This window comes from Ipomoea nil, unplaced genomic scaffold, assembly GCF_001879475.1.
Source record: "Ipomoea nil cultivar Tokyo-kokei standard unplaced genomic scaffold, Asagao_1.1 scaffold2144, whole genome shotgun sequence".
NCBI classification, from domain to species: Eukaryota; Viridiplantae; Streptophyta; class Magnoliopsida; order Solanales; family Convolvulaceae; genus Ipomoea; species Ipomoea nil.
The window spans coordinates 4,330,776-4,465,131 of NW_017618572.1; the positions used below are offsets into that span (position 1 = coordinate 4,330,776).

At 35.6% G+C, this 134,356-nt stretch overlaps 3 protein-coding genes, 1 long non-coding RNA gene and 2 pseudogenes across 4 annotated transcripts; 1 reads left to right on the forward strand and 5 right to left on the reverse strand.

The window, feature by feature from the left end:
• Window positions 1–34,677: 34,677 nt before the first annotated feature.
• Window positions 34,678–44,126, reverse strand: LOC109148662 (annotated as a pseudogene).
• A 2,006-nt stretch (window positions 44,127–46,132) lies between these two features.
• LOC109148765 lies at window positions 46,133–50,670 on the reverse strand (annotated as a pseudogene).
• A 4,260-nt stretch (window positions 50,671–54,930) lies between these two features.
• Window positions 54,931–67,123, forward strand: LOC109148761 (putative pentatricopeptide repeat-containing protein At5g43820). Its single transcript, XM_019296484.1, has 3 exons — window positions 54,931–54,937; window positions 64,065–65,834; window positions 66,853–67,123. The coding sequence occupies exon 2, from the start codon at window positions 64,195–64,197 to the stop codon at window positions 65,824–65,826; it is 1,632 nt and encodes a 543-aa protein (XP_019152029.1). The 5' UTR covers window positions 54,931–54,937; window positions 64,065–64,194; the 3' UTR covers window positions 65,827–65,834; window positions 66,853–67,123.
• Window positions 67,124–72,102: 4,979 nt separating this feature from the next.
• Window positions 72,103–72,850, reverse strand: LOC109148763 (ethylene-responsive transcription factor ERF022-like). Its single transcript, XM_019296485.1, has one exon. The coding sequence runs from the start codon at window positions 72,801–72,803 to the stop codon at window positions 72,291–72,293; it is 513 nt and encodes a 170-aa protein (XP_019152030.1). The 5' UTR covers window positions 72,804–72,850; the 3' UTR covers window positions 72,103–72,290.
• Window positions 72,851–109,647: 36,797 nt separating this feature from the next.
• Window positions 109,648–110,587, reverse strand: LOC109148718 (ethylene-responsive transcription factor ERF021-like). The gene has a single exon (XM_019296451.1). The coding sequence runs from the start codon at window positions 110,512–110,514 to the stop codon at window positions 109,981–109,983; it is 534 nt and encodes a 177-aa protein (XP_019151996.1). The 5' UTR covers window positions 110,515–110,587; the 3' UTR covers window positions 109,648–109,980.
• On the reverse strand, window positions 109,689–124,994 carry LOC109148719. Its single transcript, XR_002048847.1, has 3 exons — window positions 124,919–124,994; window positions 113,487–113,490; window positions 109,689–109,711 (listed from the first exon to the last, which is right to left on the reverse strand). It is a non-coding gene; the product is annotated as an uncharacterized LOC109148719 (long non-coding RNA).
• Window positions 124,995–134,356: the final 9,362 nt, after the last annotated feature.

A 134,356-nucleotide genomic window follows, 5' to 3' on the forward strand; every position in this document is an offset into this window, starting at 1 on the left:
ATCACATAGAATAGTTTGATCACCTCAACCTCAATAATAAACATGCCATGACAAACTCTAACCATTAAAAAAGATAACTGACCTATTGGAGCACTGGGTAACTGTCCGTCCTTCAAGGGAAGCAGCAACAACCTGCCAATTACTCTCACCAAAAGCTTCCACAGCAGCTCTCACTTTATTATCCTCCTCCTCAGTCTTCCCAGTTCAACCATCTGCAGAATGTTACAAACTAATTACATCAATTTCTATTACTCAAACAGTCAACAGAAGGATCAAATACTACAAGCTTCCTCAATTATGTACAAGGATGAGTGTTGAAGTTGACAAGTCCTGGCAAGAAAATCTACCATATCCAATGACTACCATGAAGCAAAAAATTAAAAACAAATAAAAATTAATTACATGAGAAGGAAGAGGTGCTCTGCAGATAAGGACTTTGTTCTGCACTCCCACTGCTTTTATGTGGCTATATCTCAACAGATTTAAGGTTGTGATCAACAGATTTAAGGTTTGCTTTCTCAAACTGCAACTTGTTTTCCTCCTACTCTATTCCCATCTTTTATATCAATCATGTCCAATCCAATCATTGAACTAACAGATATTACATGTCTATGAAGATTGTACTAGTAACAAAGGGCCTGAAACATCAGGTCAAATATTCAGATTCAGGCAAGTGATACTAGATTTCATATTGCAAGTTTTGAGTAAAACAATTGTCCAGATCGGGATATCTCGATCAGAATCTGAACAAGAAGCTGACTTGCTTACAAAAACATGAAAAACAGCATGGTTTCTATCAAAGTTTGAACACAGAGCATAGGACCAAAAGTGGAATTGGATCACGTTTTTGGGCTGAAAGAAAAAGAAACAGGACAAATGGTGCTATGAATATGATTCCCTATCAGTGTAACTATGACAAAAAGAAAGCTTGATTGGATACAAATCCATAGCCAATCATATCATCAGGGCTGAAAGAAAAAGAAACATAGAGAATCATACAAACAAAAAAAAAAAAAGAATACAAAGAAAACAGACAACCATGGATGGTCCTCTTTTGCATGAATTCAAAAGACAAGCTTCATTTTTCCTCAGGAAAAAGTTCAAGACTGCAAGATTGGCCTTAACAGATGTTACCCCTACAGAGATGTAAGCTTAAAAAGCTCCATTACAAATTACAAAATCTGCTTCATAAAGGCCTCTATTTCATCAACAATCACTTAATGTGGTGCATGATGATCCATTCTCTATCTTATACTCCGTATTATTATAGTAAAATAATATACCATCACTCCTTTCAACACAACACCATCACCCTTTGGCACTCAAAGTTCTGCATTTGGTGAGATTTTTAACTTATTTTCTATGTGCATGACAGATTAAGATTTTATTTTCTCAAAGCTAAAGCTCCCTGAATTGGTTGTCCCCATATACTCTTATTAACATTTACATACATAATAACATTTACTCCAGCTTTTGGAACCTATTTTTTCAGGTCAACCCCGGGGATCTAGAGTGGCTACTTACCAGCCGACACCTGAGGCAGATAGTGGTACACAGACTGCTGGGAAACTAGAGTCAATTTCAGCAATGCCAGTGTATAAAGACAAAAGTCATGAGGAACTTAGGTTTGAGGATTACCAGGCAGGAGACAAAGGTACTATTTTACCTAGAAAGGTTAAAATGACTACTTTTGCATTTGTGGCCTCATCAACTTCCCCATTTGGTCAGTCATATGCCAATCCATTTTATAGCTCAAACAACAAACCCAACATTTGGTTCTAGCTTAAGTTTCAATACTCAATCATCACCATTATTCCAGCCAACTACACCTTCGTTTGGACAGACTTCTTTTGGTCAACCAAGGTCCAAATGGCATTCCAAAATTTTGCACAACAAAACAAATATTGTACGGCATTCCAAAATATCCAAAATTTTGCACACATTGATACAATCAGACCTAGCTTGGATAAATTTGACAGATTATTACATTAAAATAGAAAAGCTAACCTTAAAAGCTAAACCTCATGGCGGCGGCAGCTGGACCGACGGCGACACAGGATGGCGACGGCAATGGCGGAAGAGGTTGGGCTTTGGCGACGGCGTCGAAGCTTGGACGGTCGGCGGTCGGCGACACAGGATGGCGACGGCGAGGGCAGTACGCGGTCGGCGGAGAGCACCCACTGCGGAGCAGTTACCGGAGACTGGCGAAGAGTGAAGGAGGTTAGCGGAGAGTGAAGGAGGAAATTTTGGACTAGCCCTATTTTTGCGCTATTTTGTCTTAGAGGGAAGACAAAAATTTCCCAATTTTGTCTTAGAGGGAAATTTTAATTTGTCTTAGCTTAAAGGGAAATTTTGTAACAAAATATTAATTTAATTACTTGAGTCGTTACATTCGGTCAATTAAAATTGAATCGGGTATATAGGTACAGAACACGAGATTCATAGATTTCTATAATGTAGATTCATAATTTCTAATTTAAATACTGTTGTATAGATTAATAATTTATATACAGTAAATTCATAATTTCTATACTACAGATTCATAATTTCTGTATTGTTGATTCACAATTTCTAAAATGTATAGTTATAAACACTTGGAAATATGAACATCGCAAATTATAAACACAACGTTTTGTAATTGTGAATATAGATCAGAGTTATTCAATCATTATGAATATGCATTTCAATTCAAAAATTATGAATATATAGTTTGGTAATTATGACATAGAGCTAATTAAGATCGCGGCGGCAAAAGAAATGGGATATAGCAAACTGTACGGCATCAATCAACTACTCTTTCATATCCATTCTCAACGTGTCTCAGGCATGCCGGAGGGGTCGATTACCAATAGTTTCAACCTTGTTAGTCATGCGCTAGCCAAAACGGTCGATTACCAACATATAGCTAAACAACACAGAAGCAACCCAGTTATATACCAGATGTTGCACCTTTAAACACAAGAGGTTGTGCTACGTAGTTGGTAAAATTGTGTACTTGTTAAGCATGAGGTCATAGGTTCGACTTTTCTAGTTAACATCTTTGTTTTTATTTTATATACCTGTTAAATAATGATGCGCAACGACAACGGTTGTTTAAAACCATTGTCTTTATACTGTTATGTATTCAAATACACTTAAAGACAACATACCAAAGACAACGGTTAAATAAAACTGTTGTCTTAAACAAATAAAGAACATGCAAAGACAACGGTTTTATAAAACCGTTGTCGTTTTAGTGTTGTGTATTCGATTACGTTTAATGACAACACACCAACGACAATGGTTAAATAAAACTGTTGTCTTTTTAAAAAAAAAAAAGAGCGCACAAAGACAACGGTTTTAAATAACCGTTGTCTTTCTAGTGTTGCGTATTCCAGTGCGCTTAAAGACAACACACCAACGACAACAGTTAAAAAAACCGTTGTCTTATTTTAAAAAAAATGCACATAGACAACGGTTTTTAAAAACCGTTGTCGTTGTGGTGTTGTCTTTTCATAAAATGCACAAAGACAACACACTTATAACAACGGTTAAGTAAAAACCGTTGTCTTTGACAAAAGTGTTGAATCAAAGACAACGGTTTTGGACCAAACTGTTGTCTTTTATACAAAAGACAACACTTTTCTTAAAAACTGTTGTCTTTCTAGTGTTGTCTATGTGCATTTTTCTTGTAGTATATATATATATATATATATATATATATATATATATATATATATATATATATATATATATATATATATATATATATATATTTGCATATGTTGGGATTCAATTCGATTGCTATGTGTGGTTTATGAATGATTGAATGCTGAGTAGTGTTTAACAGTGAAGCTCACACCATATATATATGTTGGAAATTCTTATGAAAATTTACGTATTCATCTGATGATTAATTAAGAGATTATCATATATATCTTATAAATTTACTTGGTAGAATTGCATTGCTATTTACTGCGTGGATGTTTTGGATTGGGGGCATAATAATCTGTGGGATCGTGCCTAAAGGTTTGTATATATGTTCTGCAAAATTGGTCATTGATGAGTGACAAAAATGAGAAGGCAAACGCACTTGTGTTTTGAGGCAATTTCTCAGTTTGCAACAATAAATGTGTTTTGACTTTGTTTGGCAAACACACTTTTGTGAACTCCATTCGCTTTCTGTACTGACCAATTGCTCAGCCCTTTTATAAGAAGTATTGGGTTCAATCCCTGGAAAAGAACTCCTTGCCTCTTTTGAGACATTGCATGACATATGGTCCTCTTCCTTACTCACATGCATGCAATATGTCAAAGTAAATACATTTTCCAAGCCCCAATGCAGTAGGGAAATATCCATTATATTATTGATTGATGATATTCGTAAGTACTGCTGCCTAGTTGAAATATTACCTCTTTCTTGGGTTGTTGCCTGTTGGCTAAATTTTTGCATGAATGCATGTAATATTTGCCTAGTAATGAAGCACTTATTATATCACGGTCTCTGAAGGATCGTCTAATCGTCTTGATCAACAAGTGATTATAGCCTAAATTCTAAACATAACATTGCCCAGAAGGCAACAAGTCATAGCACAAATTAGAGATAACAGCACTAGACTCACATCATGCTGGTTTGCCTGAAGCAAACAAATTGTGAATTTTTTTTACACATAGTAATCACTACCTGAAAATTCTGACCGGCGCAAAATACTTCTTGAACTCCTTTTGGCATGAAATTTTTTTTGGAGAACCTAGACTCGTGGTATTTGATGTCTGTAAAAAGATTTTGTTAAAAATATGCTTTGGTTATTCTAGAAAAATTTGTAAAGTTTTGGCAGTGTGCTACCAATTATTTGTCTGTCTGGAGCAATGTTGGAAAAAATTTCGGGAAAAATACTTTTAGACCTTGGATTGACATGAAAATTTTTATGTACATTCCAGACTTGCTGAACTACATATCTGCAAAATTTTGTGTCAAAATGTATTACCGTTTTTCCTTAGAAAATTCTGCAATCCAGGTCAAAATTCTGAAATTTTTTGCCAAGTTTCAGTTTAGCTTGTATATCTTGCTGTTTTGTGATGTTTTCATACTTGTATGAAACTATGAGATAAAATGAGAGCTTGCTTGGAAAAGTGCTATTTTTTGACTCCCCGAAATAGGAATGAATGGGTCCAGCAGCGAACATGTGCTCGTTATCCTTTGGCGAACGGTATTTCTCTCATTTTATTTTCTAATTTATGAATTAATAGAATCTCTTTTTTCATGTCATGCATTATGTGTACCACACATGATACTCTTTGTTTAAAGTGGATGTGCATGACTTAATTGAGATTTTGGTATCACATATTGAATATGCTTATCTTTAATTGACAATATTTAGCCCATAATCTCTCGATTAGGCTCATATAAGAGAATTTGTTATTTCTCTTGTTGGCAATTAATTATCTGCTATAGGCCATAGCTATTGTGATTTATCAAGCAACTTATAAATGAGATAATAACATGAATTCTCAATATGGTTTTCATTGTTAGGTTGCACATGTTGTTACTAAACCTTAGTTTAATCTTATCGATTAGATGATCGAGTCTAAATATTGTGATATATAGCATAAATATTGAATATAGCTTTGTCCAGAAGGCGAATTTATTGCACTAATTATATGATAATAGCACCAAGACAAATTCCCCAAATGTAAAATTGACTTGGTACTGATATTAAAAAGTCAATTGTTATTTGTCCAAATTCAAGTTTATTGGTTGCGCTAATTTATTATAGCATTGTTTCACATGAGTCTTTGACATCGAAATAAATACCAAATTTGAGTATTTACACAAAAGGATAGTACCTTTTTTTTTTTAATATAGTTTTGCCCAGAAGGCAAACTAAGAACGTTAATTTATCTGTCAATCGTTATCTTGCATGACATTTATGATAGTTACATTGTACTCCAGTAGTAGTACATGACAAATTACACTAAGTGTTTTGAATGTCATTGATTTTTTTGTTGAAAGATATCAAAAACTTAGTTTCCTTTTGCGTGAACATACTCTCTGAGTTTTGAATCTTCCCTACTTGACAATGTGTTTGGTCATTGGGCTTTTTTTTTTTTTTTTTTAAAGGTCTGAAAGATTCTGAATGATTCTGAATATGAATTGATCTTTGAGTGACTAATGACTTATGACTCGTGAATGAACAATCGTTATGCTGTGCATCCGTATGCACCATGCATGGTGCATATGGATGCCAAAACGACGTCGTTTTATTAAAAAACGCGCGTCTCCCTTTTAAAAAAAATTCAGGTTCGATTCCCAGCAACAACATTATATTGTTCATTCATTCTGGAATTTTAGTTCATAGATTATGGAATTATAGTTCATTGATTATGGAATTATAGTTCATCGATTATGGAATTGTAGTTCATCGATTCTGAAATTTTAGTTTATAGATTATGGAATTTTAGTTCATTCATTCTGGAACTTTTAGTTCATAGATTAGATTATGGAATTATAGTTCATCGATTATGGAATTATAGTTCATCGATTATGGAATTATAGTTCATCGATTATGGAATTTTAGTTCATATGTTGTTGCTGGGAATCAAACCTGATTTTTTTTTTAAGGGGAGACGCGCGTTTTATTAAAACGACGTCGTTTTTGCATCCGTATGCACCATGCATGGTGCATACGGATGCACAGCATAATTTTCCGTGAATGAAGTCTGCAACTTCTATTTTTAATGCAATGCTACTATGCAAAAATGTTATGTGCTTAACAGCTAAAAGTGAGTCACACCATGTTGGTTTGCCTAAAGCAAATAAATTGCTAATATTTGGCGTTTAATCTCCCTAAGATTGTCGAATGTTTCAATCATTTTAATTTGTTCAATGTGTATGCTTGCCCTATCTGATTTTATATGCCACTTGTGGTAAATTTCATATACTTTTGACAACTTATTATGTTGTGATAATCTTTACATTTTTAGAGACCCATTTTTAAATTATGGCATGACCAATTGGGTCTCTTAGGGCAAACATAATGAGTTAGATATTACAATTTCTTATCCACATGAGTACTTTATAGAGCATGTGTGAAGGAAAAATTACTGAATTATATGTTTTGGGGATATACTTTTGTTTTAAATCTAAATCTAACTCACTGCATATCACAAACCAATCCCTCAAGGATTGTTATGCCTAGTACATGGTTTCAAAATAAACATTTCCTTATCTGCGTTATTATTTATAGTGCGCAGTCTATTTCAAATATATCAACACCACAGCGTACCTCTAAAAAGGCTACCAAAGAAGCCTCTGTCTCTTGATTAGCTAATACCAAGGGCACATGATAGGAGACCAATACATATCCTTAGGTACGCTGACTGCATACTTAATTAATGAAGATTGCTTCTCGGCATTAGGGGGAGATAAGAGTTCAAATTTCATAGAATGCCAAGAAATTTCATAGAATGAAAATATCTTCATTATTTAAATCCATGTACTAGTTAGACTGAACTGGAAGTTCAAAAGATAATCTATTTGCGATATTAGCAAATAATTTGCCAAATACATATATTGATCATACTGATCATAAAAGAGTGACTAGGTCCCATATATCTCCCCCAACTTGGACCAAATATATCGATACTCCTTGATACCAGAAGTATAGGAGATCAATCAGTGTAAGAAATAAGAATTATTATATTAGATCTAATATAAAAACATTGTCACTTTTGAAATAGCATTGAATAATTTAGTCCTGAAGACGCTCGTCCAGATGACGAGAAATCCTAGTCAATTTATAAGTGCACCAAACAAACACAATACTAGGGATGCGGAACGACCAGATCAAAATATCTTTGTGAAATGTATAGAATATGGTTGTTTTAGAAATTTCCATTACTTTTACAAATATGGGAGACATTTATAAAAAGGTTATAATTGTCGACAACACAATGGCCATTACAAATTGCTCCGTTATATGATAATAATCTGGATCCAGAGTTAGGCACCGGAAGCGCTATGACTATTTAACGTATAAAGGAGCAATTAAGGCATAGCTCGACTCGTTAAAATGGATAATTCTCTTTATAATTATACACCATTTGAGCGTTAACCCTGAAGGTTACATATGGGTGTGTGCATGAAAGAGAAATAAGAATAATGAGGTGATGAAGCGAGTTTGTAGCTTATGGGTTCACGCAGAGACCCTTAATTGATTTTAATCAAATATACTCTCCCATGGTAAATGGCATTAAGTTCCGCTACATAATACAATTGGCAAAATAATAAATTTAGATATGTAGTTAAATTTATTTTGAGAAATCCTGGATGGATTCATAATTCTCTAAATGAGGATTTATTTAAGTATTATTATGTGTCATTATTTACTCTTTAAAGGGTTGCGAATGGAGTTAATATCCTCATTGAAGGAATAATATGTACCATTGTGTGCTCGATAAAGGGTTGATAATGAACTTATTTATTATTTATTATCTCAGTCAAGATTGATGGTGTAAACATCAATGAAATATATAAAGAGCTTGATAATGTCAGTTCATGATTAAAGCTGTGACTTTTGAAATAAAAAGCTTGTGAAAGCTATAAGTATTATCTCGACTTGAAGATCGAGTTTTTCTTTGAAGATTTTTTTTTTTATATACACCAGTCAGCCTACATCTAAAAATGCTTTTTCACATGTCTATAAGTGTCATGTTTTTATCAAACTAAAGGTTGCCTAATAATCTCTTGAAGCAGATAAGGAATCTTTTTGGACTCGAAGTCCCTTACTTCATTATCGTTAGAGCACCATTGTAGAACCAGAAGTTCCATAATTGCAACATATTTGCGATGAAATTGCTAGCAAAATCTAGTGCTCCCCCTACAAAAGAAGTACTTGAATAATGATTAACATATCCTCCGGTATCTTCGAGATACAAAGACATGACATTTATGTAAGAAACCATGATACGGTTTTAATAGGCTACTTGGGTACTGGCTGTTTTGTTTGATCCCTGCAATGCCAAGTCCAAACTGGTTATACAATGAATTTTCCTAAATGTTCAAAATGAGGACAATAACACTTGTGTTGCACAAATGTTATATGAGCTCTAGAAGAACCATAAGATTATTAGATATTTACTCTAGTGACAATCCAGAAGATTTGTCCAATCCATTTCTTCAAATTTTTGAAATATATGTAGAACTTGAAGATTGTTATCTTCAGGGGGAGACAAGAAGTACATTTACTCGAATCAATCCGGAAGATTGAATGTAAAATCCTGAAGATTAAGTCATAAAAGACTAACAGTTGCGCACTATTTGCAACATATAAATACATAAATATCAGGTACTCTTTTCCTCACTAGTTTTCTCCCATTGGGTTTTTCCAGTGTGGTTTTTAACGAGGAATGAGTATGATATATGAACGTAAATGGGGAAAAGTTGCAAAATAATTGCTTAAGTAGACAAACCCCAAAATCCTGAAGATTATGTCGATTGTGCCCTGAAGGCTTATGGTTGTACTCTTTTTTCCTTAGCTAAGTTTTTCCCACATGATTTTTTTAAGTTCAGGTTTTTAATGAGGCGACCAATATAATATATGTTTTTACATATATCATGTACTCTTTTCTTCAACTAAGTTTTTTTCCCACGTGGTTTTCCTAGTGGAGTTTTTAATGAGGCACGAATATATTTTCTATTGTACCTTTTCTTGTCTAGGTTTTTCCCACAGGGTTTTCCTAGCAAGTTTTTATCGAAGCAAGATTGTGGACAAATAATGTCCAAGGGGGAGTGCTATAAACATATTTAGTGGGCATCATTTGTAACGGATGTAACTGATGCTTTGATTGCTCATTATGTATATTTTTATCCTTTGTAATGGACACACCTTATATCATGGTGTGGAGATGAATGAAAAGATTGGCCTTCCCTCTCCATTCTCTATTTTCCTTCTTCTCCTTACTTGCGTTTATATTATTTTATTCAACACACACAAATATCTATTTCCTCCGCTGGTAAAATATTATATCACAAACATGCAATTGTCACATAAATAAATGACTAATTATGAGTGATAGATGTAGGAGTGTATTACATAGTATATTGGACAAAAACTTAAGTAATCAAAACATTTGTACGTGACAACTGTTTTATGTTTCCTTGAAAAGTGTTACACATTACAATATGCGAACATAACATCTCTTAATGTGAGAGTATACTGACTTCTTCAGTAATGCTAAGTAAGCTCTACATAAATGCACAGTAACTACTCCAATTCAGTAATGCTCAAGCACTCTTTTCTTGCACACGGATAACCTCATACTCACCAACTCCTATATAGTTTGGTGTTTTTTTGGAGGAAGGTTGCACCAAATTTTTACTACCTTCTTTGGAGATGGTCGAAGAATAGTTGAGAAAGAGCGTGTAAGTTTAACAATCAACAAATCACCTTTTGTGCGGTACTAGGATGCGAAAATCCACATTTTGAAAAGACGTCCAATACTTACACAATAAGGAGCCTAGTTACTCAGTGGATAATTACATTATTGGTGAAAGAATAATTCTTATTGTTGGAAAAATTAGCTTAAAATGGCATAAAATGGCAAATCAAATTTTGTATGGACCACATGGTCCACACAATGTTATGTGAACCATAACAAAAAGTACATTTTTAATATATTAAATGTACATTATTTTTGTACTGAATGTACATTATACAATATAATGTACACTCAGAACAAAAACAATGTACATCCCCTGAATACAATGTTCATTATTTTTGTACTGAATGTACATTATTTTTGTATTGAATGTACATTATTTTACAGTAGACAAAATATGGTCTACACAACTTGTGTGGACCATGGTCCACACAATAATGATTGGAAAATAAAGGCCATATGGATAAGTGGAGCTTAGCATGAAGAGGCTAATCAATAAAAATAAAGCTAAGGTCCAACTTAGTTACACTTACACCTAAAGGACGAGATGAATATGGTGAGAAGTGGAATGATATAGGATAAAATATAGGTGTAACCAATGCCTTGAACATTTCATACTTGAGTGGTGAGTGTGTGAAAGGTGAGTCTCTAAAGCACTCAAGAGATTACAATGTGCATTCTCAAATGTTTTTAGCAAAAAGAAAAATTCAACAACTACTTTTTGAGAGAAATATATACAAGGAAAAGCAAAATAAAGTAAACTAAATCCTAATATGAGCAAATATGAGCAATTTTTTTCCAAGAGTGATAAGAATAGACAAGCAAAAATATAGCTCAAAGTGTTTCCTCCTAACTCAACAAAAACATGGTCCCCGATGTTAGACAAGTTAGCAAAAATAACCAAAAATAAACTTAGCAATAATTAACTTTGATTATTATATGAAGCAAATTAAATATATTCTAAAATGTAATCAACTATGCTGCCTACATACAAATGTTGAGGAAGAATTAAGGTTAAGGCCGGCAGTAGTGATAATCAAAAAACAAGAATATATTGGACAAAAGTCCCCTCTGTCACTCTGTGACTGTAAGCTTGAGAATGACTATTTAAAGTGGAAAGAGCAACTTGAGTTGACAATTTGATAAAATAAGAAGCAGGGGTTTAAGAGGTCATAATTCATAAATAAGTTGAATGTAGTGAGGTCATAAATGCTAATGCAAAGCAAATATGATTAGTGAAAGATGTGTATGAAAATAGATCAGGAATCCAGAAATGCCTCTGGTGGGAGGCGAGAGAATTGAACATCATAACGAAAACAAGCTCTTTTCTTCTTTACATACTGTGATCCATTGAAGATTGCAGGAAATAATCCCATCTTCCCAACAGATTGAGACGAGCTGGAGCTAGAGGGATAGTTATGTTGTGCATCCGTATGCACCATACATGGTGCATACGGATGCAAAAACGACGTCGTTTTATTAAAAACGCGCATCCCACTTAAAAAAAAAAAAATCAGTTTCGATTCCCCTCAACAGCATTATGTTGTTCATTCATTCTGGAATTTTAGTTCATAGATTCTGAAAGTTTAGTTCATTGAAACTGGATTTTTAGTTCTTTTTTTGAATGCTACTAGCTCTATTACATTGTAGTATCTGTTCATATACTTTCTCAACCTACTGAAACACAAAGAGCTAATAACACCTCCACTGAGGCTCAAACTCACAACCTTCCAAATGGAAGTCCAACCCGGATACCATTGGACCACATAGTCCTGGATTTTTAGTTCATCGATTCTAGAATTTTAGTTCATCGATTCTGGAATTTTAATTCATCGATTCTGGATATATAGTTCAAATTATGCACAATATAATGTTGTTGCTGGGAATCGAAACTAAAATTTTTTTTTAAGTGAGACGCGCGTTTTTAATAAAACGATGTCGTTTTTGCATCCGTATGCACAATGCATGGTGCATACGGATGCACAACATAATTTGCCGAGCTAGAGTAGTATGGATCATCATCACATCTTCATCACTCGCTTTAACATCATCCTCGTACACAAGTCGCATTCCAAAACCTTTATATACCATGGTGGGGCCATTACTAGAAACCTCAATTTCACACCATTCATTAGGACTGTGACCCTCATGACTGTAGGATCCCCAAAACCCATCAAATTAAATGACATAAAGGCCAGACAAGTGAGCTCACAATCCGCATTCTGTTTAGTCCCCATATACCCAATCCTTAATCCATGATTTGTCTTACGACCACTACCAGTTTTGAAGCTAAAATCCACGTCAATTCCATATGTTTTACTCAAACTACCATAACTCCCAGATGATGAAGTTTTTATCAAGTCAGAAACAACACAGAATGCAATTCCCATAAATTTGTTATTGTACCAATTTTGAGACAGGTCCACTGAAATTGAAGGCCCCAGTTCTTGTAGGTAAACCACTCAGGATCACAGTGCCCGGAAAACAGATGCAAACATCATCATCTACCATAGATAGTCCCTATGCCACATAGAAAGTGTTGGGTTGTGCTTCCCTCCTATGTGATGAATAGCTCATGTTTGGACCAAGCCAATTTTTATCCACTATATTTTTGTTGAAGCCTTATTATTATATTATTTATATAATATGGAGTAATTAATATTTTGGGGAATGTAGTTGAAGTTGGAGCAGCAATGTTTGGGCAGAAGATGAAGAGAAGCCATTTTACTTTCACATCATCTATTGTTGGTGGCATGTGAAGAGGTGGAATTAATTAGGAATTAATTCCCTTTGGCTCTTCCCATTCAACAATGAGCTATATATAAGGGGGAAACGTTCATTGTTTCCTCACCCTACTTCTACATACATTCCAATTCCATTTGTTTTTGGGCAGAAGCATTAGGCAAAAAGAAAGAAAAATTCTGTTTTCTTTCTTTCTCTTTTTCACGGCCATATGCAGCAGTTGAAGGAGCAACATCTATTTCTTCTTCATTTTGTGCTACTTTGTCGTGGGTTTGCCTAGCTTTTTGGTGGCACGGCGGCGGCGTGTTCGGCGGTTTTTGTCGTACGTCTGATGGATTTGTCGTGAGGTTTGCCGAAGCTTTTGGGGTACTTTCTTCATCAAATATTTTGTAGAGGGTGTTTGGCTCGGGTGGTAGCCAGCAACTTTGTACCCAAGATTTATGATAGTGGAAACTTTGGTTGTGGTGGTCCATGGTTTTTCCCCGTGGTTTTGGGGTTTTCCACGTAAATCTGGTGTCCCTTGCATTGTTATTTATTTTGGGCTATTGTGTTATCTCGTGTTTATGGACCGTGTCGGGGTCTGTGATTTTCATTGTCACAGGAAGTGGGATTTTTCCCAACAGAAAGATCATATCAGTCACTATTAGTTTATGTGCACTGCAGTGGAAGAACACTAGAACAAATAATCTATGATTATTGTTGGGGGGAGCCCGTGAAGGGCCAAATCCAGCATCAGGTGGCTAGGTAATTGTTGGGAAGAGGAGACTGTCACTTGAAAAATGTGGTGGTATGCAGAAATAAATCTTTACCATCACTACTAGCTATAGCTTTTGGCATAGTGGTAACGCTTGATCCTAACTGTTACAAAAGTAAAGAGAGAGTTTCTGAATGTGTTGTCGTATATTGCAATCGTTATGTTGTGCATCCGTGTGTACCATGCATGGTGCATACAGATGCAAAAACGACGTCGTTTTGACTAAAAACGCGCGTCCCACTTAAAAAAAATAAAAATTAGTTTCGATTCCTCTCAATAGCATTATGTTGTTCATTCATTCTGGATTTTTAGTTCATAGATTCTAAATTTTTAGTTCATTAATTCTGGATTTTTAGTTCATTGATTCTGGATTTTTAGACGTAAATCAAAATTAATTTTTTTTTCATTCATGCTGGATATTTAGTTCATTCATTATGGATATTTAGTTCATTCATTCTGTATTTTTAGTTCATTCATTCTGTATTTTTAGTTCATGGATTCAATATTTTTAGTTCATGGATTCTATATTTTTAGTTCATTGATTCTGGATTTTTAGTTCATTGAATTTGGATATATAGTTCAAATTATGCACAACATAATGTTGTTGCCGGGAATCGAAATTGAAATTTTTTTTTTAAGTGGAACGCGCATTTTTAGTCAAAACGACGTCGTTTTTGCATCCGTGTGCACCATGCATGGTGCACACAGATGCACAGCATAATTTGCCCGTATATTGTATCAAACTGTCATATAGAAAAGAGAATACAAAGCCCAAAGCCCAAAGCCCTATAAATAGGTGCAAGAAGATTACAAATAACAAACAAGTTTCCCGCCTACCTACCTAAATCCATAAGACAACCTAATCTATAGAGATTCCAAATACCAAATATTATATCTATATTTCATAACACTCCCCCTCAAGTTGGAGCATAGATTTTAATCATGTCCAACTTGTTACACAAATAACTGATAACCCAAAATAACTAAATAACGAACTTGTTAGAAATATACAAAAGAAATAGACATGTTTCATATAATCTAACCTCAATAGGGGAAGCATAGGGTCAAGCATACCTCCAGCCATAGTTGATACCTTCATTGCATTGATTGATGAACACTAAAGAACTACTTTTTGTCTACCACTTTATCTCCTATTCAACTAGATGGTGTAGTCACAAAATCACAGGAGCAGTGGGAGGACCAAACATATATATAACCTACATGCCATCATTATAGGTTAAGTAACGGAAACCGTTACTTCCGTTTCAAACCACAACATAATGGCCATAAATGGCCTATTAACTTGCACCACTTAATGGTGACTTAATGAAAAATGTTACATTCTCCCACTTGGTGAAAGTATTAACTCAAAGAAGCAAAAAACATAAACCATAGAGATAGTTCATCTTAATTTAGAGTAGTATCCACTTATGATTACAATATAACTTCTTCTCTAAGTACCTTATGTGGTATAAAACTTAATGAATAAACCTTATGTTCATTCTTGATTATAATTAGTTATCAAAAACTAATTATTGCCGCAATGGCTAAATTTGGCCTAATAAACTTGCACAACTTCATTTGTACAATATTAGTGGAAAATGTTACAATTTTCAACTTGGTGCAAGTATTGGCACAACCTTTGTTGAAGATCAAAAAACATGAATCATAGTGGTATGTCCTCTAAATTAAAAGGTGAGTAATACCATCTATGCATCACATGCATTTTGATTCCCAACTCAGGTCCTTTATGAATAAACCCTACGTTTACTCTTGGTCCAACCTTATGGATGTTTCTCAAATAAATATGCGCATAACCATAGGAAAAACCATCCAAATTACATAGAGGTGACAACATAAATGTACATACAATATAATCACATAATAAGTTCCATGTACCCTGTATGATCCCTAAAATTCTTATAAGCATGCCTTAAGTAGGGATCTGAAACTATTAGCAAAAATGCTAATATATCGCACGACTAACTCATTATCTTTAATATTATCGCTGACAGCTAAATTTTCAGAGTTGACACGTCTGTCACTCCTACTCTCATTAATCTTAGCCAAAGATAATAATTGAGTAGTCCATATTCCAACGACTTAGATAACAAATTCATGAGTCTAATCCCACAAACGGAACTTTAAACATATACCTTATAAATGATCTCCAAAAAAAGGAAGGAAGCCCAACTTTCATGTTATAGAGCAATAACGAGGATTTATTAATGTAACTTTATGAAACAACAAAAATATTGTATCATCAAAAAATCCTCAAGATTCATCTATATGAACCAACATCATGAGTTTTTGCATGCTTTATGTCTCTCGACATTGAATCTTGAACCTTTTAAATCTTAATGGCCCAGGATCAATTTGACGAGACGAAAGACCCCAATAAATGCTAAAGAATCTAACTTGTGATAGTTCACCATAAACTTAATGTCATTGTTATAATAAAAACTATTAATGTTGTTACAACATTTTCAGAAATATGTTGCACAACTTGTAGTTCAACAATTTGAACTATTGATTTTATAATAACAAGGTAAGGTGTCTTATCCTTGAAGTGGAGCAATCTTGAAGTGAGACATCTTTAATGATCTTTCCAAATGATCACTCCCAACCTGATCAAATGGGGAATCTTATTGATCTTTTAAATGATCACTCCCACTGACCAAACCATTATATTACTCCCACGAATAAAGTTATTCTTGAGCATAAATGATATACACACTAGTGATCCTCAAGTCCAACTAATTTAACAAGGATTATAATTCCCCACCATAGTTGGACATGTTAAATATGTACATGTAACAGACACAATTTCCAACTATTTAAACAAATTAAATTGCTTTAGTTGAAATTTGGCTAGATATGTACAATTCCAATATAAGGATCCAAAGGTATATCATGTCTAAATTCAAAATCTCTATTGTGGTTGGGCTGAAAAACCAAGTAAGCCACATACAGTAACAATTTCAAGTAACTAAAGTTTTGGAGGTTAACAAAATACATGTGTTGTCAATGCAACCCATGTGACATAATATAGAATTATAACGACTGGCCTTAAAGTTATAAATTCTAAAATTGGTATGATAAAATTTTATCTTGATCATCAATTTAAACAGGAGAATCCAGTGACATAAAACTTGCTTGTAGGCTAAAGATTTATTCAATTAGACTCAACTGAGACTTTATGATAATCAAATAGAAGAATCTAGTGACACAAAACTTGCCTGTGGGCTAAAGTTTTATTCAATTAGACTCAACTAAAACTTTATGATAAAATTATTATCAAAGGGGATAGAAGAATCTAGTGACATAAAACTTGCCTGTGGGCTAAAGTTTTATTCAATTAGATCCATCTACAACTTTATGATAAAACTATCAAACCATGTTCCTTTTCTTAATCCCTGTGGGTAAATTAAGAAATATGATTTAATATTTTATCTTGACTATTTACATTAACTAGTATTTGTCTCGTGTGATGCACGGAAAATATGTTATAAAAAAATATACCATATATGAGATTTATTCATATATAAAAATTTTGTTATTTAATAATTGTGTATGAATTGGTATGATAAAATTATGAACATAAATATATTTACAATTAAAATAAGAATTGGTATTTAAGGTGGGTGATTACTACAAATCTTAAATTATATTAAAAATTTAGTACATAGTATTTAATATTACAAATTTTTAAGAATTGAACTTAGTAAACTACAATAGTAATTGAATTACAATTTTTAGAGTCACCACGGATCAAAATTTTTAGACCTTTGAGATTTATAGAAATTTTTAGGTGTAAAAATTTTGATTCGTGGTGACTCTGAAAATTGTTAGAAATCTCAATGGTCTAAAAATTTTGATCCGTGGTGACTCTGAAAATTGTAATTCAATTACTATTGTAGTTTACTAAGTTCTTGAAAATTTGTAATATTAAATACTATGTACTAAATTTTTAAGATTAACATCATTAGAATAATCTGAATTGAAGTTTATTTGTGAGTTTTTGGATGGATTGGATGGGGCTAAGAGAGATGAAAATGAATTAAGGTTAATTTGAATTTTTATGCACCATGTAATAAATAAATCTTATCTTCTTATAACTATAATATAACCATATAGTTTGGTGAGCAATTATTGTTACAATAATTGTTCACCAAACCATATGACTATATTATAGTTAAGATATAATAAAATTCCTGTGGGTAGATTTTTTATACTTTATATAATTAGTCACAAAGTGATCAAAATAACTTAATGATTTCAGTTATGAAATTGTATTGATCACTTTGATATTTGTACACAAAAGAATATTAATGTACCAAGGTATTAATCCAAATTTCTTCCATACATAATAAATACGCATAAAAGAAACTAGACTAATACCACAAAATGTACACATAAAAATACTTTTGAATATGTACATACATCATAACTTTATGATAGAAGACGCCAATTTATTTATATTAAAACCATATGTTAAATAAATTGACCTTCCTATCTGTAATGATAAAACTCACCAAAACTATATTCCGATGCATAATTACCTATGGGCTAAATTATGATCATAGTTTGGTGTTTTTACCCTAATTAATTATATACACATAACAAAATTGCATGTGGGCTAAATTTTATTATATCATATAATTAATCACAATCAATACGTCTATGATTGTATGTGATCTCACAAAATTTCAATTAATCAAAGATACCGTGGCTACTACTTAATTAATCAAAATTATAAGATCACTAGACAATTTTCTTAATATCTTAGGCATCAACTTTAAAGCCTAAAAACAATTATGCAACAATATGATAAACAATTCCAAGTGTACTCCCATGAAAGTTGGTTGGGACGGAGCCTCATTAAAATAACCAACTCCTTAGACAGAGTAATGTTTCAAGGGAGCTAGTAGCACATTCGCCCCTTCCCGAGAAACTTTTCATAGGTTCATGTTTTTTCACACTAAAGGCATAATTGACGAGCAATCTTTCCAAATCTTTAATAATTTGCCTATGGAAAGACTTTTAATCTCAAGTGAACATTCTAAACCGTCTAAAGGTGCTTAAACATAATGCACTACCGTTTATTATTCCACACACAAGGTTCACCTTAACAAGGAATTATTATAATTCCTAAATTATGCAATTCCAAAGGCATAATTAAATTCACATAACTAGAAAATATAATGTTATGCTAGTGAACAATTATATGTTAAATTCAATATGCCATATCCAAATAAATTGAACATCATAACAACAATTTAAAATGAGCTATAAAATTATTATTCAAATAACAACATAAATCCAAAACTTAAAAGGATTATAAAATTTGAATAATAATTTATAATAACCATATAATTTTCAACTATTGAAAAGTTTTAACTTGTAGGCCCAATACAAAAATGATTCAATGCATATAGTAAACTTTTATGAGAACTACTTAAAATTGTAAATTCTAACCATATCAAAACCATATGATATGTTGACATTCACAAATTAAATTCTCATAAAACTAAATTGCATAATTTAAACCATAATATTATGCATTTAATTTAATTATATGCATAAAACAAACTCAAAATATGAATATAAAATCAAATATTCATACTCAATCAAAGTGGGCATCACAATCAAAAAATAATAATAATGATAACAATGTTACGACATATTGATTCCTCAGTTCAAAACTGATAATCGTTATTACTATAATTATTACATAACGGTAATAACGGAATAATCAATTTTCTTAATCGTAACCGAACAACATTTAATATTAATGATAATAATTATTATTAAATGTCACATTATATCATCATTATTACCATAAATGTTTTGGATAAGCAAATTCAATAAGAATCTCAAATATAATTCTTAACATCATTATCGAAATCATCATGGCAAAACTGAAAAGGAAAACAATATTCAATTGCCATAAACATATGCATTTTCCAAAATTGTGATTCAAAATCGCACTCCATAATTAAAAATATTACTATTGAATTATGGCAAAGTTGCAAAATTCTGAAATTGCAATGAATAACCATAATAATCATATAATATTATAACAATTAGGAGATTTAATATGGAAAAACAATTGCTAATCACCACAAACCTTTAAAACATTTTTCGGGAAAACTTTAAAACTTAACAAAATTAAAATCCGAAAAACATTAATGTTGAAAAATATAATATCCAACATTTTCAACTTTAATAAACTGATATAAAGGCATAAAAAGTGGTTCCTGACTAAAACTTCATGACCTTACTAATTACCATAATAATGACTGTAAATGCAAATGATTGCAACAATCGCCAAACATCTCAATATATCATCCAATCATGGCAATTAATCACAAAGTATAGCAATTTATCTTTATTACAAATAATATATCAATACATGATTACGATAGGCACTTAACCATCCACATTAAGTTAATTACCATTAATATTATCATTAAAATATCACTCAATAATGATGGGATCCATACTTTATTGACCCAAAATAGGTCCCAAATAGCTTGTTCAAAATAGGTTTAAAAGTCCCAAGTGAAGATAAGACTAAAATATGCTCAAAATTGAATGAGAAACCAAACAAGCTGCCTTAATAGGCTATAATATCCAAAATTAGCCTGAGGATCCAAAAATGAATAAAATCGAATATAAAAATTATGAGTTAATAATATGCTATATCCAATCTTAATATGCTTTTCTAAATGTACAATTATAACAAAATAATATATGAATATAGAAAGCATGCTTGGATTTTGCAATATTAACTCATAAATAAATTGCAAACACTTCAGGAAATTTAATATAACTCTCAATATTAAATTAAAATTCAAATAGCAAATTTAAAACTTAATATTTGCCCATAATTAAATAATAATTTAATTATGAGTTTTAATGCCAAAATTAAGAGGAAACAAAAGGCCATTAAAATTCAAAAAATTAGCAATTACTATGTATTTACTATTTGCCAAAATAATACACAATATTAAATATAAATATATTAAATATAAATATGGTAATATTAATCCTGATATAATTACCATACTAAAATTAATATGCAATTATTAAATAAGCAAATAAATATATGATAAATAAAAGATAAATTGCACTGTAAAAAAGGAGAGGAAAACACAACCAATCAACCACAAATTAGCAAAAACAATTCTGATTGGTTTTAAAAAGGGCAAGAGTTGCAGTTTAACCAAAACTGGGAGACGTAAACATTTTAACGAAAAACTTAATGACAGAAAGAGAACCTGTATTTCGCAAATTCCGCCATTTCATGTTCTGAATTATGTTAAAACACCAGCCAAAATTGTCGCCACTGAAAGAGGAAGAGAGAGAACCTCGACCGTTCCTTAATGATGCAGATCATCTCTCCATCACGCCTTTCTTTCCAAAGCCAACAGCCGGATATCTTCCTCATGCCAGTCGCAACGGCGTCTCCTCATGCATAATTGAGGTCCTTCAAGCCGCCCTCCATCGCAACAGCAGAATTGGTGACATCGCCTGGCCTCAATACTGGAGTTACTAGCAACATGCAGCCGAACGGCGACCAACGCTGCCAGACGGGGAGAGAGAACGCTGGCAGAGGAGCCGGCCGGAGCACCACCGCTCGCCACCCTCACCCGAGACCCAGCGTCGCCAACCCTCCGCCGTCTCCCACAGCCGCACCAACAATTCGCGGCCAACAAGCAGAAGGAGTACGATGAAGACAGCGTCGCCGCCCATGGTCTGCCAGCCTCGTCGTTCGTCGGAAAGGGCAGCGATGACGCCGGGAACAAGCTTCGCCGTAGCCGACTGTTGCCCGAAGAAGAGAGAGTAGTAGCGATGTCGCCAGGAACCAGCTTCGCCGCCACCACCTGTCCTCTACGCCGGTAACGCCGGACCGACGACCATCTCCAGCTCTTACTCCGCTGTCTCAGCTCTCCGACCACAACCACCCCCACGAGGCCACGATGCAGCTCACCCTCGACAAAGGTCACCGAAAACCGAAAACAACAACAGTTCCAGAAAAGAACAAAATATACACCAGTAAGAAATCTAGGTATATTCATATTCAAAGTAAATATACATAGAAATATTTTTGTTCCAAAATATGCATAGTAATGTACTTTATAAGGCAAAGAGCACAAATTATGTATATGCATAGTGATTTGCAAAAGTAATATATGAACATACACTGAAAAATTGCTACAATTCCATTGGCAACAAAAAACGTATAGCATATATATTTTGTTCAAAATATATTCATGCAATTTTGACCAACTAGGCAGAGATTATACATGCTCTGATCTGATACCAAATGTTAGAAATATACAAAAAAAAATAGACATGTTTCATATAATCTAACCTCAATAGCGGAAGCATACGGTCAAGCATACCTCCAGCTATAGTTGATACCTTCACTGCATTGATTGATGAACACTAAAGAACTACTTTTTGTCTATCATTTTATCTCCTATTCAACTAGATGGTGTAGTCACAAAATCACAGGAGCAGTGGGAGGACCAAACATATATATAACCTACGTGCCATCATTATAGGTTAAGTAACGGAAACCGTTACTTCCGTTTCAAACCACAACATAATGGCCATAAATGGCCTATTAACTTTCACCACTTAATGGTGACATAATGGAAAATGTTACAATTAGATCCATCTACAACGTTATGATAAAACTATCAAACCATGTTCCTTTTCTTAATCCCTATGGGTAAATTAAGAAATATGATTTAATATTTTATCTTGATTATTTACATTAATATAATAAAATTCCCGTGGGTAGATTTTTTATACTTTATGTAATTAGTCACAAAGTGATCAAAATAACTTAATGATTTCAGTTATGAAATTGTATTGATCACTTGATATTTGTACACAAAAGAATATTAATGTACCAAGCTATTAATCCAAATTTCTTCCATACATAATAAATGCCCATAAAAGAAACTAGACTAATACCACAAAATGTACACATAAAAATACTTTTGAATATGTACATACATCATAACTTTATGATAGAAGACGCCAATTTATTTATATTAAAACCATATGTTAAATAAATTGACCTTCCTATCTATAATGATAAAACTCACCAAAACTATATTCCGATGCATAATTGCATGTGGGCAAAATTATGATCATAGTTTGGTGTTTTTACCCTAATTAATTATATGAACATAACAAAATTGCCTATGGGCTAAATTTTATTATATCATATAATTAATCACAATCAATACGTCTATGACTGTATGTGATCTCACAAAATTTCAATTAATCAAAGATACCAAACACACAAGGCAAATAACACTTTGGTAATTTTAACTCTAAGTAACAAGCATCAACAAGATAAACAACTTAGAGTGTTCAACGGAATAGATAGCAGTTAAAGTGTTATGCTTATAAGTGTGGTGCTCAAAGAGAGATTCTAAACTTGCAACATGTTAGAAACACTTAATATGGTTCAAAGATGATATACCTAAAGTTTGGCTTGCATGCAAACGTGGGAACTATCAAACCCAGACAGATAAAGATATGCGATAAATCGTAATCGAGTTAGTTCGCAGTTAGAATAAGCATGCATAAAATATATGAGCAGTAAGTAAATAGAGAGAGATTTATAGTGGTTCGGAGATGGTGTAATTCTCCTACTCCACTCTTCTCCTTTTACTTCAAGGAGGAAATTCACTATTCTTCGATCACCCAGATACAATAGTGAATAAGGGTCCACCGACATTTCTCCGAGTGCTTCGCACAAAGCTACACTCCTCCAACGTTTTTCACAAGCTCCTCTTGTTACTCCGCCTTCCCGAGTACTTCGCACCAAGCTGTACTCCTACACCACGAGAACTACGCACAAAGCTACGCTCTCACAGGGTTTTCACAAGCTTCCCTTGTTACTCTGCCCTTTACACCGAGTGCTACGCACAAAGCTACACTCAACCAGGGTTTTTCACTCTCTCTAGTTACTCCGCCCTCTTTCTATACTCAGTAGAGAATATTACAAAGAGATAAAAATTTTCTATCACTCAGACTTGAATTCTATCGTATATAGCTCAATATATCACTTGATGATTGATTGGATATTCTTTGTTGTTTTTCGTATTCAGCTCTTGTTCAAGTGTAGAATTCATATTTGTCTTCAAGTCTGCTTGGGCAATTTATAGCCAATGAAAGCTATTTGCCCGTTGATTAACTTTCGATCTCGATCGTCCATTTTGAATTGTAGTTGATCAAATGATATTGTCAACTTGATCTGAAATATTAGGTAGAAGTCTTTTCGCCTTTTGTCAGATGATTTGAATATTTTGCCCGTTGCCGTGTCTTGAATCTTGTAGCCTCCAAAATTTGGATAAGTTCGGCGCGGCAAGCTTGACATTTCTTGTCATTCATAAATGTTCTGACATATCAAGTTGATCAAATAATTTATCTGCTGATTCTTATTCTTGCTTGAGTATGAAGCAATATCTCCGTGAATCAGCCTCCTTCGAGCGTCTCCGGTTCCACCGTAAAAAGATTGATGTTCAGATGAAAATATATCAGTTCATTTTCTCCTTTCACGATCCTTGTAGAATAATATACTGGAACCTTTTGTAAAAACTTCATAGTTGTTCATGGTGAGATGCTCTGGTGCATGGCTTTTGTAAGACTTGTGCATTCATCTTGGTTAGTCTCCTTCCTAGTCTCCATCTTGGTGTGTTTCTTCATCTGGTGCATGGAGGTGTGTTTCTTCATCTGGTGCATGGAGGTGTGTTTCTTCATCTGGTGCATGGCTTTTGTGAGACTTGTGCATTCATCTTGGTTAGTCTCCGCTTTTGGTGTGTTTCTTCATCTGGTGCATTCATCTTGGTTAGTCTCCTTTTTACTTAGTCAATCTCCCATATGGTGGTAGCTAGTCTCCCATAAGGCTTCCATAGTCTCCCAAGCAAGGTAAAAATTGCTTAACTTGAGATTTGAACTTAGGATCATTTAGCATAGCTTACACACGTATCATCCAACTCCTCTAACATGGTTCTTGGTAACTTATCCGCATCATAATTGTGTTAAGCTATAATCCTGCTTAACTTCTTCAAATAAATTATGATCTTCCAGACTTGTACATGGGTTGCATGATATGGGTGCACCATACTGTGTAGACTCAAACTGACTCAAATAGAATAAAATTGGGGACTACTTGATTTTTCAAAAATACATTTGGCTTATCAAAATTTACAATTTATTCCTAACACCGTGGCTACTACTTAATTAATCAAAATTATAAGATTACTAGACAATTTTCTTAATATCTTAGGCATCAACTTTAAAGCCTAAAAACAATTATGCAACAATATGATAAACAATTCCAAGTGTACTCCCAGGAAAGTTGGTTGGGACGGAGCCTCATTAAAAATAACCAACTCCTTAAACAGAGTAATGTAACTCAAATTCATTTAGGAAACTTCCCTACCACAGAAGCTTTGAACGCCACCAATACCACAAACAATGGGTGAACTGAAAGTAGACCAAACAAGCTTGAGATTGGACACTCTCCCTGCAACGAAAGCTTTGAACGCCACCAATACCACGAACAATGGGTGAACACAAAGTGACCGAACAAGCTTGAGATTAGACACTCCTCCTGCAACAAAAGGTTTGAACGCCACCAATACCCTAACTCCGAGTGAACACAAAGTGGACCGAACAAGCTTGAACACACAAGGTAAAAAAGACAAACTCCAAACCAAAAGACACAAATTCTTTACCAACGAAAGGGAAGCATCTTTACTAACAAAAGGGAAGCACGCTCCAAACGAAGGGCATAAAAAAGGAGAGACAACACCAAAACAAGAGGCACCAAAACAAAGGAGAGATAGCACGAAAACAAGACAACACCAAAACAAAGGAGAGACAACACCAAAACGCGATAGCACCAAAACACAAAATGAGACAGCACCAAAGCACAAGAGAGATAGCAGCAAAACGAGACAACACCAAAACGAGAGAACACCAAAACACAAAACGAGGCAACACTAAAACATAAAACGACTCCATCCTTCTAGAGGTCAAGAACGTAGAGACCCCAAACGCATGCCCCTCACCAATAACCCTCTTCGTCATAAGATCCCGAGGTAGTAGCAGCAATCGTGGTAACCAGAGTGGACGAATGTTTTAGAGACTCTTGGTATTGAGAAAACTTAGCAAACTCATCAGTAGAGATTGGGACCATCTTGGTAGATGGATCAGGACCAACCCTCTTGGCAGACGAATCAAGTGTAGATGCAACATGTGTAGAATTATTCCCCTGATTCTTATTCGACAACTTCCTACAATCCTTCTTCATGTGCCCAGACTTATGGCAATAATTACACACAATATTTAAAGTGTGCATAGAGTTGCGACTAGTCCCATTGTGCAAATGTTAACCAACGAGAGCACTGTTCAGTGGGACCATCACTTCATGCATACTTGGTTGTGATTGCGCCAATCAAATTAGTCGTGGAAGGATATCAGTCAAAGTAGGGAACTCAGAGCCACTAAAAATTGTTGACCTCACCGTGTCAAACTCAGCAGGGAGTCCTACCAAAAAACTCATAACAGCCATTTGTTCACATTTTTGTTGTTCCTTGATGTCATCACTAAATAGCATAAGCTTATTAAGGGACTCATATATTCTCTTCAAGTCCATAATATAAGTTGTAAGTTATTGTGGTCTGGGTTCTATGTGCCTCCTATGCCCCTATTTATATATCTAAGAGTCCTAATTAGGGTCTAAATGGTATGGGCTTGCCAATTCTATTCCTTATAGGACTAAGGGGTTGGTTTTAGGGATAAGGGTCCATGGACTATGGTGGACCCCTCTTTAGCTAATTAATGGATTTTAATTCCCTTTTTAGGTTAAGTAATTAATTAATTAGTTTGGTTTAGGGGTCGTAACACGGGGTGTTACACTCTCCCCCCCCCCCCCCCCTTACAAGAGGCTTCGTCCCCGAAGCCGGTGCGTGGATCCATTCTTTCACCCCTGGACGTCACCTATTTTGGCCTCCTGATTAGGAAATGTGGCTCCACGTGTTGTCTTTGCTGGTGTAGATTGGATTTCTGGTGAGGTGGTGATTGGAAAGTTCGGGTCTACCTTGGTTTCCTGCTCCTGAGCTGGATGCACCGCGAGTGCCCAATATAGCCTCGATTGCCGCCACCCTCTGGTCTAGTGCACGCGTCGCGTGGATTAGGGACGAAAACCCTTCGTCCATGATTTGATTTTGCCGGGTGAGCTGCGCGAGGATGCGCTCGTTGATGGATTCTTCATTTCGGCCCCCTAGGTTTCCCCTTTCTTGTGCGGTCGCTGGTGGGTTAGGTTCGCTATCTTCCTCTTGTTCTTCATTTCCTTCCAGTCCCCCACATTCTTGCATTGCCCGTTTTAGCTTTTTGTTGGAGATATCTACTACTACTACTACTACTATTATTATTATGGGGTGTACAGAGGCCCACCTAAAAGCCCGAAGCATTCTTATTTTTTCGGGATATTGGTGGCTCGGTCCCAAGCATTGACATTGGTTCTTCTTAATGACACTATGAGGTCCGACCCCGTTTAGCGCTAAGCAAAGTAATCAACACATGGTTGCAGCCATGCACGCCGGCCTCAACCTTGACATTCCCTAGCGATAGTACGGGACCCACACCCCTGCTCACCACCTGATGGAAAACTTATTATTAGCATATTCCATACACGTTAGTCTGACCAACAATCCATTTTTATTACAATAAAAGTATTTTTTATTGCAAAATTAGTCCGAGTTCGGTAAATTTTACCCTTCCGAGGGAGAAGAGGGGCCAGGACCAAGGACTGCGGACTAACGGTCATCGGATCATTGCGAACAGCGTCGTCCGAGCCACGGTACGCAGGCCAATTCCAATTTAAAAGAATTGATATATTGCTTGCTCAATGCATTCCCTAAAGGCTGGCACGTGATCCGTATCCCCTAGTTACCCAACGGAAGAACTTTTCCATGGTCAAGCCTTTGGCTTGGGCATGAAAATGTTAAACATCCCCTAAGGGCCGGCACAGGATTCAAACCCACTAGCTACCCGACGGAAGAACCTTTCCGTAGCCAAGCCCCCGGCTCAGGTACAGAAACGTTAACATCACCTAGGGCCGGTACGAGGTCCGACCCCACCAATTGCGCGCCCAACGGAAGAGCCGACCTTCGGCCAAGCCAGCGGCTTGGTTGAAGTAAGCAAACTCACGACAAAAAAAAAAAACAAAAACAAAAAAAAATAAAACAAAAAAAAAACAAAACAAAAACAAAACAAAACAAAAAAAAAAACCATATGCGAGCAAAAATCTAATTGACCCCGCGTTGCCCGGATAGCCGGCTCCTAAACGGAAAGGACTCGGATCACAAATTAAATCACAAGGCTAAAAGCTTTAAAGGTGTTGGAATAAGCAAAATATTTTCATTCAAGTTGACCCCGAAGCATTCATCTAAACATGGAGCCTCGGGTGGCTTCAATTGGACCGAACTCTCGTCGTTAACTCCTCACAACTCAAGAGAGTGAGGGACTGATGCTGGAGATATTGAAAACGGTCAAATAATAGGGACCCGGGACCTGGGAGTGCATAGCCCAAACGGCCAGGGTCTAAGACATGAGTAGTTATGCTGTGCATCCGTATGCACCGTGCATGGTGCATACGGATGCAAAAACGACGTCGTTTTATTAAAAACGCGCGTCTCCCCTTAAAAAAAATTCAGGTTCGATTCCCAGCAACAGCATTATGTTGTTCATTCATTCTGGAATTTTAGTTCATAGATTATGGAATTTTAGTTCATTGATTCTGGAATTATAGTTCATCGATTCTGAAATTTTAGTTCATAGATTCTGGAATTTTAGTTCATTCATTCTGGAATTTTTAGTTCATAGATTACATTCTGGAATAATTTTAGTCCATCGATTATGGAATTATAGTTCATCGATTATGGAATTATAGTTTATCGATTCTGGAATTTTAGTTCATATATTGTTGCTGGGAATCGAACCTGAATTTTTTTTTAAGGGGAGACGCGCGTTTTTTAATAAAACGACGTCGTTTTTGCATCCGTATGCACCATGCATGGTGCATACGGATGCACAGTATAATTTTCCCTAAGACATGGAGCAGGTCTCCGGCGCCCAGAATGATGGGCCTTTACTTGGTCTCGCAGGCCCACTGTGTGGGCCTCAACTTAATCTTGTAGTCTACCATGACTTTAGGGGAATTTGTTGGCTCATGCCTTCTATAAATATTGCATTGTTTTGACATTGAAAATCATGTTCAATTACATCTCAAATTCACTTATAATCTTATTACACTCTTCATTAATACAAGTCTTGTTTTCTCAAGCTCAATACCTTGTCTTTTCATATCATTATTCTTTTCTTATGGAGAAATTTATTTTGTCCATAAGAAACAATAAGAAAATGGAGTGTGGAAGCTAGACAATTCGCAAGAATAATACGAGAAAAAGTTATTCATATTGCATGCATGTATGTTCGTAAATATAGAATAGGAAAGAATAATTATACAGCCTGTAAAAATGTCCAATGTATTATGCAATTGTGTTGCAAAGATTTAGGGAGAATCATGTCATGAATCAATTATTATACCATGGATCATGGTTCATATTGCATTGTAAACTCTAATTTAAAAATTATGTGTATTTAATTAACACATTTTGTGTCAAGCATCTTGTGCTCAGATGACATGTAGTGACTTCTCCCATATGGAAGGTCATGAGATTGAGCCTCAGTGGAAGCGTTGATGACTCTTTGTGCTTCATTAGGTAGAGCCAGTAGCTTCCAAAAATTAACACATTTTATACATGCAATTAACAATTTTTGTACTTGTAAACAAATTGAAGGCAATAACATGACATAGGAAGACTAGGATAACTGATGAACAATGGTTACAAGTGTACATATTGATAGAATATATACAAGAGAGAATCATAGGAAGACTAGGATAGGGAGTCATAATGTGACTCAAATGTAAAGAGTTCTAATACTCCCCCTTAAGCACATGGTACACTAGTAACCTGTAGCTTGTCTTTAAGAAAAGAAAATCTAGCACCAAGTAAAACTTTAGTAAATATGTTTGCAAGTTGATATTTTGTGGAGATAAAATTGACTTGAATGTCTACATAAGCAACTTTATCTCGAACGAAGTGATAATCAATTCCCACGTGCTTGGTACGAGCATGAAAGATGGGATTTGCACACATATAAGTAGCACCAAGATTGTCACACCATAATTTTGGAACAGATATACCTGACACTTTAATCTCACACAGCAAGGAGACTATCCACGTAACTTCGGCACAGACATCTACTATCTACTAGAGCTTTGTATTCTGCCTCAGTAGAAGATCTAGCAACAATTCTTTGTTTCTTACATACCCAAGAGACAAGGTTGGATCCAAGAAACACAGCAAAACCACTCGTGGACTTATGATCCTCAGGACATCCAGCCCAGTGAGAATCAGAAAATGCATGGAGTTCTCTTGATGTTGGCTTTCTCTTTATATACCTCAAGACTCGCTTTAGGTGTTCCCAATGTGATACTGTAGCAGCATGAATGTGTTGACACAATTGATTTACTGCGAATGATAGATCTGGGCGTGTGATAGTTAGATAATGTAGTGTTGCGCTCCTGCCAGACTTCTATACTGTGTAAGATCCTTATATAAATCTGCACTGAACGGTATAGATTTCGAAACAGGGATAGGAGTAGATAATGCTTTACATTATGCCATTTCAAAACGTTTCAAGATATCATTCATATATCTATGTTGTGAAAGTAAAATACCATCATCACATTTAATTGTTTCAATCCCAAGAAAGAAACCAGGTTCCTAATCTTAAATGCAGCAGATAATTCTTTCATCAAATTAAATGAGTCACAAGATCCTGATCACTTCCCATCACAAGTATATCATCAACATAGACCAAAAAATACACAGAAGCAGAGTCATGTGAGTAATAAAATAGAGACACATCCGTTTATGATGCTTGAAACCCAACAGAGAGTACAAACGCATGTAAACGATTAAACCAAGCTCTAAGGGCATGTTTTAATTCATACAAAGAACGCTTAAGCAAGCAAACATGATTGGGATATTGAACATCAATATAACTAGGTGACTGCTTCATATAAATAGTTTCAGACAGATTTCCATTTAAGAAAGCATTATGAACATCAAGTTGCTTGATAACCCAACCAAAAGATAAAGCCAAGGAAAGAAGCAACCTGACAGTAGTGGATTTTACCACTGGGCTGAATGTATCAAAGAAATTCTGTCCAGACACCTGATTGAATCCTTTTGCTACTATTCTTGCCTTGTATCTCTCAATAGAACCATCTGCTTTTAGTTTAGTGCGGAAGACCTACTTACATCCAATAACATTAATATATCTGCCCGAGAGCGTACAAGACACCACGTTTGATTATGTAGAAGAGCATTGAATTCCAGGTCCATAGCCTCACGCCACTCTGGATATTTTACTACCTGAGTGTAACAAGTAGGATCTGGGGGACAAACCTGAGCACTCAAAGCTGTGGGTGGTGCCTGAGACCGACTGCGAGTCTCCATCGTGTGAGTCTGAGTGGTAGATTTTACTAACTTTCCACGCGGACGACCCCTGGGTTGAGTGGCGACAGAAGACAACGCTGCAACCGGCTGAACATCGCGGGTTGCATCTCGTGCCCGTGAGAAGACCTCGCGGAGGGCTCGTGCCCGTGAGAAGCCCCCGCGGGTTGCATCTCGCGCCCATGAGAAGACCCCGCGGGGGGCTCATGCCCGTGAGAAGCCCCCGTGAGTTCGTCCGGCGGGGCCTCTCCACCCGCCGGTTCCTCCTACTAAGGCGACGGCACACCACTATGCTGTAATATTGATTCTACCCATGGTGTGATTTGAGGAGCCTGTGGTGTCTGCAAAATAGTCTTAGTAGCAAAAGGAAAAAATAACCTCATCAAACTGCACATGTCTGCACACTAGTCTGTAATTTCATGCACTGATAACCCCGGAATGACTCAGAATAACCTAGAAAGGCACACGGAGAAGATCTATAGGAAAATTTGTGGCGATTATATGGTCGAAAATAGGGATAACATAGACACCCAAAGACACGAAGAAAAGAGTAGGATGAAGGGGATTTGTGCAACTTAAGATGAGGACTGTAGTTATTTAAAACAGTAGATGACATCCTGTTAATTAAATTAAATATATAGTAGTCTCAAAAGCAAAATCCTAGAATTTATACGGAACAGAGGCACGAGCCGTGAATGTTAGACCCGTTTCAACTATCTATCTATGTTTTTTTTCGACACGACCATTTTGTTCATGAGTGTTGGCACAAGACTGTCTATGAGTGATTCCTAACTGAATAGGGGATTGGTGTAATTTTTTGTAATCAGCTCCTAGGTCAGATTGAATGGATTTAATTTTTCTATTGAAGGAACGCTCAACCATAGTACGAAATTTTTCAAAGATGGTATTATTCCATGATCTTTAGGCCAAGTGTAACGGGAGTGATCATCCACGAAAATAACAAAATAATGATAGCCATCAGTGGATAACAAAGGAGCTGGACACCAAATATCTGTGCATATTAAATCAAGGATATTGGAACTAGATGACTCAACACGTGGCAGTAGGAATCGGGCATATTTCCTTAACTGACACGCATTACATAGACTCGAATTACAACGAATAGAATTACTAGACCTACTAACCGAACAAGACTGAAGAATACGATATAAGACTCAATGATGTGGATGTCCTAAGCGATCATGCCACACTGACTCGGATGCGCGAGCGGAAAGAAAAGCTTAAGGAGACGAACTAGTGATAGGAAGCTTGTATAGACACCCAGAGCTATTGCCCCGTAGCAGAATTTCTTTGGAATTGATATCTTTCACAACAACAACAACAACAACAACAAAAGTGTGAAACTCAAAAAACACTTTATTATCTGAAGTAAATTTTTGAACAGATAATAAAGATGTAGACAAATTGGGAACATGAAGGATATTTGATAATTGGAAAGACCTAGATGTGGTATTAAACTGCGCATGACCAACATGACTAATATATAAACTCTTACCACCACCAACGTAACACGCAACGTGTCATTACCAACATACTCCTCAGACGTGGATATGGCTACAATGTCTAGGGTCACATGATTGGTTGCTCCCGGGTCTGAAATCCAAACCTGAGAACTACTAGTGTCTGAACCATTATCTTGATATGTCAGGTTAGCTTGAGGAGGATGATATCTTTGATTATCGAAGCGGTCGTAACACGCAAGAGCGGAGTGACCATTGCGCCCACAAATCTGACATTTAGACTGACCGTCGCTGCCACCATTGCCACCGCGGCCACGACCATCACCTTGCTGCCGTGCACCGCCACCTCGCTGCCCACCTTGATTTTGGCCGCCACGACCACCGAGGCGTGAGCGACGGGATTTCCCCCCTGCCCCCGCCGCCGCCCCTGGGCAGTGAATGCGGTAGGGGTGATCTCGTCTTTGCCCCAGATGAATTCCTACGCGCCAAGGAAATCGACTAACTCCGCAAGAGTGACCGCTGTCCACGGACCGAAAGGGACGCCGTTAGGTTTTGATATTATGGCCATAATCCACAAAACACATACAAGTTCATCTCATCCAAACCAACCGGTCAACCGGCAAAGGCTAAGTCTTTCGTAATAATGTGTGCACGGCCAATATAATCAGCAATAGAGGAGTCACCCTGCCTGAGAGACTGAAGCTGACCGAGAAGATTAAGCGATCGGGCACGAGACGAAGAAGCTAGAGACTACCCCATGGACACCCAAACTTCCGGCGACGTACAACGTCCAACGGCAAGGTGCATGACTTCTTCGGAGAGAGACAAAATCAGCATTTGACATCAATGCTTTGTCGTGGCAATACCACACGGCATGGGCCGGGTTTGGCTGTGGTTCGTCGTCCGCGACAATCGGCAAGAAGGCCAGCGGGCATGGGTTGATCCCATCAATAAATCCCATGAGCCCGTGTCCCTCTAAAAGGGGACTACTTGCGTCCTCCAAAACAAGAAATTTTTGTGGGTAAGCTTAATACTGATAAAGTGATGGGCAGTAAAAAGAAAATTGACAGCCATAGAACCGAAGGAAGTAATGACAGCATTAGAAACGGTCCGCTCAGAGATGTTAGCAGATCCGTCAATATTACTGCACTGGGGTTCCATTGAGAGAAAAGTAGAAAAGGAACCTGAAACTACTGATACCAGATGAGAACTGTATAAATTGTATTAGATGAACAGTTGTTAAAACTGTACAAATTGAGGGAATATATACAAGAGAGAATCATAGGAAAACTAGGATAGGGAGTCATAATGTGATTCAAATACAAAAAATCCTAATACTAGTCCTAATTCTAATAATTTTAATATCTTCTTCTTCAGGTAATTAATATGATCTGATCCACTGAAGATTGCAAGAAGGAACTAATCCGAGATTAAGATAGACTAGTTGCTTTGGATCATTAGTTGTTCATCAACCTGAGCTTGAGCCCGAGCCTGTTTAACATCATCCTCATACACAAGCTGCAACCCATAACCTGCAGTGCAATCATTCTCACAAACACCACGAACCACAATTTGACTCCATTCATTAGGATTTTGAAAGTTCCTATTGTTTGAACTCAAACGGCGATATGACAAATAGGCCAAACAACTGTGCTCAGAAACCACTTTTTTTAGTCCCTATAACGCCAATAAATGTTAAAACACAATACCGACGACCATCATGAGTTCTGTAACCAAAGAAGACACCAACTACGTATTTTTCACTCACATAATCATTCCGGCAGAAGGCTGCAAATCCTCTACAGTCAGGAACACAAATTGCAAATCCCAAGAATTTATCATTGTACCAATTTTGAGGCAGGTCCACTGCACTTGAAGGTCCCAAGTTCTTATAGGTAAAACACTCAGGAATTGAAATGCCCGGAAAAAATATACTAAAAGGGCCATCTGCCATAGATAATCCCTGTGTCACAAATTAAAGATCATACCAATCATATATTATTAGTCATATATATGCATACGTGAAGGACGGACTCAATATATATATATATATATTTATGCGGTCATCATCTGCCATGCGGTCGTCTGGCCTAATCTACATCGTCCGATCATTTGCATCCAAAGGCGCAGGACAATCTCAATGCACCATGTATCACTTGAAAATGCACCACAGAACACTCAAAAATGCACCACACACTAGCACGTAATACACCTCATTGACGGGTCTATTGAACCCGTCAACGGGTTTGACACCCCGTTGAGTAGAGTAATACAAATCAATGCACCATTAATCCCTCAAAAATTCACCACAGAACACTCAAATATGTACCACACACTAGCACCCGATAACGGGTCTATTAAACCCATCGACGGGTTTGACACCCCCGTTGAGTGGTGTAATACAAATCAATGCATCATTAATCACTCAAAATTGCACCACAAAGTAATTAAAAATGCACCACACACTAGTACGTAATGTACCGTCAAAATATACATGGTGCAAGAAATTACGAAATTACCACCGCGTAATTTCTCTTTTTCATTGATTTCCAGCCGTTTGATCTCAACTCATCCTACGGTTAAAATATATCCGCATGACCGCACGGGAGACTAAGGCCGCACCTGAACTCTACTCTATATATATATATGAGTTACATATATATGGTAATTACTACATACACTATACTATATGAATTACATGCATACCTTGAGCAGGATTTGCCATATTCCATCAACCATGTGAGTGTAACGTTGATCCTGAAGTAGTTGAAGGCATTTAGTGAATGAAATGCGCGACAACTTTGGGTATTTTGTAAACATATCTATGTTGCCTTTCAAATCTGTGCATTCATCTGTATAAAGCTCTTGTATACTTGAAGGAAGCTCGGGCAAAGTTTCAAGCTTAGAGCATGCAACCAGATCAAGTTTCTTAAGTCGAGTGAGGCGAGCCAGGGATTCAGCTGGGATACCAACAAACTTGTTGTTGCTAAGATTCAATACTTCTAAACAGTGCAATTCTCCAAGATCACCAGGAATGCCTCCATCCAACATACTACAATCACTAAGATCTAGCTGTATCAGTGAAGATAAACCAGATAGAGAAAGAGAGGGTGAAGCCTTGGCATCTTGACAACTAGTTCCTGGCAACAGTCTAGGGAGGAAGAATGAATGTTGTGATCGAGAAGCCAAAGGTTTACATCCACGAAACGTTAAGATCTTGAGTTTCTTTAGAAGTGAAATGGAGGATGGTGGTTCTTGGATCACTGTGTTATCACAATATAGCTCTTCTAAACATTCCATTTCTCCCAAATCATCTGGTAATCTATCAAACTTGGAACAACCAGAGAGAATTAGAGTTTTCATACCTTTCAATCTACAAATGCTACTTGGAAGACTTACAAGATGGTTGCAGTAGCTTAGATTTATTAAACTGAGGCATGTAAGACACTCGATCAATGGTGGAAGCTCACTTAAAGCAGTAGCTTCAGCATGTACTTCTAACAAGCAAGCCATGCGACCAGTGATATCTGGAAAATTTGCGAGTTTCAAGCAGCCTGATAATATTAGCATCTCAAGCTTTTCTAAATGAATGCTCGTGGGAAGCCTCTTAAGATTTACACAGCGCTTCAAGTTAAGTAAAACAAGGTTCTTGAGAAATCCAACAGAAGCGTGGATCTCTACCAAACTTGTACAGTCTTCAAGAATTAACCTTTCAAGATTTGGGATTCCTGTGAAATCTGGAGTCCTAATTAGTTTCTGAGAGTGGCTTAGATTGATTAACCTCAAATTCTCCAAAACCTGAAGAAGTAGAACATGAAAGAAGTAATCAAAAATCAATTGCAAGGCTTTGAAGGAAAAATAAAAAACGAGTCAGAAATAAATATTGAATAACCGGCCAATTAATTAAACCTTCAAGCCTTTCCAGAGTTGTATGACACGACTATATTGCATTTTAAGACCAACAAGCTTTTCTCCCTGGAAACTAGCCGGCAAACATTTTGAAGGGTATCCATGCCAATCAAGCCACCTTAACTCCCCGGGTATAAAATTAGGAGCTTGAGAAGCATTTGCATTGTGGAATTTGAGTAGCCTAAGCTTGGTCATGTGTATGAAGGCTTCACTGCTAACTTTAACCTCAGTTGCATCCCGCAACTTCAATTCTATAGCTTCAATCTTTTCAGTTCCCTGACATTATTATATTCCATTGGAAAACAATTAACGAATTGTATGTATGTATGTATATGTTATCTATATATTACATAAATTAAAGGATTCGATTGATACTTAATGTTGATGTTTTCATATTGAATTGAACAGCATGCATGCACTTACCTCACTTCCTGTGAGTAGTTGAGAAATATCCTGAGGTAGCCACAACCTACTATATCTTCTTGGATCATTTGAAGCTTCTTGGCAAACAACATCCCAGCCCATTTCTTGTATCATTTGATGCATCAAAATGCGACCCATTTAAAACAGTTATCAAACATTTCTCTGTGAGAACCTTTATGCCAATGATAGAGTGGAAGTTGAAACTGTCAAGTATTTTTGTCATCCATGCTTTCTTTTCCCCATTAAAGAAGCATGCAATATCTAAAAAAATATTTTGGGCATTTTTATTCAGACCGTAGAAACTTCCTTTGAGTTTCTCTATTATCTCATTTTTCAGGAATTTCCTTAAGTCGATCCACTTCACTTCTCCATTCACTAATTCCTCTGCCACACAAGGAGGAACCCAAAACCTTAAGAGCCAAAGGAAGGCCACCAGCATAGTGTATCAGCTTAGTCTCTAGCTCTTCGAATTCCTTGGCAGGGGGGTTTTTTGTAAAGGCATATTGCCTAAACAGTTTACGACTTTCACTTTCATCAAGGAAACTCATCTTATACAATCTCAAAGACTTGACTCTATGGCCAATAAGCAAGTGCTTATCCTTGGTTGTTATGATGATTCTACTTCCGATGCCAAACCAATCACCATTTCTAACCAAGGACTCCAATTGATCCATGTGGTCAACATCATCAAGAACAATAAGCACTCTTTTGCAGCACAGCCTTCATTTTATCATATTGCTTCCTTCAAACACATTGCTTATTTTCAAATCTTTTATAGAAAGAATCTCAGATAGAAGCTTCTGTTGCAGGTGCACCACACCATGTTTTGCTGACTGCTCTTTAACTTCATGAATAAAACAACGACCTTCAAATTTATTTGAGATCTCGTCATAAACACGTCTTGCAATAGTTGTCTTTCCAATTCCGCTCATCCCAAATATGCAAACAAAACGAACATCACTACTATACCCCAAACCTATCAATGGATTCAATTTCTGCATACGAAGCTTCATCCCAACAAGATTTGGATACCCACTTGACCATCCCGGACCCAATTTCGCAATGATATCTTCAACAATTCTCTCGATGAACTTTGCTTCATGCCTATATATATATATATATATATATATATATATATATATATACACCACAAACATCAAGTTCAACTCATAAAACAACAATTAAATTAAATTAATGGATGTTTTCTGTTCTGTTGCTTTGATTCTTGCTATTGGGTAACTTTAAAAAGTTCAAACTCCTTTCTAAATATGACTTGATATAACATCCATTGACCTCAAAAATTTAGATCCCATATAAATTATGACATAAGAGAAATTGAGTATGAGATATTACTAGAATTTAAGATTTACCCATTTTCAGTGTTGTCCCGATCCCAACCGGACAATTTGGATACATCCTTGTTGAACTCTCAAGTGAAGTGTATATATGTATTGTGATAATGAAACACTCAATGAATATTGAGAACAGGCAGCCTACGCTTAAATACAAGCTAAAGGGAACTCCTAACCAGTTATTTCAAAATTCAAATGAGTGGTTAGGAGATTTCCTCTAACCTACTAACACTCCCCCTCAAGTTGGAGCATAGATATCAAACATGCCCAACTTGTTACATATATATGAAACCCGATTTTTACACAATCCTTTCGTGAATATGTCAGCCAGTTGATCACCGCTCCGAACGTGTGTAAGTGATATGAGTCCTTGCTCCACTTTTTCCCGTATAAAATGGCAGTCCACTTCAATATGCTTCGTCCGCTCGTGAAAGACCGGATTATTCGCGATGTGTATGGCAGCACAGTTATCACACCACAAATCTATCGGTAACTTCACTTCAACACCCACTTCTTTTAGAATGTTCCGCACCCAGACTATTTCGCTTGCCACATGAGTCATGGCTCGGTATTCTGATTCAGCACTTGAGCGTGACACCACATTCTGCTTCTTACTCTTCCAGGAGACCAAGTTGCCTCCTACAAACACACAATAACCTGTCATAGACTTCCTGTCGCCTGGTGAACCAGCCCAGTCTGCATCGGAGAATGCCTCAACACGCATATACCCGTGGTCAGCATAAAGAATCCCTTTTCCAGGAGCACCTTTCAAATATTTCACAATCCGAACCGCCGATTCCCAGTGAGTTTGGGTCGGTGCACTCATGAATTGACTAACCACACTCACTGGAAATGCAATATCTGGACGGGTAATTGTGAGATAATTTAGTTTTCCCACTAACCTCCTGTACCTCTCCGGATCTTCAAACGGCTCCCCTTCTCCTGCCAATAACTTCACACCTTGATCCATGGGCGTATCACACGGTTTTGACCCAAGCAGCCCCGTGTCCCCGAGCAAGTCCAACGCATATTTCCTCTGTGAGAGGAATATGCCTTTCTTAGAGCGTGCAACTTCAATTCCCAGAAAGTACTTCAACACTCCCAGATCCTTAGTATGGAACTCAGATCCGAGAAAGAACTTGAGCGCCTCAATCCCACTTGCATCACTGCCTGTAATAACAATATCATCTACATATACTATCAACAAAACACACCCATAGTTAGTATGTTTGTAAAAGACAGTATGATCATATGCACTTCTCTGCATTCCAAACTCAACAACTGCATTGCTAAACCGCCCAAACCACGCACGCGGAGACTGCTTTAGCCCATATAAGGACCTCTTCAGCTTGCACACTTTCCCAGACTCCCCCTGAGCAACAAACCCCGGTGGTTGCTCCATATAAACCTCCTCACGCAAGTAGCCATGTAGGAAAGCATTCTTCACATCAAGCTGATGCAAGGGCCAATGTCTCGAAGCTGCCAAAGAAATAAATATCCGCACAGAAGTTAACTTGGCCACTGGGGAGAACGTCTCGGTATAATCTATACCATACGTCTGGGCGTACCCCTTTGCCACCAAGCGCGCTTTGAGTCTAGCCACAGACCCATCCGGGTTCATTTTCACCACATACACCCACTTACAGCCAATAGCAACCTTACCAGGGGGAAGCTGTACCAGATCCCAGGTCTGGTTCTCCTCAAGGGCGTCTACCTCCTCTACCATCGCACGCCTCCAACCATTGCCTGACTCAAAGATTTCGGAACAGGAATAGACTCTAACTGGGACACAAAAGCACGCGAAGACGCCGATAAATTGGTATATGACACAAAAGACGGAATGGGACGAACACAACGACGCGTACCTTTCCGAACAGCGATAGGAACATCCTGGTCTGTCGACGAAGATTCTGGTAAGGGAGGATTTACTGGTGGAACCGGTGGGGCTGCACGCGTATCACCTTCTCTGGGCCGCCTGTGATAAACCTGCGTAACAGGAGGCCTAGACTCTACTCCTACGGAGTCAGGAATAGTAACAATATATGTCAGAAAATCATCTGTCTCGGAACTACAACCAGACGAACCAGGGAACTCTTCACTGAATAGAGTATTCTCGAAGAACGAGACATCTGCAGAAACCAAGTATCACCCCAAATCCGGGGAGTAACACCGATACCCTTTTTGAGTACTTGAATATCCCAGGAAAATACATTTTAATGACTTAGGATCAAGTTTCCCTCTTTGAGGACGAACATCCTGGACAAAACACGTACACCCAAACACTTTAGGAGGAAGGCAGAACAACGGTTTGGACGGATAGACGAAATGACAAGGACTCTGACCCCCAAGGACCCTTGTAGGTAGGCGGTTTATTAAGAAACACGCTGTATGAACTGCATCTGCCCAGTAAACCCTAGGGACTTTCATTTGAAACAAAAACGCCCTAGCAACCTCCAACAGATGGCGGTTCTTGCGTTCTGCCACACCATTCTGTTGGGGAGTGCTGACACAAGACGACTGATGTACCATCCCATTCTGACTCATATAACTCGAGAAGGAACAAGAAAAATACTCAGTCCCAATATCACTCCGCAAAACCTGTATCATTTTATTGAACTGAGTTTTGACCATCGCACAGAAATTACAAAAGATCCCAAACAACTCATCTCTAGACTTCATGAGGTATAGCCAAGTGTGTCTAGAGAAATCATCTACAAAAGTTACAAAATATTTAAACCCAGACTTTGATACTACTCGACATGGCCCCCATATATCTGAGTGAACTAACTGAAATAAAGACTCAACTCTATTATTGACTCTAGGAGGGTATGGCACCCGACAATGCTTAGCAAGCTCGCATAACTCACATTGCAAGCCAGATAGAGATTCTAACCCCGGACACAACTTCTTTAAGACAGACAAAGGCGGATGACCATACCGGGAGTGCAACTGCAACGGGGACATATTTCCCAATAAACCAACCGGAACACCTCCAGAATCTTTGGACAGCCGTTCTAACACGTACAGCCCACCGACCTCCTTCCCTTTACCAATAATCGTCTTCGTCAACAGATCCTGAAACAGACAATATCCAGGGAAGAACATAACACAACAATTTAGGTCCCGGGTAATTTGACTAATTGACAATAAATTGAACGGGAATTTTGGGAGATATAACACAGACGTGAGAGGCAACGACGAACTAACACTCACACTACCTTTACCTAAAACAGAGGTGGATGAACCATCTGCCAAGGTAACCGTAGGACCATATTTAAGGGAACAATATTCGGAAAACATACTTAGATTACCTGACATGTGGTCACTGGCTCCAGAATCAATGACCCACTGTCGAGACGAGGAGGAAACACAAGCAATAGGATTACCTGTTTGAACAAAGGTAGCTGACGGAGATGGCAATGACCCTGGACCAGCGGGAGGCTGCGAGGACGACAACTTTAACTGATTAAACAAAGCCATCTCTTCTTCAGTTATCATAACCGTCCCTTCTGGTTTAGAAGCAGAATTAGCAAATCTCCTATGGTCGGAGAGTTGTGGGCATTGGTTACGCAGATGACCGGGATCACCACAATTATAGCAAGCCCTTTGCCCCCGACCTCCTCCGCGCCCTCTACCTCGTCCCCTGGACCGACCTCCTCGACTATCAGTCCCACTATCTCCTTGTGAGAAAAACACTTGTTTCTCCAACGTACTATCAGTACCAAGATTCACTGACGCATTTTGAACCATAGAGAAAACTTGGTCGAGCGAGTCTAACTCCTTATTCCCCAATAATTGTGATTTCAAAACATCATACTCTTTATCTAACCCAGAAATCCAACTAAAAATATGCAACTGATCACGTTGTTTTTTCATTTTATCCACTTTATCAGTAATTGGCATAGCAGCACACAACGCCTCACTTACATTCTTGAAGTCATAATAGTAATCCCTGATGTCCCGCCCTTTTTGAGACGGTCGATGAACATCCTGGGATAACTGATATAACTTCCTTAAATTACTCGCCCCGCTAAACCACTGATTCACTAACTCCCACACTTCCTTCGCACTCTTACAGTGCTGTAAAGATAGGATTATCTTCCTATCAATACAATTTATTATACGCGAAAACAAGGCGTCATCATCTTTCTGCCACGCTTGGGCTTCGGTAGGGTCATCCGGACATGTCTCAATTAAATGTCCAGCTTTACCCATACCCTTCAAATTTACTTCAACTAAAAATTTCCATTCCCCAAAATTGGACCCATCCGGTGCCAACACCAAATCAACCAATTTGGATTGGGTTGACACCACAGTAATAGTCCTATTTTCTGCCATAATAAACACACAAAACCAACCTGGAGATGTAGACTTCAATTTTATGCAAAAACCCAGTCCACGCAGCACCCTGGCAGCACACCCACACGCAGAACCAGATCTGGAAACACAGCCCACGCAGAACCCCTCAACACCGGACGGAGGTATTGACACAGACGCGTCGGGCAGACTGAGGCGGAGCTAGCCGCGTCGGCGGCGACCGGAGCGGAGGTCGGGAAACACCGCACGCGCCGGCGCGTGGCGTCGGAGCTCCGAGAGTGCGGCGGCGCGTGGACCCTCCGATGACTGCTCCGTTCCTCCCGGCGGCGGCGCCTCCTCGTTCCGATCAAAGCCCACCACCCACATCTACCGCTCTGATACCATGTTGAACTCTCAAGTGAAGTGTATATATGTATTGTGATAATGAAACACTCAATGAATATTGAGAACAGGCAGCCTACGCTTAAATACAAGCTAAAGGGAACTCCTAACCAGTTATTTCAAAATTCAAATGAGTGAACAGGCAGCCTACGCTTAAATACAAGCTAAAGGGAACTCCTAACCAGTTATTTCAAAATTCAAATGAGTGGTTAGAAGATTTCCTCTAACAACCTACTAACAATCCTCCAGCACTTTCCTCCATTTCTTCACCTTTTCTCCTTCCTTCTCAAACCTCTTCTCGTGTCCTTTAAAGGCTTCTCCATACTTTCCCTTCTGTTTCCTCACAGTCGACGGATCCACGCCATAGAAAATGGGAACAACCATCTGACCTTTCACCTCCATACACTCCATGATTTTCACCAGTTCCTCCAAACACCATGAGGAATCAGCATAGTGCTCGGAGAAGACGACAACGGCCATGGCCGATTCTTCGATTGCCTTCTCAAGTGCTGGTGAGATGGACTTTCCCCTTTCCAGCTTCTCGTCGTCTTTGAAAGTGTAAATCCCTCTTTGCTGCATGGCACTATAGAGATGATCAACGAAATTCTTGCGAACATCTTCTCCTCTGAAACTCAAGAAAACATCATAGGAGGAACCACATGAAGACACAAAAGAAGGTTGTTCCATTTCAATGAATAACAGGGGCAAATGAAGAACTGAAAATCTGCTGTATGCAATTAGATACACTATGCACATACAAGAAATGAAGCTTTATATATATATAGTACTTAATAATGTAACTGTACAAGAAAGGAGACAATTTTCCTGATTATTTTGTGGTATGATTGGAGTGTGTATGACTATGGTATAGTAGTTACATCAAGAACAATTAAACAAAGACTCCACCAAAGTTGATAATATAAAATAATCCAAGCTAGCTACATATGTGGCCAAATGTTTTGTATAGGAAACTGCATGGTTTCGTTTTCATGCATATAGCATGCAGGCCAGCCGGCCAAGTTTGTCAAGAACATAAATACCATATTGTGATCGATCTTAATCAAAGTGAACACCTTCATATTTGATGAATGAAAAGAATAAACAAAACATTATTATATATACACATGCACACAGAGACAAACATAAACAGACAAGCCTGATGTGTTCCTTACAGCAAAATTGAACTCTGATCTAAATTAAAGCATGTGTCCTCAGTCCTTACTGTCCCAAAAACTCAATTGCTTCATAATTGAACTTTGTACCAATGGTTTCATATGTTTGGATTGACATCTCGGAACACTCGAATATTAAGTGAAACTAAATACCCCTCTATGTTTGATTGCTTTATACAAGACTAGTATGTTACCCGTGCGTTGCACAGTATAAAATATGATCAAAGTATATAATATAAAACTATTAATTCGAAGTATATAATATTTAACAAATGGTGTGAATATGTCATTCCATGTAATTTCAGTCTTTACTAAAAATTGTTCAATTGATTAATAACTGTACACAAAATTAGCATTATTATAAACATTAAAAAATAAAAATAAAAAAAAATAATAATAATAATAAAATTAAAATAAAATAAAAAATAAAAAAAATATAAAAAAAAACGCAATCAAAAAAAGTAACATTTAAATTGAAATAGTTAAATAAGATATCATAACCAACACTGCAAAATAAAATTTAGTGTGCCAAATATTCAAGAGGTCTAGTTACTCAGTGGAAAATCATATAACTAGTCATTTTTCGTATGCTCATACTTCCAAAAATGCAATTGGAAGCATCAAAGCAGAGCCAAGCAAGCAAATTCAACATTTAATCAAGCAATAGTCCACCTTTTGAAAAGACGTCCAATACTTACGCAATAAGGAGCCTAGTTACAAAGTGGATAATTAAATTATTGGTGAAACAATAATTTTTTTTTGTATATTAAGATATGATACTCTATCTTTTGAAAAGACATCCAATACTTACTCAGTAAGGGGCCTAATTACTCAGTAGAGTCATACCACAAGTATGTTTTTCATCAAATAAACATGGTGTAAGCCTTATTGAATGCACATTAAAAACCTCATAATATAAAGCAAAACCACCAAACAAACCAAAAAACCAAAACATATGCACTCAACCAAAGGGTGAAAATAAAGGCCATATGGATAAGTGGAGCTTAGCATGAAGAGGTTAATCAATAAAAATAAAGCTAAGGTCCAACTTAGTTACACCTAAAGGATGAGATATTGAGATGAATATGGTGAGAAGTGGAATGATATAGGATAAAATATAGGTGCAACTAATGCCTTGAGCATTTCATACTTAGTGGTGAGTGTGTGAAAGGTGAGTCTCTTAAGCACTAAAGAGGGTTAAAATGTGCAATCTCAAATGTTTTTAGCAAAAAGAAAAATTTAACAACTACTTTTTGAGAGAAATATATATAAGGAAAAGCAAAATAAAGTAAACTAAATCCTAATATTCACAAATATGAACAATTTTTTTTCCAAGAGTCATAAGAATAGACAAGCAAAAATATAGCTCAAAGTGTTTCCTCCTAACTTAGACAAAAACATGGTCCCCGATGTTAGACAAGTTAGCAAAAATAACCAGAAATAAACTTAAACTTTGATTATTATATGAAGCAAATTAAATATATTCTGAAATGTAATCAACTATGCTGCCTACATACAAGAGTTGAGGAAGAATTAAGGTTAAGGCAGTAGTGACAATTAAAAAACAAGAACATATATTGGACAAAAGTCCCCTCTGTAACTGTAAGCTTGAGAATGGCTTTTTAAAGTGGAAATAGCAACTTGTGATAAAATAAGAAGCAGGGGTTTAAGAGGTCATACATAAGTTGAAGGTAGTGAGGTCATAAACGCTAATGCAAAGCAAATATAGTGAAAGATGTGTATGAAAATGGATCAGGAATCCAGAAATGCCTCTGGTGGGAGGCGAGAGAATTGAACATCATAACGAAAACAAGCTCTTTTCTTCTTTACATACTGTGATCCATTGAAGATTGCAGGAAATAATCCCATCTTCCCAACAGATTGAGACGAGCTGGAGCTGGAGCTGGAGCTAGAGCTAGTATGGATCATCACATCTTCATCACTCTCTTTAACATCATCCTCGTACACAAGTCGCATTCCAAAACCTTTATATACCATGGTGGGGCCATCACTAGAAACCTCAATTTCACACCATTCATTAGGACTGTGAACCTCATGACTGTAGGATGCCCAAAACCCATCAAATGACATAAAGGCCAGACAAGTGAGCTCACAGTCTGCATTCTGTTTAGTCCCCATATACCCAATCCTTAATCCATGATTTGTCTTACGACCACTATTAGTTTTGAAGCTAAAATCCACGTCAATTCCATATGTTTTACTCAAACTACCACGACTCTCAGATGATGAAGTTTTTATCAAGTCAGAAACAACACAGAATGCAAATCCCATAAATTTGTTATTGTACCAATTTTGAGGCAGGTTCACTGAAATTGAAGGTCCCCAGTTCTTGTACGTAAACCACTCAGGAATCACAGTGCCAGGATTACAGATGCAAACATCATCATCTACCAAAGATAGTCCCTGTGCCACATAGAAAGATCATATCAGTCACTCTTAGTTTATGTGCACTGCAGTGGAAGAACACTAGAGCAGATAATATATGATTATTGTTGGGGGGAGCCGGTGAAGGGCCAAATCCAACATCAGGTGGCTAGGGGATTGTTGGGCAGAGGAGGCCGGTGAAGGGCCAAGTCCACACCCTACCACTTGAAAAATGTGGTGGTATGGAGAAATAAACTTTTACTATCACTACTAGCTATTAGCTTTTGGCATAGTGGTAACGCTTGATCCTAACAATTATACAAGTTACCTTGAGAAGGTGTTGCCATATTGCATCAATCATGTGACTATAACGGTGATCCTCAATTATTTGATCACATTTAGTGAACGAAACGCGGAACAACTTCGGGCATTTTGTAAATACATCCATGTTCCCTTTCAAGGCTGTGCATTCATCTGCATAAACCTCTTCTATACTTGATGGAAGCTCTGGCAAAGCTTCAAGCTTCTCACAGCCAGCCAGATGAAGTTCCCTAAGTCGATTGAGGTGCGAGAAGGTTTCAGCTGGGATACCAATAAACTTGTTCTTGCCAAGATCTAAAACTTCCAAAGAAGACAAGGCTCCAAGATCAGAAGGAATGCCTCCATCTAACATACTGCAATCTCTAAGATCTAGTCTTGCCAATGAAGATAGACCAGATAGAGAAGGAAAGGGAGAAACTTTGGGATTGGTATCTTGAAAAGTTCCTGGTAGCAGCCAAGAAAGGAATAATGAACCCCGTGATCGAGAAGCCAGAGGTTTACATCCACGAAATGATAGGATCTTGAGTTTCTTTAGATGTGAAATGGAGGATGGTAGTTTCTGGACGGCTGTATAATCACAGTAGAGTTCTTCTAAACACTCCATTTGTCCCAATTCATCTGGTAACTTGTCGAACATTGAACAACCAGAGAGAACAAGAGTTTTCAGACTTTTCAATCTACAGATGCTACCTGGAAGACTTGCAAGGTGTTTGCAATAGCTTAAATTTATCAAGCTAAGGCATGTTAGGTATTCAATTGATGATGGCAACTCTCTTAAAGCAGTAGCTTCTGCATATACTTCTACCAAGCAAGCCATATGACCTCCAATTTCTGGAAAATTTTCGAGTTTCAAACACCCTGAAAGGATCAGAGTCTCCAGCTTTTCTAAATGAATAATCTTTGGAAGCCTCTTTAGATTTATACAGTGCTTTAGGTTCAGTAAAACAAGGTTTCTCAAAAATCCAAGCGAAGCATGGATCTCTACCAAACTCGTACACTCTTCCAGTACCAATCTTTCAAGATTTGGTATTCCTGTGAAATCCGGAGTCCTAATTAGTTTTTGAGAATGGCTAAGATTGATGAACTTCAAATTTTCCAAAACCTGTAGAAGTGAAACATAAAAGAGAAATAAGAACCTTACATGATATGATTGAAAAGCAAAAAAAAAATGGCATAAATAAATAATGAATAATCAGATAAACCTTCAAGCCTTTCCAAAGTTGTATGACACGACTATATTGCATTTTAAGACCAACAAGTTTTTCTCCTTCAAAACTAACAGGCAAATTCTTTGAAGGATATCCATGCCAATCAAGCCACCTTAACTCTCCGGGGAGAAAATTAGGAGCTTCAGAAGCATTTGCATTATGAAATTTGAGTAGCCTGAGCTTGGTGATGTGTGTGAAGGCTCCACTACTAACTTTCACATCTGTTGCAACCCTGAAGTTCAATGCTATACCTTCAATCTTATCAGTACCCTGCAAAAATCCAGAGGAAAACAACCTCCTAAGCTAAATCAGAACTGTAGATACTAAAGAAAAGATACTTGATCTTCTGAATTTTCAGAAGAGCACTGCACTTACCTCATTTCCTGTCACTAGCTGACAAATATCCCGAGGTAGCCACAACCTGCTATATCTTTTTATATCATGTAAAGCCTCTTGGCGAACGATATGCCAACCCATTTCTCGTATCAATTGATGCATCAAAATGCGACCTTTTGAAACAGTTAGCAAACACTTCTCTGTGAGAACCTTTATACCAATGGCAGAGTGGAATTTGAAACTGTCAAGTATTCTTGTTATGGATGTTCTCTTCTTCCCATTAAAGAAGCATGCAATGTCTAAGAAAATCTTTTGATCAATTATGTTGAGACCATGAAAACTCACTTTAAGCTTCTCTAAAATCTCATTTTCTGGGATTTCCTTAAGCCGCACCACTTCTCTTCTCCACTCAGCAATGTCTCGGCCATACAGGAAAGAACCCAAAACTTTAAGAGCCAACGGAAGGCCACCTGCAAGGCGCACCACTTGAGTAGCCAGCTCCTCAAATTCCTTGGTAGGCGGCTGCTTCTTAAAGGCATACTGCCTAAACAGCTGAGAGCCTTCACCTTTATCTAGCAGACTCATTTTATAGAGTCTCAGAGACTCAACATTATGGGTAATAAGCAAGTGTTTATTCTTTGTTGTTATGATGATTCTACTTCCATTTCCAAACCAATCAGGGTTTCCAGCCATGTACTCCAATTGATCCATGTGGTCAACATCATCAAGAACAATAAGCACTCTTTTGTGGCGAAGCCTTCGTTTTATCATATTGCTTCCTTCAAACACATTGTTTATTCTTAAATCTTTTATGGAAAGAATCTTTTATCATATTGCTTCCTTCAAAGCACGACTAAGGAATAGGGACGAATTATACAATTACCCTATGACTTAGAAACAAAATATGCAATTTTCCCTTTTATTAAGGGATAAGGGAAATAGCCAAAAACATTTCAAGAAAGTTTCATGGGTTCCCAATATCAAAATGTTAGTAAAATGTGAAAATGCTTGTCCATAAGAGTCTCTAAGTCAATGGACATATTGAAAAATTGAGCTGAGAGGATGCAAACTGTGGTTTTGAAAAGTTGACTTGCTCTAATCATAGCAAGATCCAAGACACTTAATAATTGAACAATTTGTTCCTATCATTAAGACAAACCTTGAATCTGATCTGTATTTTGGTATGAATTATGACATGGAGAAATTGAAAATGAGGTATGTATAGAGTTTAAGATGTACCCATTTTCAGTGTTCTCCACATCCCATCCAGACAAATTGGCTACATCTCTCAGCACTTCCCTCCATCTCTTCACCTTTTCCCCTTCATTCTCAAACCTCTTTTCATGTCTTGCAAAAGCTTCTGCGAAACTGCCCTTCTGTTTCCTCACCGTCGATGGATCCACACCATAGAAAATTGGAACAACCACCTGCCCATTCGCCTCCATGATCTTCACCAGTTCCTCCAAACACCATGTAGAATCAGCGTAGTGCTCCGAGAAGACAACAGCAATGGATGATTCTTTGATTGCCTTCCCAGGGGCCGGTGAAATGGACTTCTCCTTTTTGAGCTTCTCGTCATCTCTGAAAGTGTAAATCCCTCTTTGTTCTAAAGCACTATAGAGATGGTCTACAAAGTTCTTGCGAACGTCTTCCTCTCTAAAGTTCAAGAAAACATCATAATAATCAGATGAACTGACAAAAGAAGATTGTTCCATTGCAATAAAGTAGAGGGATTGGATGAAGAAAGGAAAACTCTGTAGGATGCAAGTCAATGTACTATATATGCACAACCAATGAATCTTAATCTACAATAATGCTGTACAAGAGAGGAGACCATTTTTCCTGATTCTTTTAGTATTATCATCGGAGTAGTTACGTTATAAAGAACCATCAAACAAAGACACTGCCAAACTTTTGGAAAACAAAGTTCCCATTTATGTATAAAGAAATACAAGTGGATGGGTGGCCACCATGTGCTTCTATTTGGTACTCCATAATAGTTTAAGCTAAAAGCTAATTGAAAAAAAAATAAATAAAAATACCTACTGTTATCAAAGCATTCATTTCAATTTGATTATATTAAAATATACAAAGCAATATACGTCAAAGGAATTGAAAGATATTGACAATGTTTATTAATGAAGAAGATGATTCTTAAATACAAAGCTATGTCAAATTTATAGAACTCCAACATAGCAAATGATTTTGCTAATCAACGGGAGGAAACAAATCCCTATAAGAAAAACTATAAAGATTATAACTAAGCAATACAGAAGAACAATTTTACCACAGACTGCAGCCCAGGCTTGAAATTTAGCCTCAGAAGATGATCTCGAAAGGATTACTTGTTTTTCTGAACTTTCATGAAACCAAAAAGGCAAATACTTGTGTGAGACCGTCTGATTATTGTCGATGTGAAAATGTAATACTTAGACAATTTTCAACATCTCAAAAACCCTCAAAACATACCGCTTTTGCCGCATCGCTGCCATCGTCGTCCACAACCCCGCCGCTTCCTCGACGTCTTCCTCCATCGCCGCCGTCTCACTTTGTTGAATTTAGGGTTTTTCGACCAATGTGCGTTGGAGTCTAGGATTCTCACGGCTGCCGCGAGCTTCGGTACTTCCCTTATCCTTCTCTTTATGCATTTATGAACGTCGATGGATTTATATCGTTACGCGGTCTCGTGATTTTCCCCCATCTCTCGAATGGGTTCTCGTTCTAACTTGGATTGAACAGCTGCAACAAAATCTATGCGATCTCCGCGCCTCTTTCTCTCTCTACAACCACGCTGCAACTTAATTTACTCCTTTTATGATTGCCAGTTTCCTTATTTTTTAGTTCATCATTGCTGTGGCGATGTTCATTTTGTTTATGCTTAATTTCTTACACTGATTTGATTAATTAAGGCTATTTTAGAGATTGGTGTGAAGCTTAATTCTGTTGTTATCTTAGGTTTGCATGCATAGAAATGGAGGGAAACTCAATGTGGTTTTGGGAATTATGATCTTAGCCTTTGAAGTTAAAGCAGACTGATAGAAGCTGATGCCATGTTTTTTTTATATAAGAGCTGATGCCAAGTTAGTATGCTACTTTCTCCCAAAAAAAAAATAAAAAACACAACTAATATAGATATGAAGGGCACAGTACAGTGACACCAGGATTCCAGGAAAAATAATCAAGACAAGCACCCTTCTGAAGTTGTACTCATTAGTTGGGATTTTTTCTCTAGTTTTTTTTTTGTGTGTTCATCATTCACCTCAACAATTATTATCTCACTCCAACTCAAAAACTCAATAGTGATATGATTGAATTTATAGTACAGAAATTATGAATTTATAGTATAGAAATTATAAATCTATAGTATAAAAATTATGGATTCAATTCCGTACCATGCATGGTGCACACAGTTGCACAGCATAATTTGTCATAAATACACAAAATTATGAGCCAATAATATGGACTTGCTAAATCCTAAATCCTAAATTTACGATTAAATTCCATTTCCTCTAACCATAGACGCCGCAGTTCTCTAGACGGCAAACTCTGACTCCAAAGCCGACATCGCCGTCGACGAAGCAAAAGCCGACACTGCCGTCTCCCGTCCTTCCCTGCCACCACTGCTACCTCCCCTGTGATTCTACGATGAGTCCTCCCCTACCATCTATGAAGGTCGTCGTCTCTCGTTAGCCCCTGCCGCCGCCTCCTCCACTGTGATTCTGCGACGAGTCCCCTGCCGTCGACAAAGGTTGTTGTTGGAAAAATACGTTCAAATTTGAACGCAAACCTCATGTCCTAATTTTGTGGATCCACGTGATTTTGCCCACACAATTATGTGAACATGGGAATGGAAAAAATCAAGGTCAAGGCTTAGTTATTCCACCTTTTACGTGAATGCATGGCCATAATTAGAGCTTCATGAGTATAAATATGCAATCCTTCTCAATTCATCAAGGCACTCAAAGGGAGTTTCCTTCTTTGATTTCTTCCTTTCATATCCTCTAGTCTGAGCATATATATAGTTAGGTTCGCCTACGTGGTTGCTAGTGCAAGCTATCCATAGTAGGTCTGTGTAGCCTGTCGAAAGCGTGCCAGGGTTCTAACTGCACCGTTACCGGGAAAATAACGCTTTTAAGGTAGTGTTATTATAACACGGCACATATTTCTTTTCAGTCATATACCCTTTGTGCCCGTGCCTCTTAAAAGGCTTCCAGCCCGCGCGTTGACGTTGCGAATATTTTCCAACAATTAAAAGCGTTATTATAGCAACAGTCAACTACTCAAATCATGGAGCAGATTATAATAAATTTTTGGCGACATGATGGTGTAGCAACAACAGAGATTAGCAATGGAAGGCAGCAACTTCATACAGAACAATATTGGTGAAGCACAATACTTCGGCTGATGTGTAACCTTTAAGCAAGGGAGTATAACAGAAACAATTATTGGGTTCATATCGGAACTTTGACCATACTCTGATGAGGTTTGTTTCCTCATATTTTAATATGACACAATCATATTTATATGATAATAGACTATCATATGCAAATGATTATTTTTAGCACAAGTAATCATATATTATTGGGCATTGACCATATCCCCTTAAAGCTATCATAATGGCATAATTTAGAAGATGGTTTGCCTATATCTTTGCATCCATTTGATTATTATGTTTTGAGAGCATTTGAAACGTGAAATATATACTGTGACAAGCATTTTATAAATCACCGTTTTTTATATGGTGAGTGCTTTGAATATTATAGGAAAATTTACAGCGGTGTACACAAAGATAAGTGAATTGTTATTATTCACATAGATAAGCTTTATGATTTTGTTGTGTCAGAAGTGTTGATTTAACACTAATGCTAAGTGATTAAATCATCAATCTGATTTAAAGCTTATAAATTGTGTACATATGCACATATCGAATTTATAACATTATGTGTTATATTGTGGATATGTTACAAACATTGCACTATTTGATGAGATACATATATGCTTTACAGTTACTTAATCTCAAATACCTGAATTTTATGTACTGAGACTAAATTCTAAGGTTTTACTCACATTGTGGTGATAGCATGGAAAAGTCATCATTCTTGAATACTCTGTCTAGGAAGATGATTTTTAAGTAAACTTCGGTTTCACCACTCGACCTGGGAGTACAAGAAGTGGGGTGTTGATCATACAGACTAGTTAGAGCGCCACTTGATCTTCATATGAAATGTGGCCGACTTTCATATGTTGTTAAACAATCAAAGCGTTGCAATAGAAATTGTTGAAGTACTGCAATAGTAATATTAATCTGCATCATATGAATGCTTTATATGAATTTTAATCTCCTCAAGTGAAGGAAAAGTTGTGCATGTGGCAATTTTGAATTCACCTTGTTGAGAGATATTTCCTAATAAATGTTAGTTTGAACATATTCTTTGTGTATGAGATTAATTTCTTGTAAGAATATGAGGTGAAATTTGTTATTATGTTGTTCAACTTGAAGTAGCATGTGGACACCATTATCTCTATGGCTTACTAACAATGAGCATTTGTATATATATTATTTAAATTCTTGGTTGAGTCATCTTGAAAGACCTCTAATTCCTGTTTAAAGGGCAATTATGATGGGTTGAAATAACCAAGTCTGTTGAAATATATTCAACTATTGAGTATGCATCAGGCAAAGTGCGGAGCTACAATAATGCTCCACAAAGTAAATCGGCATAACTCAGTCTACAAAGGAGCTAATATTGGGCACCAAAGATCAGTCTGGGTAAGAAATCAAATACATTTGACAAAAATATTTGTAAGTGTTGTATTGTGGGGGTGATTAACTCCTTATATTTTCACTAAAAGTTTCCCTGTGGTATTGAGAATAATGATAAAAGATAATGTTTCATGTTAAGCATGAAAATCTCAAGGGACTATTCACGAGCAAACGAAGTACTCGTCAAAGTTCATGTAAGTTTGATCAAGAAAATCAACTTACTTGAAGGCTAATTATGCGGATTAGTCATTGGAATGACTTAAAGTCCAAGTGGTAATGAATTCGTGGTGGGTCCCACTTTTGTGGTCAAACGAAGCCATGAAAAGAGTTACAAAATAGTACACTAGTTGGTCATTCCTACAATGTGTGTACTTGTGAGGCTGAGCTACAGCTCTTAATGAATTCATAACTCTTTGAGAAGGGTGGTTTTGTTGAGACAAACCTAATGAATTCACCGCATAATGACTTGAGTACAAAAGTGCTCTTAGTGTCTTATACTCAATTGGGGTGGTCTATTTTGAGGTAGACCTAAAGAGATCCCTGACTTGAGTGGAAAAGGTTAACCTTCTCTTATGAAAGATAATGAGGGTATCCCAAGAAGCTGAGTGGCTAAGAAATATGTTGATAAACGTGCAATTGTGGGGGGTGTCCAACACCTTCATTACATATACATTGTGCTTCACGAACTGTCATTTGCATTGCCAAAGACAGTGTCGTCTATGATAGAAAGAAAAGACTTACAATTGATTTATGTATTTAATTGCTCTATGAGCCTTAATGGTGATCTATATTGAGATAGACTTGATAGAGTTACAAGTCTGTATTGAGATGGACTTGACAATACGTAAAAATCTATAATGCTGTAAGACTTGTCAGAGTTAAAAGTCTATGTTGAGATAGACTTTGACAGGGTAGAAGTCTATATTGAGATAGCCATAACATACTTGAATACTAATGGCCCGTTTGGTTCACGGAATAGGACGGGAATGGCATAGCATTCCCAGTAATAGGCCTATTCCTTTGTTTGGTAACCATTTCTATTACCAGGAATAATATTCCTGGTAATAACCTATTACCTCAAATAAGGTAATAGCTATTACTAGGTCCCCCCTGGTATTAGCCTATTACTGAACGCTCAGGAATAGATTTTAGAATCTATTTTTTTTTTACCCCTTTCTTTAACCTAATTTTTTTATCCTATATATAAATTTATCCTATTTTACCACCGTCGTCGCCACCACCACCATCACTGCCGCCGCCGCCACCACCACCACCACTACCACCATCGTCGTCGCCGCCGCCACCACCATCGCCGCCCCCACTGCCACCGCCACCCCCACCACTGCTACCGCCACCTCCACCACTACCACCCCAGCACCACCACCATCACCACCACCGCCACCACCTTCGCCGCCGCCACCACCGCCACAAGAATCACCAGAACCACCACCCAGCAGCACCACCGCCACAACCGTCGCCGCCCCCACCACCACCACCACAACCGTCGCCGCCCCCACCATCATGCCACAACCGTCACCGTCACCACCGTCACCCCCACCGCCACCACCACCACCCTAGCACCACTACCACCACCACCACCGCCACCACCACCATCACCACCACCGCTGCCACCACCACCACCACCACCACCACCGCCACCAACACCACCATCGCCACCATCACATATTTTTATAAGGGTATTTATGTCTTTTAAACATATTTCATTTCTATTCCTTAAATCAACCAAACACTATAATATAATTCCTAAATCTATTCCTTCTGCGAACCAAACAATAGAATACAATTCTTATTCTATTCCTTGCCTATTCCATTCCTTATGGAATAGCATTCCTATTACCTCAAAATTCATTCCGTGAACCAAACGTGCTGTAAGGGTATTCATAAGAAGTCAAAGAGTTTGAATTTCGTAGAACCTGCTTTTTTGAGTTGGTGTGTTCATTAGAGTTTAAAATTTATCCAACCGATGAGTTCAAGATTCATATCACTCTTGGAAAGAAAATTACTCAGTGTCACTACGTGTCAGTTTAAGTTCACAAACACTGACATTAAGATCAACTCATTTGTATTGCTCAGACATTATCCTTTCTAGCTTTCTACTTTGAACGTGTGGGAGATTGTTGGAAAAATACGTTCAAATTTGAACGCAAACCTCATGTCCTAATTTTTTGGATCCACGTGATTTTGCCCACACAATTATGTGAACATGGGAATGGAAAAAATCAAGGTCAAGGCTTAGTTATTCCACCTTTTACGTGAATGCATGGCCATAATTAGAGTTTCATGAGTATAAATATGCAATCCTTCTCAATTCATCAAGGCACTCAAAGGGAGTTTCCTTCTTTGATTTCCTTTCATATCCTTTAGTTTGAGCATATATTGTGACAACCCAAAATTTTATTTTATAAATTTGGTTTTAAGAAATTCCAAAATAGCCATTTTTCACTCTATAAATTTTTTTGAGATAAACTTGGTGTTTGAATAAATTGTTTTGGGTTACATTTTAAGTGAATTCAACACCGGAACTTATTTTAATTCAAAAATCTTAAATTTTCGGGTACATTGCGTACCAAGTTTTTGACCCGAAAGTCAATCTGAGTGAAACCGGGAGAAATCTGAGAAATCTAAACTAAGTGGTTGTCTAGAAAGTATTTTTGGAAAAATGTATTTTTGACCCCAAACTATTTAAAATCTCATTCCTATACTATGGTCCATGTTGCAAGATAGACCACAGGCTTGCCTGATATTTTGTAGAACTCAACCAAATTACTATTTTGCCATCAACCAATCATTGGTGATCTACCTAGGGTTTTGCACCCATATAAATAGAACCCTCTCATCTTGTTTCTCCTGATCCTCTTTATTTGCCTCTCCATTTTCTGAGCTCTGTAGAAGAAAGGAAGCAAAGACAGTAAGCTCCACCATCTCTATTCATCCATTTCACTCTCAAACCTTGCATTCTCCACCTTCCATCTCTAAGTTGTCTTAAACTTAGTATGTATCTATGTTTGCTTGAGGAAATAGGTGGTGAAGGAGGGTAACACCTGAGATAGAAAGGAAAGGGAACCACACAAAGAGAAGGAACAGGAAACAACAAAGGTATAACCCCATGGACTCCCATCTTAAGTTTTGGCTCTGTGAAGCCTTTGTTTCATAGGTAGAAATGAGTAGAAATGCTAGATTTTTGAAGTGTTTGAGCTATGAAGTGATTTATTACTTGTCTATGATGTGTTGTTGATGTTTTGGATGTGTTAGAATTGCCTGAGTTTGATTTGCAGATGAGAAGAAACCATCTGGTGCACAGGCAGTATGCACCAGACAATGCACCGGCCCCAGCCAACGGACAACAAGGGGACCGTTGGCTAGAGCCGTGGTCAGCCGGGCCTAAGGAACGGCCTTAGGAGAGGGCCGTTGCCTAGAGCCGGCAATCTGGTGGTTCGAGGGGGCGGGCCTAGCTAAGCCCCGCCCTAAGGTCCGTGAGTTGCTCCCTGTGCAGTGGCCGGGCCCTTGCGGCTCAGCTACGTGTCGTTTCGGACCAGGTGTCACGGGCCCTTGTGGCTCGGTACCTCGGGGTCGTCTTGACGCATGTTTGGGCTTTGATCTTGTTGAATTTGGATTAAAAATGAGCATGTTATTGTAGAATTTGTGATGAAATGCTTCATAAAAATGTTTATCTGAGTTCTCTGCTTTTGGGATTTGCTTGCCTTTACCTTCCTGATGATATGTGAGTATTTGAATAGAGAAGCATGAAAACTTTGTGAATAAGAGTTGTTAGAAAAGCATGAGCCTAAATGGTTGGTTTTCGCTAGCAAAGCATGCCTAAATTATTTACAAAAAAGTGTTGAAGTTCACTACCAAGTTCATAATGTTGAGTATGTTTGCTGTGAGTATATTTTTGAGTTCAGATAGCATGCTAACTACTTGCTAAGTGTATTTGAGAAGATTTTTTAAGTTATGAGTTTCAAGCATGATTTATTGAATTGTTGAGTTTCACAGCGAATAGAAAGTAGAAGCATATGGTTACAGTAAATGCCATTTTGAGCATATCATGTTTTAAAAGTGCATAAGTGGCCAATGTGAGCCTAAATATTATTTTCCAAAAATCTCATTTCCATGTAGAGCATCTTTATCTTGTCTTTTGAGAATGAATTGTGAAGTATGTGCATTTCTCTTTGCATAAGTTAAATGTTGCATATATGAGATGCATGAGCGATATATCTATATATATCTATGGTGAGGAAAACCTTGTTTTGGAGGACCCGTTTGGACTACGTCCTCTCGGAAGAAAGAAATGGACATTGCGGTCCAAGTGTATGTAACGCAGCGTATTCCCACGTTACAAGGTTGGAAACTTCCCGCCAGGCTTGGAATCCTGGTTAGGGGGTGTGCACACTAAAAGTTCGATACCTGATTCCACAGAGATGAGTTTAGAACCAAGAGAGTGGTTCGGTGGATGAGATTGAGCATAGGTCAGCTAGAAGTCGTACTGAGATAGGTTCGTTCACGCTATGGTGAAGTTCCTACATCATCCATTAGTAAAGAAAGCGAGTCATTGCGACTCTAAGAAAGCGAGTCATTACGGCTCTAAGAAAGCAGGTCATTGCGACTCTAAGAAATGAAAGCAAGCGAGTCCTTGTGGCTCTAAGAGACCTCCACCGAAAAGTATTCTATTTACAAACGAGTGTATAAATATACTTATTGTATTGCACGAGATTGCATTTGAGTATAGTATTGCACGAGATTGCATTATGAGAATGTTGCATGAGATTGCATAATAAGAATGTTGCACAAGATTGCATAATGAGAATGTTTGTACTAGATTGCATATTGAGAATAATTAACCGAGTTTGTATATCGAGTATGATTGCCTTAGTTGCATATTGATGTCTTATATATCTAGTTTGCATGATGGGAACTCTAAAGCATGAGAATAATTTCTTATTAATTGATAATACGGAATTGCTCGATAGCATGAGTTCGTTATGATGAGTTTGCTATGTTGGGTGTGTGTTAGAGTGATTATGTTGGTAAGATATTTATCGTTGAAGCATGCATGTTGATATTATAAGTTGCGAGCATATAGAAAGCTTGTGGTTTATCTTAAAGTTTATCTATTTGATGAGATTGCTTAATTTGAGAATGTGAGCAAATGTTTTTCCAAAGTATATACTGTAGTACTTTACAGGGTGGAGTGTGGTTATACTTAGCTTCGTGCTAACAGGTGTTTTCTACTCGTATACTTGTTGTTTTGCAAAACCCCTTTCAGGTGGGCCCAGCGTTTGAGAGTTGATCGAGTTAGATTAGTTTAATAGATCTAATAGTCTAAACTATTTTTGTTTTTATGATGTTATGATGATGGATTGTAGACTTATGATACTTATGTTTGGTGATAGACACCGGGGTGTTTTTCCCCAGGTGACTTTAATTAAGTAATTTCAATGTTAGTTTGACTTAATGATTTAGTTCTAGAGAAAATTACACTTTTGGTCCTATGACTATAAGAGGCGTGTTAATTTCAGTACTTAACTTTAAAAACTAACAAGTTAGTCCTGTAACTATACAATTTTTAACACATTTGGTCCTCCCGGCCAAATCACCGGCGAAATTTGGCCGGAATCTTTTACTCTATTCTTATTTGTTTAATTCGTGGGGCAACTTGGTCATTTCATGTGAAAAAGAAAAGGGAAAGTGAGTCTTCTTCCTCCTCTTCAGGCTGTCTCGAACGCGAACGGCAGCAGGTGACCAGAAACGCTGACTCTATCTTCCTGCTATGTTTTCTCTTCCGATACACATACATATAGAATTACAAGTTGATACTTTCAAATTCAATTCACCAAATTGGGATTGCGATTGTGGTTTGAATTTTCTATTCCTAATAGACCAAAACCTAAGATCTATCTCATTTAACTCTAACTCAATCCATCTCTTCCACCATTAAACCATGAAACCGCAAAGCTCTGCAACGTTGCTGCTCTATAACTCCGACGACTACACATCTGAGTACGTTTTTGTCGAAAGTTGGCAGATGACAAGGCCACCGCCGCGACGGGCCGGATGTTTCCTCGTCATACTCATCTGTAACTTTCTCAAGATCTTCTATGGGCAATAAACAAAAAAATAAATAAAAAGAGATTCCAAAGAAGGCCATCTGTAACTTTCTGTAAATGATGTACCAAATTATTTCCTAATTTTATGGTAGCTGAACAAAGAAGGATAATGATTAATTAATAAATTACTCTTGTATAATCCACATTATTACACCCCTCAAAATTTGCAAAGGAATTATGGAGGTGGCGGTTTCTGGTCGTTGCTGCAAAGGAAGAAGAAGATCGAAGAAGAAGGGAGGAGAAGGGAGGAGAAGGGAGAGGAAGAGCATGAAATGACCATTTTGCCCCCCACTTATATTTAATTAAAAATGGGTTACATTTTTCTGGCCAAATTTTGCCGGTGATTTGGCCAGGAGGACCAAATGTGCTAGAAATCGCATAGTTACAGGACTAAATTGTTAGTTTTCAAAGTCAAGTACTAAAATTAACACGCCCCTTATAATCATAGGACCAAAAGTGTAATTTTCTCTTTAGTTCTACCCTTAGCCTGTGCAATCACCGTGGAAAGGTGGTTGTGGCAGTTACATTCCCACTAGTTTGTTATTTAAGTTTGTTTATCTGCTGCTTAGTTTGTCTTGATTTTGGTTTTAGAACTGTAAATAAGTTTAAGAAAAGTGGGATGTTACATATATATAGTCAGGTTCGCCTATGTGGTTGCTAGTGCAAGCTATCCGTAGTAGGTCTGTGTAGCCTGTCGAAAGCGTGTCAGGGTTCTAACTGCACCGTTACCGGGCAAATAACGCTTTTAAAGTAGTGTTATTATAACACGACACAGATTTCTTTTAAGCCATATACCCTTTGTGCCCGTGCCTCTTAAAAGGTTTCCAGCCCGCGCGTTGATGTTGCAAATATTTTCCAACAGCCGTGTCCCCTGTCGTCGACAAAGGCCGCAGTCTCCCGTCCTCCCCTGCCAACAACGACTAAGCAACTGATTAGGTATTTCTTGTTCCAAATCTTTCCTAATTTCCTAATTTTATTATTTTGATTATTTTCTTTATTTTTTTTTTTTTGAGAAATTTAATGATATCTTGTAACTTAGGGTCAGAATGAATTATTTATTTTGTTATAGTGATGATATAAGAGTTCATAATGTCTGTTGAATGAATGATGTTTGTGTATGTTGTTAATCAAAGAAAACAATTTTCTCTAATCCTCTCTTATGCAATGAGGATTAACAAGAATTAAGGTTAATCACCTTATCACAGGATTTATTTCGCCTTATCACAGGATTTATTTTTTTAAAGATCAATATTTAATTACAGACAATTGTTTTCCAAAAAAAATTTACAGACAATTGTATCTTGTTGTTTCAAGAGTTACCAAATCGATTAATTTGAAGATTTTAATTCATGATAAAGAGAACACTCAAAGTAATTCAACATCAATCATTGTATATAAGGAAGATTTTCAAAATTTGCATAACTCAAATATACTATTTAATTATTATTTTATTTAGACTTCTACAATTATTACTTATCTTTCTAATTTATTCTTTTTTTTTTTTTGAAAGCAAAAGCAATTGCAATATAGTAATGAATTGCAAAGCAATAGAGCCAGGATGGACAGTACATAACATGAACCTGATCTAAAGCTAATGAAGCTAAAGTATGAGCATGCAAGTTTAACAATTTAGAAGTAAAACTTATGAGTTAATACCAGCCAAGGTCCCTCGAGTATAGTGGTTCCGCCACCTATGGTCCTAAACTTTCAAATCGACCCTTTGTGATCCTCCGAGTTTCAAAATTGACCTACGGTAGTCCTTCAGTTAATTTTCTCCATCTCAACCATGAAAAATGAGGACATAATAGTCATTTCACATTTTTCCAAATCCTTGTTGCTTTTCTCGTCTTCCCCAACTTCATTTTCTCGCTCAACCAAGAAGTTCTTGCTTCTTTTTCAGAGAGACATTTTCAATTCATGTTTCTTTTTCCCTTTTCTGTTTCATACCCATTATAATACCTATTTCGAAAGAGCAGGGGAGTTACAACCTTAGAAGACATTTTCATGAGACATGAAGAAAAAAAAAATTGAAAGAGCATTGCAGGCAGGCTTTAATTCTTTTTCAATTAGAAGATCATAAACAGGGACAAAAGCATATCATATTAAACAACACTAACATCAAATCCAAGCACATCTATTGTCTTTTTCTTTCTCCTTTTATTCAATCAAAGTTATCCCCATCCATCCCATCCCTACAATGAAGGAGAGGAAACAAATTGCCTGGGTAAACTAAAAAGATCTTTCTCTTCAAAAGGAGAAGTCCATCCGCGCGACCCACCAGCAGATATTTTCACGAGAGCTATTCCATCCTGCAACCTAGGAATTGAAATACCATCCACTCGAAAAAAGTAGGTTTCGTAGCAACTCTGGCTCCAAGTCCATTTGTAAATGAATTGAATGTATGGTGGTTGTATGAGAAAATGGTGGAGGCCGCGTTCGACAAGTTCGTGGTGGTCGTCGACGAGATGAAGCTTGTCTCAGGGCTTGCCGGGTCGGGTCTCCCAATGCCCGTCGAGGTCGTCCAATTCTACTGGAAATACAATCTGCTCCGCCTCCATGAGATGTTCAGAGAATTGGATTGAGAAGCCAAGTTGAGATTGGACGGTGGTAAGCCTTATATGACGGATAATTCCAATTACATTTGACTCCCACTAAAGATTCATGCGCCGCTTGGAAGGAGATTTCGGCTTTGGAAGGTGTGGTGGAACATGGATTGTTCTTGGATATGGCCGCTACTGTGATCATTGCTGGAAACGAAGGAGTGTATATGAAAAATGTATGGTGGTTGACTGGTTGTTTTGCATAAGTGAGTTCATCGTTGTTGGCCATAGCCCTCCTCATGTGGGACGAAATGAATTAGGGTCATGGGAGGGATGAATTATTTTATTTTATGATGGAATTAATATATATTGGGTGGGAAATAAATGAAATGACTATTATGTCCCCACATTTCACGGCTGAGACGGAAAAATTAACGGAAGGACTACCACAGGTCGATTTTGAAATTCGGAGGATCACAAAGGATCGATTTGAAAGTTTAGGACCATAGGTGGTGGAACCACTATACTCGAGGGATCTTGGCTGGTATTAACTTTAAAACTTATTAAGCAATGCGAAAATTAAGACTTAGAAATCTTACATTGGTCCACAACGACCCCAACATAGGACAAGATGGTTGAAGAGACCCTATCACACGTGTAAAATACTAGTAATGTTTTTAGATTTAGAAGTTAATCCTACTTAAGTACTTAACTTAAAGAGGGGCTCACAAAAATAAAATATTATTTACATGTGGGGAAAAGTATGAAATATGAAACTTTAGGCCATAATAATGTGATTTATATGCAGTGCACTTCAACGAACAAAGAATTCGTTGGCCGGAAAATCGATTCAGCCCCTTCCGCGCTACATGGTGGCTGGCCTGCATCTGAGGTCTGAGGAAGGAGAAGAGCGATCTTCAGAGAACTGACCTAACCAAATGGAAATCCCAAACTTGTACTATAAAGGGCTTCTAAGGTATTTCTCAAACCCAAATCTTTTCTCTCTCTACACTTTCTCTCCTTTTTCCAAAACCCTTAAACCCTCTTCAAATCCATTCCGGACAAGCCGTCCTACAATCTGCAACTCTGATCTCGATCTACTCAACAATGAGCCTTCTTCGTGCAGTTATTCATCTGAGATGCTTTCAAAATGCAATCTTGATTTACTCTCGTTTCTCAATAAGCCCACTGTTTTAAGTTCTTCATCTCGACCGCCTTCAAATTGCAATGTTGATTCATACCCATTTCTCAAAAATCCTTCTTTGTTCAGCTCTTCATATTCTCTTTTGTCAGTTTCTAATTTTTATTTTGATTCATACCCCCTTCACATCAGACAATCTAGTTGGTTTTATAATTCAAGTTGTATAGGTCTATCTAGATGCTTTTCTGTTCAGCTTCATAATGGAACTATGATTCATAACAAGAGTAGAGAGAGTGAGAATTTGAAGATAGCTAAAAGTGGAGAATCCAGAAGAAACAGCAAAAGAATTAGTTATCCTGCATTTGATGAGGTTACAAAAATTATTGAATTCATTAGGAGTGATGGAGAAGATTTAAGGTCTAAATTGAGTTCTGTGGCTCCTGCACTTGATTCTAGGCCAATTATTAGGAATACTTTTATGGTATTAAATCAGCTTAGAATATCTGGATTGATGTTTTTCAGAATCCTTCTGGAGATGAATCCTAAGTTGCGTAAAAGTGGTGATGTTTGTAGTATGATTATTAACAATTGTGGATGGTTGGGTGATTATGAAGCAATGCTTTCTTTGTTGAAGGAGTTTAAATTGGAAAACATATGCCTCACCCAAATGGCGTTTGAGTTTTTACCTGTATTTAAACCAAGTAAGGATTCTGCGATGGAATCTACAAGAAGAGTGGTTGATGTGTTAAATAAGGTCGGGGGATCATGTCGTAACTCTGGAATTACTGCATTGATTGAGAAGTTTTGTTCTTTGAACTCATTTGAAATGGCTAAATTTGTAATACAAATCACAGAAATGTCAGTGAGTCGATACAATATTTTGATTCGGGCTAGGTGTAAACGAGGTCAAATTGAAGAAGCACGGGCTATAATTCAAGAGATGGTGGAACTTGGTTTTCTCCCTGATGCAACCGCTTACAACTATCTGCTTGCATATTTGTGTAAGAACAACAGGATGGATGAAGCGTGTGATGTGCTGAATGAAATGAAAGAAAAGGGGTTTCATCCAAATGCAATAACGTTTGAAGCTTTAATATTTCACTCATCCATCCGAGGCCAGTTGGATGTTGCTTCCCGATATCTGGACTGGATGGTAATGGGGAATATTGAACCTCGTCGTGCTACTCATTCAGCATTTCTGAAGGCTTTGTTCCAGACAAATCAACGTGAGAAAGCATACAAATATGTAAACGATTTGAGTGCCAAGTTTAATACCTCAAGCAATATGCTTTACAACTTGCTTGCAGAACTTCATCTGAAAAATGGAGATCCTATGACTGCCAAGAACATCATTAATGAAATGATGGAGAAGGATTTAATGCCAAATTCCTCTATTTATTTGCAATGTGAAGCAACTAGCAAAGAGTGACAGGGAAGGTTTAGCTACTGCTCTCTTTTCTTTTTCTTTTTCTTAATTATTATCATATAGTATTTCATAAGAACAAGCTTTTATTGCAGAAGAGTTGATTCCTGACCATTATCTATTAGTGCATAGTTTTGTGTTTCCTTTAGATTGTATACTTAGTTCAATTTCACATTTGCTATAAACCACTAATCAAATCTAGATCTCCTAGGTAGGCAAACCATCTTTTGTTCTGTGTGTGATGACTTTAGTTGGGAAATGAAGAAATCATGTTTATTAGTTCCATCATTTTCATTCCTCACTTCAATGTAGCATGTGTTCTGAAAGGAAACAAAGGCACCCTGATCTTGAAGTCTTTTTGCATGCCATGCTATCCTTGATTTTATATTTCTTATTTATGTCATTAGTTTAATTTGATGCTCGTACTATATTCTGTTTTTACATAGTTTTCAATGGATGCCCCAGAGGGTAGAGCTGCTTCTAGGCCTTGCTTAGAGAGACATTTTCTCCGACCATTCTTGCTCTTGATTTTACATGTAATATGAAGTTTTGGTGTTCTAATATAGCTTTTCCATGTGCTCGTGTTGTCACATTCAAATTGCAATGGCACACGGTAATGACAGTATTTGCTTTATGCTTGCATGATGTTAAAACAGCCAAGTGTTTTTTTTTTTTTTTCTTTTTTTGGGATTTTTGAAATATTTTATTTTCAGGATCATGGTGATATCTGAATAAGCTTCAAAGCTTTCTAGGATCGCCAAGTGTATTTTTCTATACACTATTTTAGGGTTTTATTTTTTTAAAAAGCATTAGTAGTTGCTTCATTATCGGTCCACAGTTGTATAGTCTTTATAGAATTTAAGTATTCTTCTTGGTATGTTCTGCATGTGTTATTCATGACAAGAGCAGTACACAGGAATGTTTTTACAGACTTGTTATGCTTGTCAATTTACAGAACTCTTTTTGTCCCCTTGACAAGTATAATGTTGCATTGTTGTGGTCAGTGCTGATTTTTTTTATTATTTTTTACAGAAGATTTTTTTTTTTTTTTTTTTTTTTAATTTTGCTGTGGGTATATGTGAATATTGCAGACTGCTATAAATGTAAGAAAAGCTGCGAAAATGGCAGAAAAATTGGCACCTTTGACATGCACATTCAAGTGAGCATACAAGTTGGGCAACAACATAATTGGTCAGGTAGTTGATTGGATAATCACAAGGTTTTAAGTTGAATTCTTAATGGGAGTTGTCTATTAGTCTTCTTAGTTTAAATCAAGCAGCTATAGACTCACCGTTTTGAAGCAGTTGTGGGTTTTCGGGTTTTCTGTAAATCAAAGTAGGCATACAAGTGATAGCTCACACCATTTAGTTATATATATATATATATATATATATATATATATATATATATATATGAAATGACACTACCTAAAAAGAGTTGAAAAAAAAGAAGAAGCATATCTTGACAAAATTAAAATCTGTAAACTCACCTTTTGGTAGCAGTTACGGGTTTTTTTGTAAATCAAAGTATCATGCAAGTGATAGCTCACAATGTTTAGTTATATATATGAAATGACACTACCTAAAAAGAGTTGAAAAAGAGCATATCTTGACAAATTTTGGCAAAATTATAATCTTGAGGCTATCGAATTCTACACATAAGAGGCTTGCATTCTAAAAGAAAAAAGCGGATTTAATAATTTCTTAAAAAAGGGTTAAACTCATTATTATCTTGTTATGTTAGTGAGTAAAATTGAAAAAGAGAACAAATCTAATACTACTCCATACATAAGGCAGAAGTCAATACTCAATAGTAGCTTATCACTATAGGTTATATGAAATCAATTAATAATCATTCAATTAGTATACTATGCACTTAGTGCTTCGCATAGTAACATAGTCTTGATAAACATTGTTTACAAAATTGATAGTTGGATCGCACGCTCCTCCCGTGTGCGGACTGATTATTTTTGATGTTTCTTTATTGGGGGGCACGGAGATTCAAACCCATGACCTTTGGCATGACTCTGATATAAATTTAAAGCATGTGCTCCATTTCAACTAAAACTCTAAGCTGATAGTTGGATTGCACATTTATTTGCACATTTATGTATGTATATATTATATACTCAACAACAAACAAGATGAACACATACTTGAAAAACATGAAACAGTGATCATTACATTTCACTAGTATGTCTCCCGTGCGATGCACAGACTATTTTTTTTTTCCTGAGTTAGTATTAGTTTTTGTTATAATATATTTACAAAGATATGATAAAGACTATATGGTAAATATCAAATATTATTGAGAGATAATAGAGTTTTATATGTATTATTATGCATCAATGAAATAATTATGATTGACATTTAATAATAGAAAAAAGTGTAATTACATATTATTAAAAACTTGTTTATTAGCTCTAGAGCGGGTCGTGTGGATTTAGAATTAGTCTGACGAAACTAGGATCACCTAAGTTTAAAATAATAATACTTTGTAATAATAATAACAATAACAATAACAATAACAATAACAACAACAACAACAACAACAACAACAACAACAACAACAACAACAACAACAACAACAATAATAATAATAATAATAATAATAATAATAATAATAATAATAACCCTTAGCTTTATGCCAATTTTTGGTATATATAGGGTTTAGCATTGAGCCGCTTAGGGTTAACTCAATGGTTCAGTAGGCAGTATTTGAGATAAGAGATCAAGGTTTGAACCTCGATAACAATAGTGTGGGGACTATGCTCAAAATGGCCAGATCCCTTGTGCGCACCGGCATTTAGCCATGTCTGCAGAGCCATTGAGTCACCGTAATTTACATCCTCCTAAATTCTGTCGAACCGGCGTATGGAGGGCCCTTGATGTTGTTGGAGATTCAACTTTTTGGGAGAAACATTTAGCGCATTGAATTGAACAAAGGTGCAGTGGGGCCATGCAATCGTTATGCCATGGAACCGTATTAACCATCCATGGTGAACACGGTCCCAAACGGTAACCGGTGCCCGTAGGTGGCACCGTTATCTTTTTTTTTTTTTTTTTTTTTTTTTTTTCTTAATTAACAGCGCGACTTTTCTTCTTCATTTTCACATTTCGCGGTTTCACTTCCTCTTCGCGCAAGCTTCTTCAACACTTATAAATTATGAATGCGCAGGCATGGATTTATAAATGTGCAGTTATGAAATTATGAATTTTCTTTTATGAGATTATGAATTTTCTGTTATGAAATTATGAATTTTCTGTTATGCGATTATGAATTTTCTGTTATGAGATTATGAATTTACAGAAAATTCATAATTACATAACTGTAAATTCATAATCTCATAATAGAAAATTTATAATTTAATAAATATTTTTCTTTTGTGAGATTATGAACTTTCTGTTATGAAATTATGAATTTTCTGTTATGAGATTATGAATTTTCTGTTATGAGATTATGAATTTACAGAAAATTCATAATTACATAACTGTAAATTCATAATCTCATAACAGAAAATTCATAATTTAATAAATGTAAATTCATAATCTGAACATAGAATGCAAAACGCCATTAAGAGCACATTAACTAATTTTTTTTCCGTAAAAATGACGCCGTTTTGAAACGTGTTCACAAAACATGGTGAACACGTTTCCACGGCATAATTTGCGAGGGCCATGGAGGTGGACAATGCATTGCATTTTATGGTGTTACATTAATTCAATTCACATCAGAATCCATATCTATTTACAGTTTCTGATGTGAGATTAAGATTGCTTTCCACATAACCAATTTGACTTGTGAACACACCTTATCTGTTGAATGTGATGGGTAATTGGGGTCTAATTATCGCCCTAGGCCCCATTATCATTTTGGGTTGTAACATTTTTGGTTGCGTATACAAATTGACTAGATCAGATTTCACACTTAAATTCTTAAAGTTATGGAAAAAGTTTCTTGTGAACTAGACGTACACCATACAAGAAGAACATAGATGATGTAATAAACTAATAAGTTACATTCCGGTAGCTTTAAAAAAAAAAGTTAAAATCTAAAAAGATTTTATGTCATTTAAATCATAAATTAGGTCATCAATAGTAAATACCGACCGACCGCGGAACGTCAATATTAAATAATTTAAGATCAACGATTTTAAAATTAGAAGTAGATAATTAATGATTTGAAAGAGACATTATTTCTCAATCTTGGTTTATGAAACACCTACCATAATTTTTTTTTTTTTGCCACCATTACTCGGCAAATTATACTCCCAACCCCAGTCAGTTACACAAGGAAGTAATCATTAATTACAACAATTTAAAATGTATACTGTAGCTATATCACTTATATGCTTTTGGGCAAATTATTCTGTGGACTCGGGTCCACCTGAATCCGAGTCTAAAAATACACAATTTATATATTCATAATTTAAATTATAAACATTTACGGAGTAATATGTAAATTATGTATTTTGGACTAGGGTCCACCTTCTAAAGTGGACCCTGGCCATGGTATAACTGTTGATGCTTTTGTATGCCATACAAAAGACTGAACTGGACCATAATAATACGCAAATTATGCTGTAGTCTCGTATTGTGAACACGAGTCCAAAATGATGTCGTTTTTAGGGAAAACACGGCATTTCAGTTAATTTTTTTTTTTTTTGATTTTGTCTCGCTGTTAACAGCGTTATTCGTTTGTGGAATTATGAATGTATAGTTATGGAATTATGAACACAGAGCTCTGACATTATGAACTTACAATTATGAACATATAATGATAAAATTATGAACATAGAGCTCTAAAATTTTGAACATAGAGCTTCGAAAATTATGAATTTACAGTTATTGAATTATGAATGTACAGTTATGGAATTATGAATGTACATTTATGGAAGTATGAAGGTACAGTTATGAAATTATGAACACAGAGCTCTGACATTATGAACTTACAATTATGAACATATAGTGATAAAATTATGAACATATGCTCCTATAACGAAGCGGTCTGAAATTTAAAAAAAAAAATTGGAAGATAATGATGCCACTAACGATACTGTTACCGTGTCCACAATGCATGCTGGACACGGGTCCATAGCATAATGATTGATAATAATAGGACTAATAATAACTTCAAATCATAGTACTATAAAAACCCAAAAATCATAGTACTACAAATTTATCATAGTACTATAAAAACCCAAAAATCATATACTACAAATTTAAGGCACAAAATTTATATTGATTGTCTATATATAGCGAATACATGCATTATACATACATTGATTAAAAAGTTTGCTTGGAATTATAAGGGCTATATGTATATTTTAGAATTTTTACGTCCACAGAAATTTAAATTAGACATTTTTAATCTCACCCTATACAAAATTATATATGAATAATTGAATATTAAAAAGTTTTAGGAGTAGGTTTCATAGTGCAAATTAAAATATTTCAATAAATATATAGGCAGGTTTTTTTTTTTTTTTTTTTTTTTACATAAGCCAGTGGAAAGTGGCCTTATGGCCTTATTAGAAAAAAAAAAAACACGAGATAAATAACAAATTTACAAACTATACCATGAACAAGTGTCCACCTTGCATTATAGAGTATGATCCAAAATAACATTCAGATTATATGTATGCAGTTAACATATTATGTGTATGCTTATAGTTAACAGATTATATGTGTTTGTAAATAAATTGAAGATACATAATATATTAACTACAAACACATATAATATTTTAACTACAGACACTTGCATATAATGTGTTTATAGTTAACATATTATGTATTTGCAGTTAACATATTGTATTTGTAGTTGATATATATTATGTGCTGCAGTTGACAAATTATGCACCTTCAATTTATTTATAAACACATAATTTTTTAACTGAATGCACATTATAATATGTTAACTATAAACACATATTTTTTTTTAAAAAAAAATCAGAATTCACAATACAAGGTGAACCTTAGTCCATGATATAACAATGGAAGATAAATCCGTCTATGTATACAATTAGTTAAATTCTAACTATATGTCTTTATGCACACCAATTTTGCAAACTTTAGTTGAGTCTGCAGAAAAAAAATGGTAGATAAAATGGTGTATTTGGACCCATACTCACCCATGCAATAATTGAGGAAGACCTCTTCAAAAGTTCAAAAACTTTATTTATTTATGGATTTTGAATTGCTCCCTTAAAATTTAAAAGAATGTCTTCTTAGTAATAATTTTTTATTTTGGTTGTACCTACCATAAAAATAGAAAGTAATTATGATATCTGGGTACAAATTTATATTATTAGACTGAATTTTCAACATTAATTAATAATAAATGGTTAGTATATATAGGTTGAATTGATTGATATAAAATTAAGAGCCCCCTAATATAATTATTTTATCTAAAACATAAATTAAATCAAGAGGCCCCCCACAGTATATAATTTATAATAATATAATTAACACTCAAAAATCCCAAATGGAATCATCTTGAATTTCTTCCCAATCTTCCAACTCCATCATGTCTTCACAGATCATCAATGGCGGCTCTCTTAGTAACAGTGTCGTCGCCGCTAACTCCATCCACATCTTGTTCGGAGAATCCATCGGGGTCTCATTTATGGCTTGTATCTGGTTCGGCGAGAGTCCAATCCTCACCGGCCGCAATCCGGCGCCGGGGACTCCTTCCGCCGGCGGCTTGAAACCCATGGCGGCCTGGTGGGCGGCGAGGCGGACGTCCTCGGGCTGAGAGGAGGCGGGCTTGGGAAACCCCTCCACCAACTCCGGGAAGTTGAGCCGCGCCTTGCAGCCTCTCAGGTGAAATGCCGCCACGTCGTAGGCGGCGGCCGCCATCTCCGGCGTCTCGAAGCTCCCCAGCCATATCCGGGTTTTCTTCCCCGGCTCGCGAATCTCCGACACCCATTTCCCCCATTTCCGCTTCCGCACTCCGACATAAACTCCCATCGTCGACCCTTCCATTAATTTCCTCGGATTTCACGAACAAATCCTTAATTTCTTTCTGTTTTTCTTCGAGCTAGAAGTGTCGGGGAGATGATGAGTATATATAGACATTGATGGGCTCTTCTATCGGTTACAGTAGAATAAAGAAGAGTGAGCTTCCACGTAGTTGCATGAAAGTGGATGAAAGTTGTATGACAGAGTGATAAGGAAAAATAAAGAAAATAGAAAAACTAGTATGTATGTAATGTACGTTCACTTGTGTTGAATAATTTTGATTAATTTTGTCTTGTTGTAATTACTAATTTTATATTTGGATTTTGGGGTTTAGATTATACATAACTTAAGTCGCCAACAGTACACGTGGGGTATTAAACCAAATTCATTGTTCTGATTGATATTTACACGTGTCGATGGTCAGCGATCTTATATGTTTGCCCAGAATCCGGAGTATATACTGTGTCCCACCTATGGCGGAGCCGGGAAAATAAGATAAATGAGATTACAAATTGCAAAGTTATATTAATTCTTGTCCCAAGTCTATATATATATATATATATATATATATATATATATATATATATATAGTCTAGTTCTAGTGCCACCCTGCCTTAAAGTGCGATCAATACTGACGCATCATTAGGTATGCAAACACGAACTAACAGTGTTAGAAAACACACAATAAAAAATGCACTAAGTACGCATTACCAAAAAATGCACCATTAGGTACGTATCACCACAAAATGCATCATTAGGTATGCATAAATGTACAACACACTGTTCAGAAACGTACAATTAGGTGTGGGGAGGTATGGTGCATTTTTTTGGGTGTGCGGTGCATGCATTTTTTGGTGCATTTGGGTGTGCGTATGTTGTCTCATATTTCAAAATTTCTATAAGGGCAAATGTGGAGATTTTGCAGGGGAAAAGTGGAACCCACCCATTTTAATAATTTCCAAGAAAAGACGCGTGAAGGCCACAAATGGCGCCCAGCGAGCACGCTAATGACAGTCTTTATTTTATTTATTTATTTTTTTTTTAAAATCAGCATTTGTTTTATTTATTTTTTTTCACTTTTCTACCATTTTCTCTTTCCTAATCACACTTACAAAAACTTCGCAAAACCCACACCAAGATCCCTACTAATGACGATGCCCTAAGATTTCTTTTTTATTTGACGCATGGGTAAAGATGTTTTTTTTTTTTTTTTTTCTTCAAAATATGGTACTAACTACTAAGTTATCTATGTACGTCCAATATATATATAGGGAAGGGTTCAGGTGCGAGTTAGGCTTCTTGTGTGGTTGTGCGGTTGACGCACCTTAAGCATTCAAATGGTGCACCTTAAGTACACAAACCACCACACACCTTAAGTACACAATCAAAGGAACACAAACCACTCGCCTTAAGTATAGAAACCACACACCTTAAGCACACACCAAAGCACCTTAAGAACACAAATCAGGCACCTAAGGTTTCAAAATGACTCACCTTAAGTTTCACACAACTGCATACAAATCATGCACCTTAATTAAGAAGGAAAACAACGCACCTTAAGAAGGAAAATCACGCACCTAAAGTTTCAACAACTACTCACATTAAGCACAAAACTCACACATCGTAAGCACAAAACCCACACAACTTAAGTACAAAAACCATGCACCTTAAGAAGTAAAACTACGTACCTTAAGTTTCAATAAATACTCACAGTATGCACACAACCCACGCACCTTAAGCATAAAACTCACGCACCTTAAGCACAAAAATCACGCAACTTAAGAAGGAAAGCCACACACCTTAAGTTTCAACAAATACACACAATAAGCATACAACACATGCATCTTAAGCACAAACCCCACGCACCTTAAGAAGGAAAACCACTCACTTTAATTTGACCTAGATGCAAAAAATTACCAAATTGCCATCACGTTTTTTTTTTAAAATATTTTTTTTATATAAATTTTGATAATCCTGAACGTTGATTTAAGCAAAATCAATGGCTCAGATTTAACCGTACCTGGGCGCACCAATCGCACATGAACCTATATATATGGAACAATGGTAATATCATCTAAATTCTCTACTTTACTTTATCATATTTTGAAATCTTAGACAGTGATGGAATTTGGTGTAAGGGCTTATAGTTATTATTTTTCTTATTTCAAATTTACATTTCTAAAGTCACAATATTTTGAAGCGTATCCAAAATATAGTGAAAACTTGTATCTGAGAATTAAGAAAATTTTGAAGGATAGAAGTGAAATGTGTCTTTAAAAAATAAAATGAGCGGCAAATGCTTTAGTCGAGTTTTTATTCGATCACAACAAGGATTGAAGGTTCTTAAGTATCATCCTTCTTGTCTTATGATGATGTTGTCAAATGATAGATAGGGTGCACTATCAAACTAAGGATGTTCCGATGTTGGCTAGTTAGGATTTAACATTTGGATTAATAACCAAACACAATAACAAAAACACATTCCTAATTTAGGGCTAAACAAACGAATAATAAAGAAAAATTAGGCAGATCACTATGCCTCATTTTGAACCAAACAAATAAAGAATTAAAATATTAAAATAAAAATACTCCGTACTAAAATGTATATTTAGAAAATTGGTGACCCTATAGGGTCCCACCAACTCCATTGTGGCTCCACCATTAGATTTAACAATATCTTTCTGTGTCTAATAACCACTAGTGGAGCTAAACAAATTAACTATAACACAATTGTTATGCCATAGACCAAAGTTGACCTTGTATTATTAACTTTGATTCAAAACAACATTCAGATTATGTACTTATATTTAACATATTATAATTTTCTTTTAGTATTTTTAGTTAATAAGTTATGTACTTATTACAATTAACATATTATGTATATGTAGTTAACGTATTATGTACATACAATTAATAAATTATGTATTTATTACAATTAACATATTACTCTATATCTAACTGTAATTAACATATTATATACATTCAGTTAAAAATTATGTACATATTACAATTAACATATTATGTACTAGTTTATTTACAGGTACATAAACTGTCAACGAAAGGTATATAATATGAATGTCGTTTTATATTAGGGTCCACAATGTAAATGGACCTTGGCTCATGATATAATTTGCCGGTTTCAATCATTATTTCATGGAACCATAAATAAAAAGTACATTTTAATATACTAAAAATACATTATTTGTATACATAAAGTACATTATTTGAAAGTACATGATTTTTAATATATTATCAAATAATGTACAGTACACAAATAATGTATTTTTAATATATTAAAAATGTATATAGCATTCATGGTCCACACAACTATGTGAACCATGGTCCACACAATAATTTGTCGGTAGACTATGGCTAAGCCATTTTATACTACGAACAGTGTTGGACTTTAAATTTTGGCCCATGGTTCAGGCCGACTCCTTTCGACCAGGAACGTTATGCTGTGAGCATGTGCCCACCTTGCAAGGTGGGCACGGTTCTATATCCATAATTTTTATACTGTAGATTCATAATTTTTATACTATAGATCCATAATTTCTATATTGTAGATTCATAAAATTTATACTTTAAATTCAAATTTTCTAAACCATAGATTCATAATTTAAATACAGTAGATTCATAATTTCTATACAGTAGATTCATGATTTCTATACTGAAGATTCATAATATCTGTACTGTAGATTCATAATTTCTGTACTGTGAATTCATAATTTTTCTAAACTGTATAGTTATCAAATTATGAACATATAGTTTTCTGATTTGTGAAAACAGAGTTCAACAATTGAAATCTAAAGTATAAATTTTATGAATTTACAGTATAGAAATTATGGTTCTACAGTATAGAAATTATGGATATGGAACCGTATCCACCTTGCAAGGTGGACACATGCTCACAACATAATTTGCCTTTCGACCAGTTGACCAATACATTTTTAATAAATATAATATACATATATACATAAAAGATATAATATACATTTTTTAAATTTAATAATACATTTTTAAGAATTGTGAAACTGGTTTATATCTATTAAATTGTCACGTATTTACTATTTAGCTAGCTAATTGCTTAACAAGCAAACTAATTAGCAATTACTGCCTTAAAATATTTTAGTTATAAAATTTTATTTCTTTTAAATTAGAAAAATTACTCCTACTGCTTAGTAGTTAGTAGTTGCAATTTGTAAACTTATCCTTATTAATCTTATTACATTATTGATTATTCGTTTCATCATTTTTTTTTTTGTAATATTCTTAAGTTAAATATTTGAAAATAACACAAATAAATGCAAATGTTGATGTCCAGGACTATGTGGTCTAATGGTATTCGGGTTGGACTTTCATTTGGAAAGTTGTAAGTTCGAGCCTCAGTGGAGGCGTTATTAGCTCTCTGTGTTTCAGTAGGTTGAGAAAGTATACGAACAGATACTACAATGTAATAGCGCTAGTATCATTCAAAAAAAAAATATTTGAAAATAAATATGTAAACTTGTGAAACTAATTTAAAAGAAAACACAATGTAAATGAGTTGATATATAATTTTTAATATTTTTTCTATTTTTGGTATATGGACTGAGCCGTGCTGCGAGCGGCTAGCGGTGGCACGAGGAGAAGGCAGTGGTAGTGGCGGCTGCGATAAAGAAATGAAGAAGAAGAGAGGAGGTGGTGGCTGTTGTGGCGGCGTAGTGTTCTACGGTAGCGACGACGAGGTACGACTGCTGAGGAGAGAAGAAATGAAGACAGGGAAGGTGGTGGCTGTAGGGCGGTGGTGAGGGAAGAAGAAATGAAGGGAAGGGAAGAAGAGAAGGAGAAAATAGGGTAGTATTTGAAATGGAGGGATGATAAGAAGACGGTTTTGTTTTATAACCGACTTTGTATATCTTGTAATATATATATATATATATATATATATATATATATATATATAATGTAATAGACCTACTATGTCAGTTTTATATAAAAATTGATGTCGTAGGTGTTTAATAAAGTTTTTTATTTTAAAAAATTTATATTATACGGCGTCGGTCGTATAGTTATGAAAAAATAAAATTAATTTAGATATACAACCGATGTCGTATATTTATTTTTTTTTAAATTAAAAAATTTAATATTTTACGACGTCGATTTCTTAAAAACTGACGTCGTATACTAATAACAAAAATTAGAAAATTAGGTATAAAATATATAAAACCGACGTTGTATATTGTATTAATTTTTTTAATAAATAGTTTACGACGTTGGTTATTATAAAAAATCGACGTTAAAAGTGTTTATTTGTAAATTAAAAATTATTTTATTATTTTGACATTGATTTTGGTAAAAACCAATATTATATGTTCGACGTTGAATGTTATTTTTGTAGTAGTGACATATATATATATATATATATATATATATATATATATATATATATATATATATATATATATATATATATATACCACTACTTCAAAGTCTAGTTCTATTTCAGCATGAAAGCTTTAATTTGCAATATCGAAAGCTTTAATTTGGCTCTATAAAAGTTAGGAAACGAAAATATATTAGAAAAAAAAAAAAACAAAATAAACAAACCCTATTCACAAAAGAAGCCAATCATGGAATTTCCAAAAGAGTCACATACAATGTCCCGTAAACTTGTCATTCCTATTCAACCTTCATAGAATTATTATTATTATTATTATTTTTTTGAAAATTCATAGAATAATTTTTACTCACATATATGTTACCTATAGTTCGAGGCTATCTAATCCATTTTGATGTTGCTACTTTTGCTAAAACCCTATTTAAGAAGAGACTAGGAACGTTTTCAAAAAGAAGAGACTAGGAACGTTTTCAAAAAGAAGAGACTATGCTACTTTTAATTAAAATTTGATTGGTCGTCCCTAATTTCATATTGAGAAATTTTACTATTTGTCAACTTTTTAAAAAAACCCCATTATTAATCAAGTTTTAGACAAATAAGGTAGATAGTTTTGATATATATCGTGCACCACGACGCACATAGCAATGTGCGTCCATGCACAAAATGCGTACGTTTCTTGCTGACGTCACTCCGTCCGTCCGAACAGACCAAACCTCATTATGTGTATTCAGTTAAAAGTTTATATGTATTGTGTTATGAGTATATGTGTATTCAGTTAAGAGTTTATGTGTATTATGTTAACCAAACCCCATTATGTGTATTGTGTTATAAGTTTATGTGTATTGTGTTATAAGTTTATGTGTATTCAGTTAAGAGTTTATGTGTATTATGTTAAAAGTTTATGTGTAATCTGTTAAGAGCTTATGTGTATTATATTATGAGTTTATGTGTATTACGTTATAGTTTATGTGTATTATGTTAAGAGTTTATGTGTATTATGTTAAGAGTTTATGTGTATTATGTATTATGTTAGATTATGGGTATTCTGTTATGAGTTTATATATATTTTGTTATGAGTTTATGTGCATTCGAAACAGAGGATTTTTTTAACAACTTAACAAAATGACGTCGTTTTGGGAGGCGTGGCGCGCACGATATAACGATTGCATTTTATAAGTCCGGGGCGAAATTTTAAAACGGGCCCCTATATGAAAAATTTAAATTTAAATTTAATAATACTAAAAAAAATGATAATATTAAATAACCTGAAATAAGATTAGAAATTTTTTAATAATTATTTTAAATACAAAAATAATCATGACAAAAAATTTCTACGTGCTTTACTTAAATACAAAATCATCTTAATTGCATCAAAGATTAATATTTAGTAGCATATCCTTCTCAATACATAAAATAAATTAAAATAAAACAAATCTTCATGTAATAAAACAAATAAACTTACAATTTCATTATATATAAAAATCCTAATAAATAGAATTAAAAGGCAAACAAAATTCCTAATTCCCAACTCTTAAACAACAATACGATATAATTATAAATTTAGGATTTCTAAACAACGATACAACAATTAACCTAATTTATTTTAATACATACTAACTAATATCATAAAAAAAAAAACTATACGAATATAATTTGGGTTTCGGCGTTTGATTTTCAAGTAGTTAATCAGTGTATAGTAGCTATAGTATTGTGCATGTTGGTTTTTTTTTTTTTAGATAAAAATTTGAGGGGAATTCTTACGGTGGTGTGTGCGTGAGTGTAGAATGACGTGTGCGGTTTTCTAGACCAGAAGTTGTTCACCATGGGGTGCTTGCTATTTCCCCAGAATTATGCATTTTGGTATGTGCGTTCAATAGTTACAAGCGTGTGGGCGTAACGTACCCAAAAGAAAACGACTATACGAATATAATTTGGGTTTTAACGTTTGAATTTCAAGTATATAATCAGTGCATAGTAGCTATAGTATTGTGCGTGTCAGGTTATTTTTTTTTTTTTAAATGTGGTGATTTTTTACACTGGTGTGTGCGTGGGTGTTGAATGACGTATGCGTTTTTTTGTAAAAGGAGCTGTACCATGGTGTGCTGGTTTTTATTTTATTTTATTTTATTTTTTATTATATATATATATATATATATATATATATATATATATATATATATATATATATATATATATATATATATATATATATATAATTATGCGTTTTGGTATGTGCATTACGTGATACGGGCGTGTGCGTTACTGGTTTCGGGCATGTGCGAAACGTATCTAAAAGAAAACAAAAAGAGTATTGTGCTTGTTGTGTGTGTGTGTGTTTTTTTTTAATTGTGAGGAATTTTACTGTGGTTTGTGCGCGGGTGTGGAATGACTTGTGCGATTTTCTGTAACAGGAGGTGTACACCATGGCAAAATATAAAATGCACACACCATTCCACACCCACGCACACACCACCGTAAAATTCTCCATAATTTAAAATGACAGATGTACAAAATATAATTAATTATTACCATTAATATGGTCCCTAATATTCTGGTAAAGATTTTATTTTAAATAGAGCAAATACCCAAAATGGTCCATCGACTATAGCTAAATTCACAAATTGGTCCTCGACTTTCAATTTCAACCAATTAAGTCCTTAACTTTGTAATTTTAACACAATTTGGTCCTCTGTCTATTTGACCGTTTGTTGACTGTGATTTTTGAGGATATATACGCAATTTCATGGTCCATCGTCAATTTTTTAAGGTTCTGGTTGCATTTTCAGACCGCACTGTTACATTTAAATCCACTGCCAAAAAGCAATCTGCCAAATCCGATCGCCTTTCTTCATCCTCCCTTTGGATTCAATGTAGTTGAGTTCGTACCAGAGCGAAGAAGATGACGTGTTTCCAAACCAGTGCAACGTCATCTTCGAGGCCTCCACGTGCTCCGACGAGAGCTGAAGGTTCTTCTGAAGAGCCTTATTATAATTATTATTATAATTATTATAATTATTATTATTATTATTATTATTATTATTATTATTATTATTATTATTATTATTATAAATAAAGGTCAAATAGACCATTGAACTACACCAGGACTATGTGGTCTAATGGTACCCGGGTTGGACTTCCATTTAGAAGGTTGTAAGTTCAAGCCTTAGTGGAGGACCAAATCGTGTCAAAATTACAAAGTTAAGGACTTAATTGGTTGAAATTGAAAGTCGAGGACCAATTTGTGAATTTAGCTATAGTCGAGGGACCATTTTGGGTATTTACTCTTTTAAATATAATCAATATACAATTATTCTTTCATCCTTGTCTTTTAAATCTATCCTTATTTAATATTTGTTTGACTTTCAATCATATATATATATATATATATATATATATATATATATATATATAAAAGGGCCGGCCCAGAGGGGTGGGCAGGCTGAGCACCTGCCTAGGGCCCATCTCTAGAGGGGGGCCATAATGCATAAGATATTATATATATGTGTGTGTAGCATAAAACGTATTGAATGTCAAAAAAAAAAAATAATAATAATTGATCACATTTTCATCATTTTATCTTTAAAAAGAAATGAAAAATTGAACATATATATCATTAAAGCAGCACTCCAATTTTTATAAGGAGAGTAGGAAAGTTCATAGGTGAGTAGGAAAGATATTATGAAATTAAATAATAAATAAGTAAACCAAAATAAAAATAATGAACCACATATGTGAAAGCGAACTGACCTTGGTATTGTTCATGCACCATCCATCTCTTAATGATTGTTGCATCACAAAATTAAAATACTCTCTCGGAAAACTTCCTCTCACTTCACTGTTCTCGTCTGATCTGCAACCTCTTATTATTATTATTATTATTATTATTATTATTATTATTATTATTATTATTATTGTTATTGTTATTATTATTGTTATTGTTATTGTTATTGTTATTGTTATTATTATTATTATTATTATTATTATTATTATTATTATAAATAAAGGTCAAATAGACCATTAAACTACACCAGGACTATGTGGTCTAGTGGTACCCGGGTTGGACTTCTATTTAGAAGGTTGTAAGTTCGAGCCTTAGTGGAGGTGTTATTGGTTCTTTGTGTTTCGGTAGGTTGAGAAAGTATATGAACAGATGCTACATTGTAATAGAGCCAGTATTATTCAAAATCATTCAAAAAAAAAGTGTGGATCATGAAAATCAGGTACATTATTAATATATTTTTGTACTGATGGTACTTCATTTTTGTATTAAAAGTACATTATATATAATAATGTACCCTTAGTATATTAAAAATCTACTTTTAGTTTATGGTCCACACAATTGTGTGGACCATGGTCCATGCAATAATGATTGCTAAAATGCAATTAGGCCATTGAACTAAAAAACATGCAATTGGGTCCATAAACTAACCATTTTCATGCAATTAGTCCAATTTGTAGGTTTTTCAAGTTTCTAACATGTCACCCCGAATTGAAAATATTTTTTAAAATAATTATTTAATTTTTTTATAAAAAAAAGCCTCCGCAGGAGACGAAGAAGTTTCTTGGAGTTTTTCGCACTTTTAGTTCCACGATTATAGTGGCACTATCAAGTTTTCTCTACGAGTTTCAAACCTTGCAATTCAGGTGCACGACTATCTTTTTTTTTTTTAATTATTTTTTATAGCTAAAATGGTCTTTCTAGCGTGTTTTCCGTCACTTTATCACCGGAGATCAAATTAGGCCATTTACAATAGGGTTAAAATTGTCTTTTTCATTTCTTCTTTCCTTGCTGTGTTGACTTGTTGACCAATACAAAAATAAATTGCAAACTCTTCCTTCCATATCATAACCCTAAATTGCGAACACTTTTATAGCAAACGCTAGCTTCATCACTATCTTCATCGCATTTGCACTCAAATTTGAATGGCTAGGTCGTATGCATTCTCAAATTGTGAAAGAGAGAGTAGGGATTATGGCGAGGCAATTCCAACTACACAATGCAGATGCGGAAATCAAATGAAGGTGATCACTTCATGGAAAAATGAAAATTTTGGGTGAAGGTTTTGGCTATGTCCAAACAATGGAGTAAGTTTCACTACCTGATTTCACTTTGAATTCGTATTATTTTTTTTAAAAAAAAAATTTGTAATATTATTTGAGGTTGATATTTGATTTGAATTGTAGAGTAGAGGATATGAGTTCATAGAATGGTTCGACCCCCCTATGTGTAATAGGTCAAAGAAGGCAATTCCAAAGTTGCTTAAAAGGTTGAATAAACAAGATGATGAGTTGAAGGCAATGCATTTGAGGCTGAGATTGGCTGGGACTGGTGCAAGAACAATGGAAAAATCTTGGTTTAAGAGCAAAGTACTTAAAGTTATAGTATTGGTAATTATTGTTGTTGTTTTTTTCAACAATAGTGGCATGAATGTAGCATCTAATTGTAAACCTGTGAATCAATTGAGGTGAGGATTTGGAAGTAAAAATCTGTATGCAGAAGTTGTTTAGTGTATTTCAATGTTTGTACTGGAAGGTATTTGGCAAAAGTTATTTAATGAGTTTGTAGATATTGTTAAATGCAATCCTTGCCTCTTTATGTGTTCAGATTTAAGCACACTGACTTCTGTTTGTACTCAAAATTCATCAATAAGCATTGCTTAAAACACAGCAACCTGATCTGTATAATAGTGAAAAAAAGAGCCATACACAGATTGCCTAAAACCAACATGTTGTGTTGTTTGTACTCAAAATGCCATACACATTGCTGCTGTTTGTGCTCATACACAGATAAACCTAAAAACTGCATGCACAAAGAACCATTGTTTGACAAAAAGAACCATACACATAATAACCATAAACCAGTGCAACAAATTTAAACCATAAACCAGACCATTTTAAACCATAAACTAGTGCTGCTACTGTTTTGGCATTACAAATAGACAAATAAACCATAAATCATAACAGTTTTGCCTAAACCATAAACCATAATCATAACAGTTTTGGCATTACAAAAAAAATCATATTGTCATGATGAGAATATAGATTGTGTTGTGTTAAATACCAAAGTCTGAAGATACAAATATAAAGACACTAAATAGAGTTCTAGTCTAATACGAATAGTATACTCCTAATACTCTCCCTCAAGCGCAAGGTTGGCTAGGCAAAACATTGAGCTTGTGACGGAGAGAATTAAAATGTAAAGAAGAAAGAGGTTTAGTGAAAATATCAGCTATATGATCTTTGGTTGAAATAAAATGAACTTGCAACTCCTTCTTGGCTACTTTATCGCGAATAAAGTGATAGTCGATTTCAATGTGCTTCATGCGAGCATGAAACACTGGATTAGCACATAAGTAGGTTGCCCCGAGATTGTCACACCACAGTTTCGGCGCAGAGAGGAGTGGGAAACCGATTTCTTGCATTAGAGAAACAAGCCAGGTGACCTCAGCAGACACATCAGCTAACCCCTTGTACTCAGCTTCAGTAGAGGAACGAGTCACAGTCCGTTGCTTGCGACACACCCAGGATATAAGATTCTTCCCCAAAAACACAGCAAAACCACTAGTGGACTTCCGATCATCCGGATTGCCAGCCCAATCCGAGTCAGAGTAGGCATGAATGTCAAGAGAATCAGAACGAGATATGCGGATACCAAGATTGAGCGTCCCATTGACATAATGCAGTACCATCTTCAAAGCCGCCCAGTCTGCAGTGGTAGGGGCATGCATGTGCTGACACAAACGGTTAACATTATAAGAGAGATCAGGACGAGTTACCGTAAGATATTGCAGAGCACCTGCAAGGCTGCGGTAATGGGTTGGATTGGCATATGGAACCACGAGGCTGTCCACGGGTTTGGTAGAGGAAACCGGCGTGGCTACCGACTTGCAGTCAACCATACCTGCTCGTTTGAGAATATCTTTCATGTAACCCTGTTGTGACAAGAGCACGCCACTAGACAATTGAATCGTCTCAATTCCCAAAAAGAAAGAAGGAACTCCCATATCACGAACTTTAAACTCAAGAGCCAATACTAACAAGCGCAGCAATACAATCCGAATCAGAACCCATAACCAAAATATCATCCACATAAACAAGAAAATATAGCTGAATATTGTCACGCGAATAAACAAATAGAGAGACATCAATTTTAGAAGGCGAGAAGCCCATAGAAACCAGAAAATCATGCAGTCGCGTGAACCAGGCACGAGGTGCCTTATTGAGCCCATACAAAGACCGCTGAAGCAGACACACGTGACTGGACAACGTCTCGTCATCATAGCCATGAGGTTGGCACATATACACAGTTTCAGCCAACTTTCCATTTAAGGAAGCATTATGGATGTCCAACTGACGAATGGTCCATCCACGAGAAATAGCTAATGATAAGAGAAGACGTACCGTAGTCGACTTTACCACAGGGCTAAAGGTCTAAAAAGTCATCTCCAGCAACCTTATTGAAACCTTTAGCAACCAACCGAGCTTTATGCCGCTCAATTGAGCCATCCACCTTTCTTTAGGTTTGAAACACCCATTTGCAACCAACAACATTCATACCTGGTTGAAAAGGAACAAGACGCCATGTATCATTATGAACCAAGGCATTAAACTCCGAGTCCATCGCATCACGTCATTCTGGGAACTTAACCGCTTGAGAGTAACAGATTGGTTCGTGTACTATGGTAGTAGTCAAGGCAACATGTTGATGCGGTCCCGTGCTGCGAGTGGCCATAATATGCGACTGAGGAGAAGGAGGGGCCTCGACCCGTCGAGGCCGTCCTCGCGGTTTACCGCGCTGCGCGACCGGCTGGTCCGAGATAGTCCGCTCACTGGATACGGACTGCTCGGCACCGTCTCCAACAGCCGGAACGAGCTCAGCGGGCTGCCATGCATCATCCGCAAAAGTGGCCGAATCACCGCCATCTTGACGCGTCACGACTGGCGCAGCAGCCCATGGTTTTGGACACAGTTAACAACCTGCGAGTCAACACGAGCAACAAAGGGAAAAACAGTGTCATCGAATCGCACATGGCGACAGATAAAAACCTTGTTAGTATTAGTATCTAAACAACAATAGCCATGATAAGACGGAGGGTAACCTAGAAAAACATAGGGAGATGAATGAAACTGAAGTTTATTGCGATTATATGGACGTAAGACAGGAAATCACAGACAACCAAAAACCTGCAAGTAAGAATAAGATGTGGGAGAATGATGGAAACGAAAGTGTGGTGACTCATCAGACAGGACACGAGTAGGCATTTTATTAATAAGATAGACAGCGGTTTCAAACGCATAGGCCCAAAAACGAGATGGAATAGATTCCTGAGCCATTAGAGATAGACCCGTCTCAACAACATGACGATGCCTGCACTCTACCCGGCCGTTTTGCTCATGAGTATACGCACATGATTGCTTGTGACGAATACCCAAAGAAGCAAGAGTGGAGCCAAGTTTTTTATATCCCCCCCCCCCCCCCCCCCTAAATCAGATTGAAAAGAAATAATCTTGCGAGAAAAAGAACGTTCTACTAGTGACCGAAACTTGTCAAATATGCCATACAACTCAAATTTAGAACGCATTGGGTAATACCACATATAACGTGTGTAATCATCCACAAACAACACAAAATATTTAAAGCCATTCTCAGAAAGTAACAGCGCAGGGCCCCAAATATCATAATATATTAATTGTAAAGGATGCGTACTAGTAGTTTCAACACGAGATAACGGAAAACGAGAAGATTTCCCCAATTGACAAGACGAACAAACATTGGGGAGATCACTAAAATTAAATTTACTAATAGCTGAAGACTCTAAAATTTGACGCAAGACTCTAGAATGCGGATGTCCCAAACGCATGTGCCAAACGAAAGAAGAACGCGCAGCAACAAACGCAACAGGAGCAGGAGAAGACACATGCCATGTGTAAAGACCTCCAGATGCATGTCCTTTAAAGAGGACTTTCTTGGTCAAAGTTTCCTTCACATAGAAACATAGAGGGTGAAATTCAAAGAAAACATTATTATCTTTGGCAAAACGCTGAACAGATAATAAGGAATTAGAGAGACCAGGAACATGCAAAACATCACGCAACTTAAAAGACCTAGAATCAGTGGCTAATGAAGCAAAACCAATATTAACAATAGGCACACCTGTACCACTGCCAACACGAAGAGTCTCAGGGCCATCATAACCTGTCGCGGAAGTCATTAAGGAGGAATCAGGCGTACCATGGTTTGTAGCCCCAGTGTCAGGAAACCATTCATGAGAGCCACTCGAGTCATCACCACCTGAGACAACAACATTCGCCTGAGGAGACAGAGAGGTTGAAAAACGCTGCCAACACGACAACGCAATGTGACCCTGTTTGTTGCAGATCTGATACTACGGCCTAGAACTAGAGCGACCACGCCCAAGGCCCCGGCCGCCTCTACCTCGGCCACCACCAACGCGCGGCTGCTGTGCACGGCCGCGACCGCCGTGACCACCATGGTTCATGGCCAAGGCTGTCGGAGCGCCAAGTCCGACGCTGTCATCCGCGTAGGTCCATTCTTGGAAACCAAGAAATCCTGTACCTCGGTCAGAGAAACCGGAGCACCCAACGCTAAAGTACCCACCAACGGACGGAACTCAGGTCGGAGACCATGGACGACGTATAAGTTTTGATAGTCTAATGTAATCTCTCGCCCGGCAAAAGCCAAGTCCTCAATCATCATCTGAGCACGACCGATGTAGTTCGATATAGAAGAGTCCCCCTGACGCAAGCTTTGTAACTCACCAAACAACCGCAATGCCCGAACCCGAGTAGAAGAGGCTAGGTTTTGTTCAATGGTTAGCCAAAGCTGTCGGGAAGTTGTCCGGCTAACCGCAAAACGCAACGTCTCCTCCGAGAGAGACGAAATCAAGAGCGATAGGATCGCCTTGTCTTGTCGCCGCTACGCCACCTGTTGAGCCGAGAGATCGGCGACCCCCGCTGCTGCCAGCGCGCTGTCCGCCGTCGACGCAACCACCGACGGGGATGACGGGTACGACATAGTGCCGTCCACAAAACCTAGAAGCCCCTGGGCCTCTAAGAACGGCATTATCTGTGTCCTCCAGAATAGATAATTCCGGGAGGTTAACTTCAGGGAAACAAAGTGATGAGCTGACGAGAGGCTATTCCCAACAGGCACATGAGAAGTCTCGGTAACGGTCCGATCAGGAGAACGAACAAATCCATCATCATTGGCACCGAGATTCTCCATGATAGAAAACCTGGAAACTGATACCAGATGAGAATATAGATTGTGTTGTGTTGAATACCAAAGTCTGAAGATACAAATATAAAGACACTAAATAGAGTTCTAGTCTAATACGAATATTATAGTCCTAATAGTCATTACAGTCTTGGCTTCATTGTTCCATCCACTCCCAAGATTGGCCTACAAAATTTGAAACCATGCCTATATCCATCCCAGCACATGTACATTCTCAAAAACCTCTTTCCCCCACAAAGTTCAATATTGTCACCAAGCTTCACCACACATGTTGTCATAGGGTTAGTCCTGTTTATTTCTTGGCAGTAACTCCAAATCTTTTTGAAATTATCTTCTTGATTACCCCTAATCTGAATTTTAGCTTTCTTCATAGCTTTATAAGCTTGATGTGTACTAATATGAAACCTTTCAGCTTTACACACCTAAAGCCTAAACTGTTCCATTTTCCAGTCATCATGATATGCAATATCCTTACTCCCCCGCAACAACAGTTGAAGTTGCTCTTGAATTCTTAGAAGTCCAAGTACATCCATCATGTCTATTTGTAAGTCTAAGGATGCTCGAATTTAAAGAATTTTGTTGCTTCCTTAGACCTACTGTCCAAGGACAACCAATATGCCTACATTTAAAAACAACCCTTTCTTTGTCATTCTTAACAATTTTGATATCTTTCCCATTGTTAAAGACACAATTAGTGACAGCTTCCTTAAACTCTTGTTTGCTTGAAAAAGTCAAACCTAGGACAAAATGGGGCTCTTTCATATCAATGGCTGCCCTAAAAATCAGCCAAACACCCCCCCCCCCCCCTCATCACTATATGAGTCTTTTAATGATGCATCATTAGATAGATTAGGTTCTTCTAAATTTCCATCCCAACTATTCACAACAACTGGTTCATTAGCATTACCTTCTACCCCACCAAACTCAACTGTGGAATCAACATTCTGATCAAATTCATCATCATCTAAATTTGATATGTTACCATCCATTTTATACTCAGTCTCAGTACAATCATCTGACTGCCCATCACTTTCTACATCAATCTCACTACCATTATCACATAAATTATAAATACAATAATCAAATTATGCACAAGAAAACAAAATTAAAGTTGAGAGTGGTCCCCATCAATTGAAGAATAACTAAAAAAGTAATGAATAATAAAAGAATAACTAGCATCGACAAATGGTCCCCATTTATTACTTTGGTTCTGCAATTACAAAAGCACATGAACTAGTCCTCACAAAACAACATCATTACTCGAGGTTTGCACTATAGTTTAAAGTAAACAAAGTTCATACTAAAGTAATATATCATGGACATGAACACTTTAATATAAAGATTCAGTACAAACACAATGCAGAATATGGGGATGTTTGGCAATCAGCTGATAGCTGAAAACTGATTGGGTTAGCTGATAAGTAATAGCTGATTCTGTTAACTGGTTTGACCAGCTGATTGTATTAACTGGTTATAGAAAAGTGTTTGATAAATTAGCTAATAGCTGATAGCTGATTGTATGTAAAATGACCTTTAAGGACATTATGATAATTTCTTAATTCTTTAGTTACTTTTACAATTTATTTTCTTTAATTACTTTTACAATTTATTTGTATTTATTATTATTAATTATTTTTGTTGTTGTTGTTGTTGTTGTTGTTATTATTATTCCATCTCACCAAAATCAACATGGGGAGTATCATTACAAGGATGGGAAAGAACATACACTTCATCACTTTCATGTTGCAAATGTCCTTGTGGGGAATCAAATACTGAACTAAATTTAAGTGCTCCTTGAGCATAACAACCAAAAATTTGATCCATCTTAGTTTCTAGTTCAAATTCAAACCCTTCTTCCCAAAAAACCTCAAGCTTTGAATTTTCCTTAATTTTCAAATCCCACCACTCATGAGTAGCACTAATAGTTCCCTTCCCAGGATCACATCCTAATCCTGTCTCTCTTCCTTTGAGTTGTTTCCACAAACCCCATCTAGCTCTCATCCAATCTACCTTGTTTTTTAGTTTCATTTTATCCCATTCAGGGTTTGTTTGTTTTTGAAATTCTACTTCTATCTTCTTCTACACTAACCTTTGAGACGATACTCCATCGCTTTTCCCTTTACTTTTTTCAACGTATTGTATACAAAGATCATAAAGAAGGTGAAGCTGTTCTTTTGACCAACTAACCCTACCTGAATTTTTACCACGTTGGTTTTCATCTTTGTTCTCACTTTGACCTTCATGTACATTTTTTTTTTTCGATTCGGTGCCATCTAAGTAACATAATAGTAAATTAGTGTTTACTCATGACATTTTATATTGCTTTAGGATATAAGATAAATTTTAATATGAACCACAAAGACCTCTAACACAAAGAACTACTTCAAAATTAAAATACAAAACTAATAGAAGATTAGCAAGAAAATTTATATTGCAATGGGAAGTGATTAGGAATAACAGAAGCACTTCAAAATCCAGTTACATTTATTGCTTATTAGCTCTAAATGCACTTCAATGTTTCTTTGGCAGAAACTCAATCTCCAATGGAGTTTTAAAAAGCCAACACTAAATTACTACTATTTCTACATGCTTTCCTTGAAAGGCCCTTCATATGCTCCATTAGACAAAACAATGACAAGACAAAATAAAAATCTTTTGATCTTTTTGGACTTCCCATTCTAGCCCAAACCCACCATTTCTATAATCGCCAATATTCAAACTAATAATTGCATGACCAAGTAGAACAATCCAGTTCCACCAGTATGAAAACTTTTTGTAATAAATAAATGGAAACACATAATGCAAAGATACTTTCGTTTCAAGTGATTTTTTTTTTTGGCAAAATAATATTTGGTGCCCCGACAGTTCATAGATATAGAGAGGGAGATGCCTAAGATTTTTCTCTGTGTCTACTAGGTTAATTACACCGTCATCCCAACCCGCAAATGGAGCTATACTTCAAGAGCAAACGCATGAGAAGTCTGCCAATCGTGCTAATCACATTACAGCAAAGAAAAGGCACAAAAAAAAATATAGACTACAAATTGAAGAGAAATTCTTAGAAAATAAGATATAAGGAGGGGATGAATTTACCATGGAGAGAAGCGACGATCGGCAATGGATCAAAGGTTGATGCGAAGTCGAGATCGACTGAGCGAAGGAGGCGGGCGCGAAGGTGAGAACTGAGCGAAATGCGAAAGATTAGGGATTTCAGAAGGATAATATTGCCATTTTACAAATAAAATCAATAAGCTTGATGCAAATTCTAGGATAAGCAGCGTTTAGTATTTTAGCTGATAGGTCCAATCGGCCAAGACCAATAAGCCATTTACCAAACACTCCAAATCAGCTTGTTCATAGGGTCAAACAGCTAAATATGGTCCAATCAACCATTTTTTTGGCTGATAAGCCAATAACCAAACACTCCCTATGCCTCTATGTAAACAAAGTGCAAAAAGTTTCAATAAACACAACAAAAAGGTACAAACATATCGTCTAGCGAATCACTTTTCAACCTACTAGAAGTCATTATGCATTTTTCACCTTGGAGAACTTCAGAGTTTCAAATTGATCTTCAAATTCAATTAAGGTTTAGGTTTGGGTTTATGTGAGAGCATATGTTAGGGTTTACATATTAGGAAATTGATTTAAGGGAGCTTTGTTTTTTCTATTCTTACTTCGCAGGGAAAGAAGAAATGAAAAAGACAATTTTAACCCTGTTGTAAATGGCCTAATTGGATCTCGGGTGATAAAGTGACGGAAAACACGTCGGAAGGACCATTTTAGCTAAAAAGAAGATAGTCGTGCACCTAAATTGCAAGGTTTGAAACTCGTGGAGAAAACCTGATAGTGCCACTATAGTCGTGTTACTAAAAGTGCGAAAAACTCCCTTCCAATTGTGACTTCAAGCGGAACTATTATGCTAATCCTGGAGCTATTCTAATTCTTCTTGTTGTTAGTCATCATCGCAGTTGCTGCTGTTGTTAATATACTTAATGAAGTCATTCATTGATGTCCGCTCTAATTAATACTATAAGAGGTTTTTGGTATGCGAGTTATATATATTACACATAATTTTATTTTACATTTTAAATGTGACTCACTGATAAGTGCCAAAGACACTCATTTATTAGGGTCTTTATGGGGTTGTTTGGTGCTTAATTGTAATCCTTTGTGGTTGATTTATGGTCAAATATACATGAATGTGCTAATGTATTGCAAAGCTCTACTATATCTTGCACTTTAGTGTTTGTGAAGAGATTTGAGCTTAGAGGAAGGCATATGAGCATAAACCGGAGCAATCAGAGAAGAATGCAAAGTGGAGAATCTCAACAAGGCATGTCCACGATGGTGGCACGCTCGTGGATAGAAAACAGAAGATGTCACGAAGCAATCCACGATCGTGGCACACTTGTGGAAGGAGAACAAAAGGGTCCACGAGTGGGATCCACGCTCGTGGATGAGGGCAGGATCGCGCAAGTAACCCGAACCACGAGCGTGGCACGCTCGTTGCCGGCTCGTGGATTTGGTCCTGACCGCGAATTGAAGTGCCTTTTGGAGAGAAGAGCTATGAAAGGCTAGAGTTAGATATTTTGAGAAGTCTTTTAGCTTTAGTTCAGTTAGAAGAGTTTAGGTTTTCATCTCTCTAGCCTCTCAAGAACATTGGATTGAAGATCTTCTAGAGTGAAGGAATCTTGACACAATTCCTTGATCTTAGGAGGAACTTGTAGATTGAATCTTCAATTGAAATCAAGTTTGGTAATTCTTTTGCTTTCTTAATTCAATTGCATTGTTTGATTGATCATTGATTCAATGATGATTCATAAAGCTACAATGAGTGGCTAGTTCTCTTTTAGGAATTGAATTATGATTATATTGCATGATGCTAGTGTGAAATGTATGCTTAATTAGATTGTTCATTGCAATTGTGATTGAGTTCTTGTTACAATTGGTGGATTAATTGCATCTTGTGAGTTAAGGCCAAACTCCCTTGATTGTTCTAGGCAATTAATCTAGGCAAGATATTGCTAGATCAATTGGAGCCCCAAGCCATTTGTATTTCCCCTCTTAAAGTTTCGAGAGGAATAAGATTGGAACGGGGTGAAGACAAGGTGTTCGATGAAATGTTTCTTAGGAGCATAGTCACTTAAGGTGTTTCTTTACCAAGAAAATACCTAGTAGACCGAGAGGTGAATGACATTGGCAAAGCCTCGTTTGAATCACACAAATTGCAATGTCTCAACCTTACTCTAGACACTAGAAACATCATGTAATAGATGAGCAATTCTATTCCTTGCTTTTTTCAATTCGAATTTATTTACTTGATTGTACTCTTGCACTCTTGCACCTCAAACCTATGCACACCAAGCTTTTGTGAACCATGTATATGATAAACATGAGCTTCATTCTCTATCTCAATACAATTTAGAATTTCCAATTTGTCATCTTTTGATAACGATAAAAACTCGGGAATCGTGATTCCTATCTTTTGACAAGTACCACCACTATCAACCACATACCACTAATCCCAACCTTGTCACTCATGTTAATATATGTGGCAGGTAGAGTCGTCAAAATGAGTTTCTTTTTGCCAGGTCAATCCGTCCCGTTCCACCATAAATAGGGGGTGGGTGTTGGGAAAAATTGCAAGCCAAAGAAAATTATGTGGCTCTCATTATTCTTAAATACTTTCACCACTAATAAGTTAGTGGCCAGGATATGTTGTTATAGAATGTGGTTCAACATTCACTTGCCTATACTATTTGAGAACATAGTTTGTTCATAAATCAGATATAGATTGTCTGTTTCTTTCTTGTCTCATTATCACTCTGAGTAAGATGTGTAAGTTTCGATCCGTGCTCTGGGTGCACGTAGATGGGGATTGCTGTGTTAACCTTTGGGGGCGACGCCGTTGTTGTGAGCCTACACCGGTAGCGACAAATTCGCTTCTATCGTAGTGGTTATACCACGACACAACAGTACTTTATTTTCACTTTAGAAGAGAATTCGGTGCTAATAAGAGTGAAAATGGTATATCGTGATGATAAGAAGATGGGGCATGCGCTCGCATTCTGGAGAAGTGCATTTGCGTTTCAAGGCCTATTATTGTCAGCATAGGACCGTCGAGGAGGCTAGTCTCACCACCCCAAACAATTATGTGAGCTAGATCATACAATCTAGATCTAAGTATTATAAATTAATGTTTTAATGTGCATGTGTGTGATTATTCAATTTTTATTGGTTGCGCATTGGTTATGCAAAAAAAAAAAAAAAAAAAAAATCTTTCTTATAAATTTGCATAATGGGATATGATTAATCTTGAGGATATAAATGATTAATCTAGATTATAAACATATCATGTTATTGTGTTTACCGGTACGCATGCATTTCTTAGGCTTAGAACTTTAAAAAATAAAAATAAAATAAATAATGTGGCTTTCTTCGCAATTTGACAATAAAAATTGTTTATGTTGACTCAAAGTATTTTGTCAAAGTTATGTGCAAAAGGAATTCCAGTTCTATAAAGGAATACCAATCTTAAGAGGAATAGTTATTAAAGAATACTAGTTCTAAGGGGATTTGTTGTTGAAGATTTTATAGTTCTAGTTTGATTAGGAATAGCTTTGTTATTCACGAATATGTTAGGAGTAGCTACTATAAATAGGGGTTGTCCTTTATTATAGAACTCACGTATTCAACATTAATGTTGTGAGGTTTGAGAGTCTTTGAGAATAGGATACTATAAATTCCCCTAGAAAGTAGTACATGTGTTTAGGTTTCAATAGTTTGATAGGAAAGATCATTCTATTGTGTAATCTCAGATTCCAAACAGTGTACTTTAAATATTGAGCTTTTAGTGGATTTAGGCAAATTCTCAAATTGAGAAGTGCCTCGCAGATTAGGGTAGTTTGCCCGAACTGCGTTACAGATTGTTTGTGTTACAACTTCAGTTTCGACATATATGTGTGCTGCGTTTTACAAATTTCAATTGGTATATATATGTGATTAGCATTTTAATGGGTGCAAGATAGAATATACATGCATAAACGTGAGCTATTTAAAATAATTTGATCACTACGAGAATTGTGGGAGTTATGTGGCTATGGTAATCAATAAGCTCTTGAGACATAATTGTCAATTTATTGTGATAGTCAGCTATGATGTGTCTATTAAATCATACATTAAATTTATTTATGATTGGTAGTCAATAAAAGTTAATGAGCAAAATATGTCATAATATTTAATTTCTTTCAAAACATGAATGTGTTATTTATTTGAAGATATTGTATATAATGCAAGCATGAATTAAAATAACGTTGATTGAAATGAATTTGTCATAGATATTGCTCAATTTTTGTATTGAAATTATTTGTATAATGATAATAAGCATATATCAAAAGCTTTAATTGCAATTTGTTGGTAGCATGGAAGAGTCATCATTCTTGAATACTTTGGCTAGGAAGATGATTTTTAATTAAACCTCGATTTCACCATTCGTCCTGAGGGTGTTTTAAGAAGTAGGGTGGTCGTTGATCATGCAGACTAGTTGAAGTGCCACTTGACCCTCATCTGAAATGAGTTTGACTTTCACATGATGTTAATAATCTATGCCTTGCAATTAGATATTGCTTTAGTGGTGTAATAATAGCGTTTATTTAAATTACCATGTTATAAATAACTGGGGGCTATTTGTTCTTTTGTGAATAAATATGAAATTTGTATTGATTTTGCATTATATCAATGGTATATATGAGTTATGAATTTCTTCAAGTGAAGGAAAAATGATTAAGTTGAAATAACTTTGAATATTAAAGTTATACATGTTGAGTTCACATTGTTGAAATTTATGTAGATAAATTATTCTCTAATAAACATCAGTTTGAATATATTCTTGAATATGAGACTAATTAATCTCAATAAAGTTATGTGAAATTTGTGATTATGTTGTTCAACTTGAAGTAGCATGCAAATAACATTATCTCTGTGGCTTACTAACAATGAGCATTTATTATTTAAAATCATGGTTGAGTCATCTTGTTGAGTATGTATTAATTAAGTGTGAAGCTACTATAAAGTTTCACAAAGCAAATTAGCAAAACCCAGTCTTTAAAGGAGCCAATGTTGGCTACCAAAGATCAATCTAGGTAAGAGATCAAGTACTTTTGAGAAAAGTATTTGTAATTGTTGCATTGTAGGGGTAATCAACTCCTTATATTTCTTTCATATAAGCTTCTTTGTGGTACCGAGAATAATGGTAAAAGATAATATTTCATGTTAAGCATGCAAATCTCAAGGAAATTATTTGTCAGTAAATAACGTACTCGTCAAAGTGTATGTAAGTTTGATCGAGAGGATCAACTTACTTTAATAGGGAAGACAAATTATGAGGTTAGTCGTTGAATTATTGATGGAATGACTTAAACTCAAGAGGTGATATATTCGTGGTGGATCTCACTTTTGTGGTCAAACGAAGCCATGGAGAGAATCACAAAGTAGTACACTAATTGGTAATTCCTATGACGTGTCTACTGGTGAGGTTGAGCTACAGCTCTTAATGAATTTAAAACCTTATGAGATGGGTGATCCTATTGAAATGGACTTAATGAATTCATCGCTTAATAATTGAGAGGGTAAACATAAAATGCTCTTAATGATTTCATACCCTAATTTGGGTATAGTCTATATTGAGATAGACTTAATAAGATCACCTACTTGAGTGAAAAGGATTAGCCGCCTTTTATGAAAGATAATGAGCTATCTTTCTAGAGCACTCATCAGCAACCTGAAGTTCAGTTGGGCTAAATATATATGTATTTTTTCACAGAACTTACACAAAATCTAAGGTTTGATGCGTGTCACTTTGGTTTAAACCTCTAGCCTAAGAGTTCAAGATTCGTTCACTCACTAGATCGGATGATACCATGTGTCACTACGTGCCAGTTCAAGATTTGTTCACTAGCACTTTAAGTGTCAAACTTTTATATGTCTCAGAGTCTTCCTTTTCATTCCCTTGCATTTTGTGGAGGATTATTGGGAAAAAATGCAAGCCAAAGAAAATTATGTGGCTCTCATTATTCCTAAATAATTATTCTTGGATTTATTTTCACCACTAGCCAGGATATGATGTTATAGCATGTGGTTCCACATTCACTTCACTATACTATTTAAGGGAGAACATAATTTGTTCTAAAATTAGATATAGATTGTCTGTTTCTTTCTTGTCTCATTATCACTCAGAGTATGATGTGTAAATTCCAATCCATGCTCCGGGTGCACGGAGACGAGGATTACTTTGTTAACCTTCGGAGGCGACGCCGTTGTTGTGAGCCTGCACTGGTAGCAACGAATTCGCCTATTTTTCTAACAGTGGGTTCATCGAATGTTTAACCTGCCCTGCCTTGGTCACCGGGCAGGTCAAGCGGGCTGCGGGTTTAGCCCGCAGCCTGCTACATACTACTCAAAAAAATTAAAACTTAACTCAATAATAGCCTTGGCACGTGAAACTTTTGGCTTAGTTTTGGAGTTATTCTACTTGGTATATGAGAAAACTTTAAACATAAAAGTTGTGGGGCACTCTCTTAGTTTTCCATAGCAACTTGAATCACCTTGATTAAACTTCATATGAAGGTGATATGATCAAAACACTATCAACATGTTGTAGGACAGATTCTTCAGGACGTGTTCGAATGTTCTAATTTTCTAATATCAATGTGTCCGGAATCTCTCAAAGTGTTCAACATAAAAGTTGTTGAGGACTTCCTTATATTTTCATTTACACTTGAATCATCTCAATTGGACTCCGTATGAGAGAGAGATATGACCAAAATACTCTAGAATGTCGCCATAAAAATATTTGTCGGGCTAGCGGGGCGGGCTTGCCACTTTCCAAGCCTGCCAAAAGATCTGTTTTGCCCACCCCGTGGAACCTTTTTGACGGCTCTAGTAGCAGGAATATATATTCTACTCTTATAAATTCTTTTCCGTATAAAAAGAAAGGATGTTACAATGTAGTGTAAAAACTAAAGACGTTTGGTAATGGGTCCTACTTGTTTAACCAAACCTCTCAAATTATAAACATATTCCAATAATTTTGTATTTTTAATAAGAATTTTTTATTTGTATGCACTATATTATTTTAAAAATCTATAAAAAAAATTGAATTATTATTGAAGGAATTACCTACATTCGTCATAAATTATTAGGTGAGTTTCCTATGTGATTCCTGTGAAACCGTCTCACATATTTAAACGAGTCGAGTTTATATAGAAATATAATATTTATGATAAAAAAAATGTAATATTAGTTGAAGAGTTACTTATGAGAAAAATCGTAATACTAATCAGGAATAAAGATATGTTCAAAGGGTTCGAGCCTATCACTGAAGAAGAACAAGTATTCATGGGGAATTCCAACGTGTCCGAGGTAAGGGGTAGATGGAAAGTAGAACTTATGTTATATTCTGGAAAAAAATTATTGTTGCAAAATGTGTTATATGGCCCTTCCCTCTAGAAACTTAACCTCCGGAGCCTTGCTGAACAAGGTTGGAATTAAGTTAGTGTTTGAGTCTGATCGTCTGGTCATGACTCGTTGAGGGGGAATATCTTGTGAAGTGATATTTGCATGGAGGACTCTTTTTGTTAGATGTTGTTGTTATTAGAAATCCCTCCGCCACTAAGGGTCCGCCTCTGACTATTTATGATTTTATCCCAAATAGGCATGACCCAAACAATAATAATAATGATGCTTCTTCTTCTGCTTATATCACTGTCTCTGTTAATGTTTGGCATGGTAGTCTAGGACATGTTGGTTTAAATTATTTAAACAGATTGAAAAATATGAATTTGTTGCCAAACTTGTTGTTAAGTGACTCATATTCTCAATGTGAAACGTGTACTGAAGCTAAATTTGCTAGAAAATAATTCTCTGCTGTAAATCATCATACCTCAACTGTGCTAGAAGTTATTCATACTGATTTAACAGATTTCAAAAGCACTGAAAGTAGAGGTGGAAAATGTTATTATATTACGTTTATTGATGATTTTTCTCAATTTACAAAAATTTATCTTTTGAGATCAAAATACGAAGTCGAACAATTTTTTTTTTTTTTTTTTAAATCAGAAGTAGAAAACCAATTAGATCGAAAGATCAAAAGACTTCATTCTGATAGAGGAGGAGAATATGAAACAAATTTTCTCAAAAATCTGTGTGAATCTTCTAACATTGTTCATGAGGTAACTGCTCCTTATACTCCCCAACAAAATGGCACAGCTGAAATAAAAAACCGAACAATCAAAGAAATGATTAATGATATGTTGAATTGACAGCAAATCACATATTGAATTGAGTATCCCATAAAGGGTTTGAAAAAACCCCTTATGAGTGTTGGAAAGGGCATGCCCCTAACCTCAAATACTTTAAAGTGTGGGGGTGCTTGACAAAGGTGGACTCCCATCTTTCAAAAGGCTCAACCTAAGACCAAAAACCTTAGATGCCATATTTGTTGGGTATGCTGAAAACAGTGATGCTTATAGATTTATGTGTTTAGAACGTCGTTCAATATGTGAATCTAGAGATGGTGTCTTCTTTGAACACATATTTTCTTAAAAGAATACTCACAATTTATCTGCTAGTAGTTTTCAAAGAAATGAACATGCATTACTTCCTATGTTTAGTATTGCAAATAATTTTGATGATGAGCCTAGAAGAAACAAAAGACCTAGAATTGAGAAAAGCTTTGGTTCAACTTTATAATGTTTGTAACCAAATTGAAAGACATAAATGAATTATGTGATCAGTTCATATGTCAATTGGTGTTAGGAGAAGAACCAAAAACCTTTGAAGATGCTATGCGCTCAATCGATTCTACATTATAGAAGGAAACAATTAAAAGTGAACTGGACTCCATACAGTCCAATCACACTTGGGAATTGGTAAACCTACCTAAAGGGTGTAAACCAATTGGCCGCAAATGGATCTTCAAAAGGAAATTAAGACCAGATGGGTTTATTGAAAGATTCAAAGTCAGGCTTGTACCCAAAGGCTACACATAGAGATTTGGTGAAGATTGCTTTTATACATACTCAGCATTCAGCAATGACAAAAATTGCAACCATCCAGGTTCTGTTTGCTTTAGCATCCTTACACAGATTGATTGTTCACCAAATCGATGTAAAAATAGAATTCCTCAATGGTTACCTAGAAGAAGAAATCCACATGGAACGACCTCATAGATGTGTTGATCCTAGCTAGGAAGGAAAGGTATGTAGACTCAAAATATCTCTATATGGTTTGAAACAAGCTCCTAAGAAGTGGTATGAAAAATTTCATAAAACCTTAATAGACCTAGGTTGCACCGCTAACCGGTCAGATGCCTGCTTGTATACCAAAGAGATTGAGTCTAAAATTATGATTATATGTCTCTATGTACATGACATGCTGATTTTCAGTTCAAACATCGATGTTATTAATGTGACTGAAAGAACTCTATGTGCTAAGTTTGATATGAAAGATCTGGGTGAAGGTTACCATTTATCGCAAAGCTACTATATAGAGAAATTATTAAAGAAGTTTGATAGTTATGATGTAAACCCGACTAAAATCCCTTATGATCCAAATATCAAACTATCAAAAACCCTGGAGGATAGTGTGTCTCAAGAAGAATATGCAAAAAAATTGGGAGTCTAATATTCCTAATGAACTATACTAGACCTGATATTGCGTTTGCAGTGAATAAACTCAATCAATATACTCACAACCCAAGTGGTACACACTAGAATGCACTGCAACGAGTGCTTCGGTACCTTAGAGGCACCATGGACTAGGGTCTTGACTATGCAAGATTCTCAGCAGTGATGGAAGGGTTTTATGATGCAAACTGAGTAAATAACAATGATGATGTCAGCTCGACCAGTGGATATATGTTCACTATGTGCGGGGGTTGTTATATCATGGAAATCGACTAAACAGTCATGTAATGCTAAATCAACTATGGAAGCGAAGTTCATAGCTCTTGATCTGGCAAGCCAAGAAGCTGAGTGCAAGGTTGAAAAAATCGCTAGGCACCCTCTAGGTGCCTGGGGACCGCCTAGGGCGCCTAGAGCGCCTAGGCGGGTGCCTATAGCGCTTAGGCGGGCGCCTAGGTGGTCGACCGCCTAGCGCCTAGGCGCCGATTAATCGCCGCCTAGGCCCGATTTTTGCAACACTAGCTGAGTGTCTAAGAAATCTATTGACATATGTGCCATTGTGGGTGTGGTCAACACCTTCTGTGCCTATACATTGTGATTCCCAAACTGCCATTTCTATTGCAAAAAATAGTGTCTACAATGGAAAAAAAGACACATAAGAGTTAGACATAAGTTTGTACGACAGTTTATGTTGAACGCAATCATCACAATGCAGTTTGTGAAATCTGAGAGGAATATTACAATCATCTCACAAAAGGCCTAAACCGAAAGACCATCCTTGAAACATCAAGGGAAATAGGTTCAAACCAATGAGGTAAGGAATTCGAGATGGATAACACTTTTGTGTTCAAACAAAATCATAGAAAGACTTACACAAAATGTATGAAAATAAATGGTCATTACTTACTCGGTAGCCTCTTATGGGTGGTCTATATTGAAATAGACTTGACAGAGTTAAAGTCTATATAGAGTTAAACTTAACAGGGATTCATGAATAGTCAAAGAGTTTGACTTTGTAGAACTTGCAAATATTAGAGTTGACGTGTACATCTGAGTTCGAAATTTACCTAACCAACGAGTTCAAGAGACATCTTACTCTCTGGAAGGAAATTACTCAGTGTTACTATGTGTCAGTTCAAGTTACATTCACTGGCATTAAGGTCAACTTTTGTGTTTTGCTCAGACATTGTCCGTTCCTGCCTTACTTCTTTAAATGTGTGGGGCCGGGATTGTTAAAACATTTAAAGATGAAGGCCTTTTTGTCTTTACTTCTCATCTCACATTGATTTCTTAACTCACATTTTCCTCCTTTATAAATCTCAACACTTTCTAAAAGAGTTGAAGAGTTATAGAGAGGAAGTAAAGCGGAACTAGGCTCGAGTCGCCACCGTTGCCTTACTAGTATCTGATATGAATTAAAATGCATGCATATATATGCCTCCGGCTCTTCAATTCGTCTTCTACATTGGATAGACAGGATGGATACATGAATTATTAGTTATAATTAAGACGTGAATGTGAATCACATGATGTGGTTGGTTAACAAGTCTTTAACTTTTTGAACCCAAACCGACAATACTACCTGCCTACCTACCTAGTTTTATTTAATTAATTAGCTAGCTAGCCTTTTTCATGCTGCAGCTGCTTGCAGTGTATAGTATGTAGTATGAGAATGGGCATAATATAATGGCTTTGTTCCGATCATATATATATATATATATATATATATATAGAGAGAGAGAGAGAGAGAGAGAGAGAGAGAAATGGGTGACTTGGCAGGTGGCGGTGAATGGTGAAACGAGGTTGAAGGCGATGGGCGGGCGGACGCCGAGAAAAGAATGCGGGCGGGCCAATGGGAACGCTAGCTAGCTGGGCGGCCTGGCCAGCGAATTGAAAAGGCCTGCAGGCATATATGCTGGTTGTTAGTCGACGGTGCACACGGACACGTACGGGCTCCAAATGCCGGCGGCGCTCAGCTCGCTGGGACTCCTATAGTACGTAGCATATGACCGTACTACGTACCGGCTAGCTGGATGGGAAATTATTTGAGATTCAACCATTATATTGCAGGTACTATACACCACTCCAATTAACCAATATCATTTTAATTATTTCCTATAATTACTTAATTCACTCCTAAACCAATTACTATTAATTAATTACTTCATTATCATAGAAGAATTTCATTAAACCAATTGGTACAAGGTATATATATATACACACATCACCACAAAAAATAACTAGCTATTACAACCAACTGAAGACTTACATATAATAATACGGAAACAAAACACTTCTTCCCCAACTAACTATCCTTAACAATCTCCCCAACTAACTATCCTTAACAATTTGGTTAAATATTTTAAAATATACCAAAATAATAATAATAATAATAATAATAATAATAAATATGTTATATATATATATATATATATATATATATATATATATATATATATATATATATATATATATATATATATAGAAAAAAGTTAAAATGCGGCGAGGGATTTAGGTGCGGCGGAATTTCAGAATACACCGAATGTTAACAACATGCACAAACAGTGTAAGGGAAAACAAACCACAATGAAATTCCAAAAAACACCAAACACAACAGACCCAAAAAAAAATACATCATATAATTCACCACCCCCAATGATGTATTTCCGAACACTGTATGGTGTTTTTAATCACACCAAATGGTCTATTTATGGTGATGTGAACCTAATTTGTATGTGTTTTTGTGGTGTATTTTTCTAATGTTGATGGTGTATGTTTGATGAACTATTGGTGACGCCTCACCGTAAGACACCACCGCACTTGAATCTTCCTCTCTCTCTCTCTCTCTCTCTCTCTCTCTCTATATATATATATATATATATATATATATATATATATATATATATATATATATATATATATATATATATAATTCAGTTCCCGTGCGATTGTGCGGTTAAATCTGAGCCATTGATCTTGCTTAAATTGATGCCCAAGATTAACAAAATTTAAAAAAAAAATGCGATGGCAATTTGGTAATTTTTGCATCTAGGTCAAATTTAAGGTGTGTGGTTTTTGTGCTTAAGGTGCGTGATTTTTGTGCCTAAGGTGTGTGGTTTTTGGGCTTAAGGTGCGTGGTTTGTGTGCTTAAGGTAAGTAGTTGTTGAAACTTAAGGTGCGTCAACCTGAAGCTTAAGGTGCGTGATTTGTATGCATGGTTTTTGTACTTAAGGTGCGTGATTTGTGTTCTTAAGGTGCGTGGTTTTTGTACTTAAGGTGCGTCGGCCTAAAGCTTTAGGTGAGTGTATGTGGTTTGTGTACTTAAGGTGCTTTGTTTGTGTGCTTAAGGTGCGTGATTTGTGTACTTACGATGCGTCATTTTAATGCTTAAGGTGCGTCAACCGTACAATTGCACGGGATGTTATACCTACACTTGAACCCTTATATATATATATATATATATATATATATATATATATATATATATATATATATATATATATATATATATATATATATATATGATGGTTTTATTAGGATCGGATCCACCATAAATCGGGTATAGGTACATAGAATGGGGGTAGGAAAGTAATGACTTTATTACCCAGGGCGCTAGGCCCAAAATAGTACGTACAAGCCCGAGGTACAGGCCTAGAATAGCGGCCCAAATACAAAGAACAAGGCCCACGGGGTGGGCTATAGCTAACTATGCTATTGATAGGAATCGAACCCAGGTGGCTGGATTGAGAGTACAGACTAAAGACCGCTAGACCGCACTGCTTGTCGTGTCTCCGTTGCCCTTAGCCAAAGATCCAGGGCCCCTATTTATTGCAGGCCCCCCATCTTCCGTTCGCTGTCCACGTGTCCCACCAATCAGACGTCACTCCCTCGTTTGTCGCACAGCAGTCCGCACGTTCGCCGCGAACCGACGTCCCCACCTTCTTCTCCCGCGCACCCCGGGCAGTCACACCTGCCCGGTGCCGGCTACCACACGCCGTCGCACCCCCCGCGCCCCCCGTGATGGGGCGCTAGGCCCGCGCAACAGGCGTGCTACCGGGCCGACGACTTCCCCCGGCCATGGGCGCTGGCCGGCCACCGCCGTCGTGGCCTCGCACTGGGGCGCTACGCCCGCGCCCAACCGCGCATGGTGGCACTATTGGAAATTATGAAATTTCCGACCACCTGAAAGTGATCTTAAATCAACTCGAAAGTCTTGTTCCGACCACTTTTGGTATCCGGAAAAACCTTTGTTGCTATTTCCGACCACTTTTTGGTATCAACTTTATTTAAGATCACTTTGAGGTGGTCGGAAATGTCATAATTTCCAGTAGTGTGCGCTGGTCGCACCACCGGGCACGTGAGCCGCACCAAGCAAGGGCGCACCGCCCGAGCCGATTCTGCCCGTCGCTAGCGAGAGCTGCCGTCGGCGACGCTTCCTGACGACACCCCAAACCACTTCTCATTGACCAGCCCCCTCTTCCGGTCCATGCTCTTTACCCCGGCCCACCATGCATGCTTGTCTTCCCAGCCCAACAAGATTTGGACCAACCTCCTTCTTTCACCATCACCACTTGGACCAATACTTTCGCAATAATTATATATACACACACGTAATTGAAAATTAAAAATAATAATAATAAATCAGTTGATGAGCTTTGAACACCGTCAGCCGCCTTTTGACTACTTATCTAGGTAATCAATAAAAAGGGCATGGCATCCCATGCCCGTACATTGTTTGTCCCATGAAATTTTTTTATTTTTTTATTTTTTTATTTTTTGACAACCAAGCCTGCCGCCTAATCTATGGTGGGGTTACGGTAATCCGGAATCCCTCTATTTTTTTATTATTTTTTTTTTTTGGGTTTTGTTTTTAGTTTTGTGTGTATGACTGATTGACTGTATGTGTGTATAGAGAGAGCAGTAAGTTACCAACTTAACCTCCTCCGACAACTAATTGAGGTTGTTTATTTATTAGTTGTGTGGCCTTGATTTTTCAGTTAATTTAATTTATTTTCTTTTATACTTGTTGGTGTTTTTTTTTAACATTATACTTGTTGGTGTTAATTCAACTAATCGATATAAATGAAATAATTAATATGAATCCATACAAAATATTAAAAAAGAACACCAAATAAGTTGTGTGAAACCATCTCGTGAAACTTAGTCCATGAGACGGATATGAAAATGCAATTGTTATATCATGAGTCAAGGTTCATCTTGTATTGTGGACTCTTGTTTAAAAATTATGTGTGTAGTTGATATATTATGTACTTGCAGTTAATCGTTTATGTGCATGCAATTAATTGTAGGTACATAACATGTTAACTACAGACACATAAAATGGTAACTACAAACACATAAACTGTTAACTGTATGTACAAAATATGTTAACTACAGACACATAATATTTTATTAACATATTATGTGTCTGTAGGAGTTAATACCCAATTTAGAGTTCAACTATAGTGGTTTTTTTAGATTTAGTCCTAAACGTATTTTTGTGCTCAATTGAATGCTCGACTTTGATGATTTTATCTAATTGAGTCATTGGTTGCTAGAATCAATGATTAAATCAAGAAAAATTACTATAGTCGAGAGACTAAATTGGGTATTAACCACTATAGTCGAGGACTAATTTCGGTAAAACCACTATAGTCGCAGATTAAACTGGATATTAATAGAGGAGAAATTACTAAGGTACAGTTACAGAGGACCCAATTAGGTAAAAGTGTAAAACCATTGAAGTTGATGACCCATTTAAGCACCAAAAAAAAAAGATGTTTAAGACTAAATCGAGTAAAATTATTATAGTCGATGACTAAATTGGGTATTAACTCGTGTTTATAGTTAACATATATTGTACCTACCGTTAACAGTTTACGTGTCTGTAGTTAACATGTTATGTGCCTTCAATTTATTTATATGCACATAAATTATTAATGGCATGTACAAAATATGTAAACTACAGACACATAGCCTGAAGATTATTTTGGACCAAAATCCATAATACAAGGTAGACCCATAATTTGCCCTAAAAATGAGGTTTGACAATAGAGAATATGTTTAATTTTCAAAAGTATTATCTTTTACCCTAAAGTAACAAGTTACCATTTAAATTTGCCATGTTTTGATTCTAACAAGTAGAACTTCTCCCATTCTAGAAGAAGTTGATATCAGGATTTGAATGTCACTTTTTATATGAAATTTTAGATGATGTTTTTTTTTCAAAATTTTATATTTTAATAAATGTTATGTTCTTATTTTTATTTATATTTATGTAAAAAGAAAATCTAAATTTAATTATTACACAAAATTCTAATCTTTTCAAGACGGATCGTGAAATTAGGGAACCAGTTTCTAACATGGGACAACAACACTAATTATCATCAATAGTTATGCTGTGCAACCGAATGTACTATGCGCATGGTGCATACGGTTCAAAACGATATCGTTTTGATTAAAAACGCGCGTCTCACTTTAAAAAAAAAATCAGGTTCGACTCTCAGCAATAGCATTATTGTGGATATATAATTATGAAATTGTGGATATATAGTTATGAAATTGTGGTTATATAGTTATGAATTTATGGATATTTAGTTCATTCATTGTGGATATTTAGTTCAATCATATATTGTGGATATTTAGTTCATTCATTGTGGATTTTTACTTCATTCATTCATTTATTGTGGATTTTTACTTCATTCATTCATTCATTGTGAATTTTTACTTCATTCATTCACTGTGGATATATAGTTATGAAATTGTGGATATATAGTTATGAAATTGTGGTTATATAGTTATGAATTTATGGATATTTAGTTCATTCATTGTGGATATTTAGTTCAATCATATATTGTGGATATTTAGTTCATTCATTGTGGATTTTTACTTCATTCATTCATTCATTGTGGATTTTTACTTCATTCATTCACTGTGGATATATAGTTATGAAATTGTGGATCTATAGTTATGAAATTGTGGTTATATAGTTATGAATTTCTGGATATATAAAAATGCTATTGCCGGGAATTGAACCTGATTTCTTCTTTAAGTGGGACGCGCGTTTTTTTAACCAAAACGGCGCCGTTTTGCAACTGTATGCACCTTGCAAGGTGCATTCGGTTGCACAGCATAATTTGCGAATTATCATGGGTCTAGATTCTGGTTCATGATATGGACCAAGGCCCTTCATGCTAGTATGCTACTAACACGTACGTTGTACAAAGAGGCTTAAGCAACGCATGAAGATAACCAGCTTGATTGGCATGAGTGACGGTGCACTCTTATTCCTTAAGAGAGGACGGGAGTTTGAATTTTCTCTTGTATGAAGAAACCAATATGGGCAGCACAATGTCCCTTAATTGGGCCAGCTCGGTGCGAACGAAAATTAGTCTGAGTATGGTACGGGTTTAAAAGTGCCCAATAGTTATGCTGTGCAACCGTGTGCACCATGCATGGTGCACACGGTTGCAAAACGACGTCGTTTTGACTAAAAACGCACGTCTCATTTAAAAAAAAATTAGTTTCGATTCCCCTCAACAGCATTATGTTGTTCATTCATTGTGGATATTTAGTTCATTCATTCTGGATTTTTAGTTATTCATTCACTGTGGATATTTAGTTCATTCATTGTGGATTTATAATTCAAATTATGCACACAAAAAATGTTATTGCCAGGAATCGAACCTGATTTTTTTTAAGTGGGACGCGCGTTTTTAGTCAAAACGACGTCGTTTTTGCAACCGTGTGCACCATGATTTGCGAAAAGTGCCTCCTACAATTAATGTCTGCTCATGACACTTTGTATTACCCAATACTACTTACATGCATTCATATTTTAATTTTGAGAGGGAGTCCATGTAGTATTTTCCTTTTTGAAATTAAAAGAGTTAGTACCATCTCAGATATATAATGGGGTGGATTAGGGGCTGGGGGGCGACTGCCCTCATCACCTTCTGTAGATCCGCCTATGCATGTCTTGGCTTTGATTACACTTGTTAGGATCAAGCGCTTACCACTACATCAAAATTTATAGGTCTGAGCAAAAGCACAATTTTATTTCCTTATATATTGTCACCACATTTTTATAAATAGGGTGCTGAACTTGACCCTTCACCGACCTCAGCTCCACTGCAACAATCTTTCAAACTACCAATTGCTGGACTTGACCCTTCACCAGCTTCAGCCTAACATGTTTCTTAATATCGACTTCACACTTATTTATTAATTTTGAATTATATTGAAATGTGTTTGTTTTTGGTTTAGGTACATATAGTAATCAAATGTACTTGACTACTTTCGTGCACAATAATACATTTTGTGTAAATTAAAGGAAGTAAAATGCAAATTTATTTGAGAATTAAAATTTTACCCGTAGCACAACACACAAAAAGGTGCTATGTAATATCATACATAACGAGATAAGAAATTTCATAAGTGGATCGAACAATATTAAATGATTGAATTGATAAATATTACATAAAATAGAAATTACGAATACATCTCGGATGATGAAATGATAATGTTTAATACTTTAATACACCCTCGTAAATATTATTTAAACTTAAATGTTTAAATAACCCACGAAAAAAAAACACACACACACAAAATACTACATAGAGCTAATCAAATGGTGCTCTATAATTGCCTTAATAGAATGAGGAAAAATAAATAATAATAAGACAAATATGACACTCACATACATACACACCTTATAATATAATAATCAATTTAAATTTGTAACTGGCCTTGGCCTACTGATGGTGGGTAGCTATCAGTAGGTCATGATATTATTATGTGTTAGTGGTGGTGACCAAAAATAAATTCCCTTTTTGGCCATCACTAAATTTGATGTGCATTCAATAATAGCTCTTGCTCTAGCTAGGGATCCCAAAGAGAATCATCTACTTGGTCTTCATTGTCACTCATCATCTCATAGTCATTACTAAAAAACATAGACTCATTTGTCATACCGTCCCAAACCTTTGGTGAACCAAGTGGAATGTCATTTATGGCTTGAATTTGGCTCTGCGATAGTCCAATTGTGACGGGAGGAACATTACTCATACCAGAACCCGATGCCCCTTGTGTATCTCTCATGGACTGCTCAAGTTGAGAAGCAGCTTCTTGACCTGCCAAGCGGATATCCTCGGGGCTTGAGCTGGCTGGCCTCGGGAGGGCTTGTGCCCGACTCGGAAAATTCAGTCGAGCCAAAGGTCCCCTCAAGTGTAATGCAGCTGCATCGTAAGCCACTGCTGCCATTTCAGCCGTGGTGAAACTCCCTAACCAAATTCTGGTTTTCTTTCCAGGCTCGCGGATCTCCGACACCCATTTGCCCCACCTCCGCTTCCTAACTCCCCGGTAGGGCGACGACATGGCACCTCCGCCGGCCCTACCGCCAGTGTTACCATCCATGTAGTGTTTAATTAGTTTGTGCTAATGCTACACACTTGAGCTTAGGAAGCATGCAGTTGGAACATAATCTAGGTGCTAATTGTACTTCAATTCCCCTAACAGCCAGAAATCATTTGTATATATAGATGACAAATAAATTAAAGTCATCTTAAGCATGATTGTCACTTGTACAATAATTATTCGTTGAATGGAGCTTCCTGGTAGTTTCAAATCAGAGAGATATGGAAAACCCAAAATATATGTTTCGGATAGGACAGTATTATATTTTTCTCCTACCTAGGTTTGTGTGCGTTACAGTTTTGCATCAACAATTCAACATTCATCCATTAGGTGTTAAGCACGTTTATAAACTTTTTTTTTTATTCTTTATTTTCCTATTTATTTTTTATCCCTCTCTCAAATTGTCTTCTCTGAAGACTGATTATAAAATTTAAAAATATATATATATATTTCTTAATAAATTTATTTTTAACGTTCACCTCTGATTTGATATAAACATTCTTTATATTCATAGATTCTTTATGAATTGTCGAACCCCATCACAAGTTAGAAATTAATCTATTAAATAATTAAATACAAAAAAAAAAAATCAATTGGCTAGTGTCACATTATTAATGACCTTGTGGTTTAGTGACGTGAAGTGACTCTCCTAAATATGAGGTCATGGGTTTAAGCCTCACCCAGTAGGAGCGGTATTGACTCTTTGTGCTTCAATAGGTTGAAAAAATAATTATGAACAGATACTACATTGTACAGAGATAGTAGTACTAAAAAAAATAAATTTAGGTAAAAAAGTGACTGAAACACTTCTTTCAACTGTGATTAGATTATATTAAAACACATGTATGTGTCAATCCTGAAAGATTACTATTCTTGGGACAGTGTCTATGCCGGTTACTTAGTTTAACCTAAGTTTTTTGAGGTATCTCCTCTAGTCAAAGTTTTTAAAAAAGATTTAAAATAAAAATAATACAAAAGTTCATCCAATCATATCTGATCTAGTTGAAATTAATGTTTTCAATTCACATTAAAATTTTGTGGATAGAGAATAAGAGACAGTATATTAAAATGATTTTTCAAAAAAATCTGACAATAAAATAAACTTTAATTAATTAAAATTTAATAAGGTCATTATCAAAAAACAAGGGCATTGTATTAAAAAGAACAAATAGTAGAAGACCTATTTTCTGTACTGTTACAAGACGCGGTTTGACCATTGAGATGAGGTGTCAGGTTTTCAACACCATACAATGTAAGGACACCCATACCATCAACCTTTGTACTATAATATATATTAATATTAATATGATATCCAACATACTACTTAGCCAAAGGTGCTGAGAATTTATTTGGTCGAAATTCACTGTATTGTCTTTTTCGCTTTTATTTTTTGTACACTCATTCTTTTCAAAATCATTGTCGGACTCAATTTAAGACAAACTATTCAATGCTTATTCTACTTTAATTTATAATACCATCTAATTCATTTATAATAACTTATTGAACTTTTTTAAATGACCGAAACTCGTAGTCACTATTTGAGGGTGTGCACGGAATAAATCCTATTTTGTAATTATAACTGAAAAATTAAAGGAACACAAGAAAGCAAATCAACATAAGTTATCCATAACTGATTGGCTTAAACCAAGAATGACAATAGACCGCTCTAACTGAGAGTTGAACTTGAATGAGTGTTAGAGATTAAGTGATTAACAATGGGTTGTTTAGTCTAAGTAAATAGTTAAAGAATTTTATAATAATAAGATAATATTTTAGTCGGTTAAAGGTTTTTCTTTTTGTATTAATACTACAATGTGAAGGCTTTCAAGATCAGTTTAAAATTTGATAGTTTTAGTATAATTGTACAAGATTTTTCCCTTATTGAGTGCTAAGACTATGACCCTGTTTGGTAAAAAATTGGCCTATAGGTCAATTTTGGCTTATTTGACAACTATTAATTGTTTGATTTAGTTAAAATATCAATATAAATGTTTGGTTAATTAGCTTTTTGTAACTCCAAAAGGCTAAAATTCAAAAAGTTACTCCAAGCAACTTTTTCAATTAGCTTTTTATGAAAAGAAATTATACCAAACAGCTATCAGCTAACAGCTAATTTACCAAACACTTTTCTACAATCAGCTAATGTTACCAACTATTTATACCCTCTAATTAACACAATCAGCTAACAGCTAACAGCTAACAGCTATCAGCTAACAGCCATTTTACCAAACAGGGTTTATATATTTTTACATTTTGATTATTTATCATATAATTTCGACCAATGAGAGAGAGAGACTAGTAGCATGTTATAGCTTATATGCTTAATATGCTAATGCCCACTACCACATACTGAGTCTTTGATCGATCTTCATTACATTCTTATTATTCCCAAAATGTTGAATCCCCAACCCCAAAGGTCCTCACATTCCAGCCCGCCAGAACATCTGAAGAATGTAAATTATGGTAACTCACCTGAACACATATGTTAGATCTTTACTTACTACATACAAGGAACCTCCATCACTTTAAGAGGTTGCTCTCACTCTGCCGCTGGTAAGACTTAATTCCGGGTCATTGTTTTCAAACTTCACCCTTATGACCAACTGAGTTGTCCATACGAGCATCTTCATTACATTCTTGATAGGCGAGTACGTGTTCTTGATTAAAATATTTTTGTATATTTATCATTTGGTCGGGTTGTATTAACCTTGAACCTTCATTGCATATATAATAAACTGCTTATTTATATTTGGGTCATTGTAACGTACACAAGCAAATATTATAAATCCAATAATAACTAATTATGAAATCATTTTTTTAACCATTTTTTTTAGACAAACTATCTTATGTGGTGGAAAGAAGCCATGAAATTAGAGAGAGATGCTACTCTTAATTTGGACTTATGCACGATTTTTGATAAAGTTTTAGAAAAGACCACCACATATTGCGTCTAGCGCACGAACCACACCAACATGCCTATGACAATTGCTGCATAGTTCTTTAATCCCTTTCTCTTTTTTGATTGGTCTGACAAAACACCCAGCTTTAAATTTTACTAAAGCAATTGCTCTTATTACATCATTATTATCATATAAATTGATCTATTTATCATTTTATTTTATCATTGTCATATCATCCTTCATGCTTTTTACTTTTCTCGACCATATATAACCCTTTTTGTCCATCCAATGCATAAACTTTTCCCCAGTTAAACCCACCCTCCTATGTCACACCAAAAGGATTAAGGGCTTGTTTGGTTATCAACCGTTAGAGGTTAGCGGTTATCAGATAGTGAATTATATTAGAGGATTTAATCAGCAAATTGTATTAGCGGTTTGTAAAAAAACGTTTGGTAAAACTAGCTGTTTAAATTAGCGGTTAACATGTAAAATGACCATAAGGATATACATTATAATTTATAATAATAATAAATTTAATATTTTTTTTTATAAATAGGGGCGTTTTGGAGAAAATTTAATTTTTGCCAAAACGTCATCAACTGCAAACCGCTGCCTAACCAAATATTTTTTTTTTACCAAAAATGACAAATCCGCCAATAACCAAACATGGCCTAAAAAGCTTACCATCTTTGCTCACTACAACAACGAAACCAAAAAAAAAAAAAAAAAAAAAAAAAAGGAAAAAAAAAATGACAAAATCTGCCGACGAATTCAAGTACATCCCCCTTATCCAAAAATTAAAATTCATAAGCCCTCCCCCACCAATAAAATAAAAGCTTTCGTGAGAAAAAAAAAAAAAACAAAACAAAATCAAAATTAATTTTGGGATCATTATTCTGTAATTTAGTCAGTATTGTAAAAATTGTGCCTAAACGTCACCCAACATTTTAATTAGCGTCAAATCGGCCGTGTCGGCCAAATTAACTCATTTGACTCGGCCGAGTTATTTTTGGTTTTAATTTTTATTTTTATTTTTTAAAAATTCTAGAGCCATGTGTAATAATTTTTTATTTGTGTGTGTAATATATATATATATATATATATATATATATATATATATATATATATATATACATACATATATATATATATATATACATACATATATATATATATACATACATATATATATATACATACATATATATATATATATACATATATATATATATATATATATATATGTATGTATGTATATATATATATATGTATGTATATGTATGTATATATATATATATATATATATATATATATATATATATATATATATATATATATATATATATATATATATATATATATATATATATATATATATATGGCGTCCCACTAGCGCCTAGTGTATTTTGCAATCTTGAATTTAGTATCAAAATTTACAATTTTGGTATAATTTCAATTAATTTTTTTTTATATCCAAAATATTAAACTCAACTTGATAATATACTTGTCATACATTAGATACAATGGCCGATGCCAAGCACTTTGTGCTTAGATGGCATGTAGTGACTCTTCCATATGGAAGGTCATGAGATCGGGTCTTAGTGAATGCGGTGTTGACTCTTTATGATTCAACAGGTTAGATTGAAAAAGTATAGATGAACAGATACTACAATGTATGGTCGATATCTTATGAAACAAGCACAAACACTTGCCGTATATACGTTAGGCGCCAATTTTTTATTTTTCATTTATTTATTTTTATTTTTTTTAAGAAAAATAAATTTAAAAAATTAATAAAAATTATAAAATTCACTAATAAAACATAAGGTTCCTCTATTCTTTTCTTATAAATTATTTACGTAAGTGGTTGTAAAATCGTTCAAAATATTGTTGAAACAATCTAAATATATAAAAATAATAATTAAAATTAAGAGCAAAAGAAGCATTTTTTGGAAAAATTAGAGGTCCAATTGTCATTGAATATAAATAAATTGAGAATTTTATGAAATCAATCCGTACATAAGTACATTATAATATTGGAAGTCAATTCAAGTTAATTCTCTCTAGGGTTTACTAGGTTTTTCCGCTCTCTCTCTTGTGTTTCAAGGTTTTCCGGCGTAAATCGGGCGTTCTCTCCGGGTATTGTGTCGGCGTAACAGTGATGGAAGGGACGGAGCAAGAAGCGGCGACGCAGCAGGCGGTGGCGGCGTTGGGCCGCCGATGGGCGGACGTGGCCTTGGATGACGAAGAAGACGATGCTTTTGTGCCGGTGGTGGAGGAAGGCGCTGAACGGCCGGCCGAGGTAGCACCAACGTGGCGGCTAATTGGTAGGTTCCTAACTACCAAGCTTGTGAAGGCGGAGTACATGAGTCAGGTCATGGCTTCTGTTTGGCAGCCGGTGAAGGGGGTTCGGGTCTCAGAATTGCAACCGGGGCTGTTTCTCTTTGTGTTCTTCCATGACACGGACATTCAGTTGGTTCTAGATGGTGGTCCACGGTCCTTTGAGAACCACACTTTTGTTTGCAAACAAATCCACGATGGTGAGATACCGGTCTCAGTACCGCTGGACTCGGTTGATATGTGGATACAGGTGCATGACTTGCCGCTGGGCTATACCTCGGATCTTATTTTGGAGCAGGTAGGAAATTTTTTGGGTGTTTTTATCAAGATTGATGATAGGTTCGCGAATGCACCTTGGAAGACGTTCTACCGGATTAGGGTTTCAATCTCGGTCTTGAGACCGCTAAAACGGCGTATGAAACTAATGAAGAGGGATAAAATGACTTGTTGGGTAAATTTCAAATATGAAAGATTACATAACTTTTGTTACTTCTGTGGTATGATGGGGCATCTTCATAAGTACTGTTTGAAGGCGTGGGATGCAAAACTACCGGTAGAGCAATATCCGTATGATGAGAGTTTACGTGCTGGTTTTAGAAAAGGACCACGAAAAGTGGGTGCTTCGTGGCTACTTGATATGAATGGCAACCCGATGACAGGAACACAGCCAGATATGGTACATAGGCCACGGGTTGATGGGCAGGAAGGGGGGCCAACTGGGCTTTCACGTGACCAGGTGGAAGGTGATGTGGTCACGGCTGCGAGCAAGAGAAGAAGGGCTGAGGCCAATGATGGGGGTGATGCGAGAGTTGGTGGAGATGTGATTATGACAGAGATCCAAAAAAACTTATCCATGGCGGGTTCTGGTTCCCAGACCCGCCCGTCATTATGAGTACTATCAGCTGGAACTGTCGTGGCTTGGGCAATCCACGAACAGTTCGAGAATTAACGGACCTTGCGTCCAAAAAGAAGCCTGATTTTATTTTTCTTATGGAAACAATGGTGCAACGAGTACATGCTGAAAGAATTCGTGTCACCCTTGGTTTTGAGGGACTTTTTTATGTTGATCCGACACCGCAGGGTGGTGGTGGTTTAGCACTGTTATGGCAGAAGAATAATACCGCAAGTTTATTGAGTTACTCTAGAAATCACATTGATATTGAAGTAAAAATGTCTAGCTTTCCGAGGTGGAGAATGACATGTTATTATGGCTACTCTCAGCGTCATAGGAGGGCAGAAGCATGGGAGTTGATAAAGTCCTTTGCATCCCGGTCCACCTTACCATGGGTTATGATTGGGGATTTTAATGATCTCCTATTCCAGCACGAGAAGAGAGGAGGTAATCCACACCCTAATAATCTCCTACGCGGCTTTGGGGAGACTATTGACCAGTGTGGCTTGACTCAGTTGCAGATGGAGGGTTACCGGTTTACTTGGGAAAAAGGAAAGGGTACGCCAGCTTGCATTGAAGAACGATTGGATAAGGTATTAGCATCTAATGATTGGCGTGACATTGTGCCTGGGGCTAGGGTGATTAATAATCTAATGAGGAGGTCGGATCATTCTGCATTATTTTTGAGTGTCTATGGACTGTTACAAAACGGAGGAGGAGGAAGGAGAGGGTTTCGGTTTGAAATGGCCTGGTTGTATGATGATGGATGCAGGAATGTGGTGGAGAAGTCGTGGGAGGAGGGGAGGAGTGAAGGGATCCAGGACTGTATAACACACTGTGGGAACAAATTGTCAAGATGGGGCGGAGACCGGTACCATAAATTTGGTGAAAAAATCAGACACCTGCGGAAGCAACAGTTACATCTTAGGGGTCGTACTGATTTGGCATCCTTGAATGAATTCCAGCGCCTGGAAGGAATTCTGAGTAATATGGAGATCCAAGAAGATGCTTACTGGAGGCAAAGGGCAAAACAACACTGATTAAGGAATGCGGATGCTAATACGAAATTCTATCACAGGTACGCCTCTCATCGTAAGAAGAAAAATACTATTTATAAACTTATGAATGATAGTGGGGATTGGGTGGAAGGTGATGCTATGAGTGCAGTTATTTTGGATTATTTTAGCCATATATTTTCTTCCTGTAACCCGTTGAATGGTGACAATCTGTTTTCTGGAGTATCCCCGGGTAACCCAGGATCAAAATGAGTCATTATTACGACCCTTTGAGATATTTGAGGTTAAAGATGCTCTATTTGCGAGGCCCCTGACAAAGCACCTGGACCAGATGGTATGAACCCAGGATTTTATCAACAATTCTGGGATATAGTTGGTAGTGATGTTGCGGCATTTATAGTGGATTGCCTAAACAACCGTGTTTTGCCCCCCAATTTGAATGATACAGATGTGGTACTCATCCCCAAGAAGAAAACCCCTCAAGTGGTAGCAGATTTTCGCCCGATAGCATTAAGCAATGTAATATACAGGATAATGGCTAAGATGATTACCCAGAGAATGAAGCCGTTAATGGGAGATTTAATTTCTGCATCCTAGAGTGCTTTTATACCAGACAGGCTGATTACTGATAATATTCTTGTAGCTGCGGAAGTAGGGCACTACCTGAATAGAAAACAATGCGGGGCAGTAGGATGGAGTGCACTCAAGCTGGATATGGCCAAAGCTTATGACCGCATGGAATGGCCCTTCCTCCGTGGGATGTTGTTAGCTTTGGGCTTTGATGATAGATGGGTTGGGTTACTTATGTTGTGTGTGACCACTGTGTCGTATAGCTTTATGATAAATGGCGCTCGCAGTACCTCCATTACACCCACGCGTGGCCTCCGCCAGGGAGACCCATTATCTCCGTATTTATTTATCATATGTGCAGAGGGGCTCTCACTATTATTGCAACAGGTGCAGAATAGAGGTTTAATACATGGTTGCAGGGTTGCTAGAGGCGCACCACCGATCTCTCACTTATTTTTTGCAGATGATAGCCTACTGTTTTTTAGAGCAAACAGACACGAAGCATCTGAAATAAAGAATTGTTTACAGTTATATGAGAGCTTATCTGGCCAGAAAGTAAACTACCACAAATCCAGCATATGCTACAGCAGGAATACAGGGCAGAATGATAAAGATATGGTGGCACAAATACTGGGGGTTACACAAGCCCCCAACTTTGGGAAATATCTGGGGCTGCCTTCTTTTGTCGGACGGAACAAAAAGGCGGCATTCGCATACATTGAGGATAAAATTAAGCAAAGGGTTGGATCTTGGAATAAGAAGTTGCTAACGCAGGCCGGGAAGGAAATATTGTTGAAAAGTGTGGCCCAGGCAATGCCAACTTTTTCAATGAGTGTTTTTCTTCTACCAATAACTGTTTGTACGACTATTGAGCGTACTATGAACCGGTACTGGTGGGGGTCGGGTACGGATCGTGGCATACATTGGAAAGCCTGGGATAAATTGTGTATCCCAAAGAAATATGGTGGACTGGGATTCAAAGATCTAAGGGCATTTAATTTGGCAATGTTAGGAAAGCAGGCATGGAGGCTGCTCACTAACACAGACTCATTGGTAGCCAAAGTTTATAAAGCAAGATATTATCCAAAGGATACTTTCCTAGAGGCAACTATAGGAAATAATCCAAGTTTTTGTTGGCGCAGTATCATGGCAGCGAAGGATCTAGTATGTGGTGGCATAAGAAGAAGAGTTGGGAATGGAAGTTCTACCTTGATATGGGAGCATCCCTGGCTAAATGATGAACTGGACCCTATGATTCACACGGAAATGTCGCAATATCTGTCTGGGGCCAAAGTAATAGGGCTAATTGATCGCGATACAGGCACCTGGGATCCGCATATATTGGCAGATATTTTCCAACCAAGTGATATACCCAGAATTCAGAGTATACCAATTGCCCCTGAGTATGATGATATATGATATTGGTATGGTGACCCTAATGGATGTTATTCAGTCAAGAGTGGCTACAGGCATATAGTGGGGAGTTATGAGCATAATTCTAATGGTATTTTTAATGAATGGTTATCCCTATGGAAATTAAAAATACCACCAAAGTGGAAGACATTCTTGTGGAGAGCTATTTGTGATATCCTTCCTACCACAAACAATCTGCTTATAAAGAGAGTGGATGTTAACCCATTGTGTGCCATGTGTGGAAATGTGAATGAAGATACCATGCATGCATTAGTTTTGTGTGACTATGCACACTCCATTTGGGCAAAATCCAACCTTCCAATCCCCAATATTATCACAAATATTTTCCATGAATGGTTTAGTGCAATCTTGAATGTTCTAGACTTTGATGAAATTGTTTATGCAGCTGCAATTTTATACCATCTTTGGAGGGCCAGAAACGGAGCGGTTTGGGATGCCTGCCTACCAACACCAACGAAATTATTGTCAGTGGCGGCTGCCACAATGAAAGCTTGGAAGAATATTCACCACCGCCACTTGCCGTCACAGCCACGGACCGCCAGCCACCACGTCGCTGCCGAACAGCACCCACTGCCGCCGCTAGGACCGAAGGCCGAGCCTGCCGGGAACGGACTGCCGTCGCTGCAAGCTGCCGCTTCGGAATCCGTGATTGGCGAGATGATGACACCCGTCAAATGTTATGTGGACGCGAGTTATCATCGAGGAACCAATGTCGCGGCTGTTGGTACGGTACTCCTCAATGCCAATGGCCACTACATATCCGCCTTTAACGCCCCGTTAGCAGGTTGCCACTCACCGCTCATGGCCGAGGCTTTGGCATGCAAAGAAGCTTTATCATGGCTTAAGAGGAGGAATGAGCGATCTATACGGATTGTCAACAGTTACAGTGCTACTTATCTGGGCCACCACCCACGTTACGCTCGCATTTAGGTTATGCCATCGATAGTTGCAAAACCTATATGTCTGCCTTTAATTATTGTTCAGTGCTTTATATTCCTAGATTACAGAATTTATTAGCTCATACTTTAGCTACTTCAGCACTTAATTTCAATACTGCTATGTACTGAAACAATGTTCCACCAGACTCTATTTTAACTCTTCTATAAATACAACCGCCAGGTTGACTTTCAAAAAAAAAAAAAAGATCTTTTTTAATTAACCTTTAAAAATTAACTACAAATACACCATACATTAAAATTTTAGCATTAATTAGAATATTAATAAATTAGCATTGACTTTAAAAAATTTAACCAAAAATTTCATAAATATTTAATTTTTAGGAAACACGACACATTCGTCCATGAATTATAGAAAAATAACAAATTATTCTTCCTTAGTTATATCATTACTACTTTTTGTCACCCAATTGTCATTGAAGTGACGTCTTTTAATCGATCATAATAGAACTCAGTGACGAAAAGTCATTTCACAAAAAATTGAAAGATGAAAAGTAACAAACAAAAAAACAAATTAAAAAAAAATCTATAATGAAGTTATTTTCCCAAATTTCTATCATTAACAAGCCTAAAATAAAGAAGTTTTTGAATTTTCTTTCCTTACTTTCTGCATCAAAGGTGTTGCGCTACTTCTAAACACATAAACGAGCTAGGGAAGGACACCTAGGGGAGATGTGTGTATTTGGTCCTGTTTGGTAATATACTTAGTTTATTGGTAAATTTTGATTTATATAACCACTATTAATTGTTTGACTTAGTTAAAAAATCAATATATATAAGTGTTTGGTTAATTAGTTTTTTTGGTAACTCTAAAATGCTAAAATTCAAAAAGCTGCTCAAAGCAACTTTTTCAATTAGTTTTTTATACTAAATTTATACTAAATAGCTATCAGCTAACAACTAATTTATCAAACACTTTTTTACAATCAACTAATAACTAACAGTCATTTACCAAACAGAGCCTTTATATAATAGTTCCTTTAAAATTATAGATTATTTGAAAACAAAATATTAATTTTATCTTTTTAGAAAATGTCATATATATGCACATATCTATATTGATGATCCCACTAAAACAACATCGTAGGAGACAAATGACCCCACTAGAGTACTAGACCATTAGGATCACAACCGAAAGTCAAAAAACACTTTTTGATTCTCTTTCTTTCTGTGTCAATTTTCCATCTATCAACAAAATCCAAAAATTATTCTTTATAATGAACCTTGAACTTGGACATTCTATACTTTCTAGTGTGTATAATGCAATTAACTTCATACCCAAAAAAAACCAGGACTATGTGGTCCAGTGGTATCCGGGTTAGACTTCCATTCGGAAGGTTGTGAGTTCGAGCCTCAGTGGAGGCGTTATTAGCTCTTTGTGTTTCAGTAGGTTGAGAAAGTAAAATGTGATTTATATGAACAGATACTACAATATAATGAGGACAATATATTATAGAGGACTGTGACTACAGATGTAGTGTGTGCCATTAGTATGTATATCGTGTGCATGATACCAATTTGTCGTGTGCCTATTATTTGTCCGTACAGTCCTCTATATATTGATATCATATCCTCATGTGAACGCAACTTTGTATGCATACACAGATTTTGGTTCCTGTGAGGTCATGTCTTCCCATGCGGTCAGTGCGGCATACACCATTAAGTATGTATAAATGCACCATACAGTGTTCGAAAATACACCACACATAATGGTGTATTTACGAACACTGTGTGGTGCATTTTTGCATACCTAATGGTGTATGCCGCACTGACCGCACGGGAAGACCTGACCTCACAGGAACCTGACCCTATATATATATATATATATATATATATATATATATATATATATATATATATATATATATATATATATATATATACAAAGTTGCGTTCACATGAGGACATCAATATATAGAGGACTGTGCGGACAAATAATGGGCACACGACAAATTGGTATCATGCACAAAATTTAATACACAATGACACACTAGCATACATGTAAACAAGGTTTCGAACCCAGGCTCTATTAATTAACAAATGTATGCACGCGACATACAAACTGTGGCACACGACTACATTCGGTCATGCACACGACACACAGACTAATGGCACACACTACATATGTCCTCACAATCCTCTATAATATAGTTGTCCTCATTTGAATACACTTATATATATACTAGTTTTTTACGCGCATTGCGCGATTGGGATAATACCCAATTTTTTTTTTTAAATACGTACTTCAAAGTATATCAAGGCAAGATTATATTGGAATTGTTCATGGATAGATAATTGAATGTTAAATTTGCGTATTTAAATAAGCAAATCTAAGTTTACAAATGCAAGATAATATAGTCAAGATTGATTATAATTGTCAATTATAGATTTATAGGTATGGTTGAAACCAAATACGGGACATAAGGGAGAGCAAATAAAAATTAGGGCATACAATATTAAATATATACTAATATTGAAGAGCTAACTGCTGATTGCCAAACAAGGACATTGCGAGATTGTTTCCCACTTCAATTTGTTGTGTGATTTGAATACTCTTTTTTCTCAATAAATCCCCCAAGTAGTTAATATGATTGGTTTAATTATATTTTTTTATTTTTTAAAACAATTATTATTATTATTATTATTATTATTATTATTATTATTATTATTATTATTATTATTATTATTATTATTATAATTATTATTATTATTGTTAAATATATGTATACCCTCATGTCATTTTACATATTAATCTAAACATTTATTTTTTTCAAATATCTTTTTACCAATCATTGATATAATTCGCTGGTCAAATTCGCTAATATAATCCGCTAACGCTAACCGTTAACTGCTGATTATCAAACAAGGACATTGCGAGTAGTTCTCATTTCAATTTGTTGTGTGATTTGAATACTTTCGTTGTCAACAAATACCTCGAGTAGTTATATGATTGGCTTTATTAATTATATTGTTTTAATTTTTTTCATGGTATTAATAAAATACTTGGTAAATTAATATATAGCATTACTTTGTATTATAACTTTGATATTTAATTAAAAAATAGTGCACAAAAAAGATAATAGACAATGTAGTGAATATAATCAATTAATGAATTAGTACATTGGAGAAATATAAAGACAATATAACTAATAAAATTATTTCTCTTAACGAATTTATTGATAATGAATAATTTTTTTTAATAAAGACATTCTAGGGACAATGTAGCGACTATAATCAATTGATGAATTTGAATGTAAAGAATTTTTATATTGGAGAAAAATAAATACAATATAACTAATGAAATTATTTTCTCTTATTTAATTTATTGATAATGAATAATTTTCTTTGAATAATGACATTGTAGACACATAATTCTAAATTAAAGAAATGCATATGTATTATTTTTTGTTGGGATGGGGTTCGAACCTAAGACCTTTCTTATAGAGTACTAATTATGTCAATTTTGATTGGGATGGGGTTCGAACTTAAGAACTTTCTTATTGAAATCAATGAGAAAGTTAACGGTGAACTAACAGAAATTAACGGAAAAGATAATATTTAATGGAAAAGTTAACGGAAAATCATATTCATTAAGGATAAATTAGGAAATCTTATGGAAAAATTAAAATCTGATCAATCTGAGCCATTTATTTGATTAAAAAATTTGACCGCCATTTTTTCTACCCATTATAGGCCTAACTCTCTTGGGCTCTTATTAGTATAGTAGATAATATAATAAAATTATTTCTCTTATTTAATTTATTGATAATGAATTTTTTTTTTTTTTGAATAAAGGCATTGTGGACACATAATTCTAAATTAAAGAAATGCATATGTATTATTTTTTGTTGTAACTACTAAATTATTATTTATATTATTTAATAAGAGTAAATTATGCCAACTTTGATTTGGATGAGGTTCGAACCTAAGATCTTTTTTTTTTTATTGAAATCAATGAGTAAGTTAACGGTGAACTAACGGCAATTCTTAAAATTTTAACGGAATTAGTAACGATGTGTGGGTATTTTAGGAAATTTTAGTGTAAAATTTAAATCTGATCAATCTTTTAATCAATCTGGGCCATTCATTTGATTAAAATCTGTGACCGCCATTTTTTCTACCCATTATAGGCCTAACTCTCTTGGGCTCTTATTAGTATATATATATATATATATATATATATATATATATATATATATATATATATATATATATATATATATATATAGTCAAGTTCCAGTGCGGCTATGTCTTAACATGCAGCTGGTGCGATCGCACCATTAGATATACAAAAACGCACCAATAGTGTTACGAAACGCACAACAATGAAATGCACCAATGCACCACAAAAATCACCACACATCAAAAAAAAAAAAAATGCACCATACATCACCACATCAAATGGTGCGTTTTCGAACACTATGCAGTGCGTTATTGTGTACCTAATGGTGCATTTTGTGGTGCATTTATTTGTTGTGCATTTCATAGCACTATTGGTGCTTTTTGCATAGCTAATGGTGTGTGTGTGTGTGTGTAGAGGGTGAGGTCCTATGAGAACCAATCTCCCCACGAGTCCATGTGAACCAATCTCATCCACTAATAAAATAGATCTATGGATGAGATTAATTGGGATTAAAAACGCGTGTGTCCATAAATGACATTATAATGTGTGCATATTAAGCATATGCTGTGTGCAACATATGGACATGCTTAATATGCACACATCATAATGTCTAATATGCACATGTGTTTTTTTAGTCCCCGAGTTAATTTCATCCCTAGATCTATATTTTTAATGGATGAGATTGGTTCTCATGGACTCATGGAAAGGTTGGTTCTCATATGACCTTTATTCTACATAATTGCTGCAATATCATTTCCAGTTTTCCACTACTATATTTCTTCACTTAACCAACAATTGATATATTTTTAACTAGGGTCGTCACACTTGTGTGACACTGTTTCACGGATCTTTATTCATAAGACGGATCGAGTCGAGTTAGATCAATATGAGAATGTAATACTTATACTGAAAAATGTAATACTAATTAGGAATAAAGTGTTTTTGTCTTTGTCTTTGTCTTTTTTTTTTTTTTTTTTTTTTTTTTTTCTTTTTTTGGTTCAAATTTATTTAGTTGTGATCTAACAAGCCGTTCAAAGAGCTTTCTTCTTTTTAATGTAATTTTTTTTTCCTTTGTACTTTGGCTTCTAATGAAAAGTTGGTACTTGGTTGGAGTCATAGTGGCGACAAATGAGTGGATATGAATTTCGTGATCTGACAAGAAGTTTGAAGAACTTTAGCCCTAGTTTTTTTTTTTTTTTTTTTTTTTTTTTTGTTCAAATTGATTTAGTTGTGATCTAACAAGTCGTTCAAAGAGCTTTCTTCTATTTAATGTATTTTTTTTTTTCCTTTGTACTTTGACTTCTAATGAAAAGTTGGTACTTGGTTGGAGTCATGGTGGTGACAAATGAGTGGATATGAATCTCGTGATCTGACAAGAAGTTTGAAGAACTTTAGCCCTTTTTTTTTTTTTTTTTTTTTTTTTGTTCAAATTGATTTAGTTGTGATCTAACAAGCCGTTCAAAGAGCTTTCTTCTATTTAATGTAAATTTTTTTTCCTTTGTACTTTGGCTTCTAATGAAAAGTTGGTACTTGGTTGGAGTCATGGTGATGACAAATGAGTGGATATGAATCTCGTGATCTGACTAAAAGTTTGAAGAACTTTAGCCCTAGTTTTTTTTTTTTTTTCTTTTTCTTTTTCTTTTTCTTTTTTGGTTGTATTTTTGTTTCTAATGACAAGTTGGAGTCATGGTGGTGATGGATGATGACTAGATTTGAAGACTTAAGTGGTGGTGAAGTGAGAGATTGGCAATGGTGTAACTCATCCTAATATGCCTCTTACCAAAAACTTTTTGGCATAGCATAGGTTGATCACTATGTGGGAAATAATTCTAAGTGAAACTTTTATAATATTTCTTTTATTTTTTTCAATGTTATAATACATAAAAAATTGTTTTAAAAACATTCTAATATGTCAAAAATTTCAATGTTCCAATATTCCGGTATTTTGAAATTTTTTCAAAATTTTGATAATTCGTTGAGAATATGTCAAAAAATTGCAACAAACAATAGCATGTCGAGAAGATACATCAGATCGGAAAAACTTTTCTAAATTTATAATAATAATAATAATAATAATAATAATAATAATAATAATAATAATAATAGTAGGTGACTGCTTTGAGTATTCGCATTCAATGGAGCGTATGTGAATTTTTAAATTTTACACTCACAAGATAAAGTGATGAATTGTGAAATTATAAGAGTAATTCGAATAATAGATATAATTAACCCTAACTCGTGCACACCCTTTCTTCTCTACTAACTACTTCTCAAAATACAGTACATAATGGGCAAGTTATCTTCCATATCAAAGACTAATTTGCTATTGTAAATCATATATTTTAAATTTGCGGGAAAGCATGCATCAGCTATTTGAACGTGCACTTTGAGTGAAGTCTGTCTTATGACCCTATTTAGCAAAGAACATAAGAAGGTAAACTAATTTAGCCTGTCCATAACTGACTAATTGTCTAACTCAAAAAAAAAAAAAAATCAAACTTTTGTGATTACGAAGGACAAACCATATACCATTATAGTTTTAGTATGGTACATTTTGAAGTGATATGATGCATTTGATGACATAATCCTATTTGATGCATTGCGTATTTATGTTGCAGCATCTTTTTTTTATTATGGTAATGATAATTAGCATAAAAAAGAATTGAAATAGCAAAACAGCTGGATCCTCCTTCCAAATCAATTGAAGTTATAAGCAATAATATTTCTTTCGTTCAACCAAAGATTCTCCACGTTTTCTCTACCTCGTAAAGTTGAACACTTTGGTTCTAAGTCAACCAATCAATTATTACTCTCCAAGACCATTTTAGTGCAAAAGTTCACGTTCGTATATACATAATTACTCAAATATCACGTATTAAGTAATTATATCATACGAACTAAAAAACTTGTGATCAAGCAGCATAATTGTGTGACTTTCTCAAATAGGAGGTCACAAGTTTAAACTCCTGTTCACAAGTTTGAATAACAGAGTCAATAGTACTAAAAAAAAAAGTAATTATCATTCGACAAATTTAATTAGTAAAAATAACATTTTAAGTGGATTCATTATGATTTGAATTACGTCAAATGAATAATGAGTGAATTGAATTAAGAAATTGGTTTTTAAAGTGTACCTATAAAATTTGAAAAAAACAAAGCTTTTAAAGGCTTTTAAAGAACATTTGCTTTTAAAGGATTGTTCCAGTCTTGTTCACAATCTGACATTTCCTGCGACTTTTAGGTCCTATATTGGTATCGTTGTTACTGAGTGTAGGCATTTTCTGTTTGCTCATTGCATTTTGTTCCAAGGTCTTCTAATACTTTAGCTCATTTCTTAACTACAACAGTCTATTCTCACGCTAACGATTTGTTTAGGGATTCTGTCCCCCTGACTTTATTTCGATTTAATATATATCCGTTTTGAGGGTTGTTTTTAGGAAAAAAAAAAAAAAAAAAAAACATTTGCCCCATAGTAAAAAAGTATGTTGTTTGCACTAGTACAAATACATGTTAATATTTTAAGAAATTGAAATGTATTGTTAAAATTTAAAAAATTCCACCTCACGCATAGAGAGTGCAAACCAAAATCCAAAAATGAGCTCTGCAGGCTAGAACAATATATTTGAGTGCTTAATTACTATGATAAATTTTGGATAAAATTCACTACAATTATGAGTTATATATAAGAAAACTCTATAATACCTTTTCATTTAGAATTCGTTTGGAAATTCAAAAAATTAGTCCCCAAAGTTATTTTTAAAATTTTTCTGTGTTGGGTATTGACGAAAATAAAGTATGAAATGAAATTCTGATCAATAGAAAAAAGACTCAATTTAACTAAAATGTCTTCTTCAACTTTTAGTCCAAAGACATTTTCCACAACCACAACCAACACGTGGACCGGTAAACCGTAGTCGCTTATGAGTGGCGCTAAGATTCGGACCCATGACCTTTGGTCTAGCTCTGATACCAAATTGAAGCATGTGCTCCATCTCAACTAAAAGGTTAAGCTAATAGTTGGATTGCACGTTAATGGCTATATGCTCACATTATTATTGTTGTTGTTGTTGTTGTTGTTATTATTATTATTATTATTATTATTATTATTATTATTATTATTATTATTATAGCAAATAATATGTTCGATCATTTTCAAGAAAATGAACCAAATAGAAAAAATACAATTTCTTAATTTTCAACCAAACAAAAAAGATAATTTTCTGACATTCAATCAAACATTAGCAAATTAAATTATTTTCTTAAGAATAAGTAATTTTCTGAAAATCATTTTCAGGAAAATATTTTTCAGATTTCCAAACGGACCCTTAATGTCTTATTAAAAAAAATGGTAAACATTTAGGGAGTATAATTTCAAACCAATTCAATTTAAAAAAAAAAAAAAAAAAAAAAAAAAAAAAAAAAAAAAAAAAACGCCCATTCTTTTATTTTAGAAAAATTAAATTATAAAAAGTAAGACAAAAACTCCTATGAGATTGTCTTACGGATTCTCATTAGTATTATAAGTAACTCTTCAACCCCTAAATATTATATATATTTTTTGAAGAGCCTAAATATTACATTTTTATTTAAAAATAAAGTATCACATTTTTCCTAAAAAATATTACATTCTTTCTCATAAGTAACAATCAGTTTATCCATCATTGGTATTACACTTTTCCTCGTAAGTATTACATTTTTCCCTTATAAGTAATAATAAATCAATTTATCTGATTAGTATTACACATTTTCTTATAAATAACTCTCCAACCCCATGTATAACATTTTGATTCAAAAGTATTACCATTTTTCTCAAAAATGTATTTGATGGGGAATATCCTTCACTGGTATATCCGCATACATTCTCGGTATATACGTCGGGGACCGAATGGTCCATTTCTCGAGATGGTCCAACCCGTCAAATCCTGACCCAACCCGAGTTCAATTACAAGATGTTCCTTCTAAGATTACTCACCGCTCTGCCTAGTGCATTATGCTCGAAATTTATTTCCAAACCTTATGGGCTCGCTTTCACAACCCCGAGAAGGGAGACTTCGGCGCAAGAGGACGAAAATGACGACATCACTCCACTCGATCACACCATAGGCAGACATATCAAGAATCTCTTTGCGCGTGGACGTATCAAAAGTGCCTTCGACCTCCGATCCCCCGTGCATGTGGCTAGCATGTCGAGGTCCAGTCATGTGCCCCTTCAACCCATTATATAAGGCGCATTTAATACCTTAAAGAAGGGGGGCGGGGGCGGACTTTGAATTCTCATTCACACTACGTCCAAGCTCTGGATCGCATGACCTACTATACAGTTACCCGAGCTCATACAGATATAAAATATTGTAACTCAGTGTATTTACTACATGAGTATTATACTTTCCTTATAAATAACAATCAGTTTATCCCTTATTAATGTTACAATATCAATCATAAATATTATAGTTTCATAGAGATTCGACCTATCTCACGATAGAGGCATTGAAAAAGTAAAGATATAGGATGTGGTAGCAAAATTTTACTTTGGGTATTTTACACCTATAAAATAAAATTTTCTTCATATATACTCTAATTTTATTTTAAGAAAAAAAAGAATAAATTGTAAGGAGTACTTAATTTTTCTAAATCAATTAGAATTTGTGACATGATAAAAAGTGAAAACTATAAATGCAGTATTATTATTGTATTAAAAATTGTAAGGGTGTCTAGCCTGGTTTTGGGGTATCCCCCTTCCCCTATTTTTTTTTTTTTTTTTTTTTAAAAAAAATTGTAAGGGTGTCTATCCGCAAATTATGTATAGGACTCGTGTCCATAATGCATTGTGGACACGAGTCCAAAACGACGTCGTTTTCAGGGAAAACGCGTTATTTTAGTTAAAAAAATTGATTTTGTCTCGTTGTTAACGCCGTTAACGCCGTTATTCGTTTGTGCCATTATGAATGTACAGTTATGTGATTATGAATGTACAGTTATGGAATTATGAATGTAAGTTATAAAATTATGAACACAGAGCTCTGACATTATGAACTTACAATTATGAACATATAGTGATAAAATTATGAACATAGAGCTCTAAAATTGTGAACATCGAGCTTTGAAAATTATGATTTTACAGTTATTGAATTATGAATGTACAGTTACAAAATTATGAATGTACAGTTATGCAATTATGAATGTACAGTTATGCAATTATGAATGTACAGTTATGAAATTATGAACACAGAGCTCTGACATTATGAAAATATAGTGATAAAATTATGAACATAGAGCTCTAAAATTGTGAACATAGAGCTTCGAAAATTATGAAGTTACAGTTATTGAATTATGAATGTACAGTTACGGAATTATGAATGTACAATTATGGAAGTATGAATGTACAGTTATGAAATTATGAACATAGAGTTCTGACATTATGAACTTACAATTATGAACATATAGTAATAAAATTATGAACATATACTTCTATAACGAAGCGGTTTGAAATTAAAAAAAAAAAAAAAAAAAATTTAACAATGGCTAACGGCACTGTTACCCGTGTCCAGCATGCATGCTGGACACGGGTCCATAGCGTAACGATTGGTGACTATCGTATCCAGTAGTATCATACTATATTTTACAAATGATTGTACTTAATATGATTGCAAATATTACTAATAAAATTTTGTGCAAATATTAATTGGGTCGGCTCATTGTGAATGGAATTAGTACGAGTATGGTACGAATTTAAAAGTACCTCCTATAATTAGGGCCTGCTCATGACATCTTATGGTCTGATAAAAAAAATATTACTAATAAAATTTTGTGTATGTGTTTATATATATATATATATATATATATATATATATATATATATATATATATATATATACACATGGACGGAGCCAGAGGGGGGCAGGGGGGTCAACTGCCCCCCCTCACCCCACCCCAACCCCACCCCATATATAATATTTGAATGTATATATATATATATATATATATATATATATATATATATATATATATATATATATATATAGTACTTGTTTGAGTATTAGTATATAAAAACTATTGATTGTTAATAAGAAATGAGTTAGATTAGTTGGTAGAGCATGTGTTTGGTTATAAGGAAGGTCTAGGGTTCAAATCCTTTGGTTGTTAATATAGTTTTGCAGTTTTTTTTGGCTCCTTCCCTATGGCTTTAACTTAATAGTTTTTTTAATATTTAATACACATACATACATATTCAAATTATTTTATCAAATTAATTATGTTTCATATTTTGTTATGAATATTTTTATAAAGTTTCAATATGTTTTATTTTTTGTCCATATCCAATAATATTTACACCTATATTTCTTAGATTATTTATTTATTTGTTTTTAAAACATCTCTTTTATTTTAATGTTTCGCTTTTACTGAAATTTTTTTTGAATCCGTACCTATTTCGCCCCCCCTCAACAAAATTCCTGGCTCAAGTGAAAAATAAGTCTTAGGTGAAAAATAGGATGTAATCTCATCCATTGATTCATATCAGATCAACATTCGGAATGAAGCACTTTAAAAAAAATGCGATGGCATTATTGTAATTTTGTATAAGTTAGTTAAATTTTTATTTCTTCTGGGCCTTTCAGTGCACATTGTCAGAGCACATTGTTGTGCCTTCAACCTTTAAGTTCGTAGGTGTTATATATATATATATATATATATATATATATATATATATATATATATATATATATATATATATATATATAATTTTAAAGATCATTCCTTTCTAGAGTTCCACTGCACACTGTCCCTTCTTACAGTGCACATTGTTGTGCCTTCAACATTTTAAGATCGTAGGTGTTATATATATATATATATATATATATATATATATATATATATATATATATATATATAACGGATTAAATGAAAACATGCGCGCATGAGAGAACTAAGAACAAATCACAGCCGTTTATCTGGAAAGATCTAATGGATCAAAAAGCAATTAAAAAGAAAAAATATTGTGATATTTTTGTAAAGAGTTAATACCCATTTTGGTCCCTTGACTATTAGGTAATACGCAATTTAGTCTCAAACTATTAAAAGTACCTAATTTAGTCCTCTAAGTTGTAAAATCATACCCAATTTGGTCCTCCGTTACAATTGTCATCCATCCACCGTTATAGAGAGGGACAGAAACGTCATTTTATCTAAAGTCGAGAGACCAAAATGGGTGTTAACTATTATTATCTAATAGTTGAGGGACCAAAATGGGTATTAACTTTATTATTATTATTATTATTATTATTATTATTGTTGTTGTTGTTGTTGTTGTTGTTGTTGTTGTTGTTGTTGTTGTTGTTGTTGTTGTTGTTGTTGTTATTATTATTATTATTATTATTATTATTATTATTATTATATTTGATATTCGTACAATGTCAATTATTATTGTTATTATATTTGATATTGGTACAATGTCTCCTGTCACCATATTACTTCCTATTATTTTAAAAATTAAAATGTACCACAAAAAAAACATGCGCGGTCTTTCTTTTATTTTTTTTTTCTCTCCTAAGGCCCACAAAAAATCATTATCTCTCATGAGTTCAAAATTCACTCAGATCTATCTCTCCTTCTTCTCTATCCTCCAACTCATATTGGACCCCACAAAAAATCATAGATGGGGTTGCTCTTAGTTTAGTTTTGTATATGAAGACTAGGGATGTGCAATCGGTAACCGAACCGTTTTAACCGAAATTTTTAAAACTTTAATTATTAACCGAACTGAACTTTGTATTAATGAATTAACCGAATGGAAGTTTTTTTCGATTAATCGATCACTTAAATCCTAAAAATAATACATATAATAATAAATTAATAAAAAAATATACAAAAATAATACCATAACAATATTACAAATTTATATGGATTTTATAAATTAGATTATATATATATATATATATATATATATATATATATATATATATATATATATATATAGAGAGAGAGAGAGAGAGAGATAGAGAGAGAGAAAGAGAGGGAAGGGTTCATGTGCGGGTATAGCTTCCCGTGCGGTTGTGCGGTTAGATTTGAGTCGTTGATCAAATCTAGATCAACGGCTCAAATTAATGAAAATTTTAATAAAAAAAAACGCGTGTCTGGAAGAAAGCCACGCACCTTTAAGTGTTAGATCTTAAGCACAAACTCACGCACATTAAGTACAAAATCCACGCACATTAAGCACAATATCACGCACATTAAGCACAAAACTCACGCATTTAAGTATTAACTCACAAACCTTAAGTTTCAACAACTACTGACATTAAGCACAAATTCACGCACATTAAGTACAAAACCTACGCACATTAAGCACAATCTCACGCACATTAAGCACAAAACCCACGCACTTTAAGTATTAACTCACAGACTTTAAGTTTCAACAATTACTGACATTAATCACTAACCTCACACACATTAAGCACAAACCTACGCAAATGAAGCACAAACTCCACTCACATTAAGAACAAATCTCAAGCACCTTAAACACAAAAGCCCACACTTTAAGTTTTACCAACTACTCACATTAAGCACAACCTCACGCACATTAAGCACAAAACTCACGCACCTTATGCACAAGA

What these genes read in the sequence shown, in the direction of transcription:
- LOC109148761 (XM_019296484.1), top strand. Translation starts at nt 64,195, where the DNA reads ATGGAAATCCCAAACTTGTACTATAAAGGGCTTCTAAGGTATTTCTCA.
- LOC109148763 (XM_019296485.1), bottom strand. Translation starts at nt 72,803, where the DNA reads ATGGAAGGGTCGACGATGGGAGTTTATGTCGGAGTGCGGAAGCGGAAA.
- LOC109148718 (XM_019296451.1), bottom strand. Translation starts at nt 110,514, where the DNA reads ATGGATGGTAACACTGGCGGTAGGGCCGGCGGAGGTGCCATGTCGTCG.